At 46.6% G+C, this 135343-nt stretch overlaps 1 protein-coding gene across 1 annotated transcript; it reads left to right on the forward strand.

The window, feature by feature from the left end:
• Positions 1 to 13184: 13184 nt before the first annotated feature.
• On the forward strand, positions 13185 to 88997 carry LOC140396435 (sodium-coupled neutral amino acid symporter 1-like). The gene is made up of 16 exons (XM_072485062.1): positions 13185 to 13398; positions 41713 to 41885; positions 47370 to 47445; positions 47998 to 48113; positions 54834 to 54907; positions 57894 to 57986; positions 67729 to 67807; positions 69578 to 69660; positions 72283 to 72341; positions 73622 to 73723; positions 76182 to 76261; positions 76482 to 76582; positions 80476 to 80594; positions 83004 to 83145; positions 83268 to 83359; positions 85100 to 88997. Exons 2-16 carry the CDS (start codon positions 41800 to 41802, stop codon positions 85229 to 85231), a joined length of 1434 nt encoding a protein of 477 aa, XP_072341163.1. The 5' UTR covers positions 13185 to 13398; positions 41713 to 41799; the 3' UTR covers positions 85232 to 88997.
• The last annotated feature ends 46346 nt before the right edge of the window (positions 88998 to 135343 follow it).

Genomic DNA, 135343 nt, shown 5'->3' on the forward strand with positions numbered 1-135343 from the left:
CAGGAAAAATCTCCGTGTAGTGCAAAAAGGCATTTCTGTGAGATGGTTAGGGTTGTGGGGCCATGGCTCCAGGTGGGGTTGGGGCTTGGGGCGAATGTGAAATTCCATCCAAATAGAGGTCCGCTTACTTCTTCATGCCTCAATACTTAAGCTTCCTGGCCAGCTATTCCATAGTTTGAGCCCATTCTCCCCACTGCCACCCGCCAACTGCATCCCACTCCCGGGTGGCAACAGTGTTGCTTTCTCATTCGGGGTCTCATTCGCCCATTCTATTAGGCATGGTTCCTTGACTCTCACCACACTCTACCCCACCCCATGTTCCCTGCAGCTATCCCCGTCCCAGACTCCCATGCCACGGACTGCATACTCACATAGCACTGAAATCAGACTCCAGCACCACTGACACCAACCGCAACCCCCGCCCCACCCCACAAATACAGCCTCATGTCCCTGACAGCTGCCCTCCTCTTTCCCTCACCGCCCCAACCTCCCTGCGAAACCCCCCCGAATCCCTCCACCCCACCCCGCAAGTCCAGCCTCATGCCTCCGACAGCTGCCCTCTCTCTCATCCTCCCCACCCACCCCTACCAAACACAACCTAAACCTCCCTCCACCCACCCAGGAGCTTCCTGGTGGCTGCTGTCCCTTGGACCTTCTTGGGCTCAGTGGAGACAGTGGTGGTCACCTCCTTCCTCCCTCTCGGAGGTCCTGTTGCCTGGTTCCATTTAAAAAATCCAGTAGTACACCTGCGGAGGGGGGTGATGGTGGAGGAAGATTCGATGAGGAGAGAAGGTGCAATATTAATCTGCAAAGTAGATGCTAATGGATTCAAATTCATGTTGATCAGGTCTGAACCCTTCCTGAGCCCCGGAAGATCAGATTCCAAAATCTCAATGGCAATCCTGTTTTTGGCCTCTCGTGATATTGAGTAGCTATTACGGGATTTGCACCCGCAGCTAAGGGGCCCGTTAATTTGTGTCTGTTCAAGTAGCACTCCATAGAGCCTCACAATACTGATAGGTTTATTTTGACTTGTTCCCATCTGAACAGGTTTCCCACTTTCCTCAGAGAATTAATTCAAATGAAATCTTCACCTATTGAGCTCAATTAGGAAGAGCTCAGAGGTTGGATTCTCCAACGTCGGGATGCTCCATTTTGCTGGCAGTCCGGGGGTTTCTAGACGGCATGGGGCTGCCCCACAATGGGAAACCCCTTTGACCAGCCGGCGAAACGGAGCATCCCGCCGGCGTGCTGAGCCAGAAATCTGGTGTGGCTGGATGGAGAATCGAGCCCCAGGAGTTTGCACATTCTCCCCGTGTTTGCATGGGTTTCACCCCCACAACCCAAAGAAGTGCAGGCTAGATGGATTGGCCGCGCTAAATTGCCCCTTAATTTGAAAAAATGAATTGGGTACTCTAAATTTATTTTTTTTAAAGTTGGAAAAGCTCAGATTCCTGGGCAGTGCGCCCTTGCCAGCAGCGGGATTCTCTATTCCCGCCTCCTGCCAATGGCCGGGAAACCTGTGGGTTTGGGTGCGCTGCTGGCGTAATGGAAAATCCCACCAGCGGAGAAACCACTGCCTATGTTTTGTATAATTAGCCCACTCCTTTCTCTTGAATTAGTTGCTCATGTTACAACTCAAATGTGTATATCGTTCCAAAAGTGATGGAATTGAAAATTGTCTCTGGTTCCTGTTAAAGTTAATTTGGAGTTGTGTTTGGCATATCCTATAGTATGACTGATTTTTGTTACAATATATTTTCTTCACACTATATAAGCCAGCCCCATAGGTCACAGGATGTGAAACTTATCATATGTCTGGATATATATCACAATCACAGAGGCTGAATGAAGCATAGTGTTCTATATTTCATTTAATATTAGGAGTAAATAATTAAGGATAAATAATGCATATTTATACCTGAGTAAAGTTTACATTGCGATATCGCATCGCCACAGTAGTAGAATTCACAATAGCATTATCCTGGTATGTAAATGACGTACAAAAATATCTTTATTAAGAGTGTAGAGGTACGTGGAAAAATAGCAAATTCTTTATTTGTTCATGGGATGTGGGCATCGCTGTCTGGACCAGCATTTACTGCCCATCCCTGAGGGCATTTAAAAGTCAACCACATTCCTGTGGGCCTGGAGTCAAATGTAGGCCAGACTGGTTAAGGACTGCCGATTTCCTTCCCTAAAGGCCATTAGTAAACCAGATGACTTTTTATGACAATTGACAATGGTTTCAAAGTTGTCATTAGACTTTTAGTTCCTGATTTTTTATTGAATTCAAATTCCACAATTTGCCCTGGTGAGATTTGAACCCAGGTCCCCAGGGCATTGCTCTGGGGTTTCTGGATTACTAGTCCAGCAACAATACTGCAACGCCACTGACTCCATTTAATTTATGTATATACACATATATTAGGAGGTCTTGCGGTGCAGTGGGCAGTATCGCTGCCTCTAAGCCAGAAGCTCCCGGTTCGAGTCCCACCCCAGGACCGGATGGCCAAGGAAGGTGCGTGTATAACACGGTCAAACAGGTTGAGTATCAACCTGTAAATCCTTCCAAACACACCACTGGCTGGCAGTAAACAAAGGAGAGACTCCTGGTCTTGAAGTGAAGTGGCACCCCTCAAGCTCCTTGTGACAGACTAACGATCTGTTCCAGGAATACTAACTATGGAAATAGGAAAGGCCTCCCTTAGTGCACCACTAGGTGTCGGAAGAGAATTGGAATGGATGTATATATTACTCCTGTACAGCAGAAAGAGAAATTCCAACTTCGACCTTTCACCATTTATCCCTAAATTAAGTGATTGCAGATTTACTCTGCGTAAATAGCCTAAATTTCATTTTTGCTCATGTGCTGTTGAGCTTCCCAAGATAATTCTTCTAGGTTTGGACTGCAATTGAGTGCTGATCAAATTGTAAGAAGAAATTGATGACATGCAGGACATTTTAAATCTCTTGATTCAGTCAGCTCGGGAACCAAATTCCAAGCTGCTATTTAAGCATCTAACTTTATCCCTATTCAATGAAGCTTGAACAATATACCAGTTTAGTTCTGGTTTCAGAGCCTTCGACTCAAGTACTAACTGCCTTCTTCAAGCTATCCCACTGACTGGTCACCAAAGTAGGCTGGATCCCAAATTCTCTCAAGCCTGTCCTTTGCATGGTACAGTGCATGACATTTTGCATACCTTCATCTGAAGTCGGTACTTTTTTCCCTCCAACGTTCCCTCTGACCTTCCCCCCTGAAATTTCTGTCGAGTATACCTTTGTACCCTGGTGCAAATCCTTTTTATATATTAGCTGTAGAGTGAGTAGATGTTTGTGTTTAATTTTACCTCCCTCCCCAACAAGTGTTGATCTTGCCCATATAACATTAACATGCGATGAATTCTGTGACATAGCCAGTCCAAATGGAATTCATAAGGGGACATCACATCACTATTGCAGAATTAGCTGACAAGCTTTGTTCTTTTTTTTAGTTGGCTTTTGTATTTGCTTGAATTTTGGTCCCGGCATTAGTTTATATCACTGATGAAAGCATCCTATTTTTGCATTCTTTGTAGTTTTGTTGTAATACTTTGTTACAATTCCCATGGAAAGAAATTCACACTTTCAGTTAATAGTAGAAAAGGGGGCGAAATTCTCCCCCAACGGCGGGATGCCCGCCGACTGGCGCCAAAGCCGGCGTCAATCAGACGGGCATCGCGCCGGCAAAAAGGTGCGGAAGTCTCCGCATCTTTGGCGGCCTAGCCCCAACATTGAGGGGCTAGGCCGACGCCGGAGGGATTTCCGCCCCGCCAGCTGGCGGAAATGGCTTTTGTTGCCCCGCCAGCTGGCGCGGAAATGCGGCGCATGCGCGGGAGCGTCAGCGGCCGCTGTCAGTTTCCCAGCGCATGCGCGGGAGCATCAGCGGCCGCTGTCAGTTTCCCGCACATGCGCAGTGGGGAGAGTCTCTTCCGCCTCCGCCATGGTGGAGGCCGTAGCGGAGGCGGAAGGGAAAGAGTGCCCCCACGGCACTGGCCCGCCCGCGGATCGGTGGGCCCCGATCGCGGGCCAGGCCACCGTGGGGGCACCCCCCGGGGTCAGATCGCCCCGCGCCCCCCCCCCCCAGGACCCCGGAGCCCGCCCACGCCGCCTGGTCCAGCCGGTAAATACCAGGTTTGATTTACGCCGGTGGGACAGGCAATTCCTGGGCGGGACTTCGGCCCATCCGGGCCGGAGAATCCAGCGGTGGGTCCCGCCAACCGGCGCGGCCGGATTCCCGCCCCCGCCCAATCTCCGGGAGCGGAGACTTCGGCGGGGGCGGGATTCACGGCGGCCAACGGCCATTCTCCGACCCGGCGGGGGGTCGGAGAATGACGCCCAGGACGTCACAACAAAATTTAATGTTTCAAGATTTTTACTGTAACAAATGTCTAAAAATACTATTAACTAAACACCATTTTGTGGGCAACTTACAATCGATACTACAGAAAGGAACACCTCCTTCAATACATATGCACTCTCCACCCTCAGTCCATAGTCACTCCCAGCTTCCAATGGGTCTGTGTTTTGTCAAGTAGTGACTTTGAGTGGCCGCCTCCAGATGCTTCCCTTAATTTTCATAGAATTTTCCAAATCCACTACCAGCAGTGAAGCCCACTCCAATGATTCTTCTTCCCGTCTCCGGCCATGCCAGGCGAATCTCCCGAATTCCTTCGATGACTGTAGAATGTGCCTCTTCAACGAGAGACTGTTTTCCTTCTGTACATGATTTCAGTAGGTCACAATGAAGCTATAGTCTCTCCTCTCTGATGGCCATGCCAATTGCTGTTCATTTACTCTCTCTTTTTTCCCTCCTGTCCAAGAGCTTGGTACCAGCAAGCCAATTTACAGTTAGCACATCTGTCCTCGCCCTTTGTTTCCAGCTGTGGGAACTTGCATCTTACTCAGTCAGACTCTTGGCTTACCCAGGTGTATTTTCAGGTAGAATTCAGAATAGTGACATGATTCCCTTTACTTTAACCTAAGTTTAAATACACAGTCCAAAACCTAATCTTATGAACCTAATAATTGTATTAACTTTAATACAGCATTCTTGGATCACTTTTACAAATAAAAGAACATTAAAAATCAAATTTCTTAGAGCAGTCCAATACTATTATAAAACATGTCACTGCAACGACTCCTGAGAACATTTGCAGATCTTGCCGCATCTACCTGGACAAGAGGCGTATCTTTGTTACCTCCACTTTGCCAATTCGTTTTTCATTTCCAGCCTGTACCACTGACTAGCTGTGATGTGAAAAGAGAGCCAAACAATTGCAAGTAATAATCCCAACTTGATTGGTTGAGGGTATTACAGTCTGTCTCCAATGGTGAGCTGGTTGGGCCAAATGGTCTCTTATTGTGCTGTACATTATAAGCAATTCTACATAAAGATTCTCACAGAATTAATCCTGTCTTTGAATAAATGATTTTATCTTTTCAGCATATTTTGTAGCTGTTCCATTTCAATATACAGATTTTCAGTTCTAATCTACCATTATTCTCTTTATTCTCCATTGGATCCACATTACCAATGTCAAATAGTTGATTAGATTTTAGCTTACAGCTGCTTTAAATGTGGCCTATCAGACAAGGAAGGATGCAGTGGTATCGATGACTTGGATGAAAGGACTGAATGTACGGTTACTAAATTTGCTGATGAAACAGAGATAGGTAGGAGAGCAAGTTGTGAAGAGGACATAAGGATCCTTCAAATGGACATAGAAAGGTTAAGTGAGTAGGCAAAGATTTGGTGGATGGGGTATAAGGTGGCAAAATGCAAAAGTGTTCACTTTGTCTGGAAGAATAGAAAGGCAGCGTATTATTTAAATCGAGATTGTGATACAAAGTAATTGGGTGCCCTGGTATATGAATCACAAAAAGTTAGTATGCAGTTACAGCAAGTGATAAGGAGGCAAAAGGAATGTTGTTACTTATTGCAAGGGTAATGGAATATAAAAGTAGGGATGTTTACTACAGTTGACCAAGGCATTGGTGAGATTACTGGTATCCTGCATATGTTTTTGGTCTCCTTATTTAAAGAAGGACATAAATGAATTAGAGATATTTCAGAGAAGGTTCACTCGGCTGATACCTGGGATGGGGGTGTTTTTTTATGGTGGAAAAGTTGGATAGGCTGGGCTTGAATCCATTGGAGTTTGGAAGATTGAGAGATGCTCTTATTGAAAGATATAAGATCTGAGAGGACTTGACATTGTGGGAGAGGCTAGAATTTGGGGGGCAGTTTAAAATTGAGGGGTTTCACATTTAAGACAGAGATAAAAATAAATAATTCCTCTCAGAAAGTCATGAATCTTTCGAACTCTGTTCCCTAAAGAAGAGTGAAGAGAGGGTAATTTAATAATTTAAAGACAGAAGTAGATTCTTGACTAACAAGGAGACAAAAGTTATTGGGATAGGCGGAATGTGAATTTGAGGCCACAATGAGTTCAGCCAAGATCTTAGTGAATGGTGAAGCAGGATCAAGGGGTCAAATGGTCTATTCCTGCTCCTAAATCGTATGTTTGCATGTTGTTCATATGATTCTGCCTCTACCTCAGCTCATCGGTTGCTAAAGCCCTCATTCATGCCATTATTCTGCTAGACTTAATTATTGCAGTCTAAGGGTATCAGCCACAGCAAGAGTGGTACTGGGAAACAGTACTACCCACAGTGTGACATAAAGAAATGAAATGAAATGAAAATCGCTTATTGTCACAAGTAGGCTTCAAATGAAATTGCTGTGTTTTGTGAGGGCCACGAAGAATCCAGCACAAGTTTTAAGGATACAAAGTAATAACATTTATTTACAATAACATATATATATAACAGCAGCAGCAACTTCCCTTGCTGCACACTCCTTCCTGCTGGTTCCTAAACTGGCCAGTTTTATTTATACTAGGAGTTTACTAATGGTTTCTCCACCCCCCTCATTGGGGAAGCTCATACTCCCACAGGATTGTGGGTTTGTCATTAGTTTCCAGCCAATGGTAAGTAGGCAGGTTATAACACTGTGAAAAGCCCCTAGTCGCCACATTCCGGCGCCTGTTCGGGGAGGCTGGTACGGGAATTGAACCGTGCTGCTGGCCTGCCTTGGTCTGCTTTAAAAGCCAGCTCTTTAGCCCTGTGCTAAACCAGCCCCATGAGGCACATGATCTGAGACTAGAGTCAGTTGTGGACTGGAGAGAGACATGTGTAGAGGCAAGCACAAAGTTAGATCAGTGCTTGGGGTATACCTTGTATGTATGTTCATAGATAGAGATGAGAAGAAATGTTTTCTCTCAAAAGGCCATGAATAGCTGCTGAGTATTTCCAACATTTTCTATTTTTTTTATCATGGACACTTCCCTGTTCACAGTCTATCGTTCCTTAAATGTGGAAGGGTTTATTCAAACAAACACACTAAAATCTCAAACTCATTGTACAACAACTGAAAACATGATCCTCCTACTCCTTTATACGTTTAACATTCACAAAGGATGGCAACATTTTCACATCTTTTTATTCAAAGCCATCTGTCCTGTTAAATATTTCCATTTATGTCAAAATAACACTTGGCCCATTCCAAGTTTTTTCAAAGGAAGAACGACGTTTATAATGAGGATTTTAAACAAAGTGTGGGCTCCTGCAAAGTTTTCCGAAAAGAGATGGCACTATTCCCTGCCTATAGACCCAGATACTTGCAATTAAAATCATGCGTATATAAAATTTCTCCCACAATCAATATAACTTAGTGCTGCATTGTAGATTTTGACGTTTACATCAAAAAGCCTCAAAGAATCCTTCCATAAACTGGGGTCGACTTATACGTCAAGTATAAAAGTAAAATGACGGCGTGGGTGGTTGCCATTTTGAAATGCTACTGATGCAAAGAGTGGGTGTATCTTAAACTCCCATGCACCTTTGCAACATAGGCCATATTGACTGTTTGATTCCATATGCCGAGTTCTAAGGTATGGTAAATGAAACACGCATTTGTGGGGAGATAAATTGAGGCTGATCATCAATGGGAATAGAGCATGTCGTGACTGAAAAGGGGGTTGACTTATATATGCTGAGCATGTGCAGAAACATTATTTTGGGGGTCGTCCTATACGCTGGCTTGACTTATACGCCGCGATTTATGGTAATTTAAAATATCTTGCATCCAATAAACCTAAGTTAGCAACATAACGGACACAGAGTAAACAGTACACAAAACTATAGTAAATGCTGACAATTTCAAAATGAACACCCTTGTTGGATGAAGTATGTTATCTGTAAAATACTTACACTTTTTCCATAACATTGTTTATTTTTTAATTGGCACAGTTTTCATGAACATGCGTCTGGCCAAATTATTTTTATTACTTGTAAACAAACTCACCAGCTTTTCCAGTATTCACAGAGTCACCTTTCCAATATAAATTGAAACTGGTGAATTATAACAGAACTATAACACTTAGCTAAGGCTGTGGAAAATGTGTCACATACATCAGAAATAAACTGTAACACGTTAAATTTCAATGCAACAGGATTTGAGAATCGAAGCAGATGTACCGTAGGGTTGGGATAGATACACCTGCCGCAGTGTCTCCCATTTTCAGTGCTTGCCATTGTTGTTTCAAGTTGGGGGCACAATGGGACAGTGCAACACAATGCCAGGGACCCGGGTACAATTCCAGCCTTCGGTGACTGTATATGTGCAGTTTGAATGTTCTCCCCTCTGTCTGACTGGATTTCCTTCAGGTGCTCCAGCTTCCTCACACAGTCCAAAAATGGGCAGATTAGGTGGATTGGCCATGTTAAATTGCCCCTTAGTTTCCAGGGATGTGCAGGTTAGGTAATGGGTTTATGGGAATATGGCGGGTGACTGGTGGGGGGTGGAGAGGTGGACCCAGGTAGAGTGCGCTTTCAGAGGGTCAGTGCAGATTCGATGGGCCAAATGGCCTCCTTCGACACTGTAGGGATTCTATGAGGGTAGAAAGGACGCAGAATGTATTCAGAGAAGGGACTTTAATGCCCATCACCAAGTGTGGCTCGGTAATATCACCACAGACCGAGCTGGCCGGGTCCTAAAGAACATGGCTGCTCTACTGGGACTGTGGCAGGTGGGGAGGGAACCAAAAGAGGAAAAGCAATACTTGCCCTCATCCTGCTGCAGATGCATCTGTCCATGACCATACCGGTAGGGGTGACCACCGCACAGTCCCTATGGAGTCTCGTCTTCATATTGAAGATGCCGTCCATCATGGTGTGTGGCACTATTACTGTGCTAAATGGGATAGACTTTGAACAGCGCTAGCAGCTCAAGACTGGGCATCCATGAGGCATTGTTGGCCATTCGCAGCAGCAGAATTATATTCAACCACAATCTGTAACTTAATGCCCGGTATTTGCCCCACTCTTGCATTACCGCCAAGCTAGGGGATCAATCCTGGTTCAATGAAGAGTTCAGGAGGGCATTAGCAGCACACCAAAAATTAAAGTGTCAAACTGGTGATGCTACAACAAAGGACTATTTGTGTGCCAAACAGCATGACCAGCAAGTAATAGACAGAGCTGAGCAATCCCACAACCAAAGGATCAGATTTAAGCTCTGCAGTACTGCCATACCCACCCATGAATGGTGGTGGACAATTGAACAACTGGAGGAGGAGGCACACAAATATCCCCATCCTCAATCATGGATGAGCCCAGTACATCCGTGCAAAAGATAAGGCTGAAGTATTTGCAAAAATCTTCAGACAAAACTTTTGCAAAATTTATATCATTCCACATGATATAAAGAAATGGCTGAAGGCACTGGATATTGCAAAGGCTATGGGTCCTAATAATATTCCAACAATAATACAAAAGACTTGTGCTCCAGAACCTGCCGTTGCCCTGAGCCAAGCAGTTCAGTACAGCTACAACACTGATATCTACTCGGCAATATGGAAAATTGCGCAGTTATGTCCTGTACACAAGAAACAAAACAAATCCAACCCAGCCAATTATAGCCCCTTCAGTCTATTCTCGATCATTAGTAAAGTGATGGAAGGGGTCATCAATAATGCTATCAAGCAGCACATACCTGTTCATGGCCGCACGGTTTGGGTTCCGCCAGGGTCACTCAGCTCGTTAGAACCAATAATAAAACCGGCCAGTGTAGGGAAACTGCCCATGTGTTTCCTGTACACAAAATGCAGGACAAATCCAACCCGGCCAATTACCATCCCATCAGACTACTCTCGAGCATCAGTAAAGTATTGAAAGTAATCGTTAACAGTGCTATCAAACGGCACTTGCTTAGCAAAAACCCACTCACTGACACTCAGTTTGGGTTTCACCATGGCCTAACATCTTTACAGCCTTGGTACAAATATGGACAAAAGAGCTGAACTCCAGAGGTTAGGTGAGAGTAACTGCTCTTGACATCAAGGCCACATTTGGGTGTCAATTTGTCAAACCGAGGGTGGCATCAAGCATTCAGAGCAAAACTGGAGCCAATGGGAATGAGGGGGAAACTCTCTGCTGGGTGGAGTCATACGTAGCTCAAAGTAAGATGGTTGTGGTTTTTGAAGGTCAATCATCTCAACTTCAAGACATCACTGCAGCTGTTCCTCATATTGGATATGCTTCCATACCCTTCGGGTGATGTTTCCACAGCATTTTCATCCTGTTCTCTGGTCCTGATCTTTCTGTTTGACCTTCTGAGAATTTTCCTTCCTTTTCATCATTAACTTGTGCATGGATAGCTGGGAATGCCACCCAGCGTAGTGCACAGCCTCATCAGTTCTCCCATCAATATTCAGCTGCTGATTAGTCACCTCAGAACTTCTATAACTTCCTTGAGAATATGCTTCTCTCCTATCAGCAGACATTCTCTCCTGGCAGAATATCTTGTTCCTAAGACAATACTATCTCTGATGAGATCATTGTTCAGTTGTCCAAACTCACAAGATTCAGCTAGGTGTCTCGCGGCACTCACATACTGATCAATATCTCCCTCTCTACATGAGCTCTACTGTTAAACAGAGGCCAAAATATTCGGGTCGTTCCCGCCGGCAGAATTTTCCGGTCCCAATGATGGTAGCCCCCACCCCCGCCATGGGTTCACCAGAGACAAAAGTTATGAACAATAGGAAAATCCGTTGACAGCGGCAGGACCGGAAGATCCCACCGTTGACGAATGGCAGGCAGCATCCGCCATTGGAGGGGGGGGGATGTGTGGTGGTGGGACACAGTGTCTGTGCCACTGGGGTATCACTTCCTTTCCTGCGGCCAATCTCCATCCTGCCGACTTCCCTTTCCTCCAGGCCACCGACCACGTCCAGTGCCCTCTATGGTGTGGGTCCGGTGGTCTCCCTCCAGATTTCTCCTGCTCCTGATGGTTATGGCCGGCCTTTTCCAGGGGGGAGGGGGGCAAACAGAAAATGACAGTGTTAGACAGTTTCCACGAATCCTGCGCCAGCGTCAACACTTAGTCTCAAGAACGGAGAATCCAGTCCATGATCATTCCATGGGAACTATTGAAACAAACTTCATTGTTCTCTAAACCTCACAATTTCTTTCCATTTGAAAATAGGTGATTATAGGAACCCTTCTCCAACTTTACCAAAGTACGGAATTGGACCGGAGCCGAAGAACTCCTGCATCCAGTGCTTGAACCAGATAGATTGCAGAATACACACCAGAGATCATGTTTTACTCATTCTAATGAATGCTTCCAGTTACATGCCGGTTGTTTAAAGAGAAAGGCATAAAATGGGGAATGGTGGAGAGTATCCGGAGCATTTGGAAAAACATCCCCCACCTTGTATCTCCTACAAGAGCAAAATAAAACTGCAGATGCTGGACCTAAGCCAATGTGATAAAATGGACAGCGGCCCAAATTTTAGGCCCAATATAAAATTGGACACTCTAAATTCAATCGAATTACATTTTAAATGAAACCGTAGTCAGATCCAGGCAGGCCTGCTGGATAGACTGCCAGGTCATGTCCGGACCTACCCTGTCAAAAGCACATCAGGAGATAATTGGTCCCATTCATTTGGATCGATTGTTTTTATTGCCCAGATGAAACTAGACTCTCTGGCATTCAGCTACCATATATGGAATAAGGTTACGTGTGAACAATACATCTAGAGATGGACCCCGGGGGGTGGGTTCCTGGTGTCCTGCAGAGTTGCAATCAACAACTCCATTGGGTGTTGCGACCCCTGCCCCGAGACCTCATTGACTGAGAGTCAGAAAATTTCTGGAAAGGCACAAAGAGGGTATAAAGAATGACCACCCAGGACCCTCCCCACCAAAGACTCGGCGCAGAGATAGCAGAGAAGATTGGACGACCAACCATGATGGAATAAAGCAGCATGCGAGACCCACCTTTGTGGATGAAGGCCCTGAACAATCAAGGCTCAAAGGATTGAATCCACAGCTTGACTGGGTGGTATCAGCATGGGTAGTATTAAGAATCTTGGGAGTGTTATTATTGTTTGGGATAATTTAAGGGGCGATGACTGTTTACAGTGTTTAATAATATATTTGGTTGAATCATATACTTGTATTTGCCTTTTGTTCATGTCGCAAATAAGAGCACCTGGATAAAGCGCTGGAGCAATAAACTGGTCGAAGTGTCTGAAGTTTTACAGACAACACCAAGGACAGACTCAGTAGCTCAGACACCATCTGTTGGCAGGTCCAGCAGGGCACCTTGAGATGCTGACTGACCTGCTAAGTAGTTTGTAGTGATTTTGTTTCCTGGACAACTATGCAGGCATATGGCCTGACCAACATAAGAAATCATCCCGACTCGAAACGTTAGCTCCATTCTCTCTCCACAGATGCTGTCAGACCTGCTGGGATTTTACAGCATTTTCTGTTTTTGGATAAGAAGTCTAAACCATGCATGTGGCAGCTCTTTCCCAGTAGGCGCATGTGCGGAGGTCCCAAGGTTCTTCGGATCTTGGAGATGCCAACCATAGAGCTGAAGACTTAGGTCAGTTTTAGTTCAATTACATGAATTTTGAATCATTTTGAATCCTTTTTCACAGCACATTTGGGGGTTCTTCACAGTGCTCTATTTGTTATACATGAGTCACAGTGCTTATTGTCGCGAGATCAGCTAGGCGGCAACATGTGGTAGGATCCATGCTATTTATAGGAGGAACTGAATCTTACTGAAGAGCTGTTGAGCCGCTTATCTATACCCTCTACATCTTGCAGGAGCCAAATCCTCCCTCCAATATCCACATTCAAAGATATAACAGTCAGTTGCGTTTGGTCCAGCCAGTACCACGCAACCAAACATTTTGCCAACTATTTCTTATCCATCAAGCGAGTGAGCCGGAGAAGGTGAGGAGGGGACTTACCCAGCCTCAAAAGTAAAAGGTAAAAATTAAAACTTGCTTTGACGCTCTGCGTGCTTTTATCGTGCTCTCATATTTGACCGTATGAACTGTGCCTTTATTATATTTCTTATTTGACAGGGAATCTTGTCTTTGTAAAATCGGATCTCTGTGAGGATCAGGGCGGTGTGTAATGATAGATCGTGTGAGTTTAATTATTGTTTTATTCGGTTTTGTGGCAAAACTGAGAGCATTCTTGAAAAATGTACAGACAATTCCAAACTTTTTGAGTAGATTCATCCCAATGTGTACAAATTAATACTTACATAATAGTGCAGTAAATGTATGTAAGAACTCACATTTTAAGACATAGGTACATATTTGGTGTCAAAGGCGGGATGTTTTTAAATAGTGAGAAACGATTTCCTGTTTTTGGTTCATCTGCGGTTGAGATGGCGCGATTTCTCCATTTCATCATTCAAGTTTAACTATATTTTTAAATATATGTTTGAATGTATCTATGGCAGCTTAAACGTCGAATATCACAACCCAAAGGCAGGGAGATGTTCAGTGGGAACTCCGGGATGGGTGGAACCTTAATTCTCGGTGATCGTCACCAATGGAAACAGTGAATGTTGTCCATTACGTGTTTTATTTACTGAGTTTCGGGCAATTCCAATTTCTCTTTTTTGTTGTTGTTAGCTTTAAGATCGCTTTCGGATTATTTTATAAACAGCGCATGCAAAATTAACTTTGTGGCGGAAAGAATTCAGCAGAGTCTGTGCATGAAGAACTTTCACTGTTGTGATATTGGTCTGTTATCTCTTTGCTCTCTTCAACTACTTCCCTCTCTCCTTCAAATAGGCAATGGCCTGGGGCTGCACTGCTGTGCCCAGATTCCACAGAAATCACAGAATCCCTACAGTGCAGAAGCAGACCATTCGGCCCATCAAGTCCACTCGGATACTCTGAAAGAGCACCCTAACCCCGCCCTATCCCTACAGCCCGTTAACCCCACCTAACCACACATTTGTTTTATAATAAATTATTTTAACTAGTCAAGAACTAGATGTTCTGCAGTGCATTATTCATACCGGCCAGTCTACAGAACATGACACACCCTATCCCCGTAACCCAGTAACCCCACCTAATCTTTTGGACACTAAGGGGCAATTTAACATGGACAACCCACCTAACCTGCACATCTTTGGAGGAAACACGGAGCACTCAGAGGAAACCCATGCAGACAGGGGGAGAATGTGCAAACTCCACACAGTCATCCAAGGCCTGGATCTGTGAGGCAGCAATGCTCACCACTGTGCCACCGTACCGCCGTTTCAAGGAACGCCATTTCAAGGAATGAGAGACCAGTTATATGGATGGAAGGTTCTTAGGCATTGAACAGTTTTGATAGAGTAAACAAGGAAAAGCTGTTTCTGAGGACAGAAATGTTGGTAACCAGAGGACAAAGATTTAGGGTGAATTGCTGAACAGCCTGGAACATTGGGGGGAAAACTTTGATTTTACACAAATGAGGCAGCATCTGGAATGGACTGTTTGAAAGGGTGGTGGAAACTAAGTCAGTAATTGCTTTCAAAAGTGAATTGGATAAATACTTGAAGGTTTTTTTTAAAAAAATGTAGGGTGGCACAGTGGTTAACACTGCTGCCTCACAACGCCAGGGACCCGGCTTCAATTCCGACCTTGGGTGACTGCCTGCATGGTGTTTGCACGTTCTCCCCATGTCTACATGGGTTTCCTTCAAGTGCTCCGGTTTCCTCCCACAGTCCAAAGATGTGCATATTATGTGGATTGGCCATTCTAAATTGCTTCTTTTTAAAAACATTTAGAGTACCCAATTATTTATTTATGTATTTCCAATTAAGGGGCAATTTAGCGTGGATAATCCACCTAACCTGCACATCTTTGGGTTGTGGGGTTGAAACCAACACAGACAGTGACCCAGGGCCGGGATAAGCTCTCTCTTCAAAGCATAACTCCTTACTTCCCACCGCAGTCCCAGTGCTAACCGCTGCGCCACATACCACCCTGCTAAATTGCTTCTTAGTGTCCAAAGCTTAGGTGGGGTTACAGGGAGAGTGTGAGGGGAGTGGGTATAGTAGCGTGCTCTTTCGCAGGATTGGTGCAGACTTGATGGGCCGAATGGCCTCCTGCGCAGTAGGGATTCTAAAGAAAAAAGCAGAAAGGTGAGGCTAATGGGACTGCTCTTCCAACCGAGCAGGTATAAGGGTATGGACTGAATAACCCCCCCTTCTAAGCTGTAACATTCTATGATCTCAATACTGTACACTTTGACAGCCAGTTTGTTTTTGCTTTTGATTGTCAGGAGGGGCAGTGATGAGGGATGATGCATTTGAAATGATCACTGAGTGTGAGGTTAGCAGAGTTGTGCAGTGTGGTGAAGAGCATGGCATAGGAAGCTGTGGGATAAAGGCCATTGCAATCTTTCAGGGGAGAAAGATAAATTTTGTGAAGCAGAGGTTATAGAAAGAAACATAATCTGTTGAATAGCTTCCATCCATCCTGTAAACTGAGTTTTATGTTTAACAGTGAAGCAATTCTCCACGTTATTGCCCATGATAAGCTCTCTCTTCAAAGCATAACTCCTTACTTCCCACTGATCTGCAGCAAGGTGCTCTCCAGCTCATTGAAAGCAGGGAAAAGCAGATGAGAAATAAGAGTGTTGACGATGAAAGGGAACATGGAAGAGGGAACTCAGATATGCGTGGGAGGGGGTACGCGTCGAGCTGCGTGTACCGATTGATGGTCTGGCTGTAGTCCATGACCATTCTGTGCTTCTCCCCAGTTTTAACGACTACCACTTGAGCTCTCCAGAGGCTGTTGCTGGCCTCGATGATGCCCTCCCGAAGCAGCCGCTGGACCTCGGACCTGATGAAGGTCTTGTTCTGGGTGCTGTACTGTCTGCTCCTGGTGGCAACGGGTTTGCAATCCGAAGTTAGATTGGCAAAGAGGGAGGGTGGGTCGACCTTTAGGATTGTGAGGTCGCACACAGTGAGGGGTGGTAGGGGCCCGCCGAATTTGAGGGTGAGGCTCTGGAGATTGCACTGGAAGTGCAGGCCCAGTAGTAGTGCAGCGCAGAGATTAGGAAGGACGTAGAGGCGGAAGCCGCTGAATTCTACACCCTGGACCATGAGAGTGACCGTGCAGAACCCCCGGATCGGGACGGAATGGGATCCGGAGGCCAGGGAGATCCTTTGATTGGCGGGGTGGACCGTGAGGGAGCAGCACCTTACCGTATCCGGGTGGATGAAGCTTTTGGTGCTCCTGGAGTCCAGCAGGCAAGAGGTCACGTGGCCGTTAATTTTCACCGTAGTCGAGGCAGTGGCCAGGTTGTGTGGACGAGACTGGTCGAGCGTCATTGAGGCGAGCTGCGGTTGGTCGTCGCTGGCGTCCGAAGATGGAGAGCGTGGAGGGCCCAGGTCGTGGAATGTTGTCGGCGTCCATGCCCCATGGGGAAGACAAGATGGCGGCGCCTGAAGATCCTGCGAGGGACAAAATGGCGGCGCCCATGGGCCGCACGTTGCGGGGGCTGGACAAGATGGCAGCGCCCATGGGCCGCACATTGCGGGGCTGGATAAGATGGTGGTGCCCATGGGCTGCACGTTGCGGGGGCTGGACAAGATGGACCCATGGGCCGCACGAGGACTGCGGGGGGGGGGGGGGAGATGGCGGCACCCACTGGCCGCCCGCGGCCCTGGGAGGTGAAGATGGCGGCGCCCACTGGCCGCATATGGCCCCGGATGTGAAGATGGCGGCGCCCACTGGCCGGGACGAAGATGGCGGAGCCCATTGTGTGTGTGTCAGGGGGAAGGGGGTGATAGCGGCGACTGCACGGGCCTGGCACACCGCGGCGAAGTGGCCCTTTTTGCTGCAAGCCTTGCAAATGGCAGCGCGGGCCGGGCAGCGTTGGCGAGGGTGCTTCTGCTGGCCGCAGAAGTAACATCGGGGACCCCCGGGGTGCGCGGATTGGCATGTGGCGCAGGTGTATTGGCTGGGTAAAGCCCCGGGTGGGGCGGCCGTTTGTGGGGTCCACGAGGGATAGGAGGGGTGGCCGGTGGGGTAGGCCTGAGCATTACGTGAGACGACCGCCATGGAGAGTGCTAGCTTCTTAGTCCCCGTTAGGTTGAGTGTGGCCCCCTTCAAGCAGCCTTTGGCGAATGAGGTCCGACCCAATCCCCGTTACAAAAGCATCACGCATAAGAAGGTTCGAATGTTCGGTGGCCGTAACGGCCTGACAGTCACAGTCGCGGACGAGTGGGATTAGGGCCCGCCAGAAGTCTTCTATGGACTCACCAGGGAGTTGAGAGCGAGTGGCAAGTACATGCCTGCCGAAGAGTGTGTTCGCTTTCTGTGCGTAGATTTCTTTGAGGAACGCCATGTCGTCCGCGTAGTTCGGGGCGTCCTGGATCAGCGGAAACACGCTGGAGCTCAACCTTGAGTACAGGATCTGTATCTTCTGAGCCTCCGTCAGAGGGGTGGTCGCTGAGTTGATATAGGCCTCGAAGCAGGCTAGCCAGTGATTTAAGTCCTTTCTGGCATCGCTCGATTACAGATCCAGCTGCAGGCGATCTGGTTTGATTCGGAGGTCCATCTTACAGAAAATCTTCCTGCAATAAATTGATGCACGATCAATTGTACAAAGACTCAGGTTGGATACAACTGTGGCTTCATTGCAGTAAGATGTGTGGCCTCCCACAGCAGCTGGCAAAATGGCTGCTGAATAGAGGACACGCATATTTATACTCCTCCTACTGGGCAGAGCCAGAGGCAAGGGCTACCGGCGAACCTGTAGTACAGGTCCTACCTTACAACACCTAATACAGGTGTAACAGTGGTTTACCACACCCTCGTTCTAAATCAAAACTGTTAGTCATAGAGTTGCTACGGTACAGAATGAGGCTTTTTGTTCCATTGAATCCATGCCCGTGCTCTACAACAATCTAGTTAGTCCCATTTCCCCAATCTATCCCTGTAGTCCTACAAGTTTATTTCCCTCAAAAAAAACCAAAAATTTCCTTTTGAAATCATTGACCTCGCCACTTCCACCACCTTCGTATGCAGCGAGTTCCAAGTCATTACTATTCATGCAGAAAGAACCTTTTCCCAATATCCCATCTGCATCTCTTGTCCAAAACCCTAAATCTATGCCCCCTTTTTCCAGTAACCATCAGCTAATGGGAACAGCTTTTCTTTGTGTACCTTATCTAAACCTGTTACCAGCTTATAAACCTTTACCTAATCTCTCCTCAATTGCCTTTGCTCCAAAGAGAACAGCCAAAGCTTCTCCAACCTAACCTCGTGGCTAAAATCCCTGGAATCATTCTGGTAGCTCTCCTTTACAATTTCTCAATGACCCTTCCTAAAGTGTGGTGACCAAAACTGGATGCAATACTTTAACATTTTAAAAAGAGAAGCCACTCAATGCCTGCTTGACTGCACTGAGTGTCTGTTGTCTGCACTGTGAGTGCCTGCTTGTCTGCACTGTGAGTGCCTGCCTTTCTGCACTGTGACTGCCTGCATGTCTGCACTGTAAGTGAGTGCACCGTGAGTGCCTCATGTGTGCACCGTGAGTGTCTGCATGTCTGCACCATGAGTGCCTGCATGTCTGCACCGTGAGTGCCTGCATGTCTGCATCGTGAGTGCCTACATGTCTGCACCGTGAGTGCCTACATGTCTGCAATGTGAGTGCCTGCTTGTCTGCACTGTGAGTGCCTGCTTTTCTGCACTGTGAATGAGTGCACTGTGACTGCCTGCATGTCTGCACCGTGAGTGCCTGCATGTCTGCACCGTGAGTGCCTGCATGTCTGCACCGTGAGTGCCTGCATGTCTGCACCGTGAGTGCCTACATGTCTGCACCGTGAGTGCCTGCATGTCTGCACCGTGAGTGCTTGCATGTCTGTACCGTGAGTGCTTGCATGTCTGTACCGTGAGTGTCTGCACTGTGAGTGCCTGCTTGACTGCACTGTGAGTGCCTGCTTGGCTAAACGAGAGTTCTTTTGGAGTTGAGTGAAAACAGGGAGTTAGGTGAAATCAGGATATGGAGAGCTAAAAAGACGGAGCTCAGTCTCAGTCTGGGCGGGTGCGCAGTGCAGCTGAGCTTCATAAACACCAAGATCAGATTCACTGTGCATCAGTAGTGAGTTTACAAAGTGTTTTTTTGGGGGGGAAGGGATTAAGTGAGAAACAGCACAAATAAGTGAAAGTCATGGTCATTATAATAAAGTAACATAAGTAATCAAAGTAGGGTAAGGGAAGTAAAGTTAGCGTAAGGGTGGTAAGTAAATAGTATTCTAATATTGCTTAATTTTTTGTTAAAAAGGGAGTAAACAAGGGACTTAATGGTGGTCATGGCAGGGGAGCTTGCATCCGTGATATGCTCCTCCTGTGCTATGTGGCAAATCATGGAAGCTTCAGTTGTCCCTGGTGACCATGTGTGCAGGAAGTGTGTCCAACTGCAGACTCCGGCTAACCGCATTTCGGAGCTGGAGCTGAGGGTGGATCCACTGTGGAGCAACATGATGCTGAGCAAGTTGTGGATAGCATGTTCAGTGAGGTGGTCACATCGCAGGCAGAAAGGGCATGTGTGGCCACCAGAGTAGAGGAAGGCAGGTAGTGCAGGAGTCCCATGTGGCCATCCCCCTTTCTAACAGATACTGTTTTGGATACTGTTTGGGAGATGATTGTGTAGGGGAAAGCAGTGGCAGCCACCTTCATGGTACCATGGGTGGGTCTGCTGAACAAGATTGGAGGAGAAAGAATGCCATGGTTATAGTGGGAGGGGATTCAATTGTAAGGGTAACAGACAGGTGTTTCTGTGGCCACAAAAGAGACTCCGGGATAGTATGTTGCCTCCCTGGTTCCAAGGTCAGCGATATCACTGGCTGCAGGGCAAACTGAAAGGGGAGGGCAAACAGACAGATATCGTGGACATATTGGTATGAATGATATAGGCAGAAAAAGGGATGAGGTCCTGTAAGCAGAATATAGGACGTTCGGAAGTAGATTAATAAACAAGACCCAGAAGATATTGTTATGGGCAAGGCATTTTCAGAACTCCAAAATGTATCATGGAGTTCAACCAACCTCTCCCTTTAATGTATTTGTTGGTTTTCCTAGCACACGGCTTTTTCCCGAGGTGTGGGACTACAATTATGGACACGTGGGTTTTTAAACACAAAACACTGTTTATTCCATGAACTCAACTTAACATCTTAAATAAACATTGGATCTCTTAACACCCCTTACTTCAAAGATAACTCAGAAAATATTGCAACAGTAAATAACTCCGGTTCCTTCAAACTTCCAAGAGACTTAACACCTTTAAACAAAATCACATCAGGTTAAAGGCTTCACTATTATAAGTTTAAATCACCCAAATGATCCAGAGATAGTCTTTCATGGCAGAGCTCACTGCAAAACACAGACACGCACCCAGCTCTTTTCAGAACTTGCAGCTCTCTGGAAACACACAGACACACACACACACTGCTTTTTAAACTCAAAATAAAAACCTGCAAAATGGCTGACCTGAGCTCAGCCCCACCCACTCTCTGACATCACTGTTTTCTTAAAGGTACATTGCTTAAACATCCATGTCTTAAAGGTACTCTCACATGACACCTCCCCCCAAGAAAAAAAAATAAACAATCAACTTTAAGATGGTTTTATTTTTCACTTTTGCACCATCCACTAAGAAATGTACACAGTAAATATACCTTTATGTTTTTTTTAGAAAAAACACACGCAAACAGGTATAATAATATAGTCCATTTTTTTTTGTTCCTCTTCCTCCAACCGAAATCCTTCTCGATTGACAAAGTCTCTGCACGATCCATCCATTCCTCTACTCCTCGACATTTTTCTTCAGAATCAGATACTTTAGTTCAATCTGACCACAGAGTCCCTTGAAATTCTCCAATACAGGAGCATTGGTGATCACAGCTTTCAGGCAGTCAACTGCCTGTTGAAAGTCTGCTGTCCATTGACATTTTTTACGTTTCTTCAGCAATTCCATCAGTGGAGTAATCACGCCACAAAACTTTTGCACAACTGTTCGATCAAAGCCATTCATGCTAGGAAATCGCATTATTTCCCTTCGTCTTGAGGATAACGGAAACTCTGCAAGGAAAGTGATTTGGGCTTCTCCAAATTCACTTTCGGCTAGGTTAATCACCAAACCCGCCTCCTGAAGTCGATCAAAGAACTCCATACGATGTTTTAAATGTTCTTTCCATGTCTGGAAGTTGGAAATAAAAGCAGATTGTCCCACTTTCTCAATGCAATCCTTCAAAAGTGGGATAGGATAAGAGTCCGTTCTTGTAACTGCATTCACCTTTCGATAGTCCACACACAATCGTTGGGTACCGTCTGGTTTAGGTACCATCACTATGGGTGAGCTCCATTGGCTGCAACCAACTTCAATTATGCCATTCTTCAGCATACTCTCAATCTTTCTGTTAATCTGTGCCAATTTTAAAGGATTAAGTCTATATGGATGTTGTTTGATAGGAACAGCATTTCCCACATCTATATCAGATATAACCATTTTAGTACTTCCTAATTTATCTCTACAAACTTGCCCATGTGATATCAACAACTCTTTCAGGTCAGTTCGTTTTTCCTCTGGAAGGTAACTTAACAATTCATCCCAATTTTTAAGAACATCCTCATTTTCCAATTTAATTTGAGGTATGTCAAATTCACAGTCATCTGGATTTGGTTTGTCACTTTGAGTTAGAATCATTAAAACCTCCTTTTTTTCTCCTTCCCTTTCAAAGTAGCTTTTAAGCATATTCACATGACACACTCGGTGAGTCTTCCTTCTATCTGGTGTTTTTACCACATAATTCACCTCACTTAATTTCCTTTCAATCTGATACGGTCCACAAAACCTAGCTTTTAAAGGTTCACATACCAATGGTAACAACACTAAAACTTTATCCCCACTGGCAAAACTACGAACTTTGGATTTCTTGTCCGCTATCCGTTTCATCACATTTTGTGCAACTTTCAAATGTGTCTAGCCAATTCACCTGCTCTATTTAATCATTCCCTAAAATTTGACACGTAATCCAATAGTGTAATTTCCTATTTCTCACCCACCAATTTTTCCTCGATCAATTTAAGTGGTCCTCTTACCTCATGACCGAAAATTAGTTCAAAAGGACTAAATTTGGTAGACTCATTAGGTACATCCCTAATTGCAAACAATATGAATGGGATTCCTTTATCCTAATCCTTTGGATAATCTTGACAATATGTCCTCAACATTGTCTTTAATGTCTGATGCTACCTTTCTAATGCCCCCTGTGATTCTGGATGGTACGCAGTTGATTTAAATTGTTTTATTCCTAAGCTATCCATAACTTCTTTGAATAACTTTGAAGTAAAATTTGTTCCTTAATCTGATTGAATTTCTGTGGGTTGTCCATAGCTAGTAAAGAATTTAAGTAACTCCTCCACAATCCTTTTAGCTGTAATATTATGTACTGGAATGGCCTCTGGAAACCTAGTAGACACATCCATTACAGTCAAAAGATATTGATTCCCACTTTTTGTTTTAGGAAGCGGTCCTATACAATCGATTTGGACCCTTGTAAAAGGTTCCTCAACTGCTGGAATGGGTATTAAGGGCGCTGGTTTTATCACTGCTTGAGGTTTCCCTATCACTTGACATGTGTGACATGATTGACAAAATTTAACTACATCTTTATGTAGTCCAGGCCAATAAAAATGTTTCTGGATTTTAGCTTGAGTTTTCCTTATTCTCAAATGACCTCCCACTGGTACCTCATGTGCAACTCGCAACACTTCCTTTCTATACCCTACCAGCAATACTACTTGATGAACTTCAGCCCACTTTTCATCCGACTGCATATGTACAGGTCTCCATTTTCTCATCAAGACATAATGTTTACGGTAATAATACTCTGGTATACTCTCAGATTCCTCTTCCGTATATGCTTTCTGATATATCCGTTTTATTTATACATCTTTCTGTTGTAACTCCGCTAATTTTCCTGAACTAAAAATATCCACCTCATCCTCCATCTGTTCTTGTTCTTTTTCAACCATCTGATCAAAAATCGTTTTTGATAATTGCACTTCAACTTCATCTTCACTCTTTGATTTCTCCTCTGTGACTTTGCGACCTTGTTACTACACAATCCGGAAAAATCCCAGGATATTCGTCCTGCAACACTTCAGTTGTCTGATTTTCCACTGGCTTAACAACCACAGTAGGCATCATTCCCACCTGCGATCCAGCTACCCAAGATAAACTGTATTCCTGGACAAGATCGTTTATCTATTACTCCTACTACCACCTCACCACTCTTCACTGGACTTTCCAACCTTACCTTATATAATGGAACGCTACTCCTCTGACCCTGAATTCCACATATCACCACCTTTTCTGGCACCATTCTTCCCAAACTACATATTTTCCTCATCTCTTACCATTAAAGATTGACTAGCCCCTGTATCTCTTAAAATTGTGACTTCTTTACCTGCTCCTTCTGATACACATGAGTAAACTTTACCCACACAAGTAAATTCTTTAAAGACATCTGGCACCTTCTTAACAATTACTTCTTGAACAGGCTGTACAATCTTTTGCACCTCCTTCGCTTCCCTTGGGCTTTCCTTTACCACTTTAACAAACCCCACTGTCTTATCCTGTTTTACCACATCAGCCTTCCCAGTGCTTTTCTTCAACCACCAACACTGTGACTTTACATGGCCTAGTTTATTACAGCGAAAACATCTGAAACTTTTCATTTCTTTTCCACCTTCCTGGATTTCTTTTTTAATCTGAGGTACACTCTCTTTATTGTCTCCCATTAGATCACCTTTACCTTTACCACTTGGGTATTTCTCATGTCCCCAGTTTCTATCCCTCACCGGCTGAAACTGATGTCGGAAACCAATCTTTGATTTATGAACTAATTCATAATCATCTGCCATTTCCGCTGCAAACTCGCAGTTTTAACCCTCTGTTCTTCCACATGAGTTCTCACTACATCAGGAATTGAATTTTTAAACTCCTCCAAAAGTATAATTTCTCTGAGAGCTTCATTCGTTTGGTCTATTTTCAAAGCCCTTATCCACCTATCAAAATTACTCTGTTTGAGCCTTTCAAACTCCATGTATGTTTGACCAAATTCTTTCCTTAAATTTCTAAACCTTTGTCTGTAAGTTTCAGGCACTCATATGCACTTAAGATGGATTTCTTCACCTCCTCATACGTTCCAGATACCTCCTCCGGTAGTGATGCAAAGACTTCGCTAGTTCTACCTACCAGCTTTGTTTGAATCAGTAACACCCACATGTCCTGTGGTCATTTCATTTGTTTAGCTACCTTCTCAAATGAAATGAAAAAGGCTTCCACTTTCTTCGCTCTCCTTTTCTTTTTCTCTCTTTCTCTTTCTTTTTCCTCTCTCTCTCTCTCTCACTCTCATATGCCAGCCGCTTTAATTCTTTCTCATGTTCCATTTGTTTAATTTGCAACTGAATTTTTGCCATTTCCAATGAGTCAAACTCTATCTCAGGCAACTTTAAATGCTTAACCACCGCCATAATTACCTCATCTTTTCTCATTTTGTCAGTTTTGTGAGGGCCACGAAGAATCCAGCATGAGTTTCAAGGATACAAAGAAATAACATTTATTTACAACAACATATATATACACACAACAGCAGCAACCTCGCTTGCTGCTTACTTCTTCCTGCTGGTTCCAAACTGGCCAACTTTATTTATACAGGGAGTCTGCTAATGATTTCTCCGCCCCCGTCATTGGGGAAGCTCATACTCCCACAGGATTGTGGGATTGTCATTAGTCCCCAGCCAATGGTAAGCAGGCAGGTTATAACAGTCAGGTAATGTTAACTGCAATGTTCTTGCCAAATCTAATAGTCTGCGTTTCGTTTCTGTCTGTAAAGAACTACGTGTGACATTCTCCACCCCTAAAAACTTCTGAGCCTCTGAAAGAGCCATTGTTCACAACACTCTTCCCACTTCAACTAAAATACCACACCGGAAAAGCAACAATCCTTCACTGTCTTTAAGTTCACTAAAGCCAATCCAATAGATAGACTTTTATCCCGGACGAGCCCCAAATTGTTATGGGCTAGGCGTTTTCAGAACCCCAAAATGTATCATGGAGTTCAACCAACCTCTCCCTTTAATGTAATTGTTACTTTTCCTAGCACACAGCTTTTTCCCTAGGTGTGGGATTACAATTATGGACACGTGGGTTTTTAAACACAAAACACTGTTTATTTCATGAACTCAACTTAACATCTTAGATAAACATTGGACTAGCCATATTAATACTGTGGCTAGCAGGGAGGTCAAAGGCTAGGAATCCTACGGCGAGTAACTCACATCCTGATTCCCCAAAGCCTGTCCGCCAGCTACAAGATACAAGTCAGGAGTGTAATGGAATACTCTCCATTTGCCTGGATGAGTACAACTCCAACAAGACTCAAGAAGTTTGATAATATCCAGGACAAAGCAGCCCGCTTGATTTCTCCTCCTTCCACAAACATTCAAACCCTCCACCACCAACAAACAGTGGCACCCGTGTGTACCATCTACAAGATGCACTGCAGTAACTCACCAAGATTCCTGAGACAGCACCTTCCAAAACCACAACCACCACCATCTAGAAGGTCAAGAGCAGCAGATATCTGGGAGCCCCACCACCTGGAGTCACTCACCACTTGGAAATATATCATTCCTCTGCTGTCGCTGGGGCAAAATCCTGGGACTCCCTCCCTAACAGCACAGTGGGTGTACCTACACCTGAAGGATTGCAGCGGTTCAAGAAGGCAACTCACTACCATTTTCTGATGGGCAACTAGGGATAGGCAATAAATGCTGGCCTAACCAGTGGTGCCCACATCCCGTAAACGAATAAAAACAATATATATATATTCAATAAATAAAGTACAACCCCACATCCTTGGTGTGGGTTGGTTGCCTGATTACCTTCCTGTCTCCATTAAAACCAGAAGTGAGCAGGTTAGAGATGAGTTGTGGTCAGGATTCTGACTTTCCATCCCATTGTTTGAGGTTAAAATACCTCCAATATGTTTACCCAATTCTGTTACACAAATCAATTAACTTTCTTCACTAAACGGTCAAAGTACCAGCCCAATAGGGAAAATTTGCAATTACTATTATATACAAGCACAAGCATGTTCATACTGCCTTGTTCATACTGCAACAGACGCCCAACTACAATATTCCGGTCCAATCTTGCGATCGGCAATAGATAATGACCAACCCCAGGAACTTACGGATCATATTTGCATAAAGGTGAAAAACAAGAACCAGTCTTTAAAGTGCAACATAATAGCCTTCGAGTAGGAAATAATGGGGTGACTTTGTGGAGCACATGGTTTATCTATCATATATTGATTTCAAGTTCATGAAAATTTTACTGGTTTCAATTATGAATTAGTGATTCACTCTCCTAGATTAACATGTGGTGAAGACAAAAAAATACCCCAATAAGTTTAATCTTTACACTATAGGGACAGCTCCTAAATGTAATTGTCAACTGCCTTTCTGCATTTGGGAGGATGGAGCAGGAGAAATCGTAACTTAACCATCATTTCTTAAAGGTACACAAAATGTTGAAAACTGAGGAAACCTCCCCTATGGCGGTCTGTTATAATACGCAAGCAAAAGTTAGCAGATTTTTAAAATCTGATATCATAGCTGCCTCTGTTTTTAAAAAAACACCTTATACACTTAAGATGAAGTGTCAACCCAAGCTAAAGGGGGAAAAAAACCCACAAGAAGCTAAAAACAAAGAAATAATGCTGGAGGCACCAACACCTCCGACTTACAGTAATATATGGAGTAATGGTAAAACACCAAATGTGGTCAAATGTTACGTACAAATCTAGGTTAAGAGTCAGTAAAGTACCTGCAACAGACCACAGTTTTTAAAAATGTATTATTTCATGGGATGTGGGAGTTTCTGGCAAAGCCAGCGTTTGTTGTTCGTTCCTAATTACCCTTGAACTGAATGACTTGCTGGGCTAATTCAGAGGGATGTTAATAGTCAACCACATTCATGACTTAATTAATTGAATGTAAATTCCATCAGCTGCCATGTTGGGATTTGAACCCTCATCGCCAAAACATTGGTCTGGGTCACTAGCCTAGTGACATGCCCACGATGCAACTGGCCCCTCCAAGTGACATTATTTGGGGTAATTTTAATCGGCAGTTGTGAATGGACAAACCAGGTAACATGATTATGAACTGAACAAGTAAACATTAACAAAAGAAAATGATCTCTTTCGAATCCTTCACCTAATTAATTGACTGCTACTTAATGCCCACTGGTTCTCACTGAAACATTAAATGAGAGCTGGAACAATTTTTGATTCAGCAAAATAAATAGACAGGATATTGGGCTGGAATGGGAAGGATATTAAAAGTGGTCATTGTGGGTCCTTGAGGCAGCAGATTGGACAGGGTGAACAGTCTTTTTCAGCTCCTCCGCTTAATTCTTACAACAACAAACATATGGAGTTGGGGCTTAAAACGCTAGTTCTATTGAGGACCTCAACAGCAAGGTCAGTTCTGAGGGATGAAAGCTCATTTAATCTCTATAATTCCTGAAGGAGAATAGCCAGTTCCCTTGTGGATAGCCAAGTGTATTCGAAGACAGTTGCGAGAACAGGTTAGCAAGCACTGAGCTCAGCCTCTTACTTTCTCTGTAAGTCTTAGGATGTGTTATTCAATTTATGCACCTGGTAAAGATAAAGGTTTGAGTGGATTTTTGAGCCCTGAATTTCATGCTACCTAATGAGCTGCTCAAGATTCAACTAACTCAGACGTATCCACTAATCTTCATTTGTTTCTTCTAAGTGCAGTGAGGTAATTCGGTGAAGAGTGGGAGAAGGTGCTTTTTCCCGACTGTTTTGTTCTCTCTCTTTCTTCAGGCCTAATTTCGGGAGCCGTTCGGAGGAGGAGGAGCTGTCTCTGAGTATAAAAACCTAACGGTAACTTCCTGTTTTCCAGTTTTTTCCCCAAAAGTGACGTCAGAGGGAAGCTGTGATCTAATTGGTTGATAGCAAATCTGCCCCAAATTTAAAAAAAACACAGCTAAACTCGTAAACTTAAATTAAACTAATTAATTACTTAGTGATGGCTGGTCAGGTGATGTGCTTGAGCTGCTTGATGTGGGAGCTGGCAGATCCCATTGCGAGCTGCAGCGACCACATCGGCAGTAAATGTTGGCTGCTCGAAGAGCTCCGGCTCAGAGTTGATGAGCTGGAGTCTGAGCTTCAAACACTGAGGCACATCCGGGAGGGGGAGACTTACCTGGACACTGTGTTTCAGGAGGCAGTCACACCTGTCAGAGTAAGTAGTTTAAATCCTGCCAGTGGCCAGGGATAGCAGGGTGTGACTGCAAGTCAGGCAGGTAAAGGGAACCAGCAGTCAGGAACTCAGGAGCCTCAGCCCTTGACCCTGTCCAACAGGTATGAGGCACTTGCTCCCTGTGTGGATGGCGAACAGGGCTGCAGGAAGGATGAGTCAGCTGACCAAGGTACCATGGTTCAGCAGGCCATTCAAGGGGAGGGAGTAAATAGGCAAGTTGTAGTTGTAGGGGATTCTATTATCAGGGGGATAGATAGTATTCTTTGTGAGCAGGATAAAGAGTCCCGCATGGTATGTTGCCTGCCCGGTGCTAGGGTGCGGGACATCTCTGACCGGCTTGAAAGGATACTGGAGAGGGAGGAGGAGGATCCAGTTGTTGTGGTCCATGTCGGTACCAACAACATAGGCAAGTCTAGGAAAGAGGACCTGTTTAGAGATTATAAAGAGCTAGGATTCAAATTAAAAAACAAGTCCTCAAGGGTCATAATCTCCGGATTACTGCCCGAGCCACGTGCAAATTGGCATAGGGAGGCAAGAATAAGGGAAGTTAACACGTGGCTGAAAGAGTGGTGTGGGAAAGAGGGGTTCCTTTTCATGGGATACTGGCATCAGTTTTGGAACAGGGGGGACCTATACCGTTGGGATGGTCTCCACCTGAACCGAGCTGGGACCAGTGTTCTGGCGAAAAGAGTAAATAGGGTGGTCAATAGGACTTTAAACTAAAGATTGGGGGGGGAAGGGAAAGTCAGGGAACCAAGAGGTGAAGTAATCAGTGGGAAGCGTAGCTGCTTAGGAATACAAAAAAGCACGAAAAGACAAAACTCAGGAGAGGTTACGATAGTCCCCATCCCACAAAATATGACACAGTGTATGGAAAGGCTCAGTAAACCAAGGTCCACCACACTAAGAAAACAAAAAGGGACGGTCAATAGAGAATTAAAGGTGCTATATTTAAATGCGCGCAGTGCACGGAACAAGGTAGATGAGCTTGTGGCCCAGATTGTGACTGGCATGTATGATGTGGTAGGCATCACAGAGACATGGTTGCAGGGGTTTCAGGACTGGCATTTAAACATCCAGGGATTCACAACCTATCGAAAAGACAGAGAGGGGGCGGGGTTGCCTTGTTAATTAGGAATGAAATTAAATCAATAGCACTAAACGACATGGGGTCAGGTGATGTGAAGTATGTGTGGGTAGAGTTGAGGATCCACAAAGGCAAAAAAAACCATAATGGGAGTTATGTACAGGCCTCCTAACAGTGGTCAGGACCGGGGGCACAAATTGCACCACGAAATAGAAAGTGCGTGTCAGAAAGGCAAGGTCACAGTGATCATGGGGGACTTCAATATGCAGGTGGACTGGGTAAATAATGCTGCCAGTGGACCCAAGGAAAGGGAATTCATTGAATGTTTACAGGAGGGCTTTTTGGAACAGCTTGTGATGGAGCCCACGAGGGAACAGGCCATTCTGGACTTAGTGTTATGTAATGAGCCAGACTTGATTAAAGATCTTAAAGTAAGGGAACACTTAGGAGGCAGTGATCATAATATGGTAGAATTTAATCTCCAATTTGAAAGAAAGAAGGTAGAATCAGATGTAAAGGTGTTACAGTTAAATAAAGGTAACTACAGGGGCATGAGGGAGGAACTGACGAAAATCGACTGGGAGCAGAGCCTAGTGGGAAAGACAGTAGAACAGCAATGGCAGGAGTTTCTGGGAGTAATTGAGGACACAGTACAGAGGTTCATCCCAAAGAAAAGAAAGGTTATCAGAGGGGGGATTAGGCAGCCATGGCTGACAAAGGAAGTTAGGGAATGCATCAAAGCAAAAGAGAAAGCCTATAATGTGGCAGAGTAGTGGGAAGTCAGAAGATTGGGAAGGCTACAAAAACAAACAGAGGATAACAAAGAGAGAAATAAGGAAAGAGAGGATTAAATATGGAGGTAGGCTAGCCAGTAACATTAGGAATGATAGTAAAAGTTTCTTTAAATACATTAAAAACAAACGGGAGGCAAAAGTTGACATTGGGCCGCTCCAAAATGACGCTGGTAATCTAGTGATGGGAGACAAGGAAATAGCTGAGGAACTAAATAAGTACTTTGCGTCAGTCTTCACAGTAGAAGACATGAGTAATATCCCAACAATTTTGGAGAGTCAGAGGGCAGAGTTGAATATGGTAGCCATTACAAAGGAGAAAGTGCTAGAGAAACTAAGAGGTCTAAAAATTGATAAATCTCTGGGCCCAGATGGGCTACATCCTAGAGTTCTAAAGGAGATAGCTGAAGAAATAGTGGAGGCTTTAGTTATGATCTTTCAAAAGTCACTGGAGTCAGGGAAAGTCCCAGAGGATTGGAAAATTGCTGTTGTAACCCCCCTGTTCAAGAAGGGAACAAGGAAAAAGATGGAAAATTATAGGCCAATTAGCCTAACCTCGGTTGTTGGCAAGATTCTAGAATCCATTATTAAGGATGAGATTTCTAAATTCTTGGAAGTGCAGGGTCGGATTAGGACAAGTCAGCATGGATTTAGTAAGGGGAGGTCGTGCCTGACAAACCTGTTAGAGTTCTTTGAAGAGATAACAAATAGGTTAGACCAAGGAGAGCCAATGGATGTTATCTATCTTGACTTCCAAAAGGCCTTTGATAAGGTGCCTCACGGGAGACTGCTAAGTAAAATAAGGGCCCATGGTATTCGAGGCAAGGTACTAACATGGATTGACGATTGGCTGTCAGGCAGAAGGCAGAGAGTTGGGATAAAAGGTTCTTTTTCGGAATGGCAACTGGTGACGAGTGGTGTCCCGCAGGGTTCAGTGTTGGGGCCACAGCTGTTCTCTTTATATATTAACGATCTAGATGACAGGACTGGGGGCATTCTGGCTAAGTTTGCCGATGATACAAAGATAGGTGGAGGGGCAGGTAGTATGGAGGAGGTGGGGAGGCTGCAGAAAGATTTAGACAGTTTAGGAGAGTGGTCCAAGAAATGGCTGATGAAATTCAACGTGGGCAAGTGCGAGGTCTTGCACTTTGGAAAAAAGAATAGAGGCATGGACTATTTTCTAAACGGTGACAAAATTCATAATGCTGAAGTGCAAAGGGACTTGGGAGTCCTAGTCCAGGATTCTCTAAAGGTAAACTTGCAGGTTGAGTCCGTAATTAAGAAAGCAAATGCAATGTTGTCATTCATCTCAAGAGGCTTGGAATATAAAAGCAGGGATGTACTTCTGAAGCTTTATAAAGAATTAGTTAGGCCCCATTTAGAATACTGTGAGCAATTTTGGGCCCCACACCTCAGGAAGGACATACTGGCACTGGAGCGGGTCCAGCGGAGATTCACACGGATGATCCCAGGAATGGTAGGCCTAACATATGATGAACGTCTGAGGATCCTGGGATTATATTCATTGGAGTTTAGGAGGTTGAGGGGAGATCTAATAGAAACTTACAAGATAATGAATGGCTTAGATAGGGTGGATGTAGGGAAGTTGTTTCCATTAGCAGGGGAGACTAGGACCCGGGGGCACAGCCTTAGAATAAAAGGGAGTCACTTTAGAACAGAGATGAGGAGAAATTTCTTCAGCCAGAGAGTGGTGGGTCTGTGGAATTCATTGCCACAGAGGGCGGTGGAGGCAGGGACGTTGAGTGTCTTTAAGACAGAAGTTGATAAATTCTTGATTTCTCGAGGAATTAAGGGCTATGGAGAGAGAGTGGGTAAATGGAGTTGAAATCAGCCATGATTGAATGGTGGAGTGGACTCGATGGGCCGAATGGCCTTACTTCCGCTCCTAGGTCTTATGGTCTTATAACTCAGAAAATATTGCAACAGTAAATAACTCCTTAAAATGTTCCTTCAAACTTTCAAGAGACTTAACACCTTTAAACAAAATCACATCAGGTTAAAGGCTTCACTATTATAAGTTTAAATCACCCAAATGATCCAGAGATAGTCTTTCATGGCAGAGCTCACTGCAAAACACAGACACACACCCAACTCTTTTCAGAACTTGCAGCTCTCTGGAAACACACAAACACACACACCCTGCTTTTTAAACTCAAACTAAAAACCTGCAAAATGGCTGACCTGAGCTCAGCTCCACCCACTCTCTGACATCACCGTTTTCTTAAAGGTACATTGCTTAAACATCCATGCCTTAAAGGTACTCTCACATGACAATAGTTATCTCTGGATTACCTCCGGTGCCAAGTGCTAGTGACTACAGAAATAGGAAGTTAGTCCAGATGAATAAGTGGCTGGAGAAATGGTGCAGGAGGTAGGGTTTCAGATTTCCGGGACATTAGGACCGTTTTGGGGGACGATGGGACCTGTACAAGGCCGATGGTTTGCACTTGAACCGAAATGGGACCAGTATTCTTGCAGGGAGGTTTGCTAGTGCTGTTGGGGAGACTTTATACTAACTTGGCAGGGGGCTGGGATCCTGAGAAAAGGTTCAGCAGGGATAGATGCACAGCCAAAATTAGAAGAGACATCAAGTGAGTCAGAAAGGCATAGAATGTCTAGACCAGTTAAGTCACAAGGGAGCTTGGCAAGATTAGATGGTATTTATTTTAATGCAAGAAGTCTGACGAACAAGACAGATAAATTGAGGGTACAAATTAAAATATGGGAGTATGATATCATTGCTGTCACTGAGACATGGTTGAGAGAGTGGCAGGATTGGCAGCTCAATATTTCAGGATACAGGATCTTCAGGCGAGATAAGCAAGGAGGTAAAAGAGGAAGGGGTGTTGCAATTTTTTCGAATAGAGAATAAATTACAGCAGTAAAGAGGAATGACATCTTAGAAGGCTCTTCAACTGAAGTCATATGGGTAGAACTTTAAAACAAAAAAAGGAACAATCGCATTGCTGGGAGTGTTCTATAGGCCCCCTAACAGTCCAAGAGAAATAGAAGAGCAGATATTTAGGCAAATTTCAGAGAAGTGTTAAAGTAATAGAGTAGTAATAATGAGGGATTTCAACTTTCCCAACGTTAACTGGGCTAGTCAAAGTGTAAAAGGTTTAGAGGGTGCGGAATTCGTAAAATGCATCCAGGAATTCTTTTACGCCAGTACGTAAAAGGTCCGTCCCACAAGAGAGAAGGTGTTCCTGAACTAAATTTTAGGTAACAACGCTGGGCAAGTGGTTGAAGTTTCAGTGGGGGAGCATTTTACAGACAGTAATCATAACTCCGTTAGATTCAATATTGTTACAGAAAAGGACAAGGGTGGGCCTGAGATCAAAATTCTAAATTGGGGGAAGACCGATTTTAATAAGATCAGATATGATTGAGCTAGAGTTGACTGGGAGAAGATGCTTTAAGGTAAATTAGTGGTAGAAAGACACATTCAAGAAGGAAATAGGAAGGGTACAGGGCCAACATGTTCCAATCGAGAAAAAGGGTGGGTCCAACGAACCCTGGAAATTGAGGGATATACAGCAGTGTAAGGAGAAAAAGGGAGGCTTATGGCAGATATCAATGGCACAAAACAGCAGAAGCCCTAGAGGTGTATAGAATGTGCAAATGGAAATTTACGGAGGAAATTAGGAGAGCAAAAAGGGGACATGAAAGAATACTGGCAGGTAAAATAAAGGAAAATCCAAAGTTGTTTTATCATAGAATAGAATTTACAGTGCAGAAGGAGGCCATTCGGCCCATCGAGTCTGCACCGGCTCTTGGAAAGAGCACCCTACCCAAGGTCAACACCTCCACCCTTTCCCCATAACCCAACACTAAAGGCAATTTTGGACACAAAAGGCAATTTGTCATGGCCAATCCACCTAACCTGCACATCTTTGGACTGTGGGAGGAAACCGGAGCACCCGGAGGAAACCCACGCACACACGGGGAGGATGTGCAGACTCCGCACAGACAGTGACCCAAGCCGGAATCGAACCTGGGACCCTGGAGCTGTGAAGCAATTGTGCTATCCCCAATGCTACCGTGCTGCCCTTTTTTAATAAATTGGACATTTTTTCCAATTAAGGGGCAATTTATCGTGGTCAATTCACCAACGCTGCATATATTTGGGTTGTGGGATGAAACCCACGCAACCACGGGGAGAATGGGCAAACTCCACACGGACACTGACTCTGAGCCGGGATCGAACCTGCGACCTCGGCGCCGTGAGGCTGCAGTGTTAACCCACTGCGCCACCAGTACAAGTACATAAAGGTAAAAGGATAACTAGGGAAAGAGTAGGGCCCATTATACCACAGTGGTAATTTGTGGAGTAGGATGATGAAGGTAGGGTGCTAAATGAATACTTTGTGTCGGTATTCACTCATGAGAGGGAAGGTGTAGGTATAGAAATCAGGGAGAAGAACTCTGATAGATTAAAGAGCTTAACATAGGGAGAGAAGAGGTTCTCATAGAATACTTACAGAGCAGAAGGAGGCCAGTCAGCCCATCGAGTCTGCACTGACCCTCTGAAAGAGCAGTCTACCCAGGCTCACTCCCACACCATATCCCCATAACCCCACATAACCTTCAGACACTAAGGGGCAATTTCTCATGGCCAATTCACCTTACTTGCACATCTTTGGACTGTGGGAGGAAATAGGAGCCCCCAGAGAAAACCCACACAGACATGGGGAGAAAGTGCAAACTCCACACAGACAGTCACCCAAGGCCGGAATTGAACCTGGGTCCCTGGTGCTGTGAGGCAGCAGTGCTAATCACTGTGTCACCATGCTGCCCCCTGAGTGGTCTGGCATGCTTAAGAGTAGACAAATATACAGGGCCAGATGAAATGCATCCCAGGCTGTTAAGTGAGGCAAGGGCAGAAATAGCAGTGACACTGGCAATAAATTTACATTCCTCTGTAGTTAAGGGCAGGCCATGTCTGACCAACATGATTGAATTTTTCGAAGAGGTGACCAGGTGTGTAGATGAGAGCAATGCATTTGATGTAGTCTACTTGGACTTCAGTAGGGCTTTTGATGAGATCCCACATGGGAGACTGATAATGAAGATAAGAGCCCATAGGATCCAACAAAATTTGGCAAATTGGGTCCAGAATTGGCTGAGTGGCAGGTTGAGGGGTGTTTTTCTGACTGGAAGCCTGTGTATATTAGGGTCCTGCGGGGATCAGTGTTGGGGGCGCTTGCTGTTTGTGGTTTATATAAATGATTTAGACATGAATAGAGGAAGATAGATCAGTAAGTTCGCGGATGATGTGAATCCAAACCAGCCCACATCCTTAAATAGCTGTGCTAAGAATCAAAAACCCCAGGAATGGGATAAGAAAACCTGGAAGGACCGCCATTTTCACCCTTCCACTGAGGCTCCTCAACTCCATGAAAATCCAGCCCAATATCTTTATTTATGAAGCCCAGATCCCATATTCTTGGCTAACAACTCCCTCAATTTGTCATGGCACTGTTGAAAATCTGTGCACATGAACACCCAGCGCCAGGTCCCTCTGTCCCTGCACATCTTTAGAACTTTACCATTAAATATATGCTGCCTCTCCTTATCCCTTCTACTAAAATGGAGAACACCACTATCTATCATCCTCCAGTCTGAAAAGTTGCTCCAATGAGTGTCTTGCATTGGTGGGAGGGGCTGCACAGACTCAATACCTAACTGATGGTATAAGAATACCATTTGTGACATGGACTGGATGCTCAACTCTTTCCCATGTGTGCTACCTCAAGCTGTTGACCAATGAGCAAACATTAGGGGCTGGATTCTCCGGTCGCAGCCGAAATCGCGTTCGGTGATCGGCCGAAGAATCACAGTTCCCGACCAAATTGGGGGTTGCACCACTTTCGCATTGCTCTGCCCCCGACCGGCTGGGTTCCCGACGGCGTGGTCTCTCATGGTCTCATCCGTCGGGGACTCGGCTCAGTCCAGCTCAGTCGGGGGAGGGTCGATCGGCGGGCAGGGGGCTGAGGGCACTGTGGAAGGGTGGTCTGGGGTGCGTGAGCCGGCCAAAGAGGGAGCCGGGTCCACGAGTGTCCACCGCCATGTAGCACGGTGTGGCCGCTGCAGGCTGCCATCGTGCGCATGAGTGGCCACGAACCTGACAATTCTCCAGGCCATATTGGCAGCTAGAGCCGGGTGCTCTACTCTGCCTGCATGCTAGCCCCCAGCCAAATGGAGGATTGGTGGCCGTTTTACGCCAATTTTTCAGGCGTAAAACGCCACCGTTCCCACAACGGCGTGGGGACATAGCCTCAAAATCGGAGAATCCAGTCCATGGTCTGAAAATCACAGAAATTACTGAGCTGCATTATTTACAATATTTACTTCCATGAGGAAATATACAGAGCAACTGCAAAGATCAGACTCCTGCTAACTCAGTTTTTAGTAACTGCTTTAAATTGTATAAAATGCCGAAAACTATATCATCATTTTCCTTTTTATATTTTTTATTCTGCTGTACACAACTCAATTATTCTTTACAAATTTTCTACCCACTTGTTACTGATGCGGATGGTCACTTTACAGCCTGGATGTTGCAGTTCTGCAGGAGGAGAGTGAAAACGATAACTCACGTCATGCAGTTGTCTGACTTTCTCACACATTGAACTTGGCAATAGGAGCAATAACTCCTAACTTCTTTGCGAGCTGGTTGTCATATGACATGTGTTGTCAGCAGGGCGGAGGTGAAAACTTCTAAAATGCTTATTTTCTTACACATTTGCTCGTAGTGGCTGAAATTCCTACCACCCAACGTACGTGTGACATTTCCCAAACAAGTCCTAAGAGATTTCTGCGAGGGGAAGCTGGGGTTTCTTTGTGCAGGCAGATATTGGAGCAAATTGATGTGCTCATCTTGAGGCACTTGCTGATTCTGGATTGCTAAATTAAATTGGTAATTTGGTTTAGCAATAATTGTGCCATTAACTGTTTAATTCATGGAATTGTCATTTGGTTGCTTGGCCTCTTTATTCAGTTGAATTCTTGAGTCAATTAACATGGCTAACAGCATATATCGCTTATTTGAGCTGGCCATTTATTTTGTCACATCGATACATTACTGTTGAGGTATTATATTGTCAGTACTATGGACAAGATTTGAATGGAAACATTTTAATTATATCCAATTACCACTAAATAATAGTTAGTACAAATTTATTATCCAGGCGCATCATTAAACAGAGTACATTTCCAGCACATCTGTTCATACCGCAATGTTGACATCTCTACAAATTCACTCCGCATTTCCAGTTTAATTTTAATTTTGTTTACATCAGCCCTCCTTCCCATCTAATGTCTCACATATAGGGTGGGATTTTCCATCCTTTCCTGCCGCCGGGGTCTTCTGAACCTCCGATGGCAGGACGGATGAGCCATACAAAATGGCGCAGACTTTGGCAGGACGAGAAGATCTCACCGGCGGCCATTAGCAAACCACCTCCGCCGTCCGAAAACACACCGTCAGGGAGGCTGGAAAACCCCAGCTATAGTTTTGGGTCTAAATGTCCTCTCCCTGCAGCTTCATAATGCTTATGTTCATTGGTGATAACAATTCTGTATCTTTTATTAAAGTTTAACATAAATTATGGTTTGGTTTGGTAATCAAAATTGAAATATGCAACAGATTAAAATAAGTGTCATTATTGCAGATATATTTGAATCTCGAAGATGAATATGCTTCAATTGAGATACATTCGTCTAAATAGCAGGCTAAATGCAATCAGTTAACACTTAAGTAAAGGGATAGCATGGGATATTTGCACCATGGCAACGCTTTGCTTTGGCTGCGGATGTACAGGTTGCCATGCCAATGTTTTACAGCCTACGGTGAGTGTGTTATCTTCCACACTCTATACATAGCTGAGAAAATGTGTGTAACTGCAATATTCATTGATGCTTAATGGTTTAGAGGCCAGAATTTTCTGTATACCATCAATGAAATATGTCGTGGTTGTGATATACTAATGCTGCAAATAGAAATACATTTTGGACTATGTTAGTGTGCGCTGACCTATGGAGGAAAGCTGTCCATTTGTATCCATATTTAAATTTTAATAAACTGAAGTGTGAATGTTGCTGAGAAGAGAGATATATAACCAAAGCTTTTTGTCTTGCACTCATTAGGACAACACAAGAATGCCAAATTACAAATGATTACAACAATTTATATCACAGGATAAAAGGGAGTGCTGATTGGTTAGCAAGTTGAACCTGCTAGCATTCTCCACATTGCCGTGGAAAAAGTGAGGGAGAACTATAGGCTCTGTGTTTTAAAATTTTAAAAAAGATGCAAGATTTGAACATATTCCTTTTGTTTGCAGGTAACAGGTCGTTGCTAACAAGCATGAATGAGCACATTGTGAGCTTGACAGATTATCTTAAATTGCTTGTTCGTGTAGATATTAATACACCCATTTTGGCAGGAGGAATACGGAAGCCACATATTTCTTGGAAGGTTAGAAGCTAAATGTGGTAGCGGAGCCAAGAAATGCAGAAATATGACTCATAAAGCATTAACGGTAGAAACATGATTTGAAAAGTCCATAAAGAATGCAAACATAGAACATAGAAAAATACAGCACAGAACAGGCCCTTCGGCCCACGATGTTGTGCCGAACCTTTGTCCTAGATTAATCATAGATTATCATTGAATTTACAGTGCAGAAGGAGGCCACTCGGCCCCTTGAGTCTGCACCGGCTCTTGGAAAGAGCACCCTACCCAAACTCAACACTTCCACCCAACACCAAGGGCAATTTGGACATTAAGGGCAATTTATCATTGGCCAATTCACCTAACCCGCACATCTTTGGACTGTGGGAGGAAACCGGAGCACCCGGAGAAAACCCACGCAGACACGGGGAGGACGTGCAGACTCCGCACAGACAGTGACCCAAGCCGGAATCGAACCTGGGACCCTGGAGCTGTGAAGCATTGTGCTATCCACAATGCTACCATGCTGCCCTTGAGAACAAATAAATCTACACTATCATTTTACTGTAATCCATGTACCTATCCAATAGCTGCTTGAAGGTCCCAAACAAATTCCTTGCATTTTTTCGGATGAAAAACATGGTGACATGTCTCACTGTGCAATAACTAGAGTGTGCTATGAAAAGAACTGTCCCATGTTTCTGTCGCCAAATTTAAAACTTGTCAAAATGGAAACAGAAAAAGTAGCTGTGCAAACATAAATGGCCAAGTGTAAGTACAGATCTTATCTGAGTTCAAGCCCAATGATATCCATCATGTATGAGAGATGATGTGCACTGTTAAACCACAGAAAAGTGCTGAAAGCATATGTATGAAGTCCAGACCAGCAGAAAGTAGACCAAGTGTGACTCTATTACAATGGTTCTGCATGAATCTAACTTTACCTTTGTGTTCTATTCCTCTCTTTTCTGTTTTATAGTCAGCTGTCAATCATTTCTTGGCCCCTGGATCTTTGTTCCCACTTTATTCTATGGCACCTTATCAAAGGCCTTTGTGTACCACACCTTTCCCATGTCCACGCTCTGTTTTTTCAAATAATATAGTATGGTTGAATAAACATGATCATGCTTTTTAGAAGCCTGTGCTATTTTTCATATTCTCCATCTTGAAATGTTTCATTGCCTGATTTTTCTTTCTCGCATATCTTTCCTAACACTGGCATTAAGTGAGTTGGTCTGTACCTTTCGTGGTTGTATCTCCCATTTTCAAGATCAGAAATAATATGCTGTTCACCAGCCATCTAGAATTATTCCTTCTTCTATTGAAGTTTTATTTGTGGATATAGCAGGATACAAATGTTTATTTTTCGTTCAACAACAGGATGTGGGTTTGTAGGTAAAGCCAGCATTTATTGTGCATTTAATAGAGCCATAATGCTCGTTTGGAGAGCTGGTGTAGACACAATGGGCCAAATGGCCTCATTCTGTGCCGTAACAATTCTGTGAATAATTTCTCTTGAGCATGCATTCCATATGGTGAAGATACTCCAATTGTGTGTTAGGTACTGCGTTCCAAGATTTTTATCCAGTGACAATGACAGAAAGCTGATATATTTCCAAGTGATGATGGTATGCAAGTCAGAGGGGAAGATGGAAGTGGTGTTCCAAGCATCTGAGGCAGGTTTGGGAGATGCTGTCGAGGAAGCATTGCCAAATTGCAACAATGCATTGTGTTAGAGTATACACTGTGGTCATGATGCACTGATGGTGGAAAGAGTGAATGTTTACGGTGGTGCATGGGGTGTCAATCAAGTGGGCTGCTTTATCTTGGGAAATGTTAAGCTGCTTGAGTGTTGGAGCTGCACTCTACCAAGCTGGAGAGTTTTCCATCGCAAGCCTGACTTGTAACTTTAGAAGGTGGACAGTCTTTGGGGAGATAGGACATACGTAATTCACCAGAGAATACCCAGCCTTTGATCTGCTCATGTAGCTATAGTATTTACATGGCTGAGACAGTGTAGTCCCTGCTCTTGAGTGATTAAATCCTCACTATTTATTTTTACCGAAGTTGCTTTTGCCCTCATTAAAAATAAGCAATAAACAGGTTGATTTTGATGCATTCGTTGCACATCATTTTCATTTCATTTTCATCATTCGTCTCAATGCTCAGTATACTTGGTGATTCCTTTGCAGTTCCTTCAAGACATATCATTCAGCAAAATTACAAAACAGGACCAACAACTTGGAAGTTTACACAGTTGTAACGTGTTGCAATCTCGTCCCCTGCTCTCTCCCACCAAAAGTCTTCTACAAAGAATCTGCTCCTCACATTCCAACAAGACCAGAATTATTCTGTAGAAATGTTAAATTTGAGATGCTTTAAATGTTTTATGCATCACCTTTGCTAACTGATGTTCTATATATTTGTTATTCACATCAATTGCATGGATCAAAACAATTTATTTTTGTAGAAGTTTGATCTCGCTCTAACGAAACAAGCAGCATAGTTCTTCTCTCTAATTTCTGCTTTCAATGAGTAAAGCTGTATTTGTCTCAACAGGGTGGAGTCACGTTGGGATCAGATTGAACACTTTTCTTAAAGACCTCTAATATCTGCGAGTTTCCAAAAGCAGCACTAGGAGTTGGAATGAATAATTTGGAATCTAAGAGTAGTATCAACTCTGGTGGCTCTGAACACAAAGACAATACAGTTTCAGGGCGTGGATTGAAAAGGTATGCAGTAAAAAGTCACATCTTGTATGTAGCATTATTAAAAAAGTATTCACATAATAAGATAGTTGGTACTTGTTCTATTCATAGTTTGTATAATAAGATTTTGGATATTCATTATAGGTATCAAATTAACTTTCTTGGAGAAAAGTATCAGTTATCCAAAATAGCGCAGCTCTAAACTTTATTTATTAGTTTTTATGGAATGTGGGCTTCATTGGCAAGGCCAACATTTGTTTCCCATCCCTAATTGCCCTTGAGAAGGTGGTGGTGAGCTGCCTTCTTGAAACGTTGCAGTCCATGTTCTGTAGGTACATCCACTGTGCATTAGGGAGGGAGTTCCAGGCTTTTGACCCAGCAACTTTGAAGGAACGGCAATATATTTCAGCAATATAAGTAAGGATGTGAGTGACTTGGAGGGGAACGTCCAGGTGGTGTTCCCATGTATCTGTTCTCTTATCATTCTAGATGGTAGTCATCGTGGGTTTGGAAGGTGCTGCCTAAGGAGTCTTGGTGAGTTCCTGCAATGCATCTTGTAGATCAGGGTTTTTCAAAGTGCGGGTCACTACCCGCTGTGGGTCGCAGGCGGGTCTTGAGAGGGCCATGGAGCAATCGGTTGTGGCATTCCCACGGTGGTCCCGATTGCGGGACAAGTGCCCAATGACCACTACCAGCATTTTTAGTGAAAATGGCCTCCGCTGCTGTCTTTTAAATGAGAAGAAATTATGCTATGTGCGGTCTTCCGGCCAGTGTAAGGGCCTTTCCTGTTTATCCCTTTATTTCCCCTTTCTTTTATTTTGCCGTTATCATTTTTGATGATTAATTGTCACATATCTTAAAATCAAGCAGCAGCGAGAATGAGAAATTCAGAAGGTGCAGGAGGGAAAACTCTGCTAATTGTTTGAACGGGAGCTTCAGAATCTTTGGCACCAGAGAGAGAGAGATGGGGTGGGACTCAGTTTGATTGATTGGCTGGTGGCCAAGGAATTGGCCAAAAGGGCTGTATTCTGCCTGGTAACAAGTGGTTATTGCATCCTGCCTGAGAAGAATGATTTTCAGAGACCTAAGGAGCTCGGTTTGACTCCTGAAAGCACAAAGACCTCTCTATCTTGCTCTCCAGAAAGACTATGTGTGCTGTATTTCTGAAACTGCAAGAGACCTGAATGAATCTACAATAAAAACTTCGAACTGAAAGCAAAGTGGCAAGGGTAATGTGCTAAGAACTACGATCTGAAACAAAGGCTCTTTTTTTTCCTTTTACTTAAGATTTTCTTTACCCCCTTTGTTTTTGTCTGTCTTATTTGTGTGTAGAGGATGGGGGCAAGTTAAAGTGGGGAATTAGGAATTAGATAATAGTTAACCAGTTGTATTTGCCGCATATATCATCATAGTTCTTGTTATTAACAAAAAGTAATTGTGTCTACATTTTCAAACCTGGTGACTGTAATTATTAGGCAGCCAAGGGCCAAAGACTTAGGGTATTTTTGTAAGAATTATTGGTTAACTCACTTGTGTTGTGATTCAGGGTTAAGTGGGGCTGAAATCAATTGTGCACTAGCCTAGAGTGTCATAACACCAGAAGCGGCAGCAGTGAGCAGGCCACATGCGCTGCACATGCACTTGACATCAAGCACCCTCTATGGACGTGCTTTTGCCGCCAAATCATTGGGGAGAGCTTCTTCCATTTTCTAGCTGCTGGCAAGCACAGCAAGAGGACTATGGAGATCAATTGTTCTCTTACAAGTAAGAGACAGCCAGAGACAAAAATAGGCAGTGTACCTACTGGACAGAATCTCACAGCTAAATCTGCTGAAGAGAGCTGTAAGGAGAGTCCTGGGAAGGACAGAACAGTGCTAATGTTAGCACAATACCTAGCTCCAGGGCCTCTGATTAACAACCTACAAAGAAGTAACAACACCAGAACAAAGCAGTATAAAGATGAAAGTACTGGCAATGAGAGAAGTTTCAGATTTTGAAAGAGAAGTGGTGGGTGAAAAATTGCTTTTGAGGTTGAGATCCAGGGTCAGTTATTAATTTACAGCTGACTCCAATGAAAAGCCGACGCTGCTCTACCTGAATTTTGATACCACATTAAAAACATGCCAAAAGCGTGTCAGCATTCTGGACTAGCATCTTTCGGGAGCATTCAGTGCTGAGTAAAACAAGCATTTTGTTACTATTGCCCTTCACAATGACCTACATATGCGAGGTTGGATTTTCCACTTTCACAAAGATGGTGATGGCACAAGGGAACTGGCTGAAGTCTGCACCTGATATGCGCATTGCCATCTCCTCTCCCTCTCCTGTGATTGTTGTAGATGGTACACACTGCTGCTCCTGAGCCTCAGTAGTGGAGGGGGTGATTGGGTTGTGGAAGGGATGCCAATCAAGCAGGCAGTTTTGTCCTGGATAGTGTCAAACCTCTTGAGTGTTGTTGGAGCTGTACACATCCAGGCTAGTGGGGAGTATTCCATCGCAATCCTAACATGTGCCTTGTAGGTGGTGGACAGGCTTTGGAGAGTCAGAAGGTGAGATACTCGTTGCATGATTCCTAGCCTCTCACCTGCTCTTGTAGCCACAGTATGTATATGGCTAGTCCAGTTTAGTTTCTGGTAAATGGCAACCCCCCCCCAGGATGTTGATAGTGGCGGATTCACTAATCTAATGCCGTTAAATGTCAAGGGGTGATGGTTTGATTCTTTCTTATCGGAGATGGTTATGGCCTGGCACTTGTGTCGTGCGAAGGTTACTGACCATTTGTCAGTCCAAGTCTGGATATTGTCTACGTCTTGCTGCATTTGCACATGGACTGCTTTGGTGTATGACCAGTTGCGAATTGAACATTGTGCAATCATCAGCAAACAATCTCACACCTGATCCTATGTTTGAAGGAAGGTCTTGATGAAACAGCTGAAGATGGTTGGGTTTAGCACACTACCTTGAGGAACACCTGCACTGATGTCCCGGGGGTTAGACGACTGACCACTAACCACCACAACCATCTTCCTTTGTGTTAGGTATGACTCCAACCAGCAGAGAGGTTTCCCCCTGATTCCCATTGACCAAGATTTGCTAGGGCTCCTTGGTGGCATACTTGATCAAATGCTGCCTTAATGTCAAGGACAGTCACTCTCACCTCATCTCTGGAGTTCCAGCTCTTTTATCCAAGTTTGAACCAAGGCTGTAATGAGTCACGAGCTGCGTGACCCTGGCGGAACCAAACTGAGCATCAGTGAGCAGGTTATTGCAAATTAAGTGCTACTTGATAGTACTGTTGATGACCCATTCCACCACTTTACTGATGCTTGAGAGTAGACTGATAGGGCAGTAATTGGTTGGGTTGGATTTGTCCTGCCTTTTGTGTATAGGATACACCTGGGCAATTTTCCACGTTGCCGATAGATGCCAGTCTTTTAGCTGTACTGGAAAAGCTTGGCTAGGAGCGGAAAGTTCTGGAGCACACGTCTTCAGTAATATTGCCGGAATATAATCAGGGCCTATAGCCTTTGCAGGAACCAGTTCCTTCAGCCATTTCTTGATATCATGTGGGGTGAATTAAATTGGTTGAAGACTGGCATCTTTGATGCTGGGGACATCTGGAGGAGACCGAGATGGATCATCCACTCGGCACTTCTGCCTGAGGATTATTGCAAATGCTTCAGCCTTTGATTTTGCTCGGCACCGCCATCATGGAGGATCGGGATATTTGCGTAGCCTCCCTCCTCCAATGAGTTGCTTAATTGATCTGGTCCGTTGTTTGTGGGATCGCTTAGCTCTGCCTACCACCTGCTGCTTATGTTGTTTAGTATGCAAGTAGTCCTGTGTTGAAGCTTCACCAGATTGACAGCTAATTTTTTGGTGTACATGTTGCTGCTCCTGCACTCTTCATTGAATCAGGGTTGATCCCCTGGCTTGGTGATAATGGCAGAGTGGCAGATATGCCGGGTCATGAGGTTACAGATTGTGGCTGAGTACAATTCTGCTGCTGCTGATGGCCCACAGAGCCTCATCAATGCCCAGTCTTGAGTTGCTACATTTGATCCACATCTATCCCACATAGAATGATGGTATTGTCACACAACACGATGGGTGTATCCTCAATGTGAAAACGGGACTTCTTCTCCCCGAGTACTGTGTGGTGATCACTCCTACTGATACTGTCATGGACAGATGCATCTGTGACAGGCAGGTTGGTGAGGATGAGGTCTAGTGGTTTTTTCCCACCTGTTGGTTCACTCACCACCTATCGCAGACACAGTTTAGCAGCTATGCCCTTTATGGCCTGGTGACTCAGTGCTACCGAGCCCCTCTTAGTGATGGCCATTAAAGTCCCCCACCCAGAATATATTCTGTGCCCTTGCTCCCTCCATGTGTTGTTCAACATGGAGGACTACTGATTCATCAACTGTCGGTGGATGATCGTGATTTGACCTGAAGCCAGGAGACTTCTATTGAGGACTCCCAGGGCAACTCCCTCCCGACTGTATACCATTGTACCACCACCTCTGCTTGGTCTGTCATGCCGGTGGGATAGGTCATACCTAGGGATTGCGATAGTGGTGTCTGGGACTTTATCTGCAAGGTCTGATTCCGTGAGAATGACTGTTGCTTGACTAGTCTGTCAGACAACTCTCCCAATTTTGGTACAAGCCCCCAGATGTTAGTAAGGAGGACTTTGCAGGGTCGACAGGGCTCGGTTTGCCCTTGTCGTTTCCAGTGCCTTGGTCGATGCCGGGCGATTTGATACAACTGAGTGGCTTGCTAGACCATTTCAGAGGCAACCACATTGGTGTGGATCTGGAGTAACATATAGGCCAGATTAGGTGAGGACTGCAGATTTCAGAATCAGCTAGGGTTTTTTTTTTACAACAATCGACAATGGCTTTATGATCATCATTAGACTTTTACTTCCAGATATTTAGTGGATTCAATTTCCATCATCTGCCATAATGGGATTCGAACCCGGGTCCCCAGAGTATTACCCTGGGTTTCTAGATCACCAGTCGCCACTACGCCACCTCCTCTCAGGAATGTTAAGGTCACCAAATGGATGCTGACTTCGTATCTGTTTTATTAGAATCATTTTTTTAAATTATGAAATAGAATTCTCAAGTTACTTGTCTTCAACAGACAAACAGGCCAAGCGAATAGATCTTTTGTGGGTTGGAAAATATACCTCATTATCAAGTATATACATTACTTCTTTTTAGCTTCTTGTTAGACATTATAATAATGGCATTCACCAGTAAGGTGTAGGGTTTAGTATAAGTTATATCAAAATTATCAATTCGCTTCTGAAAAAATAAAGGATTTGTCCAAGCTCAGTGCTGTATTATGTTATTTCTAATTATTGATGGAAATCTAAAATACAAGCCTCATGAAAATTATAATATAATCAATAATTAAAATGAGAATATGAAATAGAGCAAAGGTTAATTCCAGTACATTTACAAAAAGATTTAAGTGATATTTTTTGTTGTCTTCTAGAAAATATGGTGGTAATGATTTGGAAAGTACAGAGTGCCATTGGAGCACTGATGATGGATGGAAGGAAAATGAGAATGTAAGTAGCCAGTGGTTTAGCGAAGCTGACTGTGAAACACATTTACAATCTTCAAAAGAAGAGACAGCACAGTTTGGCAGTTTTGACATGGATATTCGGAAAAGGATTGGTTGTACAGTGGTTATGTGACAGGCCAAATGGCCTATTTCTGCTCCTATTTCGTATGTTTGTACACTGAAATTGTTCTTATTGTGCCTTTTTTTGTTTTCTGAACCGTTTTCTATGTCTTTAAGTGACATAATAAATAAAATAAAAATTGAGGTTATTGCAGGTCTTTTATAAATTATGCATCAAGCCACAGAAAATAGATACATCCTTAATACAAATCAAATAATAACATTGTTCAGCAAGGCTGTCCAACTAATATGCACCTGAATTATAATGCTTAGGTTGCTTTTACAATACATATACAATTTATACATTATATAAAATACAAATATTTTAAATTCTGATGATCACTTGGGATGTCATTGTGCCTGTTCATATATTGTTTAACAAATCGCCTGTTAGTCTGATTAAGTCACATTAATGTTTTTATTTCATTTTCTTTAGTATCTTGGATCAACCTCTGCTTATATGTCTGTATTCAACCTGAGCAATGCCATCATTGGCACTGGGCTCTTAGGCTTGTCATATGCAATGGCCAATACAGGGATTGCATTATTTGTGTAAGTATCAAATGTAAAAGTTAACATGATTGTTATAGTTCCTACCTTTTCTTAGACTGAGCAGTTTCTTTAACTTTAAACATGTTGGTGGGATTTTCTTTGTACCTCCGCGGTGTGTTTTGCAGCGGCAGAGATGGTCCCCCATTGGCCGGCAGCGGGATCTACTGATCTCAATGGGGTTTCCTTTTCTATCCCGCTGGTGAGAACGGCTGGAAAATTCTCGCCATTCTGTTCAAACTAACACCTCACAGCATTGCTCTGGTGTTCAGGAAAGAGATTACTGCATGGTTCTTTTGATTTACAACTTTCGGTCATCAGCACAATTATTTTTGGTACAATGGTTATGATTTTCAAACTTGTCTGAATCTTTAAGAATTCATTTTGGCTGGCAAAATGGCGCAGTGGTTAGCAATGCTGTCTACAGCCGCCTAGGACCCGGGTCACTGTCCGTGTGGAGTTTGCACATTCTCCCCGTGTCTGCCTGGGACTCACCCCTACAATCCAAAGATGTGCAGGTTAGGTGGATTGGCCACGCTAAATTGCCCCTTCATTGGAAAATTTAAAAAAAACAATTCATTTTGCCTTTTCAGATTTTATGCGAATTATCCACATCACATTCAAAATCATGTTCAAACATTTTCTGTTGCATTTAAACAGAAAATCTGTGATGGTAAGGGAGTAATTCTGTTTATATTCATGATGGGTAACTGTATTGGATGTGGATACATAGGGAGCAAATTCTCCGGCCGCGTAGCACCCACCACACATCCCGCTATGCTAGGAGAATAGCAGGAGAGCCCTTAAACCGGGTTTATGATGGGTGCTGAACAGCGCACAATGCTCCTGGCATGCTGTAGCTGGCGCAATCCAATTCATGCCCTCACTGGGCGTGAATCAGATCCGCATATTGAAATGCACAATTAAATATGCTTTGTCAGAGTTACACGACAGATTTTGTTGGCTCCTGGTGCCTTAGCACTAACAAGGGTTGGGTGGGGCCATGACAGGGGGACATGAAGGAGGGCCTGTGCCTGTTGGAAGCACTGGGGGAGGTTTTTGCTGGTGAGAAGGGGGGACTTGAAGGGAGGGCCTTATGCCCCAAAAACAGCGATCCTGGGGGAGGTGCGGGCAAGGGGGTTGATGCCGGTGGGAGTGGAGAGAGCACTGAAGCCCAGATGCCAGCAATGTGGGGAGGGGTGGCCTGCACTGTCACTTTGAGATCAAAGCAGGATACTCGAGATGCATTCAAGCGTGAAGGGAAATGAAAATAAAGCTCCTGTCCTGTCAGTTGCAGCCCACTAAATGCTTTTTTGCTTCTTGAGTAGAAGAACCTAAGGGGGTTGAAAGCATTATGGTTTTGGCTTTCTATGAAGTAACAGCTGCTGCTTTCTATACCTCTGTCTGAGGCAGTAGGTATAAGGAACAGGTCACTGAAAAAGCAATGATTTTTCACAGTTTCTGTCTGGACGTCTCTTTAGCTTCCAGACTGGGGTAATTGATGGGGGAGTCCCTGATATGAGAGGGGCATCTCTGGAAGAGGTTCTGATGGTCTGATGAGGGTCTGTGGGGAGGTCAGGTCATCCTCACACTGTGCTGGTGACTCGGCAATTCCTGTGGGGTGGGAGGATGTCCCTACTTTTCAGTGGAGGTGGGGGTGCAGGGTTTGCATTGTGGGGAGAGGAGAGGGGAGGGTGGCAGCTGCCAGACCTCAGTCTCAGGCCACCCACTCAGAATGTAAGCCCAATAGCAGGATGCAGAACGGAATCCCTGCGCTCTCCGCCGTGCATAAATTTGCATGGTAAGGGAGAGTGAATTGCTTCTGATTGCCGATCCTAGCGCCAGCGCCAGAGGTATAGAAAGCTATTTAATTCAAGCCAGAGGTACAGAAGCTATTTAATTCAAGCGGGAGGACTTGGTCTCTTGCAAACAGAGAATCTAACCCTCATTTTTGGGGAGAATGCCGCCCACAAAGTATACAGACAAAATGTAGCAGGTTTTTTTCTTGTAATAAATTGTGTCCAGCTCACTTTGAACCAGTGTGAAGGCGAATCGAAATACTTATGGGGATCAATTTTGCTGAATTTTACCACAGCCTGTATGTGAGAACATCAGCAATCTTGGTAAAACAAAATAATTTGTTATATAACATGTGAGGAGATTGAGTTTTAATTTAGTAGAAGGTACAGAGTTGTTTTTATTGCTGAATCATTTTGTCAGAGTTGATACCTGAAATTTGCTGAGCTTATTCAGAGCTATTGGCTTCATTAATAAAATGCTCATAAATGAAGCTAGGCTTATCAACACACTTAGAAGAAACAAATGAAGATTAGTGGATACGTCTGAATTAGTTGAATCTTGAGCAGCTCATTAGGTAGCATGAAATTCAGGGCTCAAAAATCCACTCAAACCTTTATCTTTACCAGGTGCATAAATTGAATAACACATCCTAAGACTTACAGAGAAAGTAAGAGACTGAGCTCAGTGCTTGCTAACCTGTTCTCGCAACTGTCTTCGAATACACTTGGCTATCCACAAGGGAACTGGCTATTCTCCTTCAGGAATTATAGGAGATTAAATGAGCTTTCATCCCTCAGAACTGACCTTGCTGTTGAGGTCCTCAATAGAACTAGCGTTTTAAGCCCCAACTCCATATGTTTGTTGTAAGAATTAAGCGGAGGAGCTGAAAAAGACTGTTCACCCTGTCCAATCTGCTGCCTCAAGGACCCACAATGACCACTTTTAATATCCTTCCCATTCCAGCCCAATATCCTGTATATTTATTTTGCTGAATCAAAAATTGTTCCAGCTCTCATTTTAATGTTTCAGTGAGAGCCAGTGGGCATTAAGTAGCAGTCAATTAATTAGGTGAAGGATTCAAAAGAGATCATTTTCTTTTGTTAATGTTTACTGTTATTCAGTTCATAATCATGTTACCTGGTTTGTCCATTCACAATTGCCGATTAAAATTACCCCAAATAATGTCACTTGGAGGGGCCAGTTGCATCGTGGGCATGTCACTAGGCTAGTGACCCAGACCAATGTTTTGGCGATGAGGGTTCAAATCCCAACATGGCAGCTGATGGAATTTAAATTCAACTAATTAAGTCATGAATGTGGTTGACTATTAACATCCCTCTGAATTAGCCCAGCAAGTCATTCAGTTCAAGGGTAATTAGGAACGAACAACAAACGCTGGCTTTGCCAGAAACTCCCACATCCCATGAAATAATACATTTTTAAAAACTGTGGTCTGTTGCAGGTACTTTACTGACCCTTAACCTAGATTTGTACGTAACATTTGACCACATTTGGTGTTTTACCATTACTCCATATATTACTGTAAGTCGGAGGTGTTGGTGCCTCCAGCATTATTTCTTTGTTTTTAGCTTCTTGTGGTTGTTTTTTTTCCCTTTAGCTTGGGGTGACACTTCATCTTAAGTGTATAAGGTGTTAAACAGTATTTTTTTTAAAAACAGAGGCAGCTATGATATCAGATTTTAAAAATCTGCTAACTTTTGCTTGCGTATTATAACAGACCGCCATAGGGGAGGTTTCCTCAGTTTTCAACATTTTGTGTACCTTTAAGAAATGATAGTTAAGTTACGATTTCTCCTGCTCCATCCTCCCAAATGCAGAAGGGCAGTTGACAATTACATTTAGGAGCTGTCCCTATAGTGTAAAGATTAAACTTATTGGGGTAATTTTTTGTCTTCACCGCATGTTAATCTAGGAGAGTGAATCACTAATTCATAATTGAAACCAGTAAAATTTTCATGAACTTGAAATCAATATATGATAGATAAACCATGTGCTCCACAAAGTCACCCCATTATTTCCTACTCGAAGGCTATTATGTTGCACTTTAAAGACTGGTTCTTGTTTTTCACCTTTATGCAGATTATGATCCGTAAGTTCCTGGGGTTGGTCATTATCTATTGCCGATCGCAAGATTGGACCGGAAGATTGTAGTTGGGCGCCTGTTGCAGTATGAACAAGGCAGTATGAACATGCTTGTGCTTGTGTATAATAGTTATTGCAAATTTTCCCTATTGGGCTGGTACTTTGACCGTTTAGTGAAGAAAGTTAATTGATTTGTGTAACAGAATTGGGTAAACATATTGGAGGTATTTTAACCTCAAACAATGGGATGGAAAGTCAGAATCCTGACCGCAACTCATCTCTAACCTGCTCACTTCTGGTTTTAATGGAGACAGGAAGGTAATCGGGCAACCAACCCACACCAAGGATGTGGGGTTGTACTTTATTTATTGAATATATATATATTGTTTTTATTCGTTTACGGGATGTGGGCATCACTGGTTAGGCCAGCATTTATTGCCTATCCCTAGTTGCCCATCAGAAAGTGATAGTGAGTTGCCTTCTTGAACCGCTGCAATCCTTCAGGTGTAGGTACACCCACTGTGCTGTTAGGGAGGGAGTCCCAGGATTTTGCCCCAGCGACAGCAGAGAAATGATATATTTCCAAGTGGTGAGTGACTCCAGGTGGTGGGGCTCCCAGATATCTGCTGCTCGTGTCCTTCTAGATGGTGGTGGTTGTGGTTTTGGAAGGTGCTGTCTCAGGAATCTTGGTGAGTTACTGCAGTGCATCTTGTAGATGGTACACACGGGTGCCACTGTTTGTTGGTGGTGGAGGGTTTGAATGTTTGTGGAAGGAGGAGAAATCAAGCGGGCTGCTTTGTCCAGGATATTATCAAGCTTCTTGAGTCTTGTTGGAGTTGTACTCATCCAGGCAAATGGAGAGTATTCCATTACACTCCTGACTTGTATCTTGTAGATGGCGGACAGGCTTTGGGGAATCAGGATGTGAGTTACTCGCCGTAGGATTCCTAGCCTTTGACCTCCCTGCTAGCCACAGTATTAATATGGCTAGTCCAATTCAGTTTCTGATCAATGATAACCCGCAGGAAGTTGATTGTGGAGGATTCAGCAATGGTAATGCCAATTCCTCTCTTGTAATAGATGGTCTTTGCCTGGTACTTGTGTGGCGCAAATGTAACTTGCCACTTGTCAGTCCAAGCCTGTATATTGTCCAGGTTTTGCTGCATTGGACATGGACTGCTTCATTATCTGAGGAATCGTGAATGGTGCTGGACATTGTGCAGTCATCTGCAAACATCCCCACGTCTGACCTTATGATGGAAGTGGGTCATTGATGAAGCAGCTGAAGATGGTTGGGCCTAGGACTCTACCCTGAGGAACTCCAGCAGTGGTGTCCTGGAGCCGAGATGATTAACCTCCAACCACCACAACCATGTTTCAGTTTTATTAACCACTTGAAATTTAACACTAAGACATGAGGCGAAATTCTCCATTTGGGCGACTATGTTCTCCCGCTGGAGTTGAATTGCACCTAATTTGCTCTTCTGCTGGAAGTGAATCCCAAATTTATGCATGGTAGAATTGCTATCGGGCTGCCAATTTGAGCGGGCGGCCCGATAGAGTGGTCCCACAGCCGACCACCATCCACGCATCGCAATTTAGCCAGCCACCACCATCCCCCCCCCCCCCCCCCCCCCCCACACACACACACACACTGCGCAATTCAGCCCCCGTCCCTGGATTTTTCTGCTGGGGGGAGGGGGGTGGTGACCCAACCTGCCCCCCCACACCCTCAAGAACCCCTAGATAAAGGCACCCCCCGAAACCCCTAAATGGATCCCCAGAGCCGCCTAAATAAAGAGACACCTCCAAACATCCCCCTAAATAAAGGAACCCCCCCCACAGAGATCCCCTAAATACAGAGACCCCCCTCACAGAGCCCCGGGAAGCGAAACCTCTGTCTGGTACCCCTCCAGAAAAGAGACCCCTGTTGGGAAGTCCCCCAGAAAAGAGACCCCTGTCAGGAAGCCCCCAGAAGAGAGATCCTTTTCTGGAAGCTAGGGAGCAGTCTAGGTAGAGGCAGTGAAATAAAATTACTGTTTTAACTCACCTGGGCAACATACCTGCTGGCTCAGACAGACTAAGCACCACCTGTCAATTCTTGGAAAGAGAAAACCAGTCAGCTGTGTTTAACTCCTTCAAATCGTTCAACTGCAAGCCATTCATTCATTTCTCTTTGATATTAATTTTACTAGGCTGTGATTGAAGGCTTCCACAAGCACCCAGCTGTCAGCATTGTTCCATTCATCTCCCTCCACGGCTGAGTAACTCTGAAGTGCTCTAACTGAATGTTTATAAACATCAAGCTTTGATTGACAGCTCCTGGGCCACTTCAAACATAATTACGTGCTTTCCAATCACCACTCTTGAGTGATTTTGAAGTGATCAGCTGGAAATTGCAGCCAGCAAGTCATTGACTTTGGCTTGACTGGAATATTCTGCTGGTGGGAGGGGCTTCATAATTCCAGCCATAGTAATGAAGCAGGTTTTGAAATGAAGTTCAGCAGAATACGTAACAAGTCATTTCAAAATTATCAAGGAAAAGAATTAGAACAATTAATTGAGGGTGACTTTAAATTTGTCCAGAAATGTAAAATCGTCAGTGTTGATTCAGCGATGTGTTAAACATCCCTCCAAATTATCATTTCAGAGTGGATACATAATATCCAAAGTCATATTACCCTATTTGTCTTTGACGACTGTTATGCCATTCATGTCTTCAGTTCAAAACTTAAATCAAAACGAGCAAAAGAAATCTGAAAAAGTACCAGGTAGCTTAATTCAGAAGAGAAAGAACATTTGTTTTACTTTATTTTGCAGGTTCCTTTTAATTGGCATGGCTCTGTTGTCACTTTATTCTATTCACCTTTTACTCCAGATTTCAGTCTTAACAGGTAAGATGGATTAACTTTCTTTCAGACTATAATACCAGAATTCATTATTAAATTGCTTGGTATCTTCAGGACCCTCCTGAGGTAAACAACTAATAAAACTAGCACCAGTACGGGCTTGAAACTTGCTGGTTCACCTTTTGGTCCTATGCAGTAGTTATCTGCACATTTATAATCCCTGTCAGAGAGCACATTGGTTGTACTTAAATTTGCACGCATTTCCTAATCTAAGGTGGACACGTGTATATCAGAACACGAACTTTCTAGATGTTTGAGCACCACAAAGTCAAAAGTCTCTTTCAGATTGTCATAATTTGTTTTTTGAACAAAAGTGTTTGAATGTGCAATGGCAATTAAGTAACTTATAAACAAAATTAACAAATTAAATGAACCTTTGAAGGAAATAAATAAAATGAAAAATAGCCAACAATTAGGTCCATGGGCCGGATTCTTCGGAAACCAGCGGGGCAGGCAACTCCGGAGCGAAGGAGTGGCGTGACCACTACGGCGTCGGGCCGCCCTGAAAGTGAGGAATCCTCCGCACCTTCAAGGGCTAGGTCGGCAATGGAGTGGTTTGCGCCGCGCCAGCCGGCGCAGAAGGGGCTTGGCGAAACGCTAACTGGCGCCGAAGGGCCTCCGCCGGCCTGCGCGTATGCTGGCGTCATCCCTGCGCATGCGCAGGGGGGGCTCATCTCCACGTCGGCCATCGCGGAGGCCCACAGCAGCCGACGCGGAGGAATAGAGTGCCCCCATGGCACAGGCCCGCACGCGGATCGGTGCGCCACGACCGCGGGTCAGGCCACCGTGAGGGCACCCGCTGGGGCCAGAGCCCCCCTCCCCCGAGGACCCCGGAGGCCGCCCGCAGAGCCAGGTCACACCGGTAAGTACCTACTTTAATTTACGCCGGCGGGCCGGAGAATCGGCGGTGGGGGCCGCTGCCAGCGGCCTACAACCAGCGCGATTCCCACCTCCACCAAATCCCCGGCGCCGGAGAATTCGGCAGCTGGCGGGGGCGTGATTCACGCCGTCCCAAGCGATTCTCTGACCCGGTGAGGGGTCGGAGAATCCCGCCCCATGTTTCTGAAATTCTTAATTTATTCATAATATGGTTTAAACCACAGAACTATAACGGGAGGCACGATGGCACAGTGGTTAGCACTGCTACCTCGCAGCTCCAGGCTCGGGTGACCAGCTGTGTGGAGTTTGCACTTTCTGCCGTGTCTGCGTGGGTGTCCTCCGGGTGCTCCGGTTTCCTCCCACAGTCCAAAGATGTGCAGGTTACGTGTATCGGCTGTGGTAAATTGGCCCTTAGTGTCCAAAAAGGTTAGATGATGTTACTGGGTTACAGGGATAGGGTGTTGACGCCCTCGGCGATGCTCATTAATGACTGGGACATGCTCTGCAGTGCCTCAGCCATGCTGATCTGAGAAAGGGTCATGTCCCACAACCTCATCAAGGTCAGCCTGGTACTGGGTGATTTCCCTCCCAGCGAGGCGGTTATTCTGCCGAGGCCCTCAGCCATGGCTATCACCGACTGCGCAACGCTTTGGGCACCTTCACTCATGGTGCCGACATCATGGGGGTTGCCTGGAGGGTGGGGAATGGATGCCCCCTTGGCGGGGGGGGGGGGGGGTGGGGTTCATGTCTACTCAATCGTGCTGCCCGGTGTAGGTCGTTGACCTTTATCCGGCACTAAAGGCCAGTCCTCCTGGCCACACTCCCTGAGCTGACGGCTGCTGCCATCCCAGGCAGCACAGACTGCCTTGTGGCTCACCCTCCGTGACTCTCGGGGGAACAGGACATCCCGCCTGGGCTCCACCGAGTCCAGGAGCCTCCCTATGTCTGTGTTCCAGAATCTTGGGACTGGTCTCCTCGGCACCATTATTGTGAGTTGGCTGGGGTTGACTGACCAAGTGCAGCTTAGGTGCTGCTCGGCCCTGTCTAAAAAGAACAGAGCCCTGTTTATTAATATATGCAGCTTCCCGTACACGGGAATGCACCACATTCTGAGCCGACTTAAGTTGGTTGTCAGCATAATTCTGAGCACACTTATAAGGATTATTTGACAGATGTTGTCCAACCCAAAGCTTCAACAAAATGTCTTTTTCAGCAATATTCAAATCTGGGGCGTCATTCTCCGGCCCCCGCCGGGTCGGAGAATGGCCGTAGGCCGCGTGAATCCCGCCCCCGCCCCCGCCGAAGTCTCCGGTACCGGAGATTGGGCGGGGGCGGGAATCGGGCCGCGCCGGTTGGCGGGACCCCCCGTTCAATTCTCCGGCCCGTATGGGCTGAAGTCCCGCCCAGAAATTGCCTGTCCCGCCGGCGTAAATCAAACCTGGTATTTACCGGAGGGACCAGGCGGCGTGGGCGGGCTCCGGGGTCCTTGGGGGGGGGGGGTGCGCGGGGCGATCTGACCCCGGGGGGTGCCCCCATGGTGGCCTGGCCCGCGATCGGGGCCCACCGATCCGCGGGCGGGCCTGTGCCGTGGGGGCACACTTTCCCTTCCGCCTCCGCCACGGCCTCCACCATGGCGGAGGCGGAAGAGACTCTCCCCACTGTGCATGCGCGGGAAACTGACAGCGGCCGCTGACGCTCCCGCGCATGCGCCGGGAAACTGACAGCGGCCGCTGACGCTCCCGCGCATGCGCCGCATTTCCGCGCCAGCTGGCGGGGCAACAAACGCCATTTCCGCCAGCTGGATGTTGGGGTTAGGCCGCCAAAGATGCGGAGCATTACGCACGTTTGGGCCGGCGCGATGCCCGTCAGATTGGCGCCGTCTTTGGCGCCAGTCGGCGGACATCCCGCCGTTGGGGGAGAATTTCGCCCCATATATTGTTCACGTAAATGAAAATGTATCAAAAAAATCAAAAAGTGGCTTCAATAATGACCTATTGATGAAGCAGCTGATTGTTGGAGAAAATGTCTGAGCATTTAAAAATTTTATATTGAATGTTTTTTTTTTAATCGAAAAAAATGTTCCTGCATTTAGGTTCCATGGTTTTCGAAACATTGGGACAACAAGCATTTGGTAAACCTGGCAAATTTGCAGTCTTTGGATCAACATCACTACAAAACATCGGAGGTACTATTTCGAGAACAAAGGACATTTTAGTCACAAATGTCTTCTGTTAACATTCAAATCATTCGTTCCTCAGTTTTGTTTATAAACTGTTGATTGATGTGTGATCACATTCTACCCAGGGGATTGCTGCCACCTGATTTTCAAATATAATGCTTCTTCAGAATGTTGATATGTGAGATCCTGAGGGGCTTGATATGTTGGATACTAGGAAGATGTTCCCCTAGTAGGAGAGACGTAAACTAGCTGAAGTGTAAAAATAGGGGGCGGGATTCTCCGACCCCCTGCCAGGTCGGAGAATCGGCGGGGGGGCGGCATGAATCCCGCCCCGCCGCTCCGATGCCGGCTTCTGAATTTTCTGGTGCCGTTTTTTTGGTGGGGGCGGGGATCACGTCATGCTGGTCGGGGGTCGTTGGCAGTGGGCCCCCCCCCCCCCCGGTGATTCTCCGATCCCCGATGGGCCGAGCGGCCACCCATTTTTGGCCGGTCCCGCCGGCATGAAATACACAAGGTCCACACCGGCAGCACCTGGCTCTGAGGGCGGCCTGCAGAGTCCTCGGGGGGGGGGGTGCGGGGGGATCCAGCTCAGGGGGTGGCCCCCACGGTGGCCTGGCCCGCGATCGGGGCCCACCGATCTCCGGGCGGGCCTGTGCCGTGGGGGCACTCTCCCTCCGCGCCGGCCTCTGTAAAGCTCCGCCATGTCTGGCGCGGAGAAGAAACCCCCTGCGCATGTGCAGGGTTTATGCCAGCAGTTCTGCTGTTCCCGCGCATGCGCCAACTTGCACCGGCCGACGGAGGCCCTTCGGCGCTAGTTGGCGCGGCGCCAACCCCTCCAGCGCCGGCCTAGCCCCCGGAAGTACTCCGCAGTTTTCGAGCAGCCCGACGCCGGAGTGGTTCACGCCACTCTTTGGTGCCGGCACGGCCCGCCCGCCGGTTGGGCGAGAATCCCGGCCAAGGGGTCTCCATTTTAATATGGAGATCAGGAGATTTGTCTTTTCTTTTAGAAGGCCGTTAGTGTGTGGAATTCTGTTCCCCAGAAAGCAAGTGGAGGCTGTCATTGAATTTATTCAAGGCTGAGTTAGATTTTTGATAGACGAGGGAGTCGAAGTTTATGGGGGAACAGGCACGAAAGTAGAGCTGAGATCAGAACCAGAGTAGCCATGATCTTACTGCATGGCAGAGCAGGCTCAAAGGGCTGAATGGCCTAATCCTGCTCCCAAATCTTGCATCCCTATTCCTATAGTCAGAACCTCTTGCTATGAAGGCCACTATACCATTTGCTTTCTTTACTGCCTATTGTACCTGCGTATTTACTTTCAGCAACTGAAGCACAAGAACACCAAGGTCTCGCTGAGTATCCATCACTCGCAATTACACCCATTCAAATAATAATCTGCCTTCCTATTTTTGCTACCGAAGGGGATAACCTCACATTAATCCATATTATACTGCATCTGCCAAGCATATGCTCATTCATTCAACCTGTCCAAATCCCGTTGACGCATCTCCGCATCCTCCTCACAGCTCACCCTCCCACCTAACTTTGTACCATCTGCAAATTTGGAGGTAATACATTTGGTTCCCTCTTGATAGGGATATTATCAATTCACGTTGAAAATACATTTTCTGAGTTATAGTGGCTTCAGGGCTGCAATATGCATAATCCCAATTTGGTAGAAATGCTACCATTTAATTAAATATTATTTTCCATATGTTTTGCAAATTTTTTATTGGAAGTGAGATGGATAGACAGGAAGGTTTAGAGAGAGATTTTCTGTGCTTAAAGCAAGCCCATTGAAAGGACAGCCACTCATGGTGGGGCAAAGAGAGTGTGGCGGGGGGGTATTTCGTACAAGAGAAAGAATATTCATAAAATCAGTAAATGGAATAATTTGTTTCAAGCTCAAGCAGCTTGTGAGACCATGCTTTAATGACTGTTAAAAGTATTTCTGCACGTGACTTTGGTGGTGGCTATGGAGGAGTAAGTCGCACATTTGGTGGCTCCCGCCCTGGGCGGACTTTTGGACCTTTCCCCCGGACTTTTATCTGGTTTTAAACGGCAAATTCGAAGGCTGAGGCACTTGGGCACAGTTTCCACGCATCGGTGTATGGAGAAAAGAACCAGGGGCGGGATTCTCCGCAATCGGTGCGATGTCCGCCGACCGGCGCCAAAAACGGCGTGAATCAGTCCGGCATCGCGCCGCCCCAAAGGTGCGGAATTCTCCGCATCTTGAGGGGCCGACCCCTCACCTTGAGGGGCTAGGCCCGCGCCAGACTGATTTCCGCCCCGCCAGCTGGCGGGAAAGGCCTTTGGTGCCCCGCCAGCTGGCGCGGAAATGACTTTGCCACGCGGCGCATGCACAGGAGCGTTAGCGGCCGCTCACGGCATCCCCGCGCATGTGCTGTGGAGGGGGTCTCTTCCGCCTCCGCCATAGTGGAGACCATGGCGAAGGCGGAAGGAAAAGAGTGCCCCCACGGCACAGGCCCGCCCGCGGATCGGTGGGCCCCGATCGCGGGCCAGGCCACCGTGGGGGCACCCCCCAGGGCCAGATCGCCCCGCGCCCCCCCCAGGACCCCGGAGCCCGCCTGCGCCGCCTTGTCCCGCCGGTTAAAGAGGTGGTTTGATTCTCGCCGGCGGGACAGGCATTCCAGCAGCGGGACTTCGGCCCATTGTGGCCGGAGAATCGCCGGGGGGGGGGGGGGGGCGCCAACCGGCGCGATTCCCACCCCCGCCAAATATCCGGCGCCGGAGAATTCGGCAACCGGCAGGGGCGGGATTCACGCCAGCCCCCGCCGATTCTCCGACCCGGCGGGGGGTCAGAGAATCCCGCCCCTCAAGTGCACGGAAGGGCAGAAACAAGAAATCAGTAACGAGCTGTGTTGAAGCTGCAACGGGAGACAGTATGGCTGAGGACCGGACCCCTGGGGTGGTAGCGCAGTGTCCAACGGATCCAGTGATGCAGGCCATTCAGGATGGCTTTGCCAGGCAGAAGCGGGAATGCTTGGACCCGATCAAAGAATTAATTGATCGCCTAGAGAGCAGACTGGACGCTCAGGACCAGGCGATTTAGAAGGTGGAGAAGACGCTGCTTGAACAAGAGGAGCATCAAACAGCAGTGGAGCTGGAGGTGAGGTTGCTTCGGGAACAGCAGAAAAGGCTCTTGGAGAAGGTGGAGGACCTTGAGAACCGGTCCCGCCGGCAGAACCTAAGAATTGTCGGGCTCCCGGAGGGAGCTGAGGGAGCAGATGCTGAGGCATATGTGGCGGGTATGTTCGAAAAGCTGCTGGGGGAGGGGGCATTCCACCGACCGTTGGAGGTGGACAGGGCTTACTGGGCGCTTGCTAGGAAGCCGCGGGCGGGGGGGCCCTCCGAGGGCAATGGTGGTGAGATTCCACAGGTTCCTGGACAAGGAATACATTCTTCGGTGGGCCAAGCGCACGCGGAGTTGCAAGTGGGATAACAGCATTCTGCCGGTGTACCAGGACCTGAGCGTGGAGGTGGCGAGGAAGAGGGCAGGCTTTAACCAAGTCAAGGCTATTTTCTTTAAGAAGCAGGTGAAGTTCGGTCTGCTGTATCCGGCACGTCTTTGGGTCACGCATGAGGACCAACATCATTAGTTTGAGTCGCCCGATGAAGCACTGGACTTTGCGAAAAGAAAAGGACTGATGGGAGTCTGAGAACTTTCAGACTTAGAGATAACTTGTTGGCCTATATTGGGCCCCTTTTTTTTCCTGTTTTTCTGTGGGGGCGTTTTTTTTCTTTTCTTTTGCCCCCTTGGTTTTTGGTGGGTTTTGTTTTCCTGCTGTTAAATTGGTTATGCCTTCTCGTATTATTTTGTGTCTGTTTTTTGGAGCTCTGATTAGGGAAAAGGGTGGGGGGGGGGGGGAAAGTCGATTTTTTGTTTTTTGGTTCTTTTTCTCAGTAGATGTTGGCAATGTCCCTTTTGTATTTTATCTTGTGTGTTTTTAGTGATGTGCACTTTTGTGGGATGGAGACGTGCTGAGTTTCGTTGGGTGGTGCTTTTGTTTTTGTGTTTTCTTGCTGCTGGGTGTTTGGGGATTGTTGGAGGAGGACATTTGTTTACATGGATGGGGGAGGGGAACGAGGGAACAATAAGTGGGAGACTTCTTGGTACCGGGGGCGGGGGCCACCAAGTTAGCTGGGTGAGCTAGCTCACGGAAGCACAGTGGGGGTTGTGTATATGCTTAGTTCATTAGATGGGTTGGGTTTTAGAGTAGTGTTGCTGGGGGGAGGGGGGTGTGGGTTCTGCTGACATGGGAGGGACTTCGATGGAAGGTCACTGAGGGGGTCGGGGTGGGGGCCTTCGTGGGGTGGGCCGGAGGAGGCGTGGTGCATGGGCTGGAGGCGGGCCCAAGAAAGGGGATGGCTGACCGGCGGGTGGGGGGGAGGGGGCATTTTGTCCCCCAACTAGGCTGGTCACCTGGAATGTCCTGGGGCTAAATGGGCCGGTAAAGAGGGCACGTGTGTTTGCGCACCTGAGGGGACTGAAGGCGGACGTAGTAATGCTGCAGGAGACACACCTTAAAGTAGTGGATCAGGTCAGGTTGAGGAAAGGCTGAATTAGTCAGGATTTCCACTGGGGGCTGGATATAAAGACAAGAGGGGTTGCGATTCTGATTAACAAGCGGGTGGCATTTGAGGTGAGGAGGATAATCTTGGATGTGAGAGGTCGATATCTCATGGTTAGTGACAAGCTGCAGGGGATGAAGGTAGTGCTGGGCAATGTATATGTGCCAAATTGGGATGATGGGGAGTTTATAAAGAGGGTGCTAGGGAAGATTCCGGACCTGGATTCACACAGGCTGATTATGGGAGGGGATTTTAATATGGTTATTGATCCAGGCCTGGACCAGTCATGCTCGAATCGGGCAAGGTGCCAGCAATGGCAAAGGAGCTGAAAAGGTTCATGGAGCAGATGGGGGGGATGGATCCATGGAGATTTAGGCAGCCGAGGGCCAAGGAATTTTCTTCTTACTCCCACGTACACAAGGTGTATTCCCGAATAGATTTATTTGTCGTGGGTAGGGCCCTATTGGCAGGAGTGGTGGACGCGGGGTATTCGGCGATTACGATCTCGGACCATGCGCCGCACTGGGTGGACTTGCAGGTTGGTATGGATAGCAAGCAGCACCCGCAATGGAGGTTGGATGTAGGGCGATTGGCGGACGAAGCGGTGTGCGAGAGGCTGAAGAAGTGCATGCTGAACTATCTGCAGATTAATGACACGGGAGAGTCTCAGCAGCGGTGGTCTGGGAAGCGCTGAAGGCAGTGGTGAGAGGAGAGCTGATCTCGATCCGGGCTCACAGGGACAGGACGGATAGGGCAGAAACAGACCGACTGGTAAAAGAGATTCTACGGGCGCGATTCTCCGCTCCCACGCCAATTGGGAGAACCCCTTGGCGCGCCATTTTTCCCCGCGACGCCGGTCCGCCCCCCCACCCCCGCGATTCACCCAAGCGGCGAGAACGGCCCCGTCGAGTTCTGCGCGGCGCAGGCCGGAGAATCGCCCGGGACACCCAAAATGGCGATTCTCCGCTACACTCGATATTCTCCGGCCCAGATGGGCCGAGCGGCCCAAAGCGACGGCTTCCCGCCGGCGCCATCCAGACCTGGCTGCTGCCGGCGAGAACAACGCGGGAACGCTGGGGGGGGTGGGGGGGGGGGGGGCGAGGGGGGTTCTTTCACCGGGGTAGGACTCAAAAGGGGTCTGGCCCGCGATCGGTGCCCACCGATCGGCGGGCCGGCCTCTCTGAAGGAGGATCTCCTTTCCTCCGCGCCCCACAAGATCCATCTGACATCTTCTTGCGGGGCGGCTTCGGGGAGGACGGCAACCACGCATGCGCGGGTGACGCCAGTTACGCGGCGCCGGCTGCGTCATTTAGGCGGCGGCGCTTTTACGCAGCGCCAATGCTCGGCACGCGCTGACGACGCTGCTTTCGCGAAACGCCCCCCGAGTTTCTCACGGCCCCGATCCTAGCCCATTTTCGGGCCCTGAATCGGTCAAGATCGGGGCCGTTTCGTGCCGTTGTGAACCTCAACGGTGTTCACGATGTCGTGGGCACTTAATCGCGGGAGCGGAGAATCGCACCCTACAAGTGGATAGGAGGTATGCGGAGACTCCAGAGGCAGGGCTTTTAAGGGAACGCCGGAGGCTACAGGCAGAATTTGGTTTGTTAACCACCGGGAGGGCAGTGGAACAGCTAAGAAAGGTGAAGGGGGCGATTTACGAGCACGGGGAGAAGGCCAGCAGGATGCTTGCACAGCAGCTCAGAAAGAGGGTGGCAACTAGAGAAATAGGGTAAGTTATTGACAGGGATGGGAACTTAGTTGGGGACTCGGCGGGGGTGAGCAAGACCTTTCGGGATCTTTATCGCAGGTTGTACAGGTCGGAACCCCCTGCGGGGCCAGAGGGGATGAGGCACTTTTTGGACGGGCTGACTTTCCCGAAGGTGGATGGGGAGCTGGTAGATGGGCTGGAGGCCCCGATCGGGCTGGAGGAGATAGTGGAGGGTCTGAAGGCCATGTAGTCGGGCAAGGTCCCGGGACCGGACGGCTACCCAGCCAAGTTCTATAAAAAGTGCTCTGGAATATTGGGGCTGGTGCTGATGAAGGTTTTTAACGAGGCTAACGAAAAAGGGGCTCTGCCCCAGACGATGTCACAGGCCATGATCTCGCCCATTCTGAAAAAGGACAAGGACCCAGAGCCATGTGGGTCTTACTGGCCGATTTCCTTGCTGAACGTATATGCCAAATGTCTGGCCAAAATTCTGTCCTCCAGGATTGAGGACTGTGTACCGGACGTTATTGTGGAGGATCAGACTGGGTTTGTTAAGGGCAGGCAGCTGGTGGCCAATGTAAGAAGGCTGCTAAACGTGATTATGATGCTCTTGGAAGGTAGGGAAGTTGAGGTGGTGGTCACGATGGACGCGGAGAAAGCCTTTGACCAGGTCGAGTGGGATTAGTTATGAGAGGTGCTGGAGCGGTTCGGGTTTGGAAGGGGCTTTGTTGACTGAGTTAGGTTGCTGTACCAGGCTCCGGTTGCTAGTGTACGGACAAACAGGATGACTTAGGACTATTTCAGGCTGTACTGGGGGATGGGACAGGGATGCCTCCTCTCCCCACTGCTGTTTGCGCTGACGATAGAGCCACTGGCAATTGCTCTGAGGCCCTCAAGGAGCTGGAAGGGGTAGGTCCGGTGGTTTTGGGGGGGGCGGGGGGGCGGGGGAGCACAGAGTCTTGCTGTATACGGATGACCTACTGCTGTATGTCTCAGACCCAATGGAGGGGATGGAAAAAATTATTAGAATTTTTGGGGAATTCGGCCGGTTTGGGGGGTATAAGCTCAATATGGGGAAGAGCGAGATGTTTGGGGTCCAGGCGAGGGGTCAGGAGAGGCGACTGAGGGAACTGCCGTTTAGAGTGGCAGGGGACAGTTTCCGGTACCTAGGTATCCAAGTAGCGCAGGATTGGGACAGGCTACATAAATTGAACTTGGCCCGGTTGGTGGACCAGATAAAGGAGGATTTCCGCAGATGCGCTCCCGTTGTCTCTGGGGGGCAGAGTGCAGTCGGTTAAAATGACAGTCCTCCCGAGATTCCTATTCGTCTTCCAATGCCTCCCCATCTTCATCCCGCGGTCCTATTTTAAGCGGATCAATAAGACTATCGTGGGCTTTGTATGGGGGGGGCAAGTCCCTGTGGGTGAAGAGGGCAATGCTCGAGCGGTGTCGGTGGGATGGAGGACTGGCGCTGCCGAATTTCAGCAACTACTACTGGGCGGCTAACATAGCCATGATGAGGAGGTGGCTGGTGAGGGAGTGAGCCGGCATGGGTGCGCATGCAGGCGGCTTCTTGTAAGGACACAAGTCTGGGTACGTTGGTAACAGCGCCTTTGCCGTTACCGCTGGCGCGATACTCCACCAGTCCAGTGGTGGTGGCAGCCCTGAGTGTCAGGGCAGTGGAGGAGACATGTGGGAGCAGAGGGGGCGTCGGTGTGGTCCCCAATCTGCGATAACCATCGGTTTCCCCTGGGGAGGATGGACGGGGGGGTTCCGAATTTGGCGGAGAGCGGAGATTGAGAGGATGGGGGACTCGTTCGTAGAAGGAAGCTTCCTGCTGGAGGAGAAGTTTGTATTGGCGGGGGGAAATGAATTCCAATATTTACAGGTACGGGACTCTTTGCAGAAGCAGGTACCAACCTTCCCACTCCTGCTGCTAAGGGGGATTCAGGATAGGGTGGTCTCTAGAGGATGGATAGGAGAGGGGAGCGTCTTGGACATATATAAAGAGCTTATGGGTTCGGAGGAGATGCAGACCGGGGAGCTGAAGCAAAAGTGGGAGGAGGAGCTGGGGGGGGAGAGATAGAGGAGGGCCTCTGGGCGGACGCGTTTAATAGGGCCAACGCGACCGTGACATGTGCCAGGCTCAGCCTGATCCAATTTAAGGTTGTTCACCGGGCTCACATCACAGTGGCCCGGATAAGCAGATTCTTTGGAGTGGAGGATAGGTGTGCGAAGTGTGCGGGGGGGGCCAGCGAACCATGTCCATATGTTTTGGGCATGTCCAAAACTGAGGGGGTTTTGGCAGGGGTTTGCCGATGTCATGTCCACGGTATTAGTCCAGAGGTGGCGATTTTTGGGGTGTCGCAGGATCCAGGAGGAGAAAGAGGCGGACGTTCTGGCCTTTGCTTCCTTGGTCGCCTGGAGGCGCATATTATTAGCATGGAGAGACTCAAAGGCCCCGAAATCGGAGACCTGGCTTTCGGACATGGCTGACTTCCTCTGCCTGGAGAAAATTAAGTTTGCCATGAGAGGGTCTCTATTAGGGTTCGCCCGGAGGTGGCAACCATTCGTCGACTTCCTCGCAGAGAATTAATCGTCAGCAGAAGAGGGGAGGGGTGGGGGGAGGGGGTTAGGTTAGCGTAGATTAGGGGGGTAAGCAATGGTAGGACCTGTGGGCGAGGGAGGCGGTATTTGCACTATGTTTATATTTTCCTTGTTATGTACATTGTTGATTTTCTTGCTGTTTCAACGACAAAGAAATACCTCAATAAAATGTTTATTAAAACAAAAGTATTTCTGCACAAACTTAAAAAAGACAACAAATAAGATATGATTTTATTTGCTTTGATGGGCAAGTTCTCGTTCATATCAGCGTTGGCGCCGAAAATCTCTGGTACCAATTGCAGAGTGATAGAACAAAATACTCATACATATAACAAATGTCTTGGGCATAATATTTCCTCCTGTAAAGCTTAATACTTGACCTCCAGTAACACCTTCCTGTCGTGCTTTGTCGATGACGCTCCTATTCTGCAGTATACTGCCACTTGCCAAGAGCAATGCCACAGGAATCTGTAACTGGATGTGTTTGGTGGCATTTTGAAGGCAAGTTAAAAGCTTCTTGTAATTTTCTTCATGGGATGTGATCATCGCTGGCAAGGCCAACGTTTGTTGCCTATCCCTAATTACCCCTGAGAAAGTGATGGCAAACCACCTTCTTGAATCACTGCAGTCAATCTGGTCTGGTGCACCCAAGGTGCTGTTAGAATTTTGACTTTGTGGCATTGAAGGAACAGCAATATAGTTCGAAGTCAGGATGGTGTGCAGAGGATCTTGCAGGTGGTGATGAGTCTGCTGCCGTTGCCCTTCTAGATAGTAGAGGAAAGTATAATGAATAGCAATCGACCAGATTTTATATTAAAGTAATCCTTCCTTTATTTTAGCTATTTTAAGTTACCTGTTTGTTGTCAAGAAAGAACTACCAGAAGTCATCCAGTTCTTTGTGGATCAAGACAATTATAAGTAAGTCTGATTCATTTCTGTGCTCAAATATACAAATCAATTACAAAAAGCTGGTTCATTAAATGCAAGTAATGTGGAAACATTGATGTAAAGGTTTTGTTATATCATTTGATATTGACAGATAATTTAGGTATATGTATTTTAAGTGAGGATCTTATAACTACAGGCCTGGATCCCCTTAATGTCTTGTTAGCAATGATAAAAGAGGTTGAAAAGTGGGGAAAACTTCAAGTCAAAAAATTCTACCCTGAAATTTATTTTCTTAAAACATGCGTAGAATGCAACACCAGTATTTATTCCCTCCTCATAAGCTATCATGTCTAATCCTGTATTCATGCTTATTCCCTGAGAATCCCTATTATCTATAGAATCCCTACAGTGCAGAAAGAGGCCATTCAGCCCAATGAGCCTGCACCGACCCTCTGAAAGAGCACCTGACCCAAACCCACTTCTCCCAACCCATCCCTGTAACCCCACCTAACCTACATATCTTCAGACACCTAAGGGGCAATTTAGCATGGCCAATACTTATATTCCTTTTCAAGCAAATGTCTGATTTCCCGTCAAAAAAAACATGAGGCGGAATTCTCCGTTCCAGCAGCCAAGTGCCGGTGCCAACGGAGAATCGTTGGTGGTTCATGATGGGAAAATCGGCACGAACCCCTCACCGATTCCGGAACCGATGAGAGGCTAGCACCAGCGCCACATGAAACGCCCGCGGATCGCGTGGAAAACAGCCAGAGAATCCCCCCGCCACGCAAGCGCAGGGCTGACGGGATGTACCAGTCGCGCCAGAAAACATGGCGCCGGCCGTGCTGGAACCATAACCCACCCACCCCGACCCCACAGTCCACCCCCTGTTCACCCATGCCCACTCCCCCCACCCCTAGCAGAAGCCCACCGGCCAGCGGCACGGATCATGGACGAGTGTGGCGGTGCTGGACACTGTCCGCGACTGGCACATTTGGTTCTCGACCGCAGGGACCACACGTGGCCCGCGCCATCGGTAACTTGGCCCATCATGGCCGGAGTATCGCGGGTGGGCCGGCCGATGACACGCCAATGACATTGCAACTGCGCGAGGCCCGATGTTGCCGAATTAGAGGGGGCGAGCATCATGAATCAGCGTCAAATGGGCACCTATCCCGAATCTGCCGTCGAAAGCCATTCTCCGCCCAATCGCCAATCCCAATTTCTGTGTCGGTCTACAGAGAATTCCACCCATGAATTTAACTTCAACAACAGTTTGTGGGGCAGAATTTCAGATTCTGACCATCTTAAAATCAAAGCAGTACTGCACTGTAGCAGGCCATCGTGCATATGCCAGGAGTTGGTAGAACTACCCTGTTAGTGCAATTATTTTCCCATAGTCCATAAGTATTTTCCCCTCCAAGTATGCATCTAGTCCTCTTTTGAATGTTGCCATCTAATCGGCTTCCACACCTGTTCAGGCAATACATTCCAGATTAGAGCAATTTGCTGTTGAAAAAAAGGTTTCTTCATGCCACATCTATTTATCCCCCCCCACCCTCCAATCTGTGTTCTCTGGTTAGTGGCCCTTCTACCACCAGAAACAGTTTTTCCTTATTTACTCTGGCAGATTCATTCAGTATTTTGAACACCTCTGTGAATAACTCATTGATGCTGGCTGACTGCTAGCAGTTTCAGAATCTGCACGTGTGTACCAGTAAGTGGCTTGAAAAAATAAAGTTGCAGGTCGTTTCTTTCAGTTGTTCCTGATAAGTAAGCGCCCTTTTCATTTCTTTTCAGAACGTGGTGTATGGCTGGCAGCTACCTTGTTATACTTGTGACTGTAATTGTCATCCTACCCTTGTGTCTATTCAGGAACTTAGGTAGGTATCCATGGCAGTAATGTATCTTACTATACCAAAGGAGATGAAGGCAACATGTATAATTCTGTACGATTCCGCAGAATAGCACATGTATGGTAAAGATTAATCCTGTATCAATTAATATCTTTAAAAACGCTTCAGTTCGGGTCTCGCATGATTGCTCAATTAGTAGATGGTCCTTAATTTAGGGCGGCAATGAGTCCAACTGGCCTCCATGTCCTACAGACTGGGAGAGAGAAAAATCATCCAGAATTGCTACCCAGTGATTGCTGCTGGATTTTGAGGAAACACTTGGAGAGACTCTGGCATAGTGGTAACGTTACTGGACTAGTAATCCAGACTAATGCTCTGGGACATGGAGTCAAATCCTATCAGTTGGATGAAGTACTGCACTCCATGAAGAAAGAGGGCCTGAGTAATATTAACAGTAGTTCTACCTTCAAGATGGAAAATTGGCAGAATTAAGGGGGAAGGGAATGATCTGCAATAATAATTGCAATAATAAATATTGATTTTGTCAACTGAATACTTTGTAATATGTTGGTTCCTGTACTGCTGGGTTTAGAGAGACATCTGGCACACCGTTAGTTTCATGGCTTTATAAAATGGCATCTATCCATTTACCAAACGTGACAAAGTCACTGGGGTAAGGAATTCAACCTTGTTTTGCTTATTTTTGCATTGAGAAATTAAGATTGGAATGGCATTTTGGACTGTCATATAGGCCAATTTTCCCTGGAAATAATATGTGGCTGTTCGAAGTATCCAATGCCTGAAACAGCTATTAAATGTTTTAAACATATAAGTCAGAGACCTAATGCCAGTTTTAGAACCTCAGTGCAACATCACTCTGGCCTTGCACAAACGTATAGGACTTCAGCAGTCTTTAAAGTGAGGTCTGGAAGCTGTTTCATTTACAGAGCTCTTAGCCATACAAAAATGCAGTGGGGTGTCGTTAGCCCAGGCTGTTGATCCACTGATTCACCTCCCCTTCCTATTAAATTGGCAGATGACGTTGATGGCCTCATTTCCAACAGATCGTCAGCTGCCATCCTCAGGTGCCGGTTTTATCGTGTCATCCATTTCGCACTAAAATCTGGCACAAGTTAAATTTCTTTCCCCGACCCCATCAAGCATTGAAATGTGAGTCAGAGTTGAAACAGGAAGAGCTCAATTATGTTACTAAACAACAGTTAAGGAAGTAGGGCATGGTGAAAGATTGAGAATATGTTTGAACAGACACTGGAAAATTACCTCAGGAACCTTGGCCGAAAAAACAATCACTTTTTTCAAATTTTACTTCAGATTTTCTGTATTTTATCACTTTTGATAAGAGCATTTTTTGTCCAGTTTCCCCCAAACTCCATCCCAGTTCAGGTTCCCACCACTAGATTTTCAAAGCTACACTTGGATATTCTGTTAAAAACTCTCCCCCATTCTGCTGCTCAAGTACAAGCCTGCTTTTAATTAGTGCAAGATATTAATCCTATCAAAGTGTGGAAATCCCCCTCCTTAAAGTAAAAATCAATTGCCACCTTTGTTCTAATTGGAACTTTTGCCTCTGAGTCAGAAACTTGTGGCTTCAGATTCCACTCTCGGGTTGAGTATCTCTTCGGCTGAAACTTCAGGGTTGTACTGAGAGACCTTTGCATTGGTGGAGGGGCCACCTTTCAGATGAGATGTTGCATCAAGATGGACGTATCAGATCAAAGAAAAAAGGGGAGTTGTTCGTTGTTGTTGTTTATATCCATCTCTTTACCAGCATCACTAAATAGAGGGTGGGCTTTTCCAGCCCTGCCCACCACCGGGATCATCCAGTCCCGCCGAAGGTCAATGGAGTTTTGGCCGAGCCACCAGGTTCCACCACGGAAGGGTCAGAAAATCCCAGCCCGATTGTTGGTCTCATTACAATTTGCATAAAAATCGGCTGCTGTAATTTGTCTAAGAATTAAAATCACCAAGCCATGGACGTTGAGGATGAAAGATTGCAGGATGGCCTTTGTAAATTAATTCTCTCTGTTCATTGGTTGCTGTCCTTTTGGTTGCTGCTCCAGACCCAATCTTATCACTACTCTTTCCATTTTCCAGTCTCTTGCCCCCTGCCCAGCTGCTTCTGCCTTCTATTCCTTTTCTACTTTGGTTGATGGAATCTTTTTCACATAGACTGCCCAGACTTGCTGATGGATGGCTGAACCAATTGTGCACCAAATCTGCTCAAATTTGTACCCTTTAGACTTGAGGGATTGAAGATGGGGGCCATACCAGTGAAATGGACAATGTGCGGGAATAAACGTTTTACTGGGTGACAAGGGCATCAAACGTGGAGGAGATGAACTGGTTTGGCAGATCAACAAGTTGATATATTGCAAAATACAGGCGTTGTGCTTTGTAAGGCCATAACATAGAGAAGTATCAATTAATTTTTGAAATTTCTTGAAGTTTCTGAGACTTCCAAAGGCATTGTAAACATTACTATATTTATTTTGTTCATGAAAAAAATCCTTTATGATGTGAAGGCCAAAGATGAAACATCCTGTCCAGTCCCCTCCCCTCCCACTCCCATCCCCACTGTTATACATTGCACCAATATTCAAAGTGACTGTTTCTTCTTCTACTTCATAGGATACCTTGGATACACCAGCGGATTTTCACTTGCCTGCATGATTTTCTTCCTGATGGTAGTAAGTATTAATTGTATGCCATTCCGCTAAACCAAGTATATTGTTATAAATAAAAACAGAAAATTCTCTAAGGACATGACCCAATGGCCATGCTCTGCCCGAAAAGCATCTCACTGCGGCGCAGCATGGCCATTGAAAACCGGGAGACCCCACTCTCGGGATCTACTCGGCTCACAATGTCTCACGAGATCCAATGCAATCTTGCGAGATGTGGCGATGTGAATCCTGCCCACAATAGGCGGGATCACTTTTTAGCAAATCTGCATTTTAGAGCAAGGCAGCTAGCCTTACTCTACTGTGCATATTCCCTAGGTACCTGAGGCTTTGGGTTTCAACCCCTTTGCCCCAGAGACCTTGAGCGAGTGCTGTTCAGCACTGGTCCACACAAACAGGGCCCCCTAGCTCTATGTCCTTTGGGCAGGGTGGTGCCCTGGCACTGCTGGTGTCAACTGGGTACCCTGGCAGGGCCAGCCTGGCAGACAGGTAGCAAAAAATGGCACCTTGGCAGTGCTACCTGAGTGCAGCCTGGCACTGCCAAGGTGCCCAGGTAGCACTATCAGCTGGCATGTACACTACCAGGTTGGCACTGCCATGTTGGCACTCCTAAGCTGGCATTTTTTGTCTGCGTGTGATTGGGCCAGGGTTGCCCGGCATGGGTGTTGGGTGGGGGTGGGGAAGGGAGGTGCCAGGGACTCTCCCATATTGCGTTCGGGCTGGGGGGAGGACGGGGATTGTTTTGGGGGCTTCGGGGTTTGGTACATCATTTGAAAATGGAGTCCCGATCTCTCACTACATTGGGGAGTTCTGGCTAACGGAGCTCCCCAAGGGGCTATGTGTGGCCTCAGCTGCGCACTCCCCGTTCAAGCCCCTTATTCAATGTGAGTCATGTTGAATAGACATGTGTTTCACGGCACTCCAAGAGCTGGGAAACACGCGGCTACACGCGCTCACTAGGTGATTTTGTTCCCATTTGTGAGCATTGCGCCCAATGAGTCTGGCAACATCAGTGAGGAGACAAAACAAAGTTTCAAGTCAAATATGACTTCTTCAGAACCAGTACTTTCTGATATTTCAGGTTTTTAACATCTGTGGTATTTTGCTTCCCTTACATTGTTATGTAATCCTGTATTATGTATGCCCCAACAATATGCTCATGTCTTTTGGAATTCATAGAATAGATATTAAGTTAATACCAGGTGTTAAGTTTATTCAGACAATATTGTCTGTAAATGATTGGCGAGAGAAACATAAAAAGCAGTGATCGTTTACCTTGATTTCAGGTCATCTATAAATACGCACACTGTCCTTTGGCATCGACTAATTTTTCAAACATTTCTTGTACAACCATGTCCACACCAAAGACTTTTGTCTTGAATGATAAGGTACCAAACTTTTTGTATCATTATTAATGTTCAAACATGAATGTATGCCAAATGGTTTTATTAAAGTGCGAATGCATTTCATCAGGCATTCATTCCCAATACTAAGATTGCATATTTTCATTGCAATGAATGGGTCAGGAGATCTTAATTTTAATTCATGTGATTATAAAAGTTAACTCTACATATGTAGGTACATATGTACATATGTACCTACATGGCTGTGCGGCAGTCATGGAAGGTACCATATAAGCTGCTCACAAGTTGTCCACTTTAAAGTACCGTGTGTGTGCAGCTGTTTAGTTATTAAAGATACTCCACGTGCAAATAAAAAGGACACACGCAAACTAAAAAATTGATAGGGGACATTGATATCTAACATCCATTGTACCCTATGGACATTAGCTCAAGACTAGTTCTGGAAAAGGTCTGGCAGCAAGAATAATATGTGGCATAAGGGATCTCTGAAGAACAACAGTAACATATATAATGTGGCATAACATCTCAGCCCTTTGTGTTTCTCCTGCTGTGCTAAATCTCAGACACTTAATCTTACATCTATGTCTCTGTGTCCTAGACCCACCAACCACTGGCCAATTGATCCCTGTAAATAGCCAATTAAGTACCTCTTCCCATTACCGCAGCATTTTGCCAGCAGCGAGTGGACTCTCTGCTGCTTGGGGAGACTGTCTGATGAAACCTGGTGGCTTGTGGACGGGACAAGCGAACTGGAGATACTGCAACCCATGGAGGGCCCCCATTGGCTGTCCCCATGACAACAGCATCGTCAACCTCAGAAATACATTCATTATCCTTCCCTCAACGGGGCCTGCCCAACTGGTCCTGACAACTCCAAACCTGAGGGCAGTTCCATTACTACGTCCTCTCAGCTGGGTGCAGTACAGCAATGGCCACTTCCACGGTATCTCCAAAAGGCCAGCAGCTCTTGGGGAATGGGCTCCCACCTTGTAAAGGAGCCTAAACAAGAACTAATTAGTTGCCAGCTGGGCCTAAAATTTAGCCTGGGTTCCCCTGAATGACAAAGTCAGGGGATTCCCCTGGTTTTCCCTGTCACCTCACTAAATTAAAACCCAACTGTGGACCTAATAAGATTTGATGTTGATTCACCATAATGCCTCAACCTTTTATTGTAGACCTCTTGTCATTGTTATAACCCTGACAAGGCCCACGGGGAAACCATTATTGATCTCCCTGTGGGGCTCATGGAGTACGAGCTTAACTGGGCTCGTGAAACTGAGCATAACAGCCAGCCGGAGTAGGGACTGGTCAGCTGGTTGTCGCAATGGGGACTGTGATTGTATATTGTTACTGCTGTGGGCACACTTTGTGTTAAAATAAAATAAATCTTTATTCTTCCTACTGCTGGTTTCCTTGATCATTAAAGTCATAAAACCGAGTATTCCATTTGTTATTTTTAAATCACCGTAACTACTTTAAGATGATGATTGTAATGTCTTGTGAGCCTGACTATGCATACCCTTCTGCTCTTCAACGTCACCTGTCCAAAATTTGTTGAAGGAATAGTTAGTCACTTTTAAACAAAATGTAGCACCCCATATTCACTGGAATTAAATTCCATCTGCAACCTTTATTTGCAAATTCCACCATCTTACCAGCATCCCCTTGCAGCTTCCTGTCATTTTCAGAATTATTTATTGTGTTACTTTAATTATGTCTGAAAATTTAGACACCATCCATCCATCGATCTAATATATATTTCTGTAGTGTGTCAGGGAACCAATCAGCATGAGCAATGTTGACGCCTGAATTGGGAATGAATAGACGGTCAGCAATGTTAGCACCTGAATTGTGTTCTGCTGTTCATTGAATTCCACTCGTGATTTCTAATGATGTGAGGGAGCATGTAACATTATCTACTTTTACCCAAAATTAATAAGGGGTTCCCCATTGTCGTGGGGGGAGTTTTGTTTCAATGCGGATCGGGACGCAATGCCGGTACTAACAGGCGCCCTTCTGCCAGCATGATGGCGAAAACCACCCCCCCAGAATTTCTATGCAAAGAGTGTCAGAAGATCTGGAGAGAAAACTTGGCTGCACAGCTAAAGCTACATGCCGGGTTATCTCGCCACAGCCACCACTCTGCGCATAGAGTGCAAAATTCCACCCATTGGCTTCATTGGACACCCACTGAGATAGCCAGCAGCCATTTTCCCCATCTGACCTCTCTTTCTCTTGGGGAAATGTCACAGCATTCACCCAGCAACCCTGCTCAGAATTGGAGCGTTCTCCCTTCCCGTGCCGCCGTTCACAATTCCTTCAATACCTATGTCACTGAACGTATTGTAAATTAATTAGAAAAAAATGTTAAATTTAACACTATCATATTTTCTGTGTGGTGTGCGTCATGTGTTAGCTTATTTTGCTGTTGATTTTTGGTTGGTAGTCAAGCTTGCATCTGAGCTGTTATTTTATTTTCTAGACAGTCTATGCTTTACCCACCATGGCGTTTGCTTTTGTGTGCCATCCATCAGTACTGCCCATCTACCGTGAGCTTAAGAAGTAAGTGTACTCAACTAAACATAAAGTCATAGATAAAGTTATAGAGCTGTAGAGCGCAGAAGGAGCCATTCGGCCCATCGTGTCTGTGCCAGCCATCAAGCACCTGTCTCTTCTGATCCCATTTTCGAGCATTATTCTGTAGCTTTGTATGCTCTACATTTAAGACATACTTGCAACTCTAGTGAACTTGATCGTGAATGGAATAATCTTTGTTTTTCAGTCACACATGCAGAAAAATGGAGTATATTTCAGCTATATCCTTCTTTGCAATGCTAATCATGTACCTGTTCACAGCACTCTTTGGATATCTGACCTTCAATGGTAAGTATGAGAACTATTTAATCATTTTCTGCCCAGATTCAAAGTTCTAGGTGTGAATTTTACATCCCCCCATCCCTACCTTCCCACCTCTGTTCCCAACGCTAACCTATTTGAAGATAAGAGGAGCACATGAAATAAAGTGGGTTGTCAGCCCACCACCTTCCCACCCACCCCCAACTTATCCACCATATTACCGGGAGCGGGAATGGTGTCAAGTAGCCTGCCCATCCTTAATGCCTACTATGGCCCTTAAGTGGATAATTAATTGCCACTCAATCCACCTCCGCTGCAATTTTCTGTGCAGCTGGGGAAAGCGGGGGAATGGCAAGCAGACTGGCAACTTTCACTGCATGAGCTGCTGGTGAACAGGAAGGGGGATAACTCCTTCAGAAGGTCCCCTATACCCATCAGGTACATTCCCCCAAGATAATACCCATCCCTTTATCCCATCCCCAAGTTTAAAAAGCGGACCAACCCACCTCAACCCTACCTGCCTCATGCTGGGGTCTGGCAGTCAGCCCTGTCCAAAATCCTCTGACTTATTTGATTTGAATTGATTTGATTTATTATTGTCACATCTATTAGTATACAGTGAAAAGTATTGTTTCTTGCATGCTGTACAAACAATGCATACCGTACATAGGGAAGGAAGGAGAGACTGCAGAATATAATGTTACAGTTATAGCAAGGTGTAGAGAAAAGATCAACTTAATAGAGAGTTTAAAAAAGTTAGAATGAAGTTTTAGAAGCATAGAACGAGAGTAAAAGATAGAATTAGAGGGCATGCTGGGCACAGCTTGCAAGAAGTCGCCTCGCTCCGGCGCCATCTTGGACTTCTCTGAGTTCCAGGGTCCATTGCATTTTGTTTCCATGGAATGGATGCGGTTCCAGCAGTAACTACTCAATCCTGATGTTGGCCAACATCTTTTTGGGGAGGGACTTTGTGTCCTTGGAGTCGAAAGTCCCATTCGTAAATAATCAAGGCCATCCTCAGTGAGCAGGGCAGCCCCATTTCTGGTTGATGCCAATGGTCCCTCCGGTAAAATTCACTCCTGGAATCATAAAATAGTTACAATGCAAAAGGAGGCTTTTTATTCCTTTCAAGTCCATGCTGGCTCTCTGCAAGAGCAACTTAGCTCGCCACGCTCCCCTGTTCCTTATAGCCCTGCATTTGTTCTCTCTTGAAGTGCTAACGCTTTTGAAAGCCATGATTGAATCTGCCTTCACCACACTCTCAGGCAGTGCATTCCACATCCTAACCACCTTGCTAGGCTTGTCTCACACCACCATTGACCCTCAGAAATCACTCTGGCCTCTGGATCTAGATCTTTCCAAAGGAAACAGTTTCTCCTTATCTTCTCTGTAGATCCCTCATGATTTTGAACACTCTATCTCCTCTCAACCTTCTCTATAAGGAAAACAACCTAGAATCTCCAAACTGTCTGTACACCTGAAGTTCCCCTTCCCTAAAACCATTTGTGGCGAACGTTTGTGCACCACCTCCAAAATCTTCACATCCTTTGTAAAGTCAAATGCCGAAAATTGAACTCTGTACTTCAGCTGAGGCCGGAGTAGTGTTTTCTAAAGGTTCATCATAACCTCCTTGCTTTTGTACTGTATCCGTTTATTTATAAAGTCCATGTTCTTATCGCAGTTTCTCAACCTGCCCAATCGCCTACTTCAACAATGTGTGCTCATGTGCCAATCCTCCCATTCTATCTGTCCCTGGACCCCTCCTTTACTTCAGTGTTCCCGAATCTTGGGGCTCATCTCCTGAGCACCATTGTTGCGAGCTGGCTGGGGTTGGCTGAGCAAGTGCTACTCGACCTTGGTAGCGGGGGGCTGGCGAGCGCGGTCCCGGCGAATCAGCTGGCGAGCCTCCATTGCGGTGAGTAGCCTATGAGGCTTCATTAAGTGGACCCAGTTACGTTGAATTGCGTTGCCGGCCTTGCTGGGCCATGCACCGATGAGCCTGCGGCAATTCCCAGTCGCTACCACACTTACATATTTTTCTGGAGAGTCGTGCCCCATATTTTTTTTTCCTGAATCTATCACCACAAAGGAAACCCATGTGGAATTCCACCCCCACCCCCACCCCATGGCCAGTGGCGGGATCTCATGATCCAACTGCTGCAACGGATTTTCTGTTCTTTGTGCCCTCCGCCACCAGGGAACCCGTGGGACTGGAACATCCCATCGGCAGGAATAGCTGGAGAATGTCAGCACTAGATTGGTTGTCAGAGTTTAGATACAATTTTCTTATTGTATTCTTTGGTGCAGCATCAATGTAAGAGAGTTAAGAGGTTATATAGGGAACGGGTTTCTCCGTTGGCGGGATCCTCCGCTTCACCGGCAGCGCATTCACGCCCATGGATTTCCTGAAAGCGTGGGGATGTCCTCAATGGGGAACCCCATTGGCCAGCTGCTGGGACGGAGGAGCCCGCTGCCAGTGGGGGCAAGCTGCCCCAGAAAACAGGTGTGGCGGGACCGAGAATCCCACCCAGGGACTAGCTTCTAGTAGGATAATGGGATTGCAACTGCAAAATGTTGTTCAGATGAAACCAGTTAGAAAACATTAGTTTATCTTAAATGCGAGAAAAAGTAGACGTATGACATTTCACTCTTTCGAGTGACTTCTTTCAGAGCTGAGCCTGTTATATAAGCAAAACAATATTTTCCATTCTTGTATTTTTATAATAATGGATATGTGGGGCTGGATTCTCCGCAGGCAGGATTCTCCATTGCGCCGGCAGCGCACCCACATCGGGTATTTCCCGACGGCCTGGGGCTGCCCACAGTGGGAAACCCCATTGGCCGGCTGGCAGAGTCCCACTGCCAGCGGGGGTAAGCCGCACCAGAAAACGGGTGTGGTGGGACGGAGATTCCTGCCTGTGTTATTTAATTAAAACTAGGAGGTGAGAATTTTGTAATTAAGTTAAGTAACAACATTAACAATAGGGCGCGATCCAATAGCCATACTGCACCTGAAAAGCAGCTCGGCGCAGCGTGGACGATAGAAGCTGGGAGATCCTGCTCCCAGGATCTACCCAGCTTGCAATCTCGTGAGATGTTAGGATGTACAACCCGCCTATTGTTGACAGATTTACTTTTTGTAAATCTGCATATTAAAGCGAGACAGGTAGTCTCATTTTAATGTACAGATTCCTGAGGTAACCGAGACGTTGGGATTCATCCTCTTTGCCTCGGAGACCTTGTGCATGCGCCGATTAGCACTGCTCCTGTCAAATGGGGACCAGTCAGAACGGCACTCGTGAAGGTCTCCCAGGGGATCAGAGGCCCCCAGCTGCTTGCCCTTTCAGCAGGGTGGTGCCCTGGGTTGCTGGTGCCACCTGGGAACCCTGGCAGTCCCAGCCTGGCAGCTTGGCAGTGCCAGCCTAGTACTGCCAAGATCCCAGGTGACACTGCCAGGGTGCCAGTCTCGCACAGCCAAGGTATCAAACTGGCATTTTTTGCACGTGTGCGATCGGGCTGGGGTGCCCTGCAACGGTGTTCGGGGGGGGGGGGGGTTGCTGCAACACTCCCACAGTGCGTTCAGGCTGGGGGGGGTCACTTCGGGTGCCTTGGAGATCAGGGTGTCATTTAAAAATGGCGTCCCGATCTCCCGCTACATTGAGGAGTTCCGGTGAGCGGAGCTCCTCGGTATATAAAACGGGGCTGTGTGCGACCTCGGCCGCGTGTTACCCACTGAGGCCCCTGATACAACACGAGTGCGCCAGAAAGCACGCGGCTAAACCTGCTTGCTAAGGGACGATGTTCCCGATTGGTTGAAGCGCGCCCATAATCATGTTCCAAAAAATTGTAAATTGGAAAGCAAGCTACTAATAGCAAAAAAAACCTGAACACCTAGTTTTTTTTTTTCTTTCTTCATACAGACAGTGTTAATGAAGAGTTGCTTCTCTCTTACGCTCACTCTAGTGACATAGTTATTTTCATCCTTCGCTTGGCTGTAGTAACAGCAGTAGTCCTGACTGTGCCAGTCCTTCTGTTTACCGTGAGTATTACTCGTTAAGTTTGGATCAGTTGATCAACTTTTTTTTCAGATTTGTTTAAAAAATGAAGAGAACACACATGTTCCTCAGATTGATTACCCCTTGCATTCTCACAGCACACTTGAGACTGGCCTGCAGCCCCAGAAACAGTTTGGAGGCAGCCACAAGGATTGCTGAGTGCCTAGGCGGGCTGCTTAAAAGGTCCACCTAGGTTCTCTGGGACTTTGTCCCAGTTGATATATTCAATGTTAGGTCCTCTAGCCCTCACCCTTTGCACACACCTGACCCATTCTTCATGGCAGCTCATGCTTCTCCCACACCCCAATGGCCCTTCATACCAGTATTATGCCAAGCACTTCCATGCCCATTCAACTAGTATGCACTCTGTAAAAAATCATTTAAGCCTATAGTAGCAATGGCATGTGTTAAAGCTTAGAAAACAGCCATTCATTCTTAACTATCTTCAAAGGAACTGCTGTTACTGCAACCGTATAAAAGTGTCAGTCAACCAGACATTTAAAGTATCAATATCAGAAACTACAAGCATTTAACACTTCTTTATCCTGTGTAAGGAACCATTGAGCAATTGACAAAATAGATATTAAGATAAAAAGCTCCCAATGAAGCAAATGGTTTCTCTTGTGTGCAGCTGACTAATGGATGTTTAGTCTGGCATGGAGAATGTGACGGGCCATTGAAAGTGGGTGTGGAGCACAGTTTGGTACGGGTGAGACTTTTTGCACTCAACTTCAAAAGTTTCCTTCATCCAGACTATGGATTTAGGGCAACCTTGAAGGAAAGTGAAACACGAGTCCTTGAAAAACTCGCCCAACTCCGCAGAAATTGCGAAGGACTCAGAGATGCCTATCCCCACCTGAGCCATCCAGATCTGGACTGCAGAGTGCGGGCTCAGTACCCACACCCTCACCTATGCTGGTGGAAATTGGAGATTGCCAGGAAAGGAGTAGGAATCCCAGAATTGGGTCCAACCCACCATTTTTAAAAGAAAACTGTGAAAATCCTGCCTCATGGTAAGGGATGGGCCACCCCTCAGAAGAGGGGACAATTGATGGGAAAATCAGGCCACGCCTCACTTGCATCTCTTAGCAGTCAGGAATGCCATAGGTTAGAAGTTAGCAGTTCATATGCCTGACCTTCAGGAAATAACAATGACACTCAGTTTTCTGCTGTATAGATGGAGTTACCAATATTTGCCTGACTTGTTGTATTTTATGCAATCATTTATTATTGCCATACTTGCGTTCCATGGAATATAATAAAGCAGTGTTCATACACATTTAATGTTATTTGTTTTAAGATAATAATTGTACCCTAATTAAGAGCCTACCTTTATATTCTATCTCGATTTTCTAGCTTATACATTTACTCAGGTATTATTGATTGGTGACGTAATGAATTAATTTTTTTTCTAATCTAAGCATATAGTTTTATGGAGGAAATCGGCCTCAGAGTATGATTAATAAATTCTGTCTGTTACTTAACCTCTTGGTTAGGTATCCCAATGACCTTTTACCTAGGACATATGTAATATTTGAGATATGTTAGTGAGATATGTTAGAGCTGGTGTGATAACTTGCTGCTTTTTCTTTATATGCAACTTACAAATTTATCTTATTTATATTATTGGGTGAACGATATGACATATCTAACCGAATTGAAAAGTTTCATTTCACAGAATGCAGAGTTTAGTGAGTGACTTTCCCTAATTGCATAATAATTGCTATGAGTGATTAGAAAGTGATACTCATGACTGTTATGGAGAAGCGAACAAGCCTAGGCTATTTTGGCTAGAGAAGGATTTATGGTAGACGGCACATTCCAACGAGGCCCTCTTTTTTCGGCTAATGGCTAGCTTTTCTGCCTATGAGCTTCTGAGGGAGCCCTTTTATATTTCTGGCTAAGAACCTATTCTTTTTTTAAATAAATTTTAGAGTAGCCAATTATTTTTCTTTTCCAATTAAGGGGCAATTTAGCATGGCCAATCCACCTGACCAGCACATCTTTGGGTTGTGAGGGTGAAACCCACGCAGACATGGGGAGAATGTGCAAACTCCACATGGACAGTGACCCTGGGCCGGGATTCGAACCTAGGTGCTCAGCGCTGCAGTCCCAGTGGTAACCACTGTGCCACATGCCGCCCTAAGAACCTATTCTTGAGAACTTCTGCTTTGTGAAACATCACATTGCAAGTGTACAGCTTTTTGATTTTTGTTTCCATGTGTGTGCGTATTTATAAGCATATTTATATATTTGGCTAAAGTATTCAAAATGAAAATGATGTGGAAATTTGCAACATGTGGGAAGCTAGCTTATATGAAGGTGTTTGACTGTGATAGTGATTATCAGTGGAATTTGCTAAGTACAAATGTTTGTCATTTTTATTTGCACAGGTCCGCTCTTCAATTGTCTTGTTGCTGTTTAAGGGAAAGTTCAGCTGGCTCCGCCACATTTTAATTACAGTCGTTCTTCTAGCTGCTAGTGACCTTTTGGTAATATTCATTCCATCGATAATGGATTTATTTGCCGTCATTGGTAAGTTTAAATATTATATCAGTACAAGCCGAATTACAATATTGTTTTCAATAACTTCATTTCATTTGCATTGCTCCATGTTTGATATCAGTTTCAAATGTATATTTTATTCTTTGGTACAGGTTCCACTTCTGCTAACATGCTGATCTTCATTCTTCCTGCTTCGTTATATTTAAAACTTGCCAAGTCTCAAAGTAGCCTGCAAAAGATAGGGGTAAGAAAATTTGATGTTGCATTCATCAATTTTATAACTTCTGGATGTGAAAGTTAATATCTAGATTTGTTTTGGGAATTAATGCATCTTCTTATCAAATGTTTGCTTCTCCTTGCACCTTCCTACTTTCCGTACCTCCTTGTGCAACCATCTTGTTCTGAAGCAGAGGGAAGCGCATTTGCAGATGACAGCAGTAATCTGATGCATACACCTTGCATGGAATAAGTGAATAACCTGTGCCTAGCTAGATCTGCAGGAGCGCATAAACAAAGGCCCTTTGGGGACCAGCTGGGAGGCAGAAAGATGGCAAGATAGTGTGGGAAGGCTGAGGGTGGCATCCACCTCTAATTCCTACCACCATGCTTTCAAGCCAGCAACGGGAAAGATGGCAGACGACCCTCCTGGCCAAAGCACAAATGAACCATTTAACTCGCCAATTAAGGATTTCTTCCCACCTCCTCTAGCTTTTTACCATCATTTGTGGGGTCCTGTGCCATGTGAAGAGACCTCCCAGCTACCTTTCAGCAGCCTCAGGGAAAGGGAGCGCTTTTATTTCTTGGCCACTTTTCAGCCCATGGAGGCCCCCACCCCTGACAGCAATGGTAACTCCTGCAGAAAGAGTGCCACCTGTCCTCATGAAAAAACCCCAACCCTTCCTCCCCCACCACACCTCCGCAGGGCCATCATTGCAACCTCCTTTGCCTCCGGGTCCAGCCCTAGTGGTGGTCATCATTTCTGGTGGTGATGATGAGGTACTGACCACTGATTGACCGATTGGCTCTTGGGGCAGATGGCCATCCTTTATGAGATGGCAGCCACTTAATTGGATGCTGCCAACAAGACTCAGTCCCAGGTCATGCTGACTGCTGGAGTGAGTTTGTCCCCAGCTAACTGTCCCAGCAGCAGAACTCCTGCTGCTTCCTTAATATCCAGACTGAGCTGTATTTAGCTCTGCATAGATGTTCCAGCCCATGTTATAATATTGGATCACGTCTTGAGCTATCAACTTGGTTCAGTGTTTGGAGAAAGAAGTGATCAATCTCTGCATCTTTTTTATTTATTTTTACAAAGAACGGAACAGATGCTGCACTTTAATTGTTTAGAATTCTTCTTGCCTTTTCAACATGCTTTCAACAGTAGGTAACCATTGCTCTTTTGGCCAAACATGTCCCGATTTAAGTACTTTGAAATGGCTGAATGCTGTCCTATTACATCTTACTGATGATACAATTGTTGCTCTCAGTATTCACTTTATTAGGTGCATATCCAGTCCCATCAGATTGCAACACGGTGGCACAGTGGTTTGCGCTGCTGCCTCACAGCGCCAGGGACCTTGGGTTCAATTCTAGCCTTGGTTGACTGTGTGGAGTTTGCACGTTCTCTCTGTGTCTGTGTGGGTTTCTCTGGGCGCTCCAGTTTCCGGTCCAAAGCTGTACAGGTTAGGTGGAGACTCTCCATGCTAAATAGTCCCTTAGTGTCCAAAAGGATGTGCAGGTTAGGTGGGGTTACGGGATTATGGGGATCGGGCAGGGGAGCGGGCATAGGTAGGGTGCTCTTTCAGAGGGTTGGTGCAAACTCGACGGGCCGAATGGCCTCCTTCTGCATTGTAGGGATTCTCTGATTGACAGTTGCCACATCTCATGGGTAAGCCAGCCACTGTTGATTTAAATGCCATTTAAATGTTTAAATTTGATTTACTGAACAAGAAGTAATTTACCGTTTGTTTTTTACCTCTTCCAGGCCATGGCTTTTCTGGCTATTGGGATAATATCTATATGTGTTACTGTGCCATTGATCTTTGTTGAATGGAACATAAGAAGTGACAATAGCACTGTCACGGGCAGCTGCTCTGGGCAACATTCACATCAGTAACAGGATGAAGCACAAGGCAAGCTTTCTCAACAAGACAAGGGCCTCTGAAGATGCTTTGTTTGAAATGTTATCTGGTTACTCAGAAATTACTGCACTTAGTAGCTTTTTGGAAGAATTGTCATTGCAGGAATGTGCATCCCTATTAGTTTTCATGACAATTTGACCAGACAGTCGTGGATCATTTTGAAGCAGTAATCGTCACAGATTGGCAATCATAAGAGGATTTTATTTTTGAAATTGTTGCAAAATTTCAAGACTGACGAAAAATTGGAATATCCTTATATTGTCTTTTTTTTAATTTGCTACAGAATTTGTGCCAATTGACAAATTAAAATTTCTTGAAAATAGTCAAATATTTCCTGAAGTTCTAATTCTTAAATTCAAAATTAATCCACTTTTTTCTGCTTCTGCTGTATCATTTCATTTTAATTAGGCATTTTAAAAGTGGATTTATTTTTGGTGAATCAATACAAAAGTTGTAAATTTCTCCTGTCTTTTCCATCAGTTATTTCAATGACACATTGTCGTTCCTTGGGGAAATTAGAACCACCTCCATTTGAAAAGGTCTCAATTATAAAGCTTTATTCAAATTACGTCATTAGATACAAAGAGATGAGCAATTAACACATTCTTCTTAAATTCCTCTCTTTGCAATTTCAATGGAGACAAATGGAGCAGTATTTTTTTTAGTTGGAGAATTGCATGACCAAGTTAAAAGCGTTCTTCAGTATCGTGCATTTTCTCGATTATTATTTGACTGTTACTCCTATGTTAGTGAGTTACCTCGAATCATCAAATGGCTACAGCACAGGAGGACATTCAGCCATACCAGCTCTCTGAAAGAGCAATTTGGCTGATCTCACTCCACTGCTCTTACCCCGTAGCCCTGCATTCTTTTCTCTTCAGGTGCTTATCCATTTTAAAGCCACACTTGAATCTACCTCCATCACACTCTAATGCATTTCAGATCCTCGGCACTCACTGTGTAAAAAAGGACTCTCTTCATGTTGCCATTTCTTCTTTCGCCAATCACCTAAAATCGGTGTCCATTGATCCTCGATCCTCTCACCCATGGAAGCAGATTCACTCCATCCACTCTGTTCCAAAGGCCCTTCATCTAGCAAATCTCCTCTCAACCTTCTCTTTAAGAACCAGCCCAGCTTCACCAACTGAATTTTATATCAAATATAACATTGCAGGCACTTTCACAGCCAATGGTTTTTATTCTAAATCAGAATGGTATTTTCGTGTGAGTTTTTAAAATTTGTTCTTGGATGTGGGTGTCGCTGGCTAGGCTCGCATTTATTGCACATCCTAAATTGCCCTTGAGAAGGTGATGGTGAGCGCCTTCTTTAACTGCTTCAGTACATGTGGTGCAGGTACACCCACAGTGTTGTTAGGGTAGGAGTTCCAGGATTTTGATCCAGTGATAGTGAAAGAACAGCGATATAGTTCAGGATGGTGAGAGACCTATAGGGAAACTTGAAATGAAATGAAATGAAATGAAAATGAAAATTGCTTATTGTCACGAGTAGGCTTCAATGAAGTTACTGTGAAAAGCACCTAGTCGCCACATTCCGGCACCTGTTCGGGGAGGCTGGTACGGGAGGGGAACTTGCAGGGGAGTGCTAGCATACTAGCATTGTCATTACACTAATAATCAGAGACCAGAGTATTGCTCTGGGGATCCCAGGTTCAAAACATACCACAGCCGAGATGAAATTTGAATTCAGTAAAAATCTGGAATTACGTCTAATGATGACCATTGTCATAAAAACCCATCCAGTTCATTAATGCCTTTTAGGGAATGAAATCTGTCATCCTTACCTGGCCTGGCCTACATGTGACTCCAGACCCACAGCAGTGTGGTTGATTCTGAAATACCCTCAGAAATAGCCTAGCCACTCAGTTCAAGGGCAATTAGGGATGGGCAATAAATGCTCCAGCCAGCAACGCTTACATCCCATGAATGAATTAAAAAAAGGTGATGGTGTTCACACACATCTGCTGTTCTTATTCCTTCAAATTACAATTTTCAAACAATTTGAAAAATGAAGGACTGCACAGGGCTGCATGCTAGTGCAAAATGCATGATAACAAATCAACTGCTGGGTCCGTTTGATAACAGGGTCACTCTCGGCCCTGCAACTCCAAGAAACATCATGCTATTCGTGCCCAAAACAGGACTTTGTTTTTTGTTCATGGCCTCTGCGAGGAATGCCCCGCCAAGGCCACACTTACCTTAATTTCCATTTTTAAATGCAGCCCCAATCTCTCGACTCCCCACCAGGTCTCCGCCCTCCCCCCCTCCCCCAATGTACCAATTGGGGGTCCTCGAGCCTCCCACATCCCACCTCATAAGCGCAGGGCACCCCCAGGCCGATCCCCAGCCTGGGCACCTTGGGACTGCTACCCTGGCAGTGCCCCTGCCAGCCAAGGTGACACTACCAGAATGCATATGTGGCATCAGGGTGCCAGGGTACCACCCTGCCCAGAGCCCAACCACTCGCCCTAAATGCCACTACACCTGGTCCACGTTTGTGGAAACCTGTGCTAAACTGCACCATGGCAAGGTCTTCAATTCATGGGCGGTCGATCCCATGCCTTAGGATAAACTGACGTAGACATATTTAAGTGAAGCTTACTGCACACTTAAATATGCAAATCTGGATCCCATCCAGTGAGGTTAAGATTCAGATCACGTCTTGCTAGATCTCGTTAGGTTTTCCGAGGCATCCCTGAGCATAGTAAATCTCGCGAGAGGCCTCTCTGAGTCGGGCTCAACGAGGCCGTATATTCTCGCCCTACATCTCTTTTGCCATTTATATTTCCATTGAAGCCAACAGGAGAGATGTAAACTTAACTGCCCATAATGCTATTGCCCATATTACACAATGGCAAAATTAGCTGTGCTGTAAAAGAATCTATATTCTTTATAGAGGCTGGTTTAGCACAATAGGCTAAACAGCGAGCTTGTAAAGCAGAACAAGGCCAGCAGCGTGGGTTCAATTCCCGTACCAGCCTACCTGAACAGGTGCCGGAATGTGGCGACTAGGGCATTTTTCAGTAACTTCATTTGAAGCCTACTTGTGACAATAAGTGATTTTCATTTCATATTTTCCCATTACTGGCCTTAATGTTGGTAGGGACACTGAGTCCACAGTAGTTTCAAGGCAAGGACTGATTTAAAAGTTAGCAGTCGGTCACCTCCAGTATAGTCAGGAGATGTATTCTGACTTTTAAATTCTGATTTAAAGAAATACAATTTGGATTTGGATTTTCTTAAAAGTATATGAATTAATATTCATGTTGGTAGCAAACTTTGTACTGAAACCAGAACTTTGTTCATCTTACAATGTATATAATTTATCTTACAGTATAATTTGTAAATCTAGTTTTTTTTTAAAGTATGATATAAATTCACTTGCATGAAATTATGCAATTTATTTTGGCATGGATTACTAGTTAACTAATAAGACTGAATGATTTCTTTTAAAGGATTTGAAATGTTGTCAAGTACTTGCATTTTAAAAATACTGTACTGATTTATTTATGACCAACACATCTGGGACGAGGTAGCAGCACTCATGTTAAAGAAGCTAGCTTATTTTATTAAAACTGTTGAAAGTTTCCGTTAAGAATGAAAAATGCAGTACAAATACAGGCCATAAATGCAAGAGAAGATTTTTTATGTATTTTGTGATGTACAATAAACCGACATTGTGAAATTTATTTGTATAAAGCTGGTTCTCACATTTTAAATGCCGCATCATTTCTGTGTCGTATTCTTGTGTACGTTTCAACTCTGTTACAGGTCCATTCAACTACATTCATCTTGTGCTTTTGACCAAACCAGTTAACATATTTTTCTTGTCTCCTTTCCGCACCTCGGGTTGATACAGATATTCCTGGATGAGCGGAAGGGCAGTCAGACTAGTGATATTACTTTTAGATCACTTGATGTAGGAACATTGGAAATGGCTGAACTAGGAAAGCTTTTGTCAGTTCCAGAATCTATTAGAAAGAAGGAGGGAACTTGCATATATATAGTCCCTTGACAACCACAGGGCATTCCAAAGTACCTTAATGCCTCTTGAATTGCTGTGATGATGGAGCAGGGTCACAGAGTGAATGCCCTGCTCCTAAGTCTGATGTTCCCCTCATTTATCAGCTAAGGATGTGTTGTATGTGGCAACCAGCAGGAGGATTCCTTGCTCAAGTTAAACTTCATGGGTCCAAACTCAATGCTGAGAAGTCCCAGGGCCACTCTGTCTCTTGGCTGTATAACATGTGCTGACACCTCTGATGGGGCAGGACAGACCCAGGAATTGTGATAGAGGAGTCTGATACATTAACAAAAGGGTATGATTATGTGAACATGGCTATGCCCAGGTGTTGCTTGACTGGTATGTGGGACAGCTCTCCCAGTTTTGGCACAAGTCTCCAGATGTGAGTGCAGAGGAAGTGTTGACCAGGCTGGGTGTGTCTTTGTCATGTCCGCTGCGAGGTTGATGCCAAGTGGTCCCCTTTTATTGTGTACTTTTTCACGGCGGTACAATACAACTGAGTGCCTTGCAAGGCCACATCAGAGGACAGTTAAGAGGCAATCTGGCTTTTTAGTCACAATTTATTTAATTAATTGATTATAAAATTCTCTACCTGCTGTAGTTGGATCTGAATTCAAGCCTCTGGATAATTAGACTAGGCCTCTTGGATTCCATTCCAGTAACATAACTACAGTGCTAGCTACACAACGTACCTTCATTTATATCACATGCATACACATGCATAGATCACAATGATACCAGAAACTTCAAAAGTACTTTAGATTTCTTTTTCCTGCCCAACTTTGTCGGCTGTTTACTGTTGAAGAGACCACAAGACCTCAATGTTAACCCAAATTTAACTTGAGTGTTTTTCACAAAGCTTCCTGCTGCAAAGCAGTATGTAGAATCTTGGTCTCAATTTCACGGGTATGGGGGGGGGTTAGTAACGAAGTGAGGTTATAGTTTGCACAGGCATGGTTCGCGGAGGCAGCTGCATATGGAAAAGTGCAATTTTAATTAGTGGGATGTTGAAAATACAACTTGTGGACTTTATACTTTTCAGGAGAAGGTCTAAAGTTACCCAAGTTCGTTACAGAGGTAGGTTATCCTTTTGGAGAAATGAGAAACCCATTTGGATAGCTCTAGGGTCACCTTTGTGAGAGGTAGTGTGCCCTTTGGGAGAGGCCCAGTGCTCTTCGGGAAAGGCGCCTGCCATTTGAGATGGTTAAAAGTAGACATGAATGTTTGTAAAAAGCAGAAAAACTAATTGGAACAGTCAAGCTGACAAGTTATTTAAATCCCATTGCCACTGTCAACCTGTCAAAACATTTAATTCTCTTGCCCATAACATTTTTTTAAAGCAGTTTGTAGTTTAAAAACAAATCAGTGCTTGTATTTCATTCTGTTGACATAAGCCCCAGGGCTATCATTGTTTGTGCTGCATGACTGGTTTCATAAACTACCATTATCACAGTAGGGTGCCTATCAACTCAGTTTGAATGGCAGTTCCAAGTGGTTGTAAAGGGCAAGATCTAACCAAATTGGAACAGATTCCCATGATGTGCGTGTTTAGCATGGGTGCTCTCCAGCGCTGAGAAACACCACGCTATCTATTGGGACTCTGTTTCGATTTGGGGCCTCAGCATGGAATGCCCTGCCAAGGCCGCATGGGAAGCTGGCAGTGCCTGGGTGGCACCAGCAGTGTCAGAGTGCCACCCTGCCCAGAGGGCAACCACCTGGGGGCCTCCAATGCCTGGGGAGATCCACAAAAGTGCCACATCTGGTCCCCATTTGTGGGGGTCATCACTGAACGGCACACACCCGAGGTCTTCAAGACGACTGGGTGAGATCCCAGTGTCCCGGGTAAATCAGAGGAGCGCATATTAGAGTGAGACTAACTCTAATATGCAGATTTTCAAAATAGTGATCCCGTCCACAATGGATGGGATTCAGAACTTGATGTCTCGTGAGATGGCACAAAATCTCACGAGGTGTGGCAAGCCGGGTAGATCCTGGAAGAAGGATCTACCAGCTGCGCTGCCTTTCGGACGCAACGTGGGATTATTAATATAAATACTGTCCATAGCATTACCCCTCCACTTCATGATGTCCTGACCTATAGTCCTAATTGAGTGTCGCACCCCATCCCCCCACCCATTTTGCATCTCTAATTGGCCTCCTTCCCACCAGGTAGCCCCTAATTGACTATCCGGTGCTTGATTGGATGAACTGAGATGGCGGAAGCAGAAGCAAGTGGACCACCCAGTTTCTGTTCCACCTCTCTTGCCCGACTGAAAAACATAATATGCAGCCCAGAGGAGGATTTCAAAATCACTGCATTTGGGAACCAGAAAATACTTCAGGTGGGTGAGGACAGGGTTGACAGTTTGGAAAACATTGGATAGGATGGAGGCAGCAGAGTTTTGAATAAATTGGCGTTACATAGAGTAAGGAACTGACCCGGAGAGTGCTGGAAAAAATCAAGTTAGGGATGTAATTAGTGCATAAAAGAGGGACAAGGATGAGTGATGTAAAGTGAAAATAGATTTTTGTTGATGGATAAGTTTGAAGCTCAGTTGTAAAAATACATCCTGGTTGAGCTCATCCTGAGTGCTCAGCTACGAAATTGTATGGATTTTGGCTGCAACATTTCTGGTGGGAGACAAATAGGGGTGTACCATCTAGTGAGCTACTGAGATATATAGATGTAGCCCGTGTTGAATTTGATGATATCTGCTGAGCCAGAATCATTATAACGGTAATTGCCTTGGGCTACATTCTCCGCAGCCCGCACCGAAATGGCGTTTGGCACGGGGGTACTTTCATGATGAAATCTGGCAGGGCGGCGATTCACAGGGACCCGAAAATCGGCGTGATCATGGAGTACGGCGTGTGGCTGGGGGCCCATTGACAGAGGCCGGACCAGCGATCCTCCGCTCCCGATTGCCCGAGTTCCCGACGGCGTGGAACTAACCTGCTAGTGCTGGTCGGGATGCTGGCGTGGCGGCTGCGGACTCAGTTCGTGGCTGCCCTGGTTGGGGGGTGGGGGGGGGGGCTTGTGCGCGGTTAGATGCTCGGGCGCAAGGCCGATCTGGGGGTCTAATTTTTGTGTCTGGCTCCTTGGACTTGTCCGATATGGAGCTCGGCGAGGCCGCCACCATGCGCTTGCGCGGACTCCAAACCGGAAATGCGGGGTCCTGTATCCGCAGCTAAAGCTGCGAGATTTACTTTGAGTCCCTGCAGGGCTGGGAATTAGCTGTACTTTGTTCCAGGAATCTCTAGAGTAAAGCTCCAGTGTTTTTACGCCGGCGTGGGGACATAGTCCCATTTTGGGAGAATCCAGCCCCTTGTTCAGGAGGACAAAATCATCCAAGATTCCCTTTCTTGAACACAAACTCCAGTTGATATCAGGTCCCGCTAGGATGACACCCCCCGCACCACGCCCCCCCCCCCCCCCCCCCCCCCCACACACCACCACCATGACATTTTTGAATAGTTTGGATACACTCACCGTTGAGACTTACACATAAATAAATAGCCACTTGGATAGGGTACTAAAGGGCGATTTGCAGCCGTGAAATCATTACCCAACAAACAGTCATCACTTTCAGATGAGGATAAAATCATAGAAAGCAGTGACAAAAGAAGAGAACAAAATTGCTGACCTGTGATTTTGTGTGGGGAGCTGAAGGTAGTCTGCAATCACCTTCAACCTGCATTCAATTTACAAGAAATGTCTACAAGAAGCATTGGAGCCGATAATGAGAATTTATGTGAGAATTTGTGCACTTCAGCAGGCTGGAACTGTGTGGTATTAATGGGGCAACAAGCTCATCGCTTTCCTGCAATATAATAAATCTAATTTACAAATCTTTTAACCTTTAGAACAGGACAACCACACTGTTTCTGTTCCACCTCATAAGATTGTAAAAGCTGTAAATGTAAAGCATATTTTTGGAGCATCCTTTAAAGAAGCAGTACTATGTTAATTATTTATCTACCCAAAGCAACCTTACCTTCAACACGAGGACAATGTTCTTTTGAAATTATTGATTAATGCTTCCATCAGAACAGTCTCAAGCCAGCTGCTCATCTCTCCTCTTTTCTACTGGTCAGGTGCAATGACAAACATGGCATCATTCCCAAGAGGAGAGTTGCCTAGGAAACGGTCAGACATTGGGTAAATGGAAATATGCAGCTGCAGTGTACTCACTCACCGGTGTTTAAGATGATTGTGGCAGAAATGCTGGCGTCAGCCAGTTTAAGATTTTGTTTATCAATTCGATTCTAAATTTAGCGTTTTTTTCTGAGACTTTTCTGCTCTAACACAAATCCATCAACCGCCACAAGTACCTGGGTAATGCTTTCAAAACTCTTGCCCCTGTCTTAACTCACAGCAAGTTCTGTTCTATCACCCCTGTGCTCGTTGACCTACATTGGCTCCTGATCAAGCAACATCTTGCATTTAAAATTCTCATCCTTGTTTTCAAATCCCCCCCGAGGCCTCACCCCTCCTTAGCTCTGTAAACTCCAACCTTCAAGCCTACAACCGTCCCAAAAAACTGCACTGCTCTTGGTGTTCCCAATTGTTCCACCATTGGCAGCTGTGTCTTCAGTTGCCTATGCGCTGGAATTCCTTCCCTACACCTCACTGCCTTTCTCCCTTTATTTCTTTCATCAACCCTTTCTCTCCAGTCAAGCTTTTAGTCACATCGGGCACGCGCCGTTCATCACTGGTCTCTACAAACGGGGACCAAACAGAACGCCACTTGTGGGGATGTCCCAAGAGATCGGAGGTCCCCAGGCGCATTGCTTTGGGCAGAGTGGTACCCTGGCTCTGCTAGGTGCCAGCCACACACTGCCCAGGTGGCACTGCCAACTGGCAGGGTTACTGTCAGGTTGGCACTGCCAATGTGCCAAGCTGGAATTTTGTGTGCGCTGGCGATCAGGCTGGGGATGCCCTGCACGGGTGTTAGGGGAGGTGCAGTGGGGGAGAGAAGATCCCATATTGTGTTAGAGTTTTGCGGGGTCGGGGGTCGCTTCGGTGGCCTCCGAGATCAGGACGCCATTTAAAAATGGGGTCCCAGTCGCGCTACACTGAGCAGAGTTCCTGAGTGCACAAAACGGGGCTATGTCGGCCTCGGCCACGCATTCCCTGCTGAGGTACCTTATCTAACACAAGTAGCATTTTATAGCCATGTGTTTCATGGTGCTGCGAGTGGCAGGAAACATGCAACTAAATACGCTCACTATGGGACTTTGTTCCCTTTTAGTTAAATCGTGCCCTTCACCTATTATCTACTTAGGCGGATTTGTTTATTGTCACGTGTAGCGCAGTATGGTGAAAAGTATTGTCCTGCGTACAGTTCAGACAGATAATTTCTTCCAGGAAAAAAATACACAGGGCAAACATAAAATACACAATATAAATACATATACACTGGCATCGGGTGAAGCATACAGGAGTCTAGTACTATTCAGTAGAGAAGCTGTGTGAAGAGATCAGTTCAGTCCATAAGAGGGTCATTTAGGAGTCTGGTAACAGGAGGGAAGAAGCTGTTTTTGAACCTGTTGGTGCGAGTTCTCAGACTTTTGTCTCCTGCCCGATGGAAGAAGTTGGAAGAGTGAATAAGCCAGGTGGGAAGGGTCTTTGGTTATGCTGCCTGCTTTCCCAAGGCAGCAGGAGGTGTAGACAGAGTCAATGGATGGGAGGCAGATTTGTGTGATGGACTGGGCATTGTCGGCATATATTAACCCTTTTTAATCAGTTTACCACCGACATTATTGTCTTACTACTGTAATGTTTTAAGCTCAGATTTTATACCAGTTGCCATGCCAGGCTATGATGTAGCCAGATAGGATGCATTCTATGGTGCATCTGTAAAACTTGTGTCATAATATACACCAGTATATCATGGTGCAGACACACACACACTGATGGAGATGCAGTGGGACCAATCAGCATACACAACGCCGCAGCCAATCACCAGTGAGAGCACACGCACTATAAAGACAGGAGACAGGAGAGTTCCCGCTCATTCTAGTAGCAGCCAGCTCGGAGCACAGAGCTCACAGCCTGCAACACAGACATTCACCATGTGCTGAGTGCATCACCTGGTTAGGACTAGGAAAGGGTCAACAGTTAAAGCTGGTATTGCATTTACCCACAGTTCAAGTATGTTAATATAGTTAACTTTATAATAAAATAGAGTTGCACCACTTCCAGTGTTGGTGACCTGTTTGTGATCCAGAACACCCAACACATCAACTTGTCAGAGTCAATGTGGACATGCTGAATTTCCTTAGTTTCCTGAGAAAGTATAGGCGTAGTTGTGCATCTTGGTCGTAGCGGTGTTGCTCGGTGTCGTACTTTGTTTCATAACACAACTGTGAAGTGCCTTGGGATGTTTCAATATAAATATTATATATAAATATAAGTTGGTTGTTGCTCCCACCATATTCCCTGTGAAATCTCTAGCCTGGATGTTCCCTCATATTCATACCACAAGTTGGCCTAAAGTTGTAAAGTGGGAGGAAACCAGCCAAGGGATTTCCTTCTGACCCCAACCTTCATTTCACTTTCCTTGCTCCCACTGCAATCATTGCTGAATGTTCCTTCCTAACTTCCTTCCTATTGAGCATACTGGTGAGCAGGAGGAGGGTGGGGGTGGCAGGGTCTCCTGTTACAGTACAAATAATGATTGCTGAGGTTTTGCGGTCTTTAATGCCCCTCACAGTAAACTGCCACCTCTTCAGGTACTGAATCATTGCTGGGACTACCCTGGCAGGTTGCCTCTTGGGTGACAAAACTCACAACAGGAGCCCATTCATTATGAGTACTTCCAATGTCGGCATAGATTAACCCTTTTTAATCAGTTTACCACCGACATTATTGTCTTACTACTGTAATGTTTTAAGCAAGTTCAGATTTTATGATTAAAATCAATGTGGTTCCTCATTTTGCAACAAAAGTAGTCGAGGGACAAGATTGTGACGTTGATGCACGATCAATTGCACAAAGACTAAAGTTGTGTACAACTGTGGCTTTATTTCAGTCAGATGCGAGGCCTCCTGCTGCAGCTGGCGAAATGGCAGGGCACTGGAGGTGATGCATATTTATACAGTTCTCCCTGGGCGGAGCCAGCTGGCAGGGGCTACCAGCGAACCTGTAGTGCAGGTCCTACCTTACATCTCCTATTACAGTGGATCACCACAGACGTCTCAGAGGGAACTTACATGGGATAGGGAAAATAAACTGCTTGACCCAAACCACCAGATACACCACAGTAACAAGGTTAGATAAAGAATTGATTAATGGACAGAAAGCAAAGAGTAGAAATAAAGAGGACAGTTTCAAGGTGGCAGGCTGTGACGAGTGGAGTGTCGCAAGGATCAGTGCTGGTCACTCAACTATTTACAATTTATGTCAATGACTGAGATGAGCAGGTAGCAAAGAATGGGCAAAATCTTCTGCCTTCGCTCGTGGCTGGGATTTTCTGTTGCCGCTGAAATTAATGGAGTCTTGGCTGGACTGCCAAATTTTTCGTTCTCACCACGGACGAGACCGGAGAATTCCGCCCAATGCATCAAAGTTTGCTGATGATGCAAAGCTAGGTGGAAAAGTGAACTTTGGGGATGATGCAGAGAGTGGTCAACTGAGTGGACAACAACACTCTGGCTTTTGTGGACCCTGAACCTGTTTCCCTTGTGGAAACAAGGTGACGGACAGGTTATAAGTGGCGGGACGGTGAGGTAATTCACTTTGGTAGTAAGGAGTAAAATCTTTTTTTAAAGGTGTAAAACTTGTAAATGTTGATGGGCAGAGGGACTTAGGTGTACTTGTACAAGGAACACAGAACGTTAGCTTGCAGGCACAGCATGCAATTATGAAAGGAATTGGTATTTTGACATTCGTAGTAAGGGAATTGGAGTACAAAATAAGGAAGTCCAGAGACAATTATACAGAGCTTTGGTGAAACCGCACTTGAAGAACTGTGTGCAGCTTTGCTATCCGTGTTTTAAGAAAGGATATACTTGCATTGGTGGGATTATAACTGAGGTTCACGAGATTGGTTCCCGATGGGAAAACCGTCCTATGATGAGATACTGAGTAAATTGGGCCCATACTCTTGGGTGTTGAGAAGAATGAGAGGAGAGCTCATTGAAACGTACAAAATTATGAAGGGGCTTGACAGGGGTAGTCACTGAAAAATTGGGTAATCTAGAATACGGAGCACAGTCTCAAGATGAGGAACCTATCATTCAGGATTGAGATGGGGAGAGGTTTCTTCAAAGGGTTGCGAATCCTTGGACTTCTCTACCTTAAAGGGTTGTGGATGCTCCAATGTTGAATATATTTAAAGGTGAGCTAGACATAACTTTTGGTCTCTCAGGGAATCACCGAAATATGGGAAACAAACAGGAAGGTGAAGTTGAGGTAGAAGATCAACCATGATCTTAATGAATGGCTCGATGTGCTGAATTGTCTATTTCCGCTCTTACTTCTTATGCCCTTATATTTTTAAGACAAGGGAAACAGGTTCGGGGTCCTCAAAAGCCAGAGTGTTTTTTTATGCTGAACATCTGGGAGGCCCACCAGGAAATATGATTCAGATCAGGATAGCGGATTCATTCAAGAAATATGCAAATTCTACAGCGGTTAGACGCTAGGATTGGTATTATATTGCGTGGGTTTTGCCCACAGCCCAAAAGCTGTGCAGGTTAGGTGGATTGGTCACGCTAAATTGCCCTTTAATTGGAAAAAATGAATAGGGAACTCTAAATTTATAAAACAAAAGGATTGGTATTATGGAAGGGAGAGATAAAATGCTCTGAAGAACCTTGTTCGTCCAAACATACTCTTACAAAGTCTGCTCAGCCTATCCTTGTGCTTTTCCTTGCTCCAACTTGACCAGGTTTCTCTATGAGGGATCTTCCTATGGGAAGGGAATGGCTGTATCTATCACTACAACTGCTATCAATACAACTTTTTTTTTCCAAGAAAAATTTTGCAGAATTAGGAAATGACCAGAACAGAATTAAAGCAGTCACACAATATCGCTAAATAGCTGCTTACTCGGGTTTCTTTTAACTGCGGTGGAACCTTTTGAGTCTGTAAAATGTAAATAATTAAAATGGATTAAAGAAGGTCCCAACATCGCAAGATGAAGGAGACATTCTTGAGCCTTCAAGGATGGGAGGCATTTTTACACCAAAAAGCACAATTTATGTTTGCAATTTCTCGAACCCATCCTGAACACTGTGAATGCAAGGAAAGGGTGTGGTTTTCTTCTTTTGCAATATTTTAAAATTCACTAACTTCAACTTTTTAAAAACTGTATTGATGTAAGTGCATGCTTTTCCTCATAGACCTCAAGAAGAAAGCTTGACAAATCACAAGTGACAAGCGTTTACTGTTAGATTCTTAGAAAAACCACAATTTTAAAGGAAGTGATGAGTGGTTACTTTATATTGCCTCAAGTTTAACTTTTGTGCAACCATTTTGACATCAAAATGTAAAGATTGGTGAAAATCACTTTTACTTAATTTTGTTCAAACATAGGACCATAGCAACCTTCCGGTGTGTTCTGCCATTGAATTAAGTCATCGCTGATTTGTACCATTTCTATTTATTTACAATTATACCTACGTAGGAATTAGGGTACAGGAGTAGGCCACTCGGCCCCTCGAGCCTGCTCCACCATTCAATAAAATCTGTTTGTAACTTCAGCCCCAATTTCCTACCTATCCCCCCCGATAACCATTCGCCCCCTTATTAATCAATAATTTGATCATTTGATTGTTTGCTTTAGCCCCAAATCATTTTCACCACTCCAACCCAACAAAAATTCTATTAATCTTAGTTTTGAATTTTTTTTGGTTGACCTTATCGCCACAGCTTTTTGAGGAACAGAATTTCAGATTTCCGCTCCCCTTTGTGTGAAGAACTGTTTGCTGTGAGGACCTAGCTCTTGTGTTAAAGCTATTCCCCCTTATTCTCAACTCCCCCACCAGAGGAAGTAGTATCTCTCTATTTGACCTACCAAACACTTTAATCATCAGTTAGATCACCATTTAATCTTCTGTATGCAAGTAAATACAAGCTTAGTCTATGCAACTTGACCTCATAATTTAACCCTTTAGCTGCAGTATAATTCTAATGAATCTGTCCTGGACTCCCTTCAAGGCCAGTATTAAGAGATGGTGTCCAGAACTGAATGCAATACTTCAAATGTGGTCTCAAACAAGAGTATTGCACAACTGTAGAAATAACTTTCATCTCTTTTCATTCAAGCCCCTTTACATTAAAGAGTAACATTTATCTAAGGAAAGATATACTTGCCATAGAGGAGGTACAACAAAGGTTCACCAAATTAATTACTAGGCATTGTCCTATGAAGAAAGTTAAATACAATGAGCATTTATTCTGTGGCGTTGAGAAGAATGAGGGATGATCTCATTCAAACATATAAAGTTCTTACAGGGTTCAACATGGTAGATGGAGGAAGGAAGTTTCTCCTGGTTTCTAGAGTAAGAGGAAGGTCATTTAGGACTGAGGTGAGGACGAATCTCATTACTCAGAGGGTGGTAAATCTTTGGAATTCTCTGCCTTAGAGGCCTGTGGAGTCTTAGTCATTGAGTATGTTCGAGACTGAAATTGATAAGTTTCTACACTGCTAAAGACGCCTGGTCAGCTCTTAACAGTAGCTAAGAGACTGAACCAGAGCCATAACTTTATAAAGTTTTAAGATGGTGCGGAAAAATCGAGTGGTTCTAGGAGTGATAATATAAGAATTAGGGCTTGGTTACTTTACTTTATTTAAAAATTTATTAAAAGAAAAGAAAACAATATTTAAACTTTTAAACTTCAACCCCAACTTTAGAAGATTAACCATAACACTAGTTTCCATGAAACATCACTGTTGCAAAACATGCAGCTCTCATGCCACTTACACAAGCAAACAAAGGCAACAAGACCATAAGACATAGGAGCGGAAGTAAGGCCATTCGGCCCATCGAGTCCACTCCACCATTCAATCATGGCTGATTTCAACTCCATTTACCCGCTCTCTCCATAGCCCTTAATTCCTCGAGAAATCAAGAATTTATCAACTTCTGTCTTAAAGACACTCAATGTCCCGGCCTCCACCGCCCTGTGTGGCAATGAATTCCACAGACCCACCACTCTCTGGCTGAAGAAATTTCTCCTCATCTCTGTTCTAAAGTGACTCCGTTTTATTCTAAGGCTGTGCCCCCGGGTCCTAGTCTCCCCTGCTAATGGAAACAACTTCCCTACATCCACCCTATCTAAGCCATTCAGTATCTTGTAAGTTTCTATTAAATCTCCCCTCAACCTCCTAAACTTCAATGAATATAATCCCAGGATCCTCAGACATTCATCGTATGTTAGGCCTACCATTCCTGGGATCATCCGTGTGAATCTCCGCTGGACCCGCTCCAGTGCCAGTATGTCCTTCCTGAGGTGTGGGGCCCAAAATTGCTCACAGTATTCTAAATGGGGCCTAACTAATGCTTTATAAAGCTTCAGAAGTACATCCCTACTTTTATATTCCAAGCCTCTTGAGATGAATGACAACATTGCATTTGCTTTCTTAATTACGGACTCAACCTGCAAGTTTACCTTTAGAGAATCCTGGACTAGGACTCCCAAGTCCCTTTGCACTTCAGCATTATGAATTTTGTTACCGTTTAGAAAATAGACCATGCCTCTATTCTTTTTTCCAAAGTGCAAGACCTCGCACTTGCCCACGTTGAATTTCATCAGCCATTTCTTGGACCACTCTCCTAAACTGTCTAAATCTTTCTGCAGCCTCCCCACCTCCTCCATACTACCTGCCCCATCACCTATCTTTGTATCATCGGCAAACTTAGCCAGATTGCTAGTGGTTCGATCGCTAGAGCGAACAGCAGCGGGGACAGTGGGCATCCTTGTCTGGTGCCCCTGTGCAGCTGGAAGTACCGGGAGTTGGTATTGTTGGTCCGTACGCTTGCCATGGGAACATTGTATAGGAGCTTTACCCAGGAGGTGAACCCTGTTCCAAGCCCGAACCGCTCCAGTACCGCTGAGGTATTTCCATTCGACTCTGTCGAAGGCCTTTTCTGCGTCTAGGGAGACGATCACCTCTGGTGTTCTCTCCCCGGAGGGGATCATTATCACGTTCAGCAGGCGCCTGATGTTCGAGGTAAGCTGTCTACCTTTGACAAAGCCTGTCTGGTCCTCTGCGACCACCTCAGGTACACAGTCTTCTAGCCTTTTGGCTAGGATTTTGGCCAGTATTTTGGCGTCTGCATTCAGCAGTGAGATGGGTCTGTATGACCCACATTCCGTTGGGTCTTTGTCTTTCTTAGATATCAGCGAGATTGAGGCCTGTGCTAGCGTGGGTGGCAGTGTGCTCCTAGCTAGCGAGTCTGTGAATATCTCCCGCAGATGCGGGGCCAGTGCTGTCGCAAATTCTTTGTAGAAGTCCGCTGGGAACCCGTCGGGTCCCGGCGCCTTCCCCGCCTGCATGGAGCTAATGCTGTCCATGATCTCTCCCAGTGCTAGTGGTGCTTCCAAGCCCCGTTTTCTGCCCTCCCCCATGACTGGAATGTCCAGTCCATCAAGGAGCCATTTCATCTCGGACTCCTCCATTGGGGGCTTTGAGGTGTACAGCCCTTGGTAGAAGGCCTTGAAGGTTTTGTTGTTCTTGTAAATTTTAATTTTGACATCTTTCGTTGTTTATGACGTTAGCATTGATTTCCATTTTGTAAGATGTCATTGATTATGAGACCATCTCAGTTAATCCAATATTGTATGACCCACCCACAGCAAAAATATGATTACGTAAAGACGGATCAGTTTGTGAAATCGACAGAAGGACCAACACATTCCTACAAAATCAAAACAGAAAATAATGAAAATGCACAGCAGAGCAATTGGAATGTGATAAACACAGATTACTGAACCAAAATTCAGGCACCAGGCGCTCAATTTCTGAATGCTTCTGTTGCAAGATCGAACCAGATGCCATATATAGTGAGGCCATTTGTCTCCACCTTCTACATCAAGTCCTCCCAGTGCAACATCAAAATGTCTTGCAGCCCTGTTGTTTTGTGCGATTGTTGAGTGTTCTCCACTTCCACAGCACCTGTTCCAGTCACAATGCAAAATGATGGAGGCTGACTTTAAGTAATGCAGGCGATTGGTGCCAGTCCCTCAGACTGTTGCACCTCTGCTCAGGTGTGCAGCCACTCAATAGTGCGCTTCATGCTGCCTGTATTGTACAATAATTCAAATTAGCATGCAGGCCAAACTTTGTGTGCTACCTACATTGACAGCGAAAGTCATGCTAGTTCCAGGGAAGGTGGGGGGGCCTTGTGAGCGCGGGAGCAGCTGCGTTTTCGCGAGCTCCAGCTCTGCTCATCTTTTAATCCGCTTTTTAATCCTAGTGCACATTTCGAGTTTGTTTTCTCTTGATGTACATTGCTTGTGCTATGCCCTACGAAGTGTTTGGCCGGTGTCTCGATATGAAAGAGTCAAAATAAAATGCTTAAAACCTGTTTGTTCGTGGCAGCTGGAATTGCCTGGAGTTAGACCCTGCTTTCAGTGGCCCTGCTTTCAGTGTTGCTATTGAAGAGGCTCTTGCCTTGGTGGTGCTGTTTGTATCGCTGGATGATGGCTGCCAACAAAAATGTTGAACTGGCTGACAATCTCGACCCTGCGGTATAGGTCGCCAGGGTTCAATCCCAAGAATTGCGGGGAGACGATGGACGTTCTTGCAATAGAGAGCACTGTCCCTGGTGAGGGCCCACCTCCGCAGAGTTGAGATCCTGCTGATGGCCTGTCGTCCATCCTGATGGATTCGGGAGAGAGAGAGGAGGACCGGGAGGGGTAACCTCTGAACCTGGTCTTCGATGCGAGGTGGTGAACGAATCCCCAAGTGAGTTTGACAATTAGCTGCCATGTTTCGGGGATTTTGATTTGGGGGATGGACATGGGGTATCAGATTCGATGGAGCCCCAGGCTGGTGCATGGGCTGTAGACTGCTTGGGTGTTGGTGAGACGGCATGGTGGAAATATTGGTGTCTCGTCCTTCGATCATTGGAATCATTGAAAGATCCTGCGGAATGCACGTTGATCCTGTTTTATCTTTGGCCTCTGCTTTCTTCGTGTGTCCGTAATGAAGTCTTTATCCTGGGGCTCATCCTGCAACTCAGTCGTTTTCCTGGACATTGTTCCTTGTTGATCATGTTGTTATTGCCTTGATGGTTCACTGCATAGAGATGTGTAATATGAGAGTGGTGGCCTGTACTGGTGGTGGTGGTGTGGTAGTCAGTATTAGGGGTATTACGGTACTCTGAGACTTTATCCATTATTTTCTCATGTAGGTGCGAGTAGTGCTTTAGCTTGGCTGGGACTAGATAAATGTAGGCTCAGCGGGGTGTAGGTTTTGGGGTTGTGATAATAATCCTAGGATTATGAAATGAAATGAAATGAAAATCGCTTATTGTCACAAGTAGGCTTCAAATGAAGTTACTGTGAAAAGCCCCTAGTTGCCACATTCCGGCGCCTGTTCGGGGAGGCTGGTACGGGAATAGAACCATGCTGCTGGCCTGCCTTGGTCTGCTTTAAAAGCCAGCTCTTTCGCCTTATGCGAAACCAGCCCCTTCTGAACGCAGCGTCTTGGACCGCTCGGCCATCTTTACTCCTGATTATATTCTCCTGAGTTGGTTTTATGGGGGATGGTGCTGGGCTAGGCCAGGTCTGGTGCTGTGGTTGGTGTTCTGTTGTTCCTGTGGATCGGGGGTGCTGAGGGTAGCTGTGAGGGGACCTCGGAAGAGCCAGGTGGCTGGTGATTTTGGGATAGGCCAAGTAGGTATCCTGCTTCTTGTTCCCCAGGATAGGAGTGATGTCCCCTTTTTGTTTGGATGGCTGGCTCTCCTCTTCATTGACGTGTCACGGGCGGTTGCCCGAGAAGTTGGGAGTCTGTGTTGGTTACCGGATGCTTGTCATCCGTGTGATTAGTTCTGGTGGTTCTAGCTATTTCTTATTTTGCTCACCTTTCTGAGAGACCCCGGAGGTGATTATTTCACTGTGTCCCTCAGTTTGCACTCGCTTTTCCCCTGAGTTACTCGAGGTGAGGTTTTGCCTTGGTGTATGTGCTAGATGGTTGGGTCTCAGTGTTCTGGCTGACTAGAGATGGGTCCATCTTGAGCGCTCGTTTTATGGTGGTGCTGGATTTTTTTTCCTGGGTGGTCCTGGTTGCTGGATTGGTCCCCTGCTACCGCGGTGAGGTGGGTCAGCCTTTCCTCCCAGAACACCCCTTTCGGGAAGGGGGAGTTTCTTGACAGCTCCTTTCTCCCCTGGGCGTGACTCCACCTTTTGACTGGGACTGAGGTTATCCTTACTTAAATTTCTGGCCTTCTGGTTATCGTCGATTCCCTTGGGGGGGGGGGCATTATTTCCTGGGTGGTCAGGTGGCCTATTCCCTTTTACCTGCTGGGCATTTCATGAGTGGGATCTAGCGGGTTGGTTCTATAGCTCTGGTCTTTTCTTCTTTTACCATGGGAGACCTTGGGTCTGAGAGTAACTTGGACCTGCCGCTGGAGGTCCTCTCTTCTTAATTCTGTGGTCATATGATTGTTGTCTGTTCTGTCCTGGGCCTGGATGAGGGTTGGATTGTGAGCAGGGTGCAAATGTAATTCCCTCTTTGTGCTGGTGAACTCGTGAACTTTCTTTTTGTTCTTTTTTGTAGTGACGGGTGTGATGTATCTCTGAGTTGTTGACCGTACCCTACCTTGATGACATTTTTGTTTTTGTTTTGCTAGGCTGTGATATTTGTAAAAAAAAATGTAAGACCAATAGAAAATATATATTTTTAAGAAGACATGCTAATCGCACATTGCAATCCCTGGGACTGTTTTCCAGACCCATCCAGTTTTACAGCTTATTTACCGTTGGCTCTCAAGAAGGTGTTCCAGACAGTTTCACAAAGCCGCGGCAGAAAGGACCCTAAAAATAAATGTTTTCAAATTGCAAGAAACTGGCTGATGCAAGAATGATTATAGGGAGAAGAATACAATAATAAGATTGGAATACTACTTTGGAAAGGCCATTAATTTGTTTTAAACATTATGCCAGATCTCAATGTGGAAGGAAAGCAGCAAATATAGTTACCCAAAAGATTCTTAGTCACATAATTTCACATATGCACTTTTTTTTTTTTAAACCGCATAATTAATACCTTCAGAATTCTCTTAAAATCTGAGTTCAAATATATTTCATTCCTGACAGCAACAAGAATTCACAAGCATCAATCATACGGTAACAGAGGTCATTTCTAATCCATGCAGAACCTCAGGACATCTCGAAACGCTTCACAGGCAATGAATTGCTTTTGAAATATGTTCAAAAGTAAGGAAACGTGGCAACCAATTTCACGGATTAGAAAATGATAATCCCATGAAATTCAGAAGAAAATAATGTGAACAAAAGTACTTGTGCACAGGGTCGAATCTTTTAGCATCCCCCAGCAGGGTAATGTGGAAAATGTCTAAAGATCATGAACCATAAGTAATACTGTTGAAGTGATTTTTTTATAGCTTTCAGAATTGTCAAAAGTAGACAAGCCGTATATATCCTGAACCCGTTCTGCTCTGTGAGTTATAAACAGAACACGGGGAAGAATATCATTCAGGCAGTGTAGAACTGCTAGATGGCATTCCACAAATACACTTCTCCCCTTGAATCTCATTTCTCCTTTCCTTGAAGCTGAAACCAGCTCATTGCAGCACAGTAGGTTTTCAAAATAATTACACGTTTGGCAACATTGCATCAGCCATCAATGCCCTCACATAGCTTGTCAGCCTGCAATGTGTGTGAGTAACTTAGACTTAGTGGGCGTTCCCATGTCTCAGTGGCACATGAGGTGGACAAAGCACATGCTTATGTCTATTTACATGGCTGATTTTAGTTTTCCGCCTGGAACAGATCACCACCCAAAGGCTAAAGCGGGAAACTCTGCATCAGGCTTGGCTCGCCAGGAGACTCTATCCTGCCATTGGCATATGGGAAGGATTTACAGGTTGAAAACAAATAAAATACTACAGCGCCTGCAGATCTGAATTGAAAACAAAGTGCTGTAAAAACTCAGCAAGCCTGGCAGCATCAGTGGAGAGAGAAACAGAGGTATATTTTGGGTCCGACTGTTCTTCAGGTCTGGCAAGAGCTGATATTGGAAAAAGGGATGGGGTCAGCTGGAGTGGAAGGGGAGAAAGGATCTGGAAGGGCATCCGTACCAATATGTTGATGGAGCTTGCGTTCCTTAACACCTAAAAGGAAGAGAAAAAGTTCCTTGCTGAGGTGGCAGATGAGTCAAAGAATGAAATGCAACTGGAGACAAGGGCAGCTTTGAGGTGCTGCTGGAGAAAGGTTGAGTGAGTACATGTGGCGGCGCATGGCACTTAGTGTGGATCTCAGGATGTGGCACGAAAAATTGGGCGGATTCTCCCCTAACTGGCGGGGCGGGCCGTACAGGCGCTGAGGAGTGCCGTGAACCACTCCGGCGTCGGCCCGCCCAGAAGGTGCGGAATCCTCCGCACCTTCAGGGGTTAGGCCGCGCCAACCGGTGCCGAAGGTTCTCCGCCGGCCGGCGCGAGTTGGCGCATGCGCGGGAGTGCCAGCGTGTGCTGGGGTCATCTCAGCACCAGCGCAGGGGGGTTCTTCTCTGCGCCGGCCATGACGGACCGTTACAGTGGCTGGCGTGGAGGGAAAGAGTGCCCCCAAGGCACAGGCCCACCCGCGGATTGGTGGGCCCCGATTGCGGGCCAGGCCGCCCGGGGCCAGATCCCCCCTCGCGGCCCCCCCCCCCCCCGAGGACTCAGCAGGCTGCCCGCAGAGCCAGGTCCCGCCAGTAAGGACCTGGTCTAATTTACGCCGGCGGGACCGGCCGAAAACGGGCGGCCATTCGGCCCATCGCGGGGCGGAGAATCGCCGGGGGGGGCCGCTGCCAACGGCTCCCAACCGGCGCGACATGATTCCTGCCCCCGCCGAAAAACCGGCGCCGGAGAATCCGGCAGCCGGCATCGGGGCAGCGGGGCGGGATTCACGTCGCCCCCCGACGATTCTCCGGCTCGGCGGGGGCTCGGAGAATCCCGCCCATTGTGCGTCCAACTCCATCTACAGGTTTGCTGATGACACGACCGTAGTGAGTCAGATCTCGAACAACGATGAGACAGATACAGGAAGGAAATAGAGAAACGAGTGGCATGGTGTAATGACAACAATCTCTCCCTCAACGTCAGCAAAACTAAGGAGCTCGTCATTGATTTCAGGAAGTGAAGTATCGTACACATCCCTATCCGCAGCAATGATTCCAAGGTGGAGATGGTTGTCTGTTTCAAATTCCTAGGTGTTCACATCACTAACAATCTGTCCTGGCCACCCACGTAGACACTACAACCAAGAAAGCACAACAGTGTCTATACTTCCTCAGGAAACTAAGGAAATTCGCCCAGTTGAGTCTTCCAATTTTTACAGATGCACCATAGAAAGCATTCTATTTGGCTGCATCACAGCCTGGTATGGCAACTGCTCGGCCCGAGACCATAAAAAAACTAGAGAGTTAGCGAGGAGTTGACGCGGTTGGTGGAGCAGATGGAGGAGGATTTTAAAAGATGGGATATGCTGCCACTCTCACCAGCGGGTAGGGTGCAGTCGATCAAAATGACGGTCCTTCCGAGGTCTCTCTTTGTGTTCCAGTGCCTTCCCATTTTGAGCGCCAAGGCCTTTTTCAACCGGGTAAGCAGGAGCATCATGGGATTTGTGTGGGCGAATAAGACCCAGAGTGTGAAGAGGGTGTTTCTGGAGCATAGCAGGGACGGGGGGGAGCTGGCGCTGCCGAATTTATGTGGCTATTATTGAGCAGCCAATGTGGCGATGATACGCAAGTGGGTAATGGAAGGGGAGGGGGCGGCGTGGAAGAGGCTAGAGATGGCGCCCTGTGTGGGCACGAGCCTGAGGGCGCTGGTGACGGCACCGCTGCCGCTCTCGCCGACAAGGTACACCACGAGTCCGGTGGTGGCGGCGACGCTGAAGATCTGGGGGCAGTGGAGGCGACACTGGGGCGAGGTGGGAGCCTCGGTTTGGTCCCCGATTCGGGAGAACCATCGGTTCGTACCGGGAAGGATGGATGCGGGGTTCCGGAGCTGGAATCGGGCAGGGATTAGAAGAATGCGGGACCTGTTCATCGATGGGACGTTTTCGAGCCTAGGGGCGCTGGAGGAGAAGTTTGGGCTACCCCCGGGAAACGCTTTCAGGTACATGCAAGTGAGGGCGTTTGTGAGGTGGCAGGTGAGGGAATTCCCGCTGCTTCCGGCACGTGGGATTCAGGACAGGGTGAATTCGGGTGTATGGGTTGGAGAAGGCAAGGTTTTGGTGATTTACCAGGAGCTGCAGGAAGAGGAGGAGGCCTCGGTGGAGGAGTTAAAGGGCAAGTGGGAGGAGGAGCTTGGGGAGGAGATAGATGAGGGTCTGTGGGCTGATGCCCTGAGTAGGGTTAATTCTTCCTCCACTTGCGCCAGGCTCAGCTTAATACAGTTTTAAGTTACTCACAGAGCGCATGTGACAGGGGCGAGGTTGAGTAGCTTCTTTGGGGTGGAGGACAGATGTGGGAGGTGCTTGGGGAGCCCAGCAAATCATGTCCATATGTTCTGGTCGTGCCCGGCGCTGGATGGGTTTTGGAGGGGTTTTGCGAGGACTATGTCCAAGGTGGTGAACACCCGGGTCAAGCCGAACTGGGGTTTAGCATTATTTGGGATATCGGACGAGCCAGGAGTGCAGGAGGTGAAAGAGGCCGATATTCTGGCCATTGCGTCCCTGGTAGCCCTGGCGGAGGATTTTGTTACTGTGGAAAGATGCAAAGCCCCCTAGTGTGGAAGCTTGGATCAATGATATGGCAGGGTTCATCAAGCTGGAGAGGATAAAGTTTGCCTTGCGAGGGTCTGTGCAAAGGTTCTTCAGGTGGTGGCAACCATTCCTAGACTATCTCGCGGAGCGTTAGGAGGAGGTCAGCAGCAGCCCAGGGGCGGGGGGAGGGGGGGGGGCAGAGGGTGGGGGGGTTTCTTTTGGGGCGGTGTTTGGGTTAAGGTTTCCCTATCTGTGTTTTTTACTGGTATATGGGGGGTTATTGTATATGGGTGAAATCCAATGTATAATTTCTGCTTGTGTTCTTGTTTCTTTTTTCTTGTTGGGGGGGGGGGGTTTGTTGAAAATTTGTTGAAAAATTTGAATAAATATATTTAAAAAAAAAAAACCGAGTGAGTCGTGAACACAGCCCAGTCCATCGCACAACCCGGCTCCCAACCATTGACTCTGTCTACACCTACCGCTGCCTTGGGAAAGCGGGCAGCATAATCAAAGACCCCTCCCACCAGGGTTATTCTCTCTTCCAACCTCTTCCATTCAGCAGGAGATACAAAAGTCTGAGAACACGCACTAACGGGTTCAAAAACACCTTCTTCCCCGCTGTTACCAGACTCCCGAATGACCCTCTTATGGACTAAACTGATCTCTTCACACATCTTCTCTACTGAGTAGTACTACACTCCAAATCCTTCACCCAATGCCTGTGTCTTTGTATTTACATTGTGCATTCATGTATGTCCTATGATTTTTCACGTGTGGAACAATCTGTCTGGTCTGTACGCAGAACAATACTTTTCACTGTAACTCAGTACACGTAACAATAAATCAAACCCAAATTCAAATCCATGTGTGCATTGGGGAGGATGTCCTGTAATTACCATAGTGGGGGTTGGGGGGGAGGATGTCCCTACTTGTCAGCGGAGAGGGAGGTGCCACAATTTGTATCGTGAGGGGGAAAGGGGACTGTCATCAGTCCTTGGTATCGGGCTGCCCAATCAAAATGGCAACCCAATATCAGGATTCCGACAGAATCCGACAAGCTCTCCTCCATGCAAAGATTAGCATGGTAAAGGAGAGGAAATTGCACCAGGGAGACCAGGAACCGATCTCCGCTGGCGGGAGCACTTGGTCTCCAGAACTCTGTTAGCTGACAGAGTTAACGTTTCAAGTCCGTATGAGTCTATTTCAGAGTTCTGAGGACTTGCTGAGTTTTTCCCAGAACTTTCTGTTTTCAGGATGACAATCAACTGGTTTTGTACACATTATCAATGCTCATTCTGTGGCCATCAAGTTCTGGAATGGGACTTGAACCCAGAGGGCATGATCTTCAGCCCTCACTTACCGTCCACGGGATCGACGGCATGAACGGAAAATCTTGTCAAAAGTGGGAAATGCGATTCTCACCGGAGATCTCATTTCCCGATTTTCCCCACTCCTTGCTAATGACATTAAGAGATCCACGCCCTCTTTTGAATAGTTTTGCATTCATTTAAATATTGTTAGCATCCTTCCACCAAATGATCCCCCTCGCTAAATATTCATACCTCGCCGACACTTTGGCTCGATGTGAGGCAGGGGCACAGAGATAACTATAGTCCCCAGAGGCGAGAAAGACATGCCCGGGCAGTGCCTTGGCACAGGTTGGCGCTGACAGGTTGGCACTGACCTGGGCACAGGTTATCACTGTCAGGTTGGTGCTGTCGGGTTGGCAAGGCTGGCCCTAGTGGGAGCTGCATGGTGTATGGTACAGGGTGAGGGCCAGGTATACTTCCGTGGTATTGGTAGGGCAATGACAAGGATTGTAGGGGGGGGGGGAAATCGGACCTCTGAGGATTGTTGGAGGGGTACCCCCAATACCTCCATGATGGCAGGCTGGGGGCCATTCGGCTGCAATGCTGATTGGGGTACTCTTTAAAGCTGGCACCCCAAACTCATTGGAGCTGATTGCCGGCTCTCTGGGGCCCGCTCCACCAGAGGGATGGTGTAAACCACACCCACTCATTTTGGTCTGAGAGGCTCAAGATTTGGAGCAAAAACTGGCCATTGCAACTGTAGAGGTACACATCAGTATTCTGTCTAAGCCTGACACTTTGCCAAATTCTGGTGAGATTCCGCCCAGAGTTTCTTTTTAAAAAAATATATTTTATTCAAATTTTTCGGCCAAACAAAACAATACAAAGGTTTTCCCTTCTTACAGCAATAAAACAATATAAATAAGTGACCGTTTTAAACAAGTAAATAAATAATATATAAACTAAATGGCAACTGCCATAACAAAAATAATAACTCTCCCAAATAATAAAATCAAACAATCCAATATACATAACCAAGTACAAATATCTATACAAAAACCACCCCTGAGGACCTCCCCCCCCCCCCCGGGTTGCTGCTGTTACCTACCCATTTCCTTTATCGTTCTCCGAGGTAGTTAATGAACGGTTGCCACCGCCTAGTGAACCCTTGAGCCGAACCCCTTAGTGGGAATTTTATCCGTTCTAGTTTTATAAACCCTGCCATGTCATTTATCCAGGTCTCCACGCCCGGGGGTTTGGCTTCCTTCCACATGAGCAATATCCTTCGCCGGGCTATTAGGGACGCAAAGGCCAAAACATCAGCCTCTCTCGCTTCCTGCACTCCCGGCTCTTCTGCAACCCCAAATATAGCCAACCCCCAGCCTGGCTCGATCCGGACCCCCACCACCTTCGAAAGCACATTTGCCACCCCCACCCACAACCCCTGCAGTGCCGGGCATGACCAAAACATGTGGGTGTGGTTTGCTGGGCTCCTCGAGCATCTCCCACATCTATCCTCTACCCCGAAAAATTTACTGAGCCTTGCTCCGGTCATATGCGCCCTGTGCAAAACCTTGAATTGTATCAGGCTTAGCCTGGCGCACGAGGACCACGAGTTGACCCTGCGTAGGGCATCAGCCCACAGCCCCTCTTCAATCTCTTCCCCCAGCTCTTCTTCCCATTTTCCCTTCAGCTCATCCACCATGATCTCCCCCTCGTCCCTCATTTCCCTGTATATATCCGACACCCTACCATCCCCCACCAATGTCCCTGAGATCACTCTATCCTGAATCTCCTGCGTCGGGAGCTGCGGGAATTCCCTCACCTGTTGCCTCGCAAAAGCCCTCAGTTGCATGTACCAAAATGCATTCCCTTGGGGCAACCCATATTTTTCCGTCAGCACTCCCAGACTCGCAAACGTCCCGTCTAAGAACAGGGGCGAACTTCTCCCCCAACGGCGGGATGTCCGCCAACTGGCGCCAAAGACGGCGCCAATCAGACGGGCATCGCGACGGCCCAAAGGTGCGGAATGCTCCGCATCTTTGGCGGCCTAGCCCCTCAATGTTGGGGCTAGGCCGACGCCGGAGGGATTTCCGCCCCGCCAGCTGGCGGAAATGGCGTTTGTTGCCCCGCCAGCTGGCGCGGAAATGCGGCACATTCGCGGGAGCGTCAGCGGCTGCTGTCAGTTTCCCGCACATGCGCAGTGGGGAGAGTCTCTTCCGCCTCCGCCATGGTGGAGGCCGTGGCAGAGGCGGAAGGGAAAGAGTGCCCCCACGGCACAGGCCCGCCCGCGGATCGGTGGGCCCCGATCGCGGGCCAGGCCACCGTGGGGGCACCCCCCAGGGTCAGATCACCCCGCGCCCCCCCCCAGGACCCCGGAGCCCGCCCACGCCGCCTGGTCCCGCCGGTAAATACCAGGTTTGATTTACGCCGGCGGGACAGGCAATTTCTGGGCGGGACTTCGGCCCATCCGGGCCGGAGAATCCAGCGGTGGGTCCCGCCAAACGGCGCTGCCCGATTCCCCGCCCCCCCGCCCAATCTCCAGTACCGGGGGATTGAAATGTTGTCCTTTGGCTGTGAATCTCAGATATCTTAGAGAGGATGAGGAGGCAAAATGGAGCAGAAACACCTCGGATGGGATTCCGCTTCATCAAGAGGAGTCCAGCAAATAGAAAAAAGAAAAGCATTGCATTCAGATAGCACTGGACTTCTCAATGTGCCTTAATGTAGTCAAAGCGTTGTTATTGTATAGTTTTAAAGCCAGGGGGCTGGATTCTCCGTTTCAGCAGCTACGTGTCGGCTGAAACGGAGAATTTACGGGCGTTTTATGACCCTCACCGATTCCGGTGCCGATGAGGGGCTAGCAGCAGCGCCGGGTGAAACTTCCGGCTCCCACGCCAAAAATGGCCGGAGAATGGCAGGGTCCCTGGCCATGCATGCGCACCCCATGCGCGGACCCAGCCTGCCAAATATGACTCCACAGGCCACCCCCTGGCCACCCCCCACCGGATCGCCAGCTCTCACAGATCCCCCCCCCCCCCCCCCCCCCCCCCGGCCAACGGCACAGATCCCAACTGAGTATGGTGGCGCTGGACACAGGCCGCAGCCAGCACGCCAGGTTCCCGACCGCTCGGATCACACATTAACTGCGCAGTCGGGAATTTGGCCCATCAGAGGCGGAGCATTGCGGGAGAGCCTTCCGATGACTCGCCAATGCCATTTCAACAGCGTGCAGTGCGTGATGCGATGATGCCATTTTGGAGGGGGCAGAGACTCGAAAACCGGCATCAAACCGCCGCTGCCCCTGATCGGAAGGGATTCTCCGCCCGATCAGCAATTACGACATTGGCATTGGGCAACGGAGATATCCCGCCAAGGGATCTACCCGTCCCAGCAATGCTAATGAATCTGTCCTTCTCATTTGGATTGGAGGGAATAGTCTTCATTTTAGGAGTCAATAGTCTTAATTTTGGTTGTCCGTGGGTACCACTCTACCACGGTTGTGCCAGCAAAGCAGGCCTATATTATTTACAATGAGGATATGCAGTCCACATATTAACATTTTTGTGCCTTCCTGATCTTCCAATGCTTCAAAGGGAGGGATGCCAGTTCTGGGGAATAGAATATATTTCTACTGTTGGCACCGGAGTCAACATAAGGGGCGTTATTCTCCGCGGCGGGAGTCTCTGTTTTGCCGGCGCCCGCGGGTTTCCCGACGGCGTGGGGCTGCCCCACAATGGAAAACCCCATTGACCGGCCGGTGTTAAGGAGACTCCCGCTGGCCGGTCGGAGCAGAAATGTGGCGGGGCGGGTAGGAGAATTTCGCCCAAGGACTTCCACAAACTTAATGTTGTGTATCATTCCCCGCCGCTTTACTACAAAAACTTGTTTCAATCCAACCTCCCACGTCAACCAACTTTATGGGTTCAGGGAATTAAATGAATTGTCTGTTCTAATGTCTGTGCCGTGCACCTACACAAACTGAGCTGAGACCATCCATGACAGAATCACTGAATTGTTATGGCATAGAAGGAGGCCACTCGGCCCTTCGCGCCTGCACGGCTCTCCAAACAAGCATAAGGGCTTAGTGCTATTCCCCTGCTTCTTCCCCACAACCTGCACATTTAATTCCATCTTGAATGCCTCGATTGAACCTTCCCCCACCACACTTCCAGCAGGGAATTCCAAACCCTAACCAATCACTGTGTGAAAATGTTGTTTCTCACTTCACATTTGCTTCTCCTGCAAATCACTTTGAATCTGTGTCCTCAAGAGAACTTCCGATGGCGGTCATGGAGTGAGTGGTCCGTACGTTTGGCAGCTGCCACTCAAGGTGGTTTTTTTCGATCCTTTTCAGTGAGGGGTAGGATGTTTGGCGCCATGGGCGGGGACTGCCAGGCTAACTGGGCGAGCTAGTTCACGGGACTGCAGTGGAGGGTGAGCAGGTGGTTAGTGAAATAGAAGCGGATGGGAGTGTTGTATTGTTCAAGGGGTGGGGGGGTGCTGCAGATGGGGGTGGGGCTGGTGAAGAGCAATAAGGAGGGAGTTGGGGATGGCGGACATCCGAGAGGGAGCCTGGAGGGTTGCACAGGACAGGCCAGGGGCTGGCCCAAGAAGGGCTATAGTTGATCGGCAGGGGAGGATGGGGCGGGGTGCCCCCAACCAGGCCGGTCACATGAAATGTGAGAGGGCTGAATGGGCCAGTCAAACGGCCGCGCCTGAGGAGTTTAAAGGCGGATGTGGCATTTTTACAGGAAACTCATTTGAAGATCGGGGACCAGATTAGGCTGAGGAAGATTTGGGTATGGCAAGTCTTCCATTGAGGATTAGATATGAAGACGCAGGGGGGGGTGGGGGGGGGGGGGGGGGGGGAGTTGATAAATAAGCGGGTAACGTTTGAGGTGGGGAATATAGTTGCTGATTCGGGTGGAAGGTTTGTGATGATGAACGGGAAATTGAAGGGGATGCCAGTGGTCTTGGAAAACGTTTCTGCCCCAAATTTGGATGATGTCAAATTTAGGAGGCAGGTGTCGAGGAAAATCTTGGACCTGGACTCGCAGCGGTTGATTATGGGGAGGTGGGGTACTTTAAGTCGAGGTGGACCAGTCGAGTCCACGGTCGGGGAGAGTGCCATCGGTGGGGAAGGAGCTGAGGGGGTTCATGGAGTGTATGGGGGTGGGTGGACCCATGGGAAAGTATATGAGTAAGGGAAAAGGCTAGTAGGATGCTGGCTCACCAACTCGGGAAGCAGGAGGCGGCGAGGGAGATCGTAAAGGTGAAGCATTTTGGATCTGGTGGGGGCGAATGGGGCGTTTGAGGAATTATACAAGAATCGGAGCCCCTGGCCGGGGGGACAGGGAATGTGGTGAGTTTAGGATGAGTTGGTGTTCCCCAAGTGGAGGAGGACCTGGTAGGGGCTGGGAGCTCCTATTGGACGGGTGGAGGTGATGGAGGGTATGGGGACGATGCAGGAAGGGAAGGCCCTGGGCCCAGATGGGTTTCCGGTCGATTTTATAAAAGGTTTTCAGGGGCTCTGGGGCCCTGCTGGTAAGGGCATACAATAAGGCGAGGGAGAAGGGGGAGCTTCCCCCTACCCTATTGCAGGCTTCGATATCCTTAATTTTGAAGAAGGTTAAGCACCCAGAGCAGTGTGGATCCTACCGCCTGATATTGCTGCTAAATGTGGATGCCAAGCTGTTGGCAAAGGTCTTAGCTTCGAGGATTTAGGATTGTGTACCGGAGGTGATAGGGGAAGACCAGACGGAGTTTGTAAAGGGGAGGCATCTGTCAGCGAATATTAGGCGCTTATTGAATGTAATAATGATGCCAATTTCAAAGTGTGGAGTAGCGGTTGCTATGGATGCGGAGAAATCCTTTGATCGGGTAGAATGGGAACACGTGTGGGAAGTACTGGGACAGTTCGGGTTTGTGGATTGGGTCCGGTTGTATAGGGGTGCCGGCAGCGAGTGTAAGGACGAATCGGGTGAGTTTGGGGTATTTCGGACTACAGAGTGAGACAAAGGGATGCCCACTCTCTCCGTTGCTTTTTGCCCTGGTGATAGAACCTCTGACAATGGCATTTAGAGCATCAAAGAGTTGGGAAGGGATAGTGAGGGGTCGAGGGGGGTGGGGTGGAGCACAGGGTCACGCTAAATGCAGACGATCTGCTGCTTTACATATCGGACCGACTGGGAGGTATCGGAGGGATCATGAACATTTTCGAGGAATTTGGTCGATTTTCCGGATATAAGATAAACATAGGGAAGAATGAGGTTTTTCCAATCCAGGCAAGGGGGCAGGAGAGGAGATTGAGCGAGCTGCCGTTTAGAGTGGTGGGGACGAACATCAGGTACTTGGGCATCACGGTAGTACGGGGTTGGGAACAACTACACAAATTGCATTTGGTGTGGCTGGTTGAGCAGATGAAAGAGATTGGACTTACTCCCATTGTCACTGGCAGGTCGAGAACTCCCGAATTTCTTATTTGTTTTCGAGCACCTACCGATCTTTATTCCAAAGGCCTTTTTCAGAAAAATTAACGCTTTGATCTTGGAGTTTGTGTGGCCGGGGAAATCCCCATGGGTAAAGAAGGTGCTGTTGGAACGGGGTTGCTGGGGGAGTGGGGGGAGGGGGGGAGAGAGAGAAGGCGGACTGACTTTGCCAAATATCATGAACTATTACTGGGCAGTGAATATAGCCATTGTTAGGAAGTGGACAGTGGGGGATGGGGTCGGTGTGGAGCAGATGGAGGCGACCTCTTGTGAGGGCACAAGCTTAGGGGCTGTTGATGGCGCCTCTGCCATTCTCGCTGTCTCGCTGGCCAGGTACTCCACGAGCTCGGTGGTGGTGGTAGCCCTAAGGGTGTGGGGATAGTGGCAGTAGCACAAGAGGTTTGAGGGTGCCTCGGTCTGGGCACTGATTTGTGAGACTCATAGGTTTGCCTGGGGGTGGGGGGTGGGGGGAGGGGGAACTGGTGGTGCTATAAGGGCTCTGGCAGGGGTTTGCAGATGTCCAAGTTGCTGAAGGTGAAGGTGGCCCCGAGTCCAGAAGTGGCGATATTTGGAGTGTTGTTAGACCCGGGAGTCCAGGGGACGAGAGGGGCCGATGTTTTGGCCTTTGGCTCCTTGGTAGCCCGAAGACGGATTTTGTTGAGTGGAGGGACTCGGGGTTGCCCAAGCCGGGGTGTGGGTGAGTGACCTCGCGGAATTCCTTAGGCTGGAAATAAATCCAAGTTCGCCTTGAGAGGGTCAGTGGGGGGGTTTGTCTGGAGATGGAAGTCATTTAATGACTTCTTCAGTTCGCTAAGACATCAGCAGGGGTGGGGGAGGGGGGATACAGTGGGTAAAAATGGAGAAGGCAGGGTGGGTGGAAGGAAATGGCGGGAAGGGTGGGGCAGTGGGGTGTAATCTATCTGTTAAAATATTTCCTGTTTGTTCACTTTTTGGTTTGGGTTGTGTTTAATGTATATATATAAATGCCTTCATAAAAGAAAATCTGTGCCCTCCCGTTCTTGATTCTTTTACGAGCAGGAGTAGTTTCTCCCTGTTTACTCTGTCCAGGTCCCTCATAATTTTGAACATCTCTATCAAACCTTTTCTTAGCCTACTTCCCTCCAAGGAGAACAGTTCCAACCTCCCCAGTCTGTCCGCATAAATTAAGTTTCTCATCGCTGGAACAATTCTTGTAAACCACTTCTGCATTCTTTCCAACTCGTACGCGCCCAGAACTGTACACAATACTCTAGCTGGGGTCTAGCGAGTGACTTGTATAAGTTCAGCACATCCTCTGTGCTCTATGTCCCCATTAATAAAGCCCAGAATACTAGATAAAGGGGACTGAGGGGGTGAGGCTGGGGGAGGGGGAGGGAGCAAAAATGGATTTGATGTGTAACTCGGTAAGCTCGATCCACACCTATTCTAAAACTCACAAATGTGGCTTCTGACAGCAGATCTGTCCACCTCCAAAACGATGCACAAAGACAGAGGAAAATGGTGCAGGAATGAGGATATAGGAATTTGAGTATTTAACTGGAATTAATTAAATCTGACGGATACAGAAGTAAGTTATCTGCATGGCTTTTCGAACTGGGAAACAGGAACGTGGCTAAGTTCACAGGCTTGGACTGTCGACAGACATATTCTAGAAATTAGCTGTGATTGCGCTGATGCAATTTGTCTATTTTGCTTTCCGCTCTCCTGCGTTCAAATACAAATTCCACAGATGGTTTTCAGTAATTTCAGGCGGGAAGAAAAATCCTTAATTTCTCCCCCTTTTGATTGGGGACCTTCAGGGGACTCACTCCGATCATTGCCATGCCGTGCTGTCATACCAGAGGCAGAACAGGAACAAGAGGAAGAGGAAATGAAAGAGACACGCTGTACCAAAGCAGGGGACGGGTTCGGGAGCATCTACTCCAGCCGAGTCTGAAGATGAATGGGCGGGTTTTCCACCCAAGCATGAAATTGCGTCTGGGTTTGTGTGGGCAGGCTCCCGGGCAAGGGGGGAATCCCAAATATTCAATTTTATGCTCTCTGCAGCCCCCAACTCAGAAACCACCTTTGGGGGGGGGGGGGGGGGGTAGCGTTAAGTTCTGCCCCATGGGGATGCATCAGAAAAATCTACTCCAGCAATCAACAGTTTAAGAAGTCATCAAAGGAACTCCACACCACTGACTGACCTCCTAATTTTCTCTCCAATACTAAATAAAGAACAAGCATACTTTTTAGTATCATACAGTAATTTTACTGAACGAGCATACTTTCATACTGTAGTTTTACTTGACACATGTATTTGCAACCTTTTTTCCCATCTTTCCTTCACGCTATCACTGGTGCCTCTGCGATCGGTTTTAAATTTATATCTGCTGCCCTGCTGAGCTGACATCAAAGGGCCAGGAATGTCAGTAATATTTGGCTAGGCTTCCGCCACCTTACCCTCTTGGGACTCAGCCAGCCCGGGTCTCAGTGATGTGCGGAAAAAGAAGATTGTTCTCTGAAATTGGATTTGGAACAGCTCAACATGAAGAACTGCAAATTGATGTTGTTATGGGCCAGGGATTAGAGAACCCCAAAGTGTCTCATAGAATTCACCTTACCCACAACTTTTAATAGATTGTGGAACAGGGAGCACATGGCCCACTCTACAGGTGTGATACAGCAGAAATGGAAAAGTATTTTTTAAAGCAAAACAATGTTTATTCTATGAACTCAAGTTAACCTTTTTAAAACATACAGTGAACATCTTAGCAACCATTAATTCAAATACAACGCCCAAAGACTACAACACTAAGTAATCCTTTAATTTTTCCTTTTAACATCCATACTACTTAAAAACAAAACCTTTAACAGAAGCACATCAGGTTAAAGTCACTACTGAAAACATTTATAATTCTGAATTCACCAAATGATTAAGAGATAGTCTTTTGATGGCAGAGAGATCAACAGTACAGCTGCTCTGTCTGGCTTCAGCTCCCGCACTGAAAACAAACTAAAACACACCCTGCATCAAACAGTCTAAAACAAAAGTAAAAAGCTGACAGACAGCCCAGCTCCACCCACTCTCTGACATCACTGCAGTAGTGAACACCCATTTCTTAAAGGTACTCTCACGTCTTCCGGTTGCGGCTATGCAGAGCTAAGTCGCACGTTCGGCAGCTCCCGCTTGGAACGGGCTCTTTTCAGGGCCCCCAACGGAATTCTTTCGACATTTCCCGGTGTGGGAAGAAGACTGCAACATTCCCCCGACAGTGTATGGCTTGAACCAGGGGCAGGGTGACTAAAAAAGTGGTGGTGAAGCCAAAGAAAGTGCGAGGGAAGAAGAGCAAGATGGCGGCGGGCGGGGACCAGGCAGCGTGGATGTAGTGGGCGCAGGAGCAGCAGGAGGTTATCCAGCGCTGCTTCAGGGAGCTCAAAGCGGACCTGCTGGAGCCGATGAAGGCTTCTATTGATAAGCTGCTGGAGACCCAGGCGGCCCAGGGGGTGGCGATCCGCGAGGTCTGACAAAAGATCTCAGATAACGAGGATGAGATCTTGGGCCTAGCGGTAAAGGTGGAGGCGCACGAGGTGCTCCATAAGAAATGGCAGGAACGGTTCGAGGAGATGGAGAATCGGTCGAGGCGGAAGAATCTGCGGATCCGGGGCCTCCCGGAGGGGCTGGAGGGGTCAGACGTGGGGGCCTATGTGGTCACCATGTTAAACTCGCTGATGGGAGCGGGGTCCTTCCAGGGGCCCCTGGAGCTGGAAGGGGCCCATAGAGTGCTGGCGAGGAGGCCCAAGGCGGTGCTGGTGCGGTTTCATCGGTTTGCTGATCGGGAGTGCGTACTCAGGTGGGCCAAGAAAGAGAGGAGCAGCAGGTGGGAGAACGTGGAGGTTCGAATATATCAGGACTGGAGCGCGGAGGTGGCGAAGAAGAGGGCCGGGTACAACCGGGTGAAGGCGGTGCTGCACAGGAAGGGGGTGAAGTTTGGCATGCTGCAGCCGGCGTGACTGTGGGTCACCTACAAGGACCGGCACCATTATTTTGAGTCCCCGGAGGAGGTGTGGATCTTTGTTCAGGCCGAGAAGCTGGACACAAACTGAGGGTCGGGATGGGTGGTCGGATGTGGGGATGGTCGGGGATTGTTGTTGTTGTGTTACATTTTGAGGGGGGTTCTCTGTTCTTGTTTCTTTTTGAGTCGGTATGGGTGGTTAGGGTGGGTTGGGCACTGTTTTGGTTGGGCCTGTCGGGTGGGCTCTTGGAGGGGGGCAAGTAAATGGAGTAGGGATGGATGGCCGGTAGGGGGGATGGGGCCCCGTGGGGGAGGGGGAGGCCCGAGTCGGGGATGAGGGGACTGGGCTTGTAAAAGGAGCTGCGCCAGAGGAGGCGGGGCCGGGCAGGTGGAAAGCGCGGGCTTTTTTCCCGCGCTGAAGGCTGGAGGGGGCAGGGCCGGGGCGGGGAAGCGCGGATTGTTTCCCGCGCTTGGGATGGAAGGGGGAGGCGGAGAGCCTGCTGATGGGTAATGGAGGGGGAGGGGAAGTCCCACAATGGGAGGAGGCGAAGGTGAGGCGGGAGTGGCCAGGGTCAGCAGGAGTCAGCTGACTTGCGGGAGAGTAATGTGGGGAGCAAAGCAGCTAGGAGGGGTCCTAGCCCGGGGGGGGGGGGGGGGGGGGGCGCGTGGCTGGCCGAGGAGGGGTTATGGTTAGTCGGCGGGGGAGGGGGGCAGGTAGACCCCCGATCCGGCTGATAACCTGGAACGTAAGGGGACTGAACGGGCCGGTTAAGCGGGCCCGGGTGTTCGGCACCTGAAGGAGCTGAAGGCGGATGAGGTCATGCTCCAGGAGACACACCTGAAAGTGGCAGACCGCGTAAGATTGAGGAAGGGGTGGGTAGGTCAGGTGTTTCATTCGGGGCTGGATGCCAAAAATCGGGGGGTGGCGATCTTGGTGGGAAAGAGGGTGTCGTTCGAGGCGTCGAGCATTGTGACAGACAATAGCGGCAGGTATGTAATGGTAAGTGGTAAGCTGCAAGGGGAGAGGGTTGTGCTGGTCAACGTGTACGCCCCGAACTGGGACGATGAGGGTTTTATGCGGCGCATGTTGGGTCAAATCCCGGACTTGGGAGTGGGAGACCTGATAATGGGGGGGACTTTAACACGGTGTTGGATCCGGCACCGGACCACTCCAGGTCTAGGACGGGTAGGAGGCCGGCGGCGGCTAAAGTGCTGAGGGGGTTTATGGACCAGATGGGAGGGGTGGACCCTTGGAGATTTGCAAGGCCGGGGTCCAGGGAATTTTCATTCTTCTCGCAGGTTCATAAGGCCTATTCCCGGATCGACTTTTTTATTATGAGCAGGGCGCTGATAGCGAGAGTAGAGGATACCGAGTACTCGGCGATAGCCATTTCAGATCACGGCCCGCATTGGGTAGACCTAGAGCTGGGAGGAGAGGGACCAGCGTCCGTTGTGGCGCTTGGAGGTGGGGCTGTTGGCGGACGAGGAGGTGAGCGAGCGGGTCCGAGGAAGCATAGAGAGATACCTGGAGGCCAACGATAACGGGGAGGTCCGAGTGGGGATGGTCTGGGAGGCGCTGAAGGCGGTGGTTAGGGGAGAGCTGATCTTCATTAGGGCCCACAAGGAGAGGAGAGAGCAGAGGGAGAGGGAGAGGCTGGTGGGGAGATGGTGTGGGTAGACAGGAGGTATGCGGAGGTGCCGGAGGAGGGACTGTTGAGGGAGTGGCGTAGCCTCCCGGCCGAATTCGACCTGTTGACCACCAGGAAGGCGGAGGCGCAGTGGAGGAAGGCCCAGGGGGTGGTTTATGAAAATGGGGAAAAGGCAAGCCGGATGCTGGCGCATCAGCTTCGGAAGCGGGACGCAGCTAGGGAGATCGGGGGCGATAAGGATAGGGGAGGGAGTGTGGTGCGGAGTGGGGTTGGCATCAATGGGGTCTTCAGGGACTTTTATGAGGAACTGTATCGGTCCGAGCCCCCACTGGAGGAGGGAGGAATGGGCCGCTTTCTGGACCAATTGAGGTTCCCGAAGGTGGAGGAGGGACTGGTGGCGGGATTAGGGGCCCCGATTGTGCTGGTGGAGCTGGCCAAAGGGATAGGGAGCATGCAGGCGGGGAAGGCACCGGGGCTAGACGGTTTCCCGGTCGAATTCTACAAAAAATATGTGAACCTATCATAGGCTATCATAGAATTGATAGTGCAGAAGGAGAACATTCGGCCCATCGAGTCTGCACCGGCTCTTGGAAAGAGCACCCTACCCAAGGTCAACACCTCCACCCTATCCCCATAACCCAGCAACCTCACCCAACACTAAGGGCAATTTTGGACACTAAGGGCAATTTATCATGGCCAATCCACCTAACCTGCACATTTTTGGACTGTAAGAGGTTTTACAACACCAGGTTAAAGTCCAACAGGTTTGTTTCGATGTCACTAGCTTTCGGAGCGCTGCCCCTTCCTCAGGTCTGTGGGAGGAAACTGTGGGAGGAAACCGGAGCACCTGGATGAAACCCACGCACACACGGGGAGGATGTGCAGACTCTGCACAGACAGTGACCCAAGCCAGAATTGAACCTGGGATCCTGGAGCTGTGAAGCAATTGTGCTATCTACAGTGCTACCTGTTGGGCCCGTTGTTGGTTAGGACCTTCAATGAGGCAAGGGAGGGGGGGGCTTTGCCCCTGATGACGTCCCGAACACTGATCTCCTTGATCCGGAAGCGGGACAAGGATCCCCTGCAGTGTGGGTCTTACAGGTCGGTTTCGTTGTTAAATGTAGATGCCAAGGTGCTGGCGAAGGTCTTAGCCACGAGAATTGAGGATTGGGTGCCGCAGGTTATCCACGAAGACCAGACGGGGTTCGTGAAGGGGAGGCAGTTGAACGCGAATGTGTGGAGGCTCCTGAACGTTATTATGATGCCGGTGAGGGAGGGGGAGGCGGAGATAGTGGTGGCGATGGACACTGAGAAGGCCTTCGATAGGGTAGAGTGGGGGTACTTGTGGGAGGTGCTGAAGAGGTTCGGGTTTGGGGAGGGGTTCGTCAGGTGGGTTAGGCTGTTGTACGAGGTCCCGATGGCGAGTGTGGCCATAAACAAGAGGAGGTCCGAGTACTTTCGGTTGCATCGAGGAACAAGGCAGGGGTGTCCCCTGCCCCCCCTGCTCTTCACACTGGCGATTGAACCCCTGGCTATGTTACTGAGGGAGTCGAGGAACTGGAGCGGGTTGGTGCGGGGTGGGGAGGAGCATAGGGTGTCGCTCTATGCGGACGACTTGCTGCTATATGTGCCGGACCCGGTGGGGGGAATGCCGGAGGTAATGAGGATCCTCAGGGAGTTCGGGGATTTCTCAGGGTACAAGCTCAGCATGGGGAAGAGCGAGTTGTTCGTGGTTCACCCAGGGGACCAGGAGCTGGGGATTGGCGAGCTCCCACTAAAAAGGGCGGAGAGGAGCTTCAGGTATTTAGGGGTCCAGGTGGCCAGGAGCTGGGGGGCCCTGCATAGACATCATTTCACGAGGCTAGTGGAGCAAATGGAGGAGGAGTTTAAGAGGTGGGACGCGTTGCCGCTGTCCCAGGCGGGTAGGGTGCAGTCAGTCAAGTTGATGGTGCTCCCAAAGTTTTTGTTCCTGTTCCAGTGCCTCCCCATTCTTATCCCGAAGGCCTTCTTTAGGCAGGTCAACAGGAGCATAACGGGGTTTGTGTGGGCGCAAGGGACTCCGAGGGTGAGAAGGGTGTTCCTGGAGCGGAGTAGGGATGTGGGGGGCTGGAGCTGCCCAACCGCTGTGGGTACTACTGGGCTGCCAATGTGGCGATGGTGCGCAAGTGGGTGATGGAGTGGGAGGGGGCTGCATGGAAGAGGCTGAATACGGCGTCTTGTGAGGGTACGAGTCTGGGGGCTCTGGCAACGGCGCCGCTGCTGCTCCCTCCAATGAGGTATACCACGAGCCCGGTGGTGGCGGCTACCCTCAAAATCTGGGGGCAATGGAGGCGGCACAGGGGGAAGTGGGGGCCTCAGTGTGGACCCCGATACGGGGGAACCACCGGTTTGTCCCAGGGAGAATAGATGGAGGGTTTTCGGGGTGGCACAGGGCAGGGATAAGAAGGTTGGGGGACCTGTTTGTGGATGGGAAGTTCGCGAGCCTGGGTGAGCTGGAGGAGAAGTACGGGCTCCCCCCGGGGAACACCTTTAGGTATCTACAGGTAAGGGCGTTTGCCAGGCGGCAAGTGGTGGAATTCCCGCTGCTGCTGTCGGGGGGGGGGGGGGGGGGGGGGGTGGGTTGGAGAGGGGAAGATTTCGGCAACATACCAGGTGATGCAGGGGAGGAGGAGGCCTCGGTGGAGGAGCAGAAAGGTAAGTGGGAGGAGGAGTTGGGGGAGGAGATCGAGGATGGGACGTGGGCAGATGCCCTTGGGAGGGTGAACTCTTCCTCTTCGTGCGCGAGGCTCAGCCTCATACAGTTTAAGGTGCTGCACAGGGCACACATGACCGGGACAAGGATGAGCCGTTTTTTTTGGGGTGAGGACAGGTGTGTTAGGAAAGCTCAGGGAGCCCAGCAAATCACACCCATATGTTCTGGGCTGCCCAGCGCTGGAGGAAGTTTGGAAGGGCGTAGCAAGGACAGTGTCGAGGGTGGTAGGATCCAGGGTCAAACCGGGCTGGGGGCTCGCAATATTTGGGGTTGCAGGGGAGCCGGGAGTGCAGGAGGCGAGAGAGGCCGGTATTCTGGCATTTGCGGCCCTGGTAGCCCGGCGAAGGATTCTTCTTCAGTGGAAGGATGCGAGGCCCCCAAGCGTGGAATCCTGGATCAACGATATGGCGGGGTTCATTAAATTGGAGAGGGTGAAATTTGCCTTAAGGGGATCGGTGCAAGGGTTTTTCAGGCAGTGGCAACCGTTCTTGGACTTCCTGGCAGAACGGTAGACAATGGTCAGCAGCAGCAGCAACCCGGGGGGGGAGGGGTTCTATTTTATTTTTGTTTGTCTATACTGGGGGATCTGAGGGGGTGTATATATTTGCTATGTATTCATTTGGGGTGTTAATTTATTATTTAGGTATAGGGGAGGGGGGCACGGGGTTATTTTGTTTTGTATTTAATTCTATTGGGTTCCTTTTACATTTTGTTGTTGATATTTTGTGAAAATTTTAATAAAACATTTATTTTTTTTTAAAAGGTACTCTCACTACAGATACTTAGATACACACCCATGTATAAACACCCATTTCTTAAAAGTACTCTCACATGACAAAAAAAATTAACCATCAACTCCAAGCTGGTTTCATTTTTCACCTTTTCACTATCCTTGAAGAAATGCACACAGTAAATATACTTTTTCGTTTCAAAAAACAACACACGCAAACAGGTATAATAATATAGTCAATTTTTTTCTCGTTCTTCTTCCTCCAACTGAAATCCATCTTGATTGACAGTGTCTTTGAACAAGAAGGTCTCTGCACGATACATCCATTTCTCTACGCCTCGGCATTTCTCTTTAAAGTCAGATACTTTAGTTCAATCTGATCACAGAGTCCCTTGTAATTCTCCAACACAGGAGCATTGGTTATCACAGCTTTCAGGCAGTCAAATGCCTGTTGAAAGTCCGCTGTCCATTGAAATGTTCGACGTTTCTTCAGCAAGTCCATCAGTGGAGCAATCACACTACAAAACCTTTGCACAAATGTTCGATCAAATCCACTCATGCCAAGAAATCGCATTATTTCCCTTTGTCTCAAAGGTATGGAAAACTCTTCAATAACTGTTGGTTTCACATCCCGTGTGACCATTCGACCCTGTCCGATTGTATGGCCAAGGAAAGTGACTTGGGCTATTCCAAATTCACTTTTTCCTAGGTTTATCACCAAACCCGCCTCCTGAAGTTGATCGAATAACTCCATCAGATGTTTCAAATGTTCTGTCCATGTCTGGCTGAAAATTACCAGATCGTCGATGTATACCGTACAAGTGGGTAATCCTGAAACAACTTTGTTAGTTAACCGTTGAAATGTGGCTGGGGTGTTTTTCATGCCAAATGGCATAACTTTGAATTGGCATATACCATCTGGAATCACAAAAGCTGAAATCTCCTTCGCCCTTTCGGATAAAGGGCGTAAGTAAATCCAGTTTGGAAATTAAAGCTGATTGTCCCACTTTCCCAATGCAATCTCCAAACATGCGATAGGATAAGAGTCCGTTCTTGTAACTGCAGTAACCTTTCTATAGTCCACACATAACCGTTGGGTACTGTCTGGTTTAGGCACCATCACTATGGGTGAGCTCCATTGGCTACAACCCACTTCAATTATGCCACTTTTAAGCATACTCTCAATCTCTTTGTTAACCTGTGCCAATTTTAAAGGGTTAAGTCTGTATGGATGTTGTTTGATTGGAACAGCATTTCCCACATCTACAGGGTCCGCAGGGTAGAGGGGTCAATTACTAGGGGGCATAGGTTTAAGGTGAGAGGGGCAAGGTTTAGAGTAGATGTACGAGGCAAGTTTTTTACGCAGAGGGTAGTGGGTGCCTGGAACTCGTTACCGGAGGAGGTGGTGGAAGCAGGGACGATAGTGACATTTAAGGGGCATCTTGACAAATACATGAATAGGATGGGAATAGAGGGATACGGACCCAGGAAGTGTAGAAGATTGTAGTTTAGTCGGGCAGCATGGTCGGCACGGGCTTGGAGGGCCGAAGGGCCTGTTCCTGTGCTGTACATTTCTTTGTTCTTTGTTCTTTGTACATCGTGTATAGCCATTTTAGTACTTCCCAATTTATCTCCACCGCTTTTAGGAAGCGGTTCTACGCAATCAATTAGGACCCTTGTAAAGGGTTCCTCAAATGCTGGAATGGGTATTAAGGGCGCTGGTTTTATCACTGCTTGTGGTTTCCCTATCATTTGACATGTGTGACATGATTGACAAAATTTAACTACAACTTTCTGTAGTCCAGGCCAATACATTTTTTTTTGTATTTTAGCTTGAGTTTTCCTTATTCCCAAATGACCTCCCACTGGTACCTCATGTGCAATTCGCAACACCTCCTTTCTATACCCCACCGGCAATACTACTTGATGAACCTCTACCCACTTTTCATCCGCCTGCATATGTAAAGGTCTCCATTTTCTCATCAAGACATTACCTTTACGGTAATAACACTCTGGTATCCTCTCAGATTCCTCTTCCGTGTACGCTTTCTGATACATCCATTTTATTTCTACATCTTTCTGTTGTAACTCCGCCAATTTTCCTGAACTAAAAATATCCGCCTCATCCTCCACCTGTTCTTTTCCAACCATCTGATCAAAAGCCGTTTCTGATAATTGCACTTCACCTTTATCTCCACTCTCTGATTTCTCCTCTTGTCTTAACCTGTGACTTTGCCACCTTGTTACTACACAATCCAGAAAAATCCAAGGATATTCGTCCTTCAACACTTCAGTTCTCTGATTTTCCACTGGCTTATCAACCACAGTAGGCATCACTCCCACCTGCGATCCAGCTATATCAATACCCAAGATAAACTGTATTCCTGGACAAAATAGTTTCTCTATTACTCCTATTACCACTTCACCACTCTTCACTGGACTTTCAAACCTTACCTTATATAATGGAACACTACTCCTCTCACCCTGAATTCCACATATTACCATCTTTTCTGGCAACATGCTTCCCATTAAAGACTGACTAGCTCCCGTATCTCTTAAAATTGTGACTTCTTTATCTGCTCCTCCTGATACACATGAGTAAACTTTACCCACACAATTAAATTATTTAAAGAGATCTGGCACCTTATCAATCACCTTTTGAACAGGCTGTACAATCTTTTGTACCTCCTTCGCTTCACTTGGGCTTTCCTTTACCACTTTAACAAACCCGACGGTCTTATCCTGTTTTACCACATCAGCCTTCCCAGTGCTTTTCTTCAACCACCAACACTGTGACTTTACATGGCCTAGTTTATTACAGTGAAAACATTTGAAACTTTTCATGTCTCTTCCACCCTCCTGGATTTCTTTTTTAATCTGAGGTACACTCTCCTTATTATCTCCCATCAGGTACTGGGAATTTACCACTTGAGTATTTCGCATGTCTCCAGTTTCTATCCCTCACAGGCTGAAACTGATGTCGGAAACCAAGCTTTGATTTATGAACTAATTCATAATCATTTGCCATTTCTGCTGCTAATCTCGCAGTTTTAACCCTCTGCTCTTCCACATGAGTTCTCACTACATCAGGAATTGAATTTTCAAACTCCTCCAAAAGTATAATTTCTCTGAGAGCTTCAGACGTTTATTCTACTTTCAAGCCGTTATCCACCTATAAAAATTACTCTGTTTGAGCCTTCCAAACTCCATGTATGTTTGACCAAATTCTTTCCTTAAATTTCTAAACCGTTGTCTGTAAGCTTCAGACACTAGTTCATATGCACCAAAGTTGGATTCCTTCATCTCCTCATACGTCGCAGATACCTCCTCCGGTAGTGATGCAAACACTTCACTAGCCCTACCTACCAGCTTTGTGTGAATCAGTAATACCCACATGTCCTGTGGCCATTTCATTTGTTTAGCCACCTTCTCAAATGAAATGAAAAAGGTTTCCACCTCCTTCTCGTCAAACCTTGGCAATGCTTGGACATATTTAAATAGATCCCCACCAAGCCTTCAACTATAATACTCTTTCTCACTATCCTCATCACTATCCTCCAACTGTACATTTCCCTTTACGTCAGCCAATTTTAACTGACTGTTATGTTTCACAGCCATTTTCTGAAGTTCAAACTCTCTCTCTTTTTCCCTTTCCTCTCTATCTCTTTCCTTTTCCTCGCTATCTCTTACTTTGTTTCTTTCTTCTCTCTCCTTTTCTTTTTTCCTGATCTGTATCTCACGTTCTCTTTTTTTTTCTCTCATTGCATATTCAAGCTGCTTTAATTCTTTTTCATGTTCAAGTTGCTTAATTTGCAACTGGATCTTTGCCATTTCTAATGAGTCAGAATGTATCTCAGACAACTTTAAATGCTTAGCCACCGCCACAATTACCTCATCTTTTTGCATTTTGTCAGGTAATGTTAACTGCAATGTTTTTGCCAAACTTAACAGTCTGCTTTTAGTCTCTGTCCGTAAGGTACTGCGTGTGACCGTCTCCGCCCCCAGAAACTTCAGAGCCTCTGAAAGAGCCATTGTCCACAACACACTCCCTACTTAAACTGAAATACCACACCTGAAAAGCAACCACAATATGCTCACCCCTCACTGTCTTTAAGTTCACTCAGCCAATCCAATAGATAGACATTTATCCCCCTCAAGCCCCCAATTTGTTATGGGCCAGGATTTAGAGAACCCCAAAGTGTATCATGGAATTCGACTGACCCACAACTTTTAATAGATTGTGGTATGGGGAGCACACGACCCACACTACAGGTGTGGTACAGCAGAAATGGAAAAGTATTTTTTGAAGCAAAACAATGTTTATTCTGTGAACTCAAGTTAACCTTTTTAAAACATACAGTGAACATTTTAACAACCATTAATTCAAATACAACCCCCAAAGTCTACAACACTAAGTAATCCTTTAAGCTTTCCTTTTAACATTCATACGACTTAAAAACAAAACCTTTAACAGAAGCACATCAGGTTAAAGTCACTACTGAAAACATTTATAATTTTGAATTCACCAAATGATCACGAGATAGTCTTTTGATGTCAGAGAGAGCAACAGTACAGCTGCTCTGTCTGGCTTCAGCTCCCGCACTGAAAATGAAACTAAAACACACCCTGCAGCAAACAGCCTAAAACAAAAGTAAAAAGCTGACAGACAGCCCAGCTCCACCCACTCTCTGACACCACTGCAGTAGTAAACACCCATTTCTTAAAGGTACTCTCACTACAGATATTTATATACACGCTCATTTATAAATACCCATTTCTTAAAGGTACTCTCACATAGACATCGAACTTACAGTGCAGAAGGAGGCCATTCGGCCCATCGAGTCTGCACCGACCCACTTAAACCCTCACTTCCACAACCCAATAATCCCTCCTAACCTTTTTTGGACACTAAGGGCAATTTATCATGGCCAATTCACCTAACATGACAATGTAATTAAATAAGGCGACCACCAGATGGTGCCAAACTCCAAAAATTCATGGAGCCCACAGTCTGGTGACCACTCATCTGCAGCCGACACTGGTTCATCAATAAGTTACCCTTGCCAATGGGACTGCCTGTTGGAATTCTTCTGTACCTGCCTCCTCGACACCAGGGTTGCACCAGAATTCAGTACCTTGCAGTGTAGAAATGGGTGCAGTAACGTATCAATCCTTGATTATAGCCTGAAAGATCTATGAATTAGCTCAGAACAAAGTCATTCTCCTGGCTCATTGAAAGAGTGACCAATTAGTCCCATTCCCTTGCTGTTTGCCTATTGTCCTGCATACTTCTCTTTGATTGAGTTTATATATGTATATGTATGTGTGCTGGCACTCTTTTTTAATTACATCATTTCATGCTGAAATCCAGTTTCAGGAGAAAGGTAATATTTTCTCCTTTCTGCATGCCACTGATTTTTATCCAGATATATTGTGGTTTGAGAGCTCATACAAAGTCAGCAGGCGGAAGGGAACCAGGCGCAGTATTAGAGAGGAAAAGAAAGGTGCACAAAAATTAGCACTAGAGTAAGAAATAGCAAGGAATTTGGTGGAGTTAGATTTAAGGGGAATGTAATAGCATCAAAATTAGAGTGAGTATGCATTTATGTAAACAGACTGAGTGTGGTAAATAAGGTTGATGCGCTGCAGATACAAATAGCCAAGTAGGAATATGAAGTTCTGGCAAAAAAAGGGCAGGACTGGGTACTAAATATTCCTGGACAAAAGGGGCTGCATTTTCCTGTTGGAATCGGGAGTCTGGATTAATTTCAATTCCTGAAACCCGCCTCTGTCTCTGCACTGCCAGCAGATGGGATTTTCAGGAGTCCAGGCCATGATTGGCCAGGGGTCAGCCTGCCACTTGTGATGGAGACAGAAGCGGGCCCCTGCCAAAGTGGCCAGGTTAAAGGGCCCACCGCTCCCAGAAACGTTGGTCTGGCTCTTCAATGGTATCAACGGCTCATCTACCTGAAGTTAAACCTGCGGATTAGTGAAAAGCCCCCCTCACCTTCACCCTCTTATCCTGCTCCTAATCCTCACCCCTTACCCCTCCCTCATCTCCCCCTCTCCGGCATTTGTAAATCAAAGGATCTTAGAATCTAGTGCAGAAGGAGGCCATTCGGCCCATCAAGTCTGCACCAGCCCCTGAAAGAGCACCCTACCTAAGCCCATACCTCCACCCTATCCCTGTAACCCAGCAATCCCACCTAGCTTTTGGACACTACTGGCCAATTTAGCATGACCAATCCACTTAACCTGCACATCTTTGGACTGTGGGAGGAAATCAGAGCACCCGAAGGAAACCCATGCAGATACAGGGAGAACTTGCAGACTCTGCAAAGACAGTGACCCAAGCGAACCTGGGTCCCTGGTGCTGTGAAGCAACAGTGAGCAACAGTGCTCACCACTGTGCTAACGTGCCTCCCAAGAACTGAAATCAATGTTGCATGATGTGGAAAAACCACCTCACCCCTGGGTGAGAGCGAACCACCAACCTTTCGTTTGCAGCCGAACTTGCTAACCGATAATGCCACAGAGACAGCTTTGAAAGCTCATCAATCTGTCAAAATAAACAAACATTACTTAAATAGGCACGAAGGAAACTATTAGCCTCTGCAAAAGCTCATCAATCTGACTAAACCGTTAAACTCACATTTTTGAGCACAGCTCAATAAATAGACCCAGCACTCTAACCTATACTGCACAGCCCCCTCTGCCGGCATGAATTAGGAGGACTTCTATTGAATGGCCATCTCCATGAAAATTCTGGAAATTCTAAAATACGCTCTTCTAAATAGGAGTATTGAATTCACAGCCTGCCCCTTTTCCCGTGCCAGTGAAAATGGCCAACAACAGAAACAGAGGTGAGATTTACTGATTCGTCAGTTCGCAGCCATTTTTTTCAAATCCCATCTCTGTGGTCACAAGAACATAAGAAATAGGAACAGCAGTAGACTGTACGGCCCACCAAGTCTGCTCCACCATTCAATACAATCATGGATGTACTTGGGCTTCAATTCCATTTTTCTGCCGATTTCCTGTGGTGATATGCATGTGCACATCAATGTATATAGTTATCTATCAATGTATATAGTTAGCGGTATGACCTCTGACCAGCAGGTGGCGATAGAGATCCACCATGTGACTGGAGAGATTTGACAGTTGGTAGTGAGTCGTGCTAGAGGACAGTCACATTAGAAATAGCTCCAGGAGAATTCAATTATCAGTTACTGTTTGTATTATAGTTTGTTAGTTACCTTTCCATGTGTTGATCTTGTTAATAAATTATCTTACCAGTCAAAGAACTAGATGTTCTGTGTGCATCTGTACTAAGGCTATAACACAGACCATAACATTTCCCATATCCCAAGATTACCTGAGAAACTAAAGCTCTGTCTATCTCATACAGATATTCAACAATGTAGCATCCATACCCCTCTGGGATGGAGAATTCAAACAAATCACCAACATTTGAGTGAAGACAATTTTCCTCATCTGAGTCTTAAATAATGGATCTCTTATCCTGCGACCAAGCCTCCATAGTCTAGATTGCCCAGCCAGCGGAAATAATCTCAGTGTCTATTCTGTCAATCGTCTTCGGAATCTGGCATATTTCAATGAGATCACCTCTCATTCTTCTAAAATCAAGACCCTCTTTCCCCCGCCTCTCATCCCAGGGACCTAAAGTTGAAGGCTTACATTTGAACAGCCTGCTTTGGGTGGAATTTTAAACCGTTTAACTTTTGCAAATAAATATTTTACTCCCTCACTGGCGCCACGAGGCATAATCCACTGCCAGAGATGCTACGGTAACACCCCTCCACTACACCAGAGATGGGCAACCTGCCAACCACCAAAATGGGTCAGTGTTCCCTCGCCCAGGTTAACCTCATCTTACACTGACCCCAGGAAATAGGCTCAAAGTGAGAGGGAGCATCCCAAGGGTGGGAAAAGGCACTGCTCGTTGATGAAGAGTTTGGCTAAAAGGTTACCTGTCACCTCGCGTATTCAGTTGTGAGTGGACACTTGAGAGATCCTGTCGAGGTCCCCAGTAAAGCCCTGGAAAGAGCCACTCGCATAAGAGTTCAGTGCATTGGTTACTTTCACAGCCAATGGCTGCTCCCCCAGTCCCCGTGGTGCCAACTCCTGGAGAATGAGGCAAATTTGTGTCACCAGATAGGACTTCGGTCATTTTCAAACTCAAGGTTGCGACCTGCGGGTGGGTCTTGGGAGTGTCATTCCCAATTGCGGGTCGAAGTACCTACAGCCGCGACCGGCTTTTAAAAATGCAATACTTTCCCCCAGGGTCCCCACATAGTCGCTCCCCAGGATGTCCTACAGAGGCCTGAAGAACGTCACGGTCAGCCCGTCCAGCCCTGGGCTTTTGCCCCTGGACAGGCTGTTGAGGGCGCCGGTCAGCTTCTCCAAACTTAAAGGGGTATCAAGCCTCCCGGCACCCTCCAGGCTGACCTGCAGTCGTCCTCCCAAAAAGCATCCTCACTGGACGGATCAGGAGAGAAGAGAGCACTATAGAGAAGCTTCGGATTTGGGCTCTGACTTCCACCGGATCTGAGATGAGGAACCTGTCGTCGGCCAGCAGCGTAAGGAGATTCTGAAGGACCCCGCGCCTTTTTTCCAGTGAGTAAAAGGTGGAACCGCGGTCCATGTCTGTGAGGATCTGATGGAATGAGAAAAAGGCTTCGCCCTCACTGAAGGCAGTTGTTGATGGGTAGGAGGATCAGGCCAGGCAGGGCCCTCAACCCGAGAGGGGCCTGGCAAATAAGCAGTCCAGACCACTCTGCTCCCACCTGGGCTTTTGTGGTGAATGTATTCACCATAATATAAGTTGTCTGTATCGTACTGCGACCTATGGCCAGGGAATGGTAATATGATCTCCTTCCATGTATTGTACTGGAACCCTGGTGGGCTCCGCCTCTGGCTCCGCCCCCCCCCAGGGCGGAATATGGACCTGCCGCCTGTGGGCGGCACTCATGGTTACAGCAGTCACAGGCAGGCAAGTTCTTGGATAATAAAGCCTATGTTCACTCGTTCCCATCCTCTTGTAGCGAATTGATGGTACATCAGCTTTCTAATCATTGTAGCCACCTGCGTTGGCCACTTCCTGACTTAAAATGGAGATCTGCAAAGACTACAGGTAAATTCAGCCAAGCCAGGAAAAACTAGCAAGTGCAAAGTTTCCTGTGTATTAGAACTTGCAGAAGCCCAGACAGCAC

This window comes from Scyliorhinus torazame, chromosome 19, assembly GCF_047496885.1.
Source record: "Scyliorhinus torazame isolate Kashiwa2021f chromosome 19, sScyTor2.1, whole genome shotgun sequence".
Taxonomy (NCBI): domain Eukaryota; kingdom Metazoa; phylum Chordata; class Chondrichthyes; order Carcharhiniformes; family Scyliorhinidae; genus Scyliorhinus; species Scyliorhinus torazame.

Bases quoted from the DNA above. Each gene is read 5' to 3' on its own strand.
- LOC140396435 (XM_072485062.1), top strand. From the start codon at position 41,800: ATGAATAATTTGGAATCTAAGAGTAGTATCAACTCTGGTGGCTCTGAA. The intron at 41,886-47,369 runs GTATGCAGTAAA...GTTGTCTTCTAG, and splicing joins TCAGGGCGTGGATTGAAAAG to AAAATATGGTGGTAATGATT. The intron at 47,446-47,997 runs GTAAGTAGCCAG...CATTTTCTTTAG, and splicing joins GATGGAAGGAAAATGAGAAT to TATCTTGGATCAACCTCTGC.